We start from the raw sequence: 127090 nt of genomic DNA, 5'->3' as shown, positions 1-127090 counted from the left end.
AGAAGATTTAGATTCAAGGGCACACCTTCAGTAGCCTGAGATCAAAGGCATGGTTCTAACCTCATTCATCTCTGGATTCTCCTCTTGGGACCTAGAATAGCACTTTGCATGTGGCAACATTCACACTTGTGGGCAGAAATGAACTGAGGAGAGCTGAAGAGGATGGTGAGCTACTATGAGCCCTTCAAAGGACGCTTTCTACCAACCTATAAAACCTAATTCCTTAGCAAGACAATTCAGATTCACATTCCCCGGCTCCAATTTATGTGTCCAGTTTTTTCTTCCAAGGCTCTTCTTCAAAAAGAGTGAAACAAAGTACACAGTGCAAGCTGAGATATGTTCGCATGGTAAGTATAAAGCTTAGTTCACACTTGAAATATATTACTCAATTTGAATACTATCTTTGACATTAAAATTTATTTTTCTTTTCAAATTTTAAATTGTTTTAAAGCTAAAGAGTGGATCAAGAAAATAAAATGCTTCATCAGTAGAACAGTTTAATAATTGTCCAAATATCACCTTTTGCAGCTATTTTGATTTTATTAAAATTCATTTATTAGTTACTGCAATGTTACTATTGATTATAAAGTATGTATTTTCTCCTTTTCTAAAATATATTAATATAATTAAAAGTATTAATTCATTACTTCTTTTATGCACAATAATATTTTCCACTGTTACTTTTAAAAATCTTTTTACTGTCATAATTACAGATACAAAATCCAGCAAAAGACCATTTTAGTGACTATGTATGTTTATCTTCTAGCCTGTGTTGTTATTCATTTCATTTCACAAATCGAAAAACATTTGTCATACAAAGATGGAGGTATAAAGAATGATCTGCTCTGGGTGCCAAATATGCCATCCCATTCCCCTCCACCTCAAGTCCTATGACTTTGTCCTTTGCATGCATGCTTTGGGCACGCTGGCTTTTTTCCTGGCCAGTGTTCGGACACTTAATATTTTCTTTACCTGAAACCTCGCTTTGCCCAGGGAGCGACATGCCTTAGCTCTCATGTCACCTTGTCGGCAGTATCTTCCCCAGCTACCTTATTTAAAATGCAACTCCACATCCCCTCTGACCCTGCAAACCTCTAACTCCTGACCCCCAGCAGCGTGACCTGTTTGATCCCCAACCTTACTTCTCTCCAAAGCAATATTACTATCTGCCCAACTGTAAAATTACACTTGTTCTGTCAGTCTTTCCTCACCGAAATGTCACTTCCATGGGGCGAGTTCCATTGTCTGCCTTGATCACTGCTGTCTTCCCAACATCTTCAACAGTCCCTCACAGAAAGTAAGTGCTCAATAAGTATCTGTTCAACAAATTAATTAAGAATTATAAAATGAAGGGATTGGACCAGATAAGGGGTAAGTAAATCTGATGTAAGTATAATTTTATACACATATGAATGTGTGTATCATTCTTGGGAGAAGAATATCTACAAAGTTCCCCAGATGCTCAGAGTTCTTTGCAATCCACAAAGGTAAATAAGCCGCTGGACTATACACCTCTGTTAAGTCCTTTAAGCTGCTGGATTCTGAGCCTCTCTCTCTTTTCTAGCTATTTCTCCATCTGTCCTCTCTGGCATGTTCTATATTTTCTCCTGTAGCAGAGCTATATTTTTATCATTTTTTTCCTTACTAGCCTGAGAACTCACAAAAGGCAGGATTAGTGTCTGATTCATATTCTTCGCCCCATCAGTCCTAACCCTGGTCTGAGCGCTTAGAAGCTAGCTATTTGCTGAATGAATTAACAAGACGTGAAGGAACTGAAGAATAATGAGAAGATCTCTTTTCACAGTTTGGGCTCTTTTTTGTCCCCAGATAAGATAGATTTTACTTTTACTCATCTAAGTTTTGACACAGTCACCAAATTCTCAATTTGTTCATCTCCTAAATAGAACTTACTATAAAGAGTGGGAAAAGATAAACCATACCTTAACTTTGAATAGTCCCTATTTGTGTTTCCTAAAGAGTGACCCCTCTGCTTTGTTTTGATTTGTAGAAAGTGTGTGGATTGTTTTGGTGTAGTGGTGATTAGGGCTAGAAGGGATAGGGGTTGGTTGGCTCTGCCTATAAACAGATTGACTGCAATTAAAGAGTAGACATTTGCCCACATCTTTGAACCCATATTTCAGATGGAGGGTTAGTCTTGTATTGAAATTCAAGTATTTTCCTAAACTGTTTTGAAGAGCTCTCAGAGTCACTTGATTATATATCATAATCCACCCTACAATCTGTCACCCAATATTGAGGTCCCTCAGATATACTCCTCCTTAGTTTGCCATCATCCAGGCCTTCTTCCTTTCCACCTTGTAGTCACCTCTGCACGGTTTTGCCTCTTTCACCAGACTCTGATCCTCTAAGGAAAAGGATCTAATCTGATCCATCTCTTTACCCCTCACTGAGATCATTGGGTTTATGTGGAGAGACTGCTAGATGACCACAAAATTCATTTCCTCTTCCTCCTAACACATAAGTGGACCACATTTCCTAGTAACGTTTGCAGCTAGGTGTGATGATCTGAGGTCTAGCCTATCTTCTAGCGCAAGTACATACTATCTCTTCTAGGATTTTGGTCCATAGAAATTTTTATTGCTTATCCTTCATGTGATCCCCTTTTAATACAGTCATAGCAGGGCACTGCTTTGTGTCTCAGCCCACTTAATGTTAATAATTTAGCAGGTTGACCACAGTGACTCAGTTTTATTTTTCACTCTACTTTTCACCTTCCTCCACTTCTCCATCAATGCTCTCCCAACAATCACAACTTAGACCCACATTTCTACTATGTTCAATCTCTGAAAATTGTTATTGTTTGTCATTAGTATAGCAGTCAGCTTACCTTAACTAAACAGTCTTGTCCACATAGATGTTCAGCAATATTTGTGAAATGGAAATCTCTAGTAAGGCTCCAGTGGTCAGTAAAGAAAACACCAAGAGAGCTTTGAAATCTAGATAGACATGCAAGTCTGAATTAGTTTCTCCTTTATGTCAAGGGGAAGTAGGAATAGGGAATCTTTCCCTGCCAAGTAGGAGAGTTAGGCATGGTTCAAATATACTCCACCAAATTTCTTGACATTTTATTTATCAGTCTCTTGGACTAGAGGTAGAGAAATGCCCCCTTTTTCCTAATCTACATAATCTCCTCACTTCCCATTCTTTACCTCTCCAGGATCAGAGCAGAATTCTAGAGAAATTCTAGCAGGAGAGGAGATCGTATTTCCTGGTGGAAATAAACTAGACTAGAGAAACCCAGCTCTGAGTCCTGGATCAGCCATTTTGCTGTGCAGCTTTGAGCAAACCTCTTTTCTATCTTTGTGTTTCTTTTTTGTTTTCTGGATATTGTGTTTTGAATTAGAGACTGTGGAGGTTAATGAGATGCTCTCTCAACCACTTACTTCCTCTAGCTCACTCTGGATGGGAAAGGCCTTTAAAGTTCTAACCTGGTGGGTGTTAGCAGGGTTAGGGATGAAGGAGGGAGTGAATCAGACATTAATCCAGTCCTTAGTGAGTTCGCAGCCTGGAGGAAGCCACTCCCACCAAAAGACTAAGGCTGCTTCTCCCACAAGACACCCTTTCATCTTCCTCCCCTGCTCCTGCTCTTAGGTTTACTTCCCTGCTACATACATAAACTCTATAGGTAACTCTTCTATGGCAGGACGGGGGCAGGGGGTGCCTTCAAGGGCCTAGCTGAGGCAGAGAGATGTGACTGGCTCTATCTTGCTTATGGGCATCTGACACTAGATCCTTTAAGCTTTAGAATCTGTTGCAGATCCTCCAGGAGGTAGGCTTTAAAGGAGAAGTGATTATTTTCTCCAGGAAGCATGTCCACTAGTGGCTAAAGCAAGTGTTCAGCATTTACAGACCCTCAGGATTATCTAATACAAACTTTGAACTGATGACTTAATTAATTATCTATAGCGAGTAAGCCAAACGTCAGTATACACACCTCTGGCGTACAGAAGCTCATCTCAATGGCATTTGTGAACAGTTGTGATTATTAGAAGATTTTATGTTGAACTGAAAGAATGTTTAATAGTAGGAATAAGCTGAGGTCTCAGGTCTTGGCTAGTAGAGTGTCCTTTTGCCACATACAAAGTTAATACACATATCAGCCAAAGAATGGATCAACCAGTTTGACTTGGTTTACAAGCTCGTTATGGCTGGGCACATCTCAGTTTACATTCCAACTCATGGCTCAACATTCCTCCTCTTTCTTCTATCCTCTTCTTTTTAATTTCTCTTGAAACCCCCAAAACTCCTAAATTTCTCACCCTTCTTGAGCCTTTTCATATATTCCATTCTCTTCTCTGGCCTAGAGTGTGCTCACCATTCCTTCCACCTGGTTAACTTCTCGTCTTTGAGATGTCAGCATAAATGTCACTTCTTTTAGGAAGCTCTTCTTATCACATTAAGTCTGAGTTCCATGTCCTTCTATTTAAGAAGGACATCTTGTCTGTCTCTCCCAGATAACTGTAAACTCCCCCGGGTAGTGACTCTCCTTTTCACTACTAAATCCGAAGAGCCTAGCATAGTATCTGGAACATCTGCTGTTCGAGATGTACTTGCTGAATAAGAAGTTCATCAAAGTTGCCGTGAATGTTATATTTTGTATCTTTGGGCTATAAGTAACAGAAACTGCAAATGACAGTGGTTTTATTAAGAACAATTATTATATACTTAATAAAATGCGTAGAGCTAGATAGTCCTAGGCTTAGGTCCATGGCTCACTGGTGTCAGAATCTAAGCTCTTTTATCTTTTTCTCCACTATCATCGACATGGTGATTTTCATCCCCCTCATGATCTAAATATGACTGTCATGCTCCAAGCATTTCATCACCACACATTACTTTTTAAAAAAGGAAGAAAAGATAGAATAGGAAAAAAGTTCTCTCTTTCATCAACAGGATAATCTTTCCCAGAGACCCCTACTCCAGCCATCTTTCCTTTGTATTTTATTGTTGAGAACTGAATAACGTGCCCACTCTTAGTCAAATCATGACTCATCCTTGGTGCTTTTATCTTAAGTCATTCTGCCTGGACAAAGTAAGTATTTTTTTAGCAAAAATATTAGTGAGTAGTTGATTGGTAAGAAGTGAATGATGACAGACTCTCGAGTCTTTAGTTAGACCTTGCTAAAATCCAAGACTCTTATCTCTAAATCTGAGCTCTGCTTTGGATTGGTGCTACTTAAAATGAACATTTGTGATGGCATATATTTCTTTAGTTATGGGCACCTCAGTAGCCTCTCTGGCATGAAAAGCTATAATTGTTTTTTTTTTTTTTTTTTTTTCCGTCATCAAATACTTCCTTCTGGGCCGGAGAGCAAGTTTACCTGTCCTGAACTTTAAGGTGGGTACGGGCTGTCCTTCAAGGCAAACAGTGAGTGTCAGGTAGTTGAAAGAGACAGGTATCATCATCTAGTAGTCTCGGTTCCTGGTAAATTTTCCTCCATGGTCAAAGTGACAAGAATTTTTTTTTTCAATTTTATTTCATTTCAAGTATACAGTACATTGGTTTCAAATTGGCAAGAATTTTGTTCAGTGAACTGGATGCAATAATGTTGAACAAATTAACCAGCTCCTGCATGGATCACAGTATACCCATTTTTTGATAAAAATATCAAATTAAATATCCAATATAATGGTGATTATACAATTGCGGAAATGTAGAAGGCATCTTCAATCTTTAGCCTTCTTAGCTGTACCTCCTTCTACATACTTTACTTGTCTGAAAACTTTTTGTAAATTAAAAAAGAGAAGGGAAAGAAATCAAATTATTATTATTATAGTTTACTATTTAAAAAACTTGTCTCTTCTTGATTAGTGTTATGACTATGATCATAATGATTATCCATCTCTTATTGAGAGTGAAGGGAGCTATAGCTGATCTTTTACAAATATCATCTTAGATCCTCATGTCAACTCTATAGTTATTATTGACATAAAAAAAAAAAACCTAAAATTCAGATTGTAAGTTTTTTGTCCAAGGTCATCAGTAGAGCAGGTCTTAGAGTTTAGATTTTTCTGATTCCAAAATGATTCCTATATTCTCAATCATGATCCAACCTTTCTTCTTTCAGTTCTCATTGTCACTCCCACTACGCCCATTACTTTTTCAAAGTCTATGGTGTTTTCATTAATTTCTCACTAGTTAATCCTATTGTTGCAGGGTTTTAGCAAACTAGTTATTACCATTTATTGGCTGAGATATTTACAGACAGCAAAGAAATGATCTTTCTAGTTCAACAACTCACATCTAGCTCAGCAAATAAATAGTAGGAAAAAAAAAAACAAAAACAATAAGCAGATAGATTAACAGACCAATCCAGTGGCTGGGGAGAGTATTTCCTCCCTTTCCTTTGTTAGCCTAATAGGGGAGGTATGTGCTGAGAGAATTTAAACACCTAAGAACTGCAATGACAAGCAGTGACTATTCTGAGTGCACATAAGCCTCAGTGGTTTTGACATTTCCCCCAAGGAAATAGGCAGGAAGTACAGTTTAGATGGAGGAGAAAAGTAAGAAGGACCATCGGATTTTGCTCAACCAAGGGGAGGAGAATGAACTGGTGAGTCTTACCTTGTTTTTTTACAGTCTTTTCAAAATTAACAGAAGCTGTGGGCGGGGACTATTGAGGTGTTGCTGGCTTTAGGACCTGGAGAAGTTTCAGTCTGGTAAGGCTCCTTGAGATCCCGGGGCACAGTTTTATAGTGGGGGAACTGTAGGAGCTGTTGAAGTGTGTCTTCTAGATGATGAAGTTTTTGCCATCCTCACATGCACTGGACTGCTTGAAGCTTCCTCCTCAGACGTTTTTCATAGTAACCAGGTACATTTCCACCTGGTGTTCTTTGAGGTGATCTCCTTGTCATCGGGGTCTCCATGTAATTGGACAAACTCAGGTGAAAACTGAAACTCTTTTTTTCCTAATGTTTTTGGTGTGTCTGTACGACTTAGACTCAGTGTACTTTGGGCTGAAGTCATGCTAGGAGTATAGAGAGGTTTTATTTAAGCACCAAGTACTGAAGAAGGAATAGAGTATGGCCTGAGATTGAGCACATTTTTTTTTAAGTTCTTATTTCTCCAATTTTTTCCCTGCTGCCTCTTCCACCAAACATATATAAATCTTGAAAAATAATCATTGAGATCTCGAAAACTTCTACAGTGTCTATTTGGTGCTGATGAGTTTACCTTTATTATTTTATTTGATCCTCAGAGAACTCAGTGAAGAAATTAATCCCATTTCATAGAAAAGAAATCTGAAACCAGGAAAGTTAAGTAACAGACTAGGAATCCCTCAGCCTTTACACCTCAAGCTATTTACACTGTAATAGTGTCTTTAGTTAGGCAATGAGAAAGTGAGACAAAGGGAGAGGGGGGATGGAACAGAGAAAGTGTCCTGGGGGGCAGAAAGGAATTCAGAGGATAAGGTTCCTAGATCAGAAGGGTGTCAGTTTCCTGCCTGGCTTCTCCAGTTCCTTATGAATTCTGTGGGAAATCCATAACCATTCTCTCTCCACCTACCTTTGTTTGTTAAACTAAGGAAATTAATTGATTTCATCTACAGCTGCATTGTCCAATGTGGCAGCCCAGGCCACATGTGGGTTTTGGGCACTAGAAAACTAGCTAGCTCAAAATAAAATGTATTGTAGTGTAAAATACACACAGGATTTTGAAGATTTAGTAAAAAGAAGGGTAAACTATTTCAATAATTTTTATATTGATTATACACTGAAATGGCAATTTTTTAGATTTGTTGAGTTAAATAAAATGTATTATGAAAATTAATTTCACTTGCTTTTTTTTACTTCCTTAATGTGGCGGCTGGGAAATTAAATTACAAATGTGGCTTACAGCAGTGGCTTGCATAATTGTATCACACTGATCTTGACAATGGTAAGGTGCTGTAAAATCTTCAGACTGAAGGGATTCAAAGAATGAAAATCTATTCACTTGTTTTCACTGCCAAACGGCACTGTGCCGGTTCTGATATTTTTTTCAACATGTAGATGAATGTTCATAAAAATCTTTGGTTGCTCTTTATTTTTCTCTGATTAAGTGCTAGATTTATAAAGTTTATAGCCTAGTATTTTAATTCTTTTAATCGCAGAGGGAATTTGGGTATCAAAGCATTAAATAATAGGTCAGGCATCCTAGTTTTCTTTTTTTCGTTGGTGATTAAAGACTTCTAGACACATCCACCAAAAGAGCTCTATTAGAAATTCTACTTTGCTTCTCTCAGGGCATGCTGGGGAAGGGAAGATGGCTGTATGTCTCTCCTTTATAAATCTTACTCATGAGCTCGAGCTCGGGCAGAGCACAGATACAGACCCTATTCACATGGATTTGAATATTCAGGGAGTTAGGCAGGCCTGGGGGGAACAGGGGTCACCTACATGCACAACTGCTGTCTTGCAAGTCATCAGGCCCAGTTGCTCTCAGGTCTTTAGAGTTTGAAAAGGAACTGAAGCCAGATATCTAAATGCTTATGGAAAATATTCTTATTATACATTTTGGAAACAATTGTTTTTCCTTTTTAAATAATCAGGAGGCCAAACTAAACCTGGGCATGGTCTTTTGGGGGCTGTCAGTCTGTGACTTTTACAACCCTTTCCTCCTTGTTTTTACTTTCCCAAAGGTTCTCCATGGCCCAATCTGATCTCTACCAGCATTCATCATTTCAAGTGAACAATCATTTGTGATTATGTGAGATGGTTTGAAGTGAAAGCTATGCAGTATTTGAGTAAATAATAAATTCCTTCCATCAAATAGCCACAAAGAACCTAAGCAGATGGAGTGGGCCTGTGAGATTATTTAAGTGTAGCTTGGGGCATTTTGCTGAGCTCAGCATGGATATAAGGCATTGAACTAGCCTCCAGAGTTGAAGCTAGTTGTCATTCTTGTCTCCTAGTCTCTGGATCTAACTTCTCTAGAAGGGGTAACAGCTAATACTGTGCGAGGCATGGTACTAGGCACTTGACAAACAGTATTTCATGTCACTCTCACAGCCTGTATGATATATACTCTCACTGTTCTGACCTTCATTGTCTTTCCTCACTCGCACCCCCAACCCCATTTACCCCCCCCTACTACTGCTTAGCTCCAATAGTCTCCTTTTGGTTACATGTCTTTTTTCTAAAAATTAGCCCTGCCTACACACTTCATCATCTTGTCCAATCACAGTCAGCTTTTCTTATCTTTTCTTGAGGTCTTCTTAGGACCCACAGCTTCACTAATACCAAAAGATTCTTTACAACACCAGACCTTAAATGAGCATGGAGCCTTCAAAGAAACTTTGTAGCTCGGTGCCTGAGGAAACGTGATTTGGCTTGGGTGGACTTGAGTTTGAACTGCGGTTTTCTTAGGCAAGTTATTTAACCTCTTAGAGTCACTCGTGAAATGTGAATAGTAATACCTACCATTAAGAATTGTGGGGAGGATTAAATGAGATAATACAACCTTTCCAAAAATATCTCCCATAATATCGTTAATAAGTATTGTATAAAAATATCTCCTTTATCTCTAACAATTAGGTTTGAGAAACAGTAGGTGATAATAGCAAGGCCTCTTAGGGCCTTTAATATAGCATATAGTTCTTTCTGAATCTCTAAAAGGAGCAAGACAGTGTGCTCCATTTATGTATGCATGAAATCTTTCATGTTTGTGTGTAAAGATTTTTTCATATGACTACTATTCCAGGGAAACACTATAAGAAAGCGTGGGAAGTTTCCAGTGTTTTCAATGAATAGAAGTTATTCTGTATCATTATTACCCTCTGGGAAAGAAAAAGAAGTCATATCTCTCAGCCAAGCATGTCTGGAGGCACACGCTGCTCATATCAGCCCCTGTTTCGAGGTCATATCTGCCACATTTGCTGTATTTATTTTCCAGAGATGTTCTTGATTTTGCCTCTGAGACAGAAGGGCTGCTTTATTCATATCAGTTTCAAAGCCCAAGCATTCCATTGGCGCACCCCTCTGTACAGACACCCGTCGACTGCATGGCGAAATTACAAGTGGGAGCAGCTCTCGAAGGCAAAATAGCCACCTGGTATGAACACAGGCTTGATAGCAGAGTGCTTCACTTCATGATAACCTTTTTTTTTTTTCTTTTTTCCTGGGAAGGAGTGGAGGAGCCTTGGACTCTAAAACAGCATACCTAGGATCTAGTCAAGGCTCCACTGCTAACTGAGTAGTGTGGACATAGTTTTGGACTTTGCTAGTTGTCTGAGAATGACATCACTTGCCCTTCCTGACTCACAGGTTTTGAAGGGGTCATTTACAAAACGGGGAAAGCGCTACAAAAAATATAAAGGGTTCATTTACATGGGGCGAGTCAGGAGATATGATGTGCAATTTGAAAAGTAAAGAATATACATATCAAGTAAAATTGATGTTGAGAATATTTCCCTTTCTTTGATTAAGCTTGGATAATAATAATTGTTTGAAATTTACCATTACAAAAACAAATAATATGTGAAGAGTTAGTAAGAAAAGTCAGGAACTTTGAATATCTGAATTATTTTAAACAATTTATATACTCCTCATCTTTCATTAAAGGACAAATAAACAAACAAAGAACACTCAAAAGATTAAAATCAAAAATGAAAAAGTAAATCCTATGGGCTTTCTCCTGTCTTCAGTCAAATTTATATTAATAGCTTGGAGGGAAATGAAATAGCTAATCTTCAAATGACACTTCACTATAAAGGAGAGGTAACAATACAGATGACAGAATCAAAATTCAAAATGTTCTCTAAGCTGGATTGTAAGAGACAAATTGGCAAAATGCAACTCATTGGGCCTTAGTACATTAGTACCCCTAATCTGTGTATTAGGCCTCGAGTTTTTAAGTTTTTATCAAAATACAAGGTAAGGGTATCAATGACTTGGGCTTAGTAGACATTTATGAAAAAGCAGTTGAAGTGTTTTATTTAGTTATAATTGCATTTTAGTTGCCAATGTGATATCACTGTAAAAAACTAGTCCTTGGATGTCTTAATAGAAGTCTGTTTTGCAGAACAAAAGAAATAATAGTTCTGGTATAATCTGTATTATTTAGAAAATTTCTTGGAAGTTTTTTTTTAATTCCAAGATTCATACAAGAAGTATAGTGTATTTGAAGGAATATCTAGATATCACAAACAAGAGCTTATTTAGAAGACTTTGGAAACAGTTTCCCAAAGAACAATCATGAGAGTTGTCTTCAAATAGTTGAGTGGCTGATATGAAGAAGAAAGTAGAGTTTGAAAGATTCCAGCCTAATTTATTTTCTTTATGGAAGAACTTTCTAACCATCTGTGGTGGCAGAATCTTAACATGACACTCCTCTAGCGACCTTTGTCCTTGTATGATCCCCACCAGTTGATGGGAGGGGGGAACTATATAAGCGATAAGTCCTGCGATTATATTATGTTATATGACAAGAAGGGATTTTACAAATATAATCAATGGACTCAGATGAGTTCAACAAAAAGAAGACTGTCTGGGTGAGCCTGACCTAATCAGGTGATCCTAGAAAAGAGACTGGGCCCTTCCTGAAGTCAGAGAGGTTTAAAGCATGAGAAGGATTTGGTGCACGGGAGATTGTCCATTACATCTTTGGAGATGGAAGTTTCCATGTGCAAGGAACTCTGAGCAGTCTCTGAGCACTGAGATTTGAGAGCAGCTTCTGGCTGACAACCAGCAAGAGAATGGGGGCCTAAGTCCTAAAGCTATGAGCAATGGAATCCTACCAAAAACCATGAGACCTAGAAAGAGGTCCTTGATCTCCAGAAGGGGCATAGCCAAGGTGACACTCAGATTTCATTCTTGTAAGATGCTGAGTAGAGAACCCAGCTAATGAGACTCCTAACCCACAGATACTGTGAGATAATTCATTTGTGTTATTTTAAGCCTCTAAATTTGTTATGAAATAATAGCAAACTAATACACTATCATCATGGCTGTCCAACAAGAGAAGGCACAGCCCCGTAAGTAATGAGCAGCCTGTCTTAATCATACAAGAAACGCTTATCTGTGAAATATGGCATACAGATATTTTTTCCGAGAAGGTTTCGAACAAAACAATCTCTGAGACACTCTCCTTACATAATTATGCTTTTATTCCACAAATAAACTTCAACAGAATATACATGTGTTCCCATGTCTTTGGTCTAGGGCAAATTCTGGTACCAGAAATTGTCTTCGCTAATCAAACCAAACCATGTATCTCATTGTTTTGAAATATGTGCATCATCCATTTTTACTGCTCTCCCACCTTTAGCCTCATCAAACAAGGGTCCTTAGTTTTACTTTTACCGCTAGGAAGATCACATTTTAACACTCTTGTTATAGTACATTTGACTTTATGGAAATGCCTATAGGTGAGAGTGATAATATGTTTATCTTACTGGTATTAGGTTTAGATTCACACTGCTAAAGAACAAAGGGCCTTTCTTACTCCAGAAAGAAAGCATAAGGGGAAAATTTAATAGGTTGAATTATTTCAGTAATTAATTTGAATATGTCCAAGATTCACTTTTTTGGCCTACAAATAGTAATTTATAAATATGACTAATAATACTTATTTTAATAAATAATAAGGCTTATTTTATAGGCTTGTTGTGAAAGCTAAATGGCACCTAAATAAGCACTCAAGAAAGATTAGGGGTTTTTTTTATTGAGATATAACTACATATAACTTTATACTGGTTTCAAGTGTACAACACATTTGTTTGTATTGTGAAATGATCACCAGAATAAGTCTAGTTATCATCTGTAACCATACATAGTTATAATATTCTTTTGCTTTGTGATGTAAAATTTTAAGATCTAATCTCTTGGCAATTTTCAATGATATAACACAGTGCTGTTAACTATAGTGACTATGATATTGCGATTTATAAAAAGAAATATATATTTGAACTTCATCCCCATTTCTGGCACACAGTTTCTAAAAATCTTCAAATTTCTTAAGTGATGAGAACAACAAAGGTGTCTTTCGTTATGTTCATGAGGTGACTTTTGGGCTGCACCTAAAAATGGAGATTGGTTTCCAGGAGAGTGAATCATGTGATTGGAGGGTTGGAACTTTTAGTCCCATCGCTCTGAACTCCAGGGAGGAGAGAAGGGCTAGAAGTTGAATCAGTAGCCAATGGTTAATGATTGATCAATCATGCCTATGTACTGAAGCCTCCATAAAAACTCAAAGGGATGAGGTTTGAAGAGCTTTCTGGTTGGTGAACACGTGGAGGTGCTGAGAGCATAGTCCTCGCGGAGAGCGCATAGAAGCTCCATGCTTTCCCCCACACCTTCTCCTATGCATGTCTTCCATCTGGCTTTTGCTGAGTTATATCCTTTCATAATAAACCAGTAATATAGTAAATGAAATGGTTCTCTGAGTTCTGTGAGCTGTTCTAGCGAATTAATCAAACTGAAGGAGGTGGTCATGGGAAACTCCAAGGTGTAGCCACGTGGTCAGAAGTATAGGTGACAGCCTGGACTTGTGTCTGGTGTCCGGAGTTGGGAAGAAAGTAGTCTTAATAGGACTGAGCCTTCAACATGTGGAATCTGATGCTATCTTCAGTAAGACAGTGTCAGAATTGAGTTGAATTATAGGACATCCAGCTGATATCCAAGAATTGTATGGTGTTGTGTAGGAAGCACCCTCTTTCCCCAACACACACATATGTAGTTGAAATTGTGTCTAGGAACCCACAAGAAACACCATGCTAGAAAAGTGAGTTCTTATTGTCAAATATAAACTAAAGTGGAAGTGACTTAAAAACATTTTATTCGATTCAAAGGGCGCTCCATGGTATGAATGCAGGACAAAATATAGAAAACTAAGTAACAGTGCTTGGTAGTTAGTGATAACTAGCATAAATTACCACATGTGGCCAAATCAAACCAGTGATACAGGGCGAAGAACAGCGACCACATTAATATAATCTACTAATAGAGACAATATTATCTTCACATTAAGAACAGAACCTTGAAACATAGCAGAGTTAGAAATAAGAGATCAGAGTTTTAAGAATGCCCTCCTATCTCACACATAAAGGAATATAATTTGGCATGTCCAGATAAAGACAACAAAGGGTAGATTGTGACTAATGAATAGAAACTTGGTGCTGTGATTGTTGTTTGAAAAAAAAAAAAAAGGAAGATAAAACATGATGAATTCTAGTCTCATGAATGGATACAGAGATAGCTGCTTGGCCATGATTCAGGGAACTGAAATTTGTTGCTTACATAGAAAAAGCTAACTTTCTAAGGTTATGGAAACTTCTCACCCATGGAAAAGACTAACATGTCATAGCAAAAAACTGGCATTACCAATCACAGAAAGTAATTGTAATACTGAAAGTTATTTATGTTACGTCTTGGTTGAGTAAATAAATGTATAACTTGTACTGTGAGAATCTTCGTTTGAGTAAATAAAAGTGTTATGAACTATAACCCAATATACTCATTCCAAGGATTTGAAACATATGCAGTACTGTGTGCATGGTGGGTACACAACAAATATTTCCAATGAATAAAAACATGAACGATGAACATAAGAATAAAAGGATTTATAAAAACTAAAAAGGACCTGTTCATAAGACCAGTTGTGTAAAAGCACTAGTCCTCCAGATGCAAAGAAAATTCAGGAACTGGGACAGGTGGAGACCTCAGGGATGGTTCCATATGACTAAGAGTATCCCCAAAAGAAAATTTGGGGAAGAAACTTTGTTTAGATGAAGATGTAATTCTTTTTTCCTGAGGAATTTAGCCTGTTGGTGCTGTCTTTAATGACAACTGCGAGAGCTACTTCAAAATAAAAGAAAGAAAAATAATTTAAAAGGTACCATTTACGTGCTAGAACTTCATATATGTTCTCACTTAATCCCTATGAGCTAGTCACTCAGATATTCACTTCACAACTGAGAAAATCAGGACTTAGTTAAGTAACATGTACAAGGTTACATTATGTAACATCAGAGGGAGGATGTTCTCATACACTGTTTTCCTCCTGTACAAGTGAAGAATGACTGTGCCGGGCTGTGTGTGTGCGCGCATGTGTGCTCATGTGTGTGTGTGTGTGTGTGTGTGTGCATGCACTCATATACATACATCTTTGAATCAATTTCATGTTTATCTTAAAATCTCTGAGTTTCACAAAGGTGAGCAGCTTTCTTTTGTCCTGTGTTTGACTTCAATTTTGACAATCTGTTCACTTTGGAAAAATAAAAAATTTTATTTAATCCATTGGATCAATCACTTTTAGAAATATAATTTATGATTTTGATAATAACATTTCGTTCTGAATATTGCCAGTTGTCAAATCATTTCATAATGAGTCCAATTGGACTAGCCTCTTATACTGAAATTTTGCTGAACTATATATTACTCAAGCTAATATTAACTGTTAGTACATATTGGGTAGTCAAAATGTTTCAGGAACTGAGTTAAATGCTTTGCATGTGTTATCTCATTAATTTCTCATGCGACCCTAGAAGATCGCTATTGTTATTCTCATTTAGAGAGGAGAAAACTGAGTCATCAGAAGAAGTAAAGTGGATTGCCCAAGGTCATTTTGTGTTTAAGTGGTTGAGGTGTGATTTGAACTTGGTTTTCTCATGCCACATTCCCGGCTTTTAACTGCTACCCCAGACTGTTTCTGTTTCACAACCAACCACAGTTTTCCCAGGAGGAATCTAAAGTTCAGTGAATTTAAATCATTTACTGTGATCACATTAACTAATAAGTGATGGAATAAGAAACAGAAAGGAGAGCTTTAAGAAGGCAATGGGATGGGGTATAAAGAACAGAGGCTCTGTTGATAGACATGCATAGAGCTCTAAGTTGTGACCTTAGGGAACAACCCCTGCCATAAGGCATATGCGTATTTCATTGTTACTCCTATTATAAGCTCTGCTCTGGAGCTAGAAAAAGACCATTAGGGCTATGGTACCTCTCCTGGTATCTAGAACAGAAGTCTAGCAGGAAACAAAAAAGTGAGGGAACATCACTGCTTAGAGAGAATACAATTCAAGTTTCTGTGAAGTTGGTCACATTCTCTGTGCTCTTCAACTCAACTCTCCCATGGTGGCAGATCTGGGTTCTTCACCTGTTTCTTTATTGACCTTGACTCAGTGTATTGCAATTCAAAACTAGAACAGTCACCTCTCTCCTCCTTTGACTGACTTATTATCAAACCACCTACTGACATTGACCGAGAGCTCACTTTGTACTTAACACCTTACATTTCTCATTTAATCTTTACAACTATTCTTCCAGGTGTGTGTTATTAATATCCCTTAAGTACGGAGATGTAAACTGAGAGAATTTCAATCCTGAGGTCACATAGATAATAGGTGACAAAACTCACTTTATTACAAGAAACGTGTATAATGGATTTGAGATTCTGATCCTCTCACTTCTGTTCCCAGTATCTTTACAGGACCTCTCGATTCTATTTACCTTCCTCTTATGGTACAAACATTGCTCCTGGCTCCCTCCTCTACTCTGCATTTCTTAGTAGATTTCACCAGCCATATATAAATAGGAGAAATCTCTGCGACTCTTACTGCATCAGAAGACTAATCACTTAGAAAAATCAAATACTTGAAATTAACTGGTCAAATGGAAACACACACTGTGATAAACTTCAATCACACAAACTTCGGAAAGTCAGTTGAAAATAGTGATTCTTGTAGCCAAAACCTCAAGTCCCATACCTGACATCAATAACCTCTGGGAAAACAGAAATGATCTAGAAAGGAATTTTACCAAGGTTATTGAGGCCGGATTACCAAGGAAGGAAAAACAGTGCTTCTATTCATCGTTGCTCAAGGAGCTACACATTTCTGAAAGTTACGCTGACATTTACAAGTTCTTATTTATTTACTTTATTATTATTACTATTATTATTATTAATTATTATTTTACTTACTTCACTTTTTAACAAGCAGGAAAAAAAAATCTCACATTTTGATTGAGGTGCACCCAGCCATAAGCAGAGTCGTTCTCAGAAAACTCTTCCCCTATCTTGGTTCTTAGGGATGCGATTTTACCTCTGATCTAATAGAAGTCGGTTCTTCCTTATATCCAGGCCAGGAAGCAGCTACAGTCCTCTTGTCAACCAAACCTCCCTTTTCCCATAGAAATCCCTTCTCTTGCCTTAAAAAAAAAAATTCATTTCTAATTTATACTGCCATTCTTTCTCAATCTAATCTCAGTAAAGTAATTAAAATACCTTCTACCTGCTTAGAACAAAGTGTTTAATAACCAAATTGACTCTACTTGTTAAAACTTTTTATTGACATACATAAATATAGTGGCTGTATTTATAAAAGTTTATATAAATAAAGGGCACTGATCTTAAGTGTGCAATTTAATGACTTCTATCATTAATTAATTTTGCTCACTTTTGAACTTCATGTAAGTAGAATTGTGCATTGCTTTACGGCACTTCATTTCCTCAGTATAAAGTCTGTGAAATTCATCTATGTTGAGTGCATCATTCTTTTTTATTGTTTTGTGGTATTCCATTGTATGAAAACACGAAATTTATCTCTTTCCTGTCAATGTACATTTCATTGTCTCCAGTTTGGGGTTCTTACTGTTATTAGGGCAACTTAGTTAATGGGCTAGTCCAAACTTTCTGTATTTTTACTGATTTTTTTTTTTTTGGTCTACTTGTGTTATTGGTTAGTGATAAGGGTATATTAAAATCTCCGAAGAAGAGAATGCACCTTTCTATCAATTTTTTTTGACAAATTTTGGAACTATGTTTATGTTTAGAACAATTTAGAATTGTTATGTCTCCTGTTGATCTTTTAGCTTATGAAATGTCCTTTTTCTCATAATATTTCTTAGTCTATTTTGTGTGATATTAATATAGCCATGCTGATTTTCTTTTATTGATCATTGTGTAGTATATTTGTGTGGTATATTTCCCCCTTCTTTCTCCTTTAATATAGCTACTTCTTTTAATTAATTAATTAATTTCTGCCTCTTAATATGTAAAATATGTCTCTCATAAACAACATGTAGTGAGTCTTCTTTTATTACCTAATTTGAAAATCTTTGTTTTCAATCATAGTATTAAGGTCCTTTATAGTTAATGTAATTATTGATATATTTGGGTTGAAGTTCATAATGTTTTCTATCTATTCTATCTGTTTTTGTTCTTTATTTAACATCATATCACAGAATGTCCCATGTGTCTACATTGATTTCATACATTTTGTTTTTAATGGATTCTCAGCAGCCCATTGTTTTGACGTTTCACACCTTATGGAACCACTAGCTATCATTTTTTTCATTCAATAATTTTGTTATTATGGATAATGCTTTCTACTTTATGTCTTATTTTCTTAGGGTGTATTTCCAAGTGAGGAATTAATGATTCAAAAGATAGAAACATCTTTATAATTCTTGATACATCTTTATAATTCTTTGTTCCCTTGCTGTCCCTAAAAAAATTATTTCAATTTATAAGGTTATTTGTAGTACATGGCTGTAGTGATTTCATTGCAGCCTTGCCAGCACTGTGAGTTCTTTTTTTAATTAAAAAAGTTATATAGAAAAGAACTGAAGGGAATCAGAATTATGATTACCAATATCATTGTTGTGTGTAAATAAACAGAAAAAGGGAAAAATATTTACAAATGTCATTTTAGCTGTAAGTTGGACTGAAATTCCTAACTGTTCTGCTTCTATTTTGCACACACTTTGGCTTTGTCAATAAGTCCTCATAAATAACTTAGTAAAAGAATAAATATTTATGACATAATATGTGAACTAGCATACACTTTGAGTCTAATAAAAGTATAAATAAGTGAATTTACAAATAAATAAACGAATAAAAACAAAACAGGTTTATAGAATCAGAGTAAATAGAAAGGAGACTCAACTGAAAATATGCTTGAAAGAAGAATAAACATGTTTCTAAGTTACATTTAAACTTCAGTATGAATAACTTCAAAATACAGTGGCTGCATTACTAAACTTAATGACCATTCCTCCTCAGGTGGGTGATATGTTGAGCTTTGGAAAGGAACTCTTACAATTGTAATTACTTTGCAGAGCTCTGAAAGAGACATTGTCACATTTGAGCATAACTACCCTGTAATCTCTTTGTAGAAGAGTGAATTGGGATTCCCTAGAGGTGAAATGACTTACCTAAGGTCACATAGCTGATAACTAGCAGAGCATGACTCAAATTTACATCTTTTCTTCTTAAGACTGTGACCTTTCTATGATGTTTAAGGATTACTTTCAACAACTGTTATTAAAATTTTGATCTACCACAGAGTTCTTTATTAGAAAAACATAATGAAAATAACCATATTGAAGATGAAAACTTTTGGAGGAAATTAAGCCAAGAGATTTCTTATAATATAACCGAAACTGGCATAAAATTTAGAAGATTCTATCATTTGAAAGTGCCATAGAAACTCAATAAAAGCCTATTTTCTTACAGAGCATATAGCTCTGTGATCTGGACACAGGAGTTTAGAATCACAGAAAAAAAAACCTAAAACAATAATAGTAAAACATAAAAAAAATAGTATGGTAATGATGTTATAATCAGCATCCCTCTGGGTCTTCCAAATACACTAAAAATCTAGTTGTTTTTTTTTTTTTTTTGAAAATATGACATGTAACATTGTGTGAATTTAAAGTATGTTACTTTGAAATATTTATATATTGTAATATGGTTACTGATGAAGAGATATTTATCACATTACTTATAGTACATATTATTATCTGTGTTCAATATACTGTATGTTAAGTCACTATGGTTATTTTAGTATTTGTTACAAGTTTGTACCCTTAGACATCGTCAAGCTTATTCCCCACCTCCCATCCCCTGATTACTACCATTTTATTTTCTAGAAGAATCTAGTTTTTGAAATTTAAAAAACAATATTGTGAAACTTCATTGTAGAAGATGGGAACTAGAAATTGGCTTTAAATAAACAAATATATTGTTTTTGGCTATTTGTTTTCCCCTAAAATCACATCTCAAGTCTATATTTAATTTACGACAAATATTAACTAACCCATATTAAAAGTAGAACTATTTCAGCATGTTACTTTCTGGGTAAATACCTTTAAGCCGTCTTTGAAAGTTTTCATGTTCACAGATAATCTCTTAATTTATCTCATCCTGCTGGTTAAGAAAGCAGTACACTTATTTATGCTTTCAATCCTTCTCAATCATGTTATTATAAAACAAAGCTGAATGTGAATAAAGCCAGATATATGTGTGGATCATAACTGTCATGATTTTATCATCTTCCTCCAATAAATTCACATTAACAACTTTTAAAAAACCTTGTACCTACAGAAAGTAAATCTAGTCGAAAATTTGAAGCATTTTATAAAAATCTGAGATGACTCTTAAGACTATTTATTTAGAATCAAATAAGTCTGCTCATTCCTTGCTCCTCCTGTCTAATGTTTTATTTCCATATGCCAGAGTAGTAAAATGAGTCCTTTTTTTATTCTATCAGCTGACAGCTGTAAGCAATTAATCTGATTCAACCAGCTAAAACCAGATTTCTCTCCCAACACCCCTGCATCAAAAGACTGTGTTTCTTAGAAAAAAATGATAACATTTATGAGAAAAAAAAAATAGAGTGATCTTTTATTTTCTCTCTAGGAGGTGTTTGGTTACCGGACTCAGAATCTACGCAGAGCCTTGTGCCTTACAGCATCTGTGCTGACCTGTGGGGTCCTTCCGCTGGTGTTCTACTGGAGGCCCCAGTGGAGGGTGTGGGCCAACTGTATTCCATGTCCCTTGCAAGAAGCAGATACTGTTTTGCTAAGGACAACGGTGCGTGCCCTTTTTTGTTGCATTTGTGACACAACCAACAACCAGCCAGTATTTCGGAGGGGAGACCTTCCTTTTATTTAAAGAGTTCTGTCCTCAAATAGGAGAGAGCAAAAACTATCCCTGCAATCTATTTGCTATCTTTTATTTTGACCCAGGGATAAAGGACATTTCCTCTATATCAGCCTGGGGAAATTTCTACTATGTCAGATTAATTGACATTGCTCTTGACCATTACACAAACAGTTGTTGTGTCAGTGTTATCACCCTTAGAGATGCAACATGGAAATGACTGTTCATTTTTTTTTAAATATGTGTTTTAAGAGAAATTGGACATTTCGAACATCTAGATATCATTTAAAAAAAAAAACAAAAATGATTTTCTGAAAATAAAGTTTCCTGCAAAGCATATATTTCTCTTTATTCCCTAGCACAGTGGTTCTCAAATTTTAATGCAAATCAAAATCACTTGGAGAGCTTTTTAAAAAACAGACAGACTGCTGGCCCTACTTTCAGAATTTCTGATTCAGTAGGTTTGGACTGGGGCTGAGAATTTAAATTTTTAGCAAGTTCTACTGTAACGCTGATATTCTTGTCTGCTGCCCAAACTTTGAGAACTGCTGTTTAAGACCTTGGCATGCATTTAGTTGATACAGTGACTTATTAAATAAAATTTCAGAATTCTATGGGTTGGATTGTCTTTTCTAGGATGAGTTTCAAAAATACATGAGGAAGAAAGTGATCTGCCTCTACTTATCCACACTAAAGTGTCCCGTAAGCAAGAACCTAGAAGAATCCCTTGTAGCTGACCACCGCTCTGTCATAAACCACGCCATATTGAAACCAGAATTAAAAGTAAGTGATTTTAAGGGTGCATTGTTATGATGTTTTTGCTAAAAAAGAGTAATGTGTTTTTTTGATGACAGTTTGAATATCACACTGCTGGATTGGGAATTGCAGCTATGAATTACAGAAAATGAGGGCTGCAAGGGGCCCTGCATTGAACAACCTTCACCTCCCCTGATAGTCTTTATTACATGAATGACATATGTCCTATTATCTTCATCATTGCAGGTACGATATATCCAAGTGCAGAAAATAAGGTATGTTTGGGACAACTTGGAGAAGAGATTTCAGAAAGTTGGGTAAGTCCAACTTTTTCTCAACACTACATCAAGCTATAAGAGAACACTGATTTGTTGAGTGCCATGAACTGAAGTGTGTTTCTTGTCCTGACCACATCCTAGGTTGCTGGAAGACAGCCACTCTTGCTATGACATCCATCACACATTTGGACTGGGACTGACTGGTGAAGAGCAGGAGGTCAGGTAGGGTTCACAGTAATCACTGAGTGAATTCTGCCAGCAGAAATTGAAATATCAAATGGCTTGTGATCAGTGAATTTTGGTATAATGCTTCATCAACTTCATATAATCCCAGTTCATTTACTGGCATCAGAGAGATATTCTGAATTATTCACATTACAGGCAAACTTATTAAAAAGACTAAAAGAACAATGCAATCAAATAACATTTGATCTTTTCTTTTAGGATTGTTGAACAGTCTTCTCTGTGTTGTCTTTTTTATTTTTGCCTCAAAAAAACTTGAGTCATTTCATGAACATCAACTTCTTAATCCTCCAAATCCTCAGAGACAAAGACAGAATTATGATTGGATTTTACTTTACAGAAAAGCCCTGCATATGAGTGGTTTTTTAAATTAAATTTATTGGGTTGACATTGGGTAAAACAATTATATTAGTTTCAAGTGTACAATTCAATAATACATCATTTGTATATTGCATTGTGTGTTTACCACCCAATCTCGAATCTTCTGTCACCATGTATTTAACCCTTTTTACCCTTAACTACCTCCTCTTCTTCCTCCTTTTCCTCTGGTAACTACTAAGCTGAATTTTTGTTTGTTTGTCTTGTTCATTTGCTGCTTTCAGTTTTATATCCCATGTATAAATGAAATCATGATTCTCAACCTTTTCTGTCTGACTTATTTCACTTAGCATGATTATCTCAAAATTCATCCATGTTGCCACAGATGGCAGTATTTCATCTTTTCTTATGACTGAGTAATATTCCATTGTATATATGTACCCCATCCTCCTTATCCAATCATCTGTCAAAGGACACTTCAGTTGTTTTTATGTCTTAGCTACTGTAAATAATGCTGCAATGAACATCGTGGTACATATATCTTTATGGATAAATGTTTTTAAATATTTTGGGTAGGTGCCCAGAAGAGTGATTCCTGGGTTACATGATAATTCTATACTTAATTTTTTGAGGAAACTCTATCCTGTTTTCCATAGTGGCTGTACCAATTTACAAACTCATCAGCAGTGTATGAGGGTTCCTTTTCCCCTACAACCTCTCTAACACTTGTTATTATCTTGTTCATAATAGCCATTTTTACAGGTGAGGTGGTATCTCATTGTGGTTTTGATTTGCATTTTCCTAATAGCTAGTGAAATTGAGCATCTTTTAATATTTCTGTATGTCTTTTTGAAAGAATTTTCTGTTCCGATCCTCTCTGCCATTTTTTAATTGGATTGTTTGACTTTTTTTGTTGAGTTGTATGAGTTCTTTATATATTTTGATATTAGCCCCTTATCAAAGGTGTTGTTTGCAAGTATCTTCTCCCATTCAGTTGTTTGCCTCTTTGTTTTGCTTTTTTTTTTTTTTTTTTTTTTGCTGTGCAGAAGCTTTTTAGTTTGATATAATCCCATTCATTTACTTTTGCTTTTACTTTCCTTGCTTTTGAGGTCAAATTCATAAAATTCTCTCTAAATTCGAGGTCCATGAATTTAATATCTGTGTTTTCTTCTTTGCAATTTATTGTTTCAGATCTTATGTTTAGGTCTTTGATCCATTTTTAACTAATTTTGATGTATGGTGACAGAGAGCAGTTTAGTTTAATTCTTTTGCATGTGGCTTTCTAATTTCCCAGAGCCATTTATTAAAGAGGCTTTCTTTTTTTCTATTGTATGTTTTTGGCTCCTTTGCTGAAAATTATTTGCTAATATATGTATAGGTTTATTTCTGGACTGTTCATTCTTTTCTATGGATCTTTGTGTCTGTTTTACTTCCAATACCATGCTGTTTTGATTATTGTTGCCTTGTAGTATAATTTGAAGTCAAGGGTGCTACCTCAGCCTTGTTCTTTTCTCTCAGAATTACTGTGGCTATTTGAGGTCTTTTGGGATTCCATACAAATCTGATGACTTTTTATTCTTTAAAAAATACCATTGAGATTTTTATGGGGTTTGCATTAAATCTGTAGATTGCTTTGGGTAATATGTATGGCTGTTTTAACTATGTTGATTCTTCCAATCAATGAACACGGGATATATTTCTGTTTCTTTGTGTCTTCTTCAATTTATTTTAACAATATCTTGTAGTTTTCAATGTATAGGTCTTTCACATTCTTCGTTAAGTTTATTCCTAGGTATTTTATTATTTTGTTGCAACTGCAGAAAAAATTGTTTTCTTTTTATTATTTTCTTTTCTGAAAGTTTGTTTTTTGTATATAGGAATATAATGGAATTTGTAAGTTGATTTTTGTATCTGCAACTTTACTGTATTTGTTATTGCTTCTAATAGCTTTTTGGTGGAGTTTATAGGGTTTTCTATATAAAGAATCATGTAATCTGCAAAAAGTGAGAATTCGACTTCTTCATTCCCAATTTGGGTGCCTTTTCTTTCTTTCTTTTGCCTGATTGTGTTACCAACACTTAGATGTCTGTATTATATGAGCCCAGGTTCTTAAATCCCCCATGAAAGATTTTCATGGAGGTCCAATGCTCAGAGAAGAAAGACAGAAGGTGGAGAGTAGCAGGCAGAAGTGATTTTATTAAGTAAAGCAAGGGAAGTAAAGTAAACTTGGGATAAGTCTAAGTGGGCAGCTCAATAGAGAATCGAATGCACTGAGAAGTTGTGGGCAATGGGGTTTCTTTGTTCTCCTTTGTCCCTCCTGCCACAAATGACATGAATTCCTTGTGCCTCTCCTTAACCTTCCCATTTCTGGCCTGAGAAAACAAGGGAGTGTCCTGAAGTCATCAGATCTCTTATTTTGTGCATTTTATTGTCCTTCTCCATCTGGCTCTTATCTACCTATCCTCCTACACTGCCAATTGCTTTAGCTAGGACTTCCAATACTATATTGAACACGAATAATGAGAGCGGGCATCCTTCTCTTGTTCCTGATTTTAGAGAAAAAGCTTTCAGTGTTTCAAAATTAAGTATATTAGCTGAAAGCTTGTTGTATATGGCCTTTATTATGTTGAGGTATTTCCCTTCTACACCAGTTTATTAAGTGTTTTAAGTATAAATGGGTGCTGTATCTTGTCGAATGCTTTATCTGCATCTAATGATATGATTTTATGATTTTTATCCTTTGTTTTGTTTCTGTGGTTTATTACTTTGACTAATTTGCATATGTTGGACCATCCTTGTGCCCCTGAATGAACCTCACTTAATGATGATGCATGATCATTTTAATGTATTGTTGTATTTGATTTGCATCTGCATTTATCAGATATATTAGTCTGTAGTTTTCTTTTTTGTGTTATCCTTACCAGATATTGATATCAGTATAATGTTGGCCTCATAAAATGTGTTAGAAAGTATTGCCTCTTCTTCAGTTTTTTGGAAGAGTTTGAGAAGGAAGGTATTAAATCATCTTTGAATGTTTGGTAGAATTCACTACTAAAGCTATCTATTCCTGGACTTCTCCTTTTGGGGAGGTTTATGATGATTGTTTCAATTCCTTACTGTTGATCAGTCTATTTAGATTTTTCAATTCTCCATGATTCAGTCTAGGAAGATTGTGTATTTCTAAGAATTCATCTATTTCCTCTAGGCTATCTAATTTGGTGGCATATAGTCTTTCATAGTATTCTTGTATGATGCTTTGTATTTCTGTGGTATCTGTCTTAATTTCTCTTTCACTTCTGATTTTGTTTATTTGTGTCTTTTCTCTTTTTTCCTTTGTGATTCTAGCCAGATGTTTGTCAACTTTATTGATCCTCAAAGAACCAGCTCTTTGTTGCTTTATTTTTTCTATTGTCTTTTTGTTCTCAATTTTATTTAATTCTGCTTTCATTTTTATTTCCTTCCTTTTGCTGCCTTTGGGCTTCATTTGTTCTTCTCTTTCCAGTTCTTTAAGTTGTAATATTAGGTTTTTTGGGGGGGGATTTTTCTTGTTTCTTGAGAGAGGCCTGTAATGATATAAACTTTCCTCTTATTACCACTTTGCTGTATCCAAAAAGTTTTGTATTTTTATTCTCATTTGTTTCTATGTATTTTTTAATCTCCCCTTTTATTTCTCCTTTGGCCCACTCTTTCTTTAGTAGCATTTTGGTTAATCCTCACACATTTGTGGTTTTTCCCACTTTCTTTTCACACTTGATTTCTAGTTTCAAAGCATTGTGGTCGGATAATATGCTTGGGATTATTTAAATCTTTTTAAATATGTCAAGGCTAGTTTTGTCTCCTAACATAACTATTCTTGAGAATGTTTTATGTGCACTAGAGGAGAATGTATAATCTGGTGTTTGAGGATGACAGGTTCTGTAAGTGTTGATTATTTTCAATTGGTCTAATGCATCATTAAGGCTCATATTTCCTACAGATGTCAATGAAGTGTTTAGGTCCCCTACTATAATTGTGTTTTTGCCAGTTGCTCCCTTTAGTTCTGTTAGTAGTTGCTTTAAGTATTTTGGTGCTTCCTGATTGAGAGCATATATTGATATGTGTTATGTCTTCTTGCTGTATTATCTTCTTTATAATTATGAAATGTTTACCTTTGTCTCTTGTAACTCTTTTATGCTGAAGTCTATTTCATCGGATACAAGTATGGCTATATCTGTTTATCTATGGATGGCATTTACTTGGAGTATCATTTTTCCACTCTTTCACTTTAAGTCTAAATTTGTCCTTGAAGCTGAGATGTCTCTTAAAGATAGCATAGAGTCGATTTTTGGTTTTTGATCTAATGTGCAGTTCTGTGCCTTTTTATTGGTGAGTTTAGTTTATTTATATTTAGGGTGATTATTGATGAGATTTTCCTATAGCCATTTTATCTTTTATTTTCTGGTAGCTCGGTATCTCCACTGTTTCTTTGCCCTTGTGTTTCTATCTGTTATTTCAGTTTGGTAGTATTTTATGTTTTTTCCTTCTATTCCTTTTTGTTATATGTTTCTGAACTTTTTTTGTCTTGTTATCATTGAGTTTATGTAAAAGAAAGTTTTATACATACAGTAGTCCTTTTTCTACTGTGCATGTCTTAACTCCATCCCCCTTTGCAGATTCAGATCTTTTTTCCTTCTCCTTTTCTGTTTTTGTTATATCAAATTTTCCTTATTTATGTTGTGAGTTCATTTCTGAATTGCAGTAGCTATTTTTTTCTTTTAAAATGTTTTTATTTTGACCTTTAATCATTATGTAATATTTAAATTTATAATACCCTGTTTTTAATAAGGGTTGCAATTTCTTCTTTCTGTCTGTCCAGTAGTCAATTAACTCATAGTTTTGTATTTTTTTGTCCTTTTATATCAGATAGAATGCTCCCCTTCAGTATTTCCTGTAATGCAAGCCTTGTGGTGAAAAATTCCCTTGGCTTCTGCATGTCTGAAATGATCTTTATTTCTCCTTCATATCTAAAGGAGACCTTTGCTGGATATATTATTTTTGGCTGGTAATTTCCCTCTTTCAATAGTTCGAATATTTGATTTTTTTCCTTCTTAGCTTATAAAGTTTCTGCTGAAAAGTCCAATGATAATCTGATGGGTTTTCCTTTACAGGCTACTGTCTTCTTTTCCTTGGCTGCCTTGAGAATTCTTTCTTTGTCATTAATTTTTGACAGTTTTCACATAATGCATCTTGGAGAAAGCATTTTTGGACTCAGATAATCAGATGTTCTGTTTGATTCTTGGATTCGAGAATCCAGTTCTTTCCATGGGCTTGGAAAATTCTCATTGACTATTTTAATAGGCTCTCTGTTCCCCTCCCTCTCTCTCTTCCCTGCTTATACTCAGTCTTATATTGCTTTTTCTGATGGTGTCAGATAGTTCTTATAAAGTTCTTTTTTTTCCTTCACTCTCGAGTCTCTCCCTTCTTCTGTTTGTGTTATTTCCAGGTTTCTGTCTTTGACATCACTAATTCTTTCATCCATCTGATCAGCTCTGTTTCCTAAGCATTACTATCTTATTCTTCATCTCTTTTATCAACTTCGTCAACTCCAGAATTTCTATTTGGTTCTTTTTTAAAGTTTCAATCTCTTTTGTAAAGCATTCTTTTTGTTCATTGATTTTTACTTCTGAGTTCATTAAACTGCCTATCCGAATTTTCTTAAATCATGTTGAGTTTTTTCAGAACTGCAATCTTGACCTCTCTGTCATTTAAATCACATATTCCCATGACTTTAAGTTTATTTTCTGGAGATATTTCATTTTCTTTCTGAGCTGCTTTCTTACTTTCATTGTTCATAGTATTTGATGGATTATTTCTCCTCCTAGGCATTTATGGGAATGAACTCTGCTTTTGAAAAATTTTTATTATCAAGTGATGCTTCTTTAGATAAAAAGTTGAAGGGAGCACAGCTACCCGAGCCTCCCTGACCTCTGCTGGGAGAAAAAAAAATCTTTATATTCCCTGGATAGGGGAAGAGAGTGACGGGGAGGAATCCTGTGAACAGGTCGCCTCGGTACTGACACTCCACCTTCATGAGAGAATGTGGTGGGCAATGGGTTTCTGAGCCCCTGAAGTCCCCGCGTTTCCCCAGAGGCCAGATGCAGCGCTGCGCTGCCTGAGGTATCCCAGGTGCCTATGCTGGGATCAGCCTCCATGGATGGGGGCAGGGTTGGCTGGGAGAGGCTGCCGGTGTGTTTGTGGCTTGTTCCCCTCTAAGTAATGGTAACTGCTGGACCTCAACTGCCTCACCTCTGTACCTCTACCCCTGTCACTGGGATTAGCCGCAGTGTGTTCCTTCTTCTAAGGAGCTGTCTCTTCAGTTCTAGGGGCTGTAGATATTCTGCTTCTACAATTACTGCTACAGTTTCTTCTGGGGACCACTGCTAGCTCTAGAAGGGTATGGGGAAACGAGCTTTGGGAGGGTAGGTGGAGGTGGACAAGCTCCATGGCTTCTTTTTTTGCCTGGCAGTGATGACTGCTAGGACACAGCTGTCACATTTCTGTATTCTAGTCTCTGCCTTGATAGATTGCTGGATTCAGTAGTGTTATATGCTGATCACTAAGGCAGGAATGCCCTGCATACAGAGAATGTGTGCGGCAACCTCATACTTCCCCTCTCTCCTAGTCCTGTGAGCTCTAGGCAGTACTCCTGGCACCCGTCTCTGCTCTTCCCCCTTCCCCCCTCCCATGTTTACCCCAATTTTCCCACTTTCAGATATTTCAATGCACAGATCTTTTAGAAGTATTTATGTGTTAGGCTGAGAATCCTTTGTTGGATTATGGCTGTTCAACTTATTGTCCTTTCAAGGGTAGAGATCAAGGGGACCCCTCATGTTGCCATGCTTCTGATGTCACTGAGATGAGGACTTTGTTTGTTCAGTTAGGTATGTTATTCACCACTGTATTTCCAGCACCTAGGACAGTGAATGATTCATGGTAGAAGCTCAACAGATGTTTGTGGAATGCATGAATAAATAAATGCATTTATGGATTTATTAACTAAATGCTTTTAATATGCCAGGCACTTTGCAAGACACTAGGGATCTCAGGATAAATAACTTATTCATTGTCCATAAATAAGACATTCTGACTAGTGGGAAAAAGACACAATTGTGAGAATGATGTCTTTAGAGGCACATAGGTTAGAAAATAATAATATAATACTAGAACCATAGGAAATGCTTATGCTGCTCGTGACCTCACAGTAATCAAGAGTCCCTGCTTCCATCCATATTTTGAAGTGTTGAATTCTGGTGAATCTTAAAGAAAACCACAGCAAGCTGTTCCTAGTCTTAATAAGAAGCCTCATTTCTTGCCCAATTGTAGGGACACTATCTGCTTGATCTTCCTCATGATGAGGCAGAAAGCACTTATTCTCAAGCTAAGAAAGAAACTGGTACCTAAAATACAGATTCTTGGGCTTCACTCCCACAATTCTGATTTAGTAGGTAGGAGCTATTGATTGTGGTGAAAGAAGAAATTGCATTTTTAGCAAGCACTCTTACAATTCTTATGCATGCTGTCTGAAAATTACTGATCTGTTGTTATTTTTAAGTTTTCTCTCTGCCTGAACGCTATGAAAAATAAAGCAGGCATCTAGACTATAATATGGCAAAATGCTTTAGAAATGGTATTATATAAGATATCAGATGCAATGACTTAATATATTGGAATACAAAAAGTTTTCAAAGTCATTAAAAACATATTGGTTTAATAACATCAAATAAAAGACTTTAAAAGATCTAGGCCATTTTGGAAATCAAGTTGATAAACGTAGATAAAGTCTGTCTAAGAAAGGTTTCCCATCAGTGTAGCCGCCTCATGTTTGTCCTTATTTATCAAGTGCCAGACTTTAATAAGCATCATACATAATTAAATTTAAATATGGTCCCCACAATAAAGAACTTGACAATCTAATAAACAAGACAGAGTATAATTTCCCAAATATGAAGAATAGAGGAGCTAATCTACTTATAAACATGTAGATACATTTTATTATATGAGCATATCTACTTGGAGGCTAAAGACAAGAAATAGAATGTGGAACATGTCCCCCTTAATTTTTCCCCTCATTTTTTTTATTTTTAGTGAAAGACTAAGACTTTTTTAAAAATGTGATTGATTGACTGGTTGAGTGATATTAACTTTGTTGAACTTGCTTGAAAAGTAAGAGCACAATATGAGAAATAAAGAAAGGGGATACACAAAAGTCACTGATGACGAAAAGTCACAGAGTTTAAAAACGATCTTCCCTTTAGGCTTCCTAGTGGCCAGCCAAAGAGGGAAAATACTCAGGTTTATATAGTTTTCACTTTGCCACAGCAAAAAGCAAATTACGACATCAGGAGAGATAATTTTGCAGAAGTGTCAGAAGGCGTAAGAAAGAAAGGAGAGATAATTTTGCAGAAGTGTCAGAAGGCGTCAGAAAGAAAGGAAGAAAATTATTTCAGGAAGTTCTCTGCTCCTAGCTTCACTCATTCATGAATTCGATGCAATTTTCTCTCTTTTAACCTGTCTTAGACAGGTCTGCGGACACTTGAGGTAATTATCTTATCTGATGGAAACAAGACCAGATGGAAAAAGCACACCTACCTTATCCCCCACCCATCCAATAGTCTTCTTATTATGACAGCTTTTAAGTTGCGCATCTCTTCATCTTCTTTTTACTCAGCTCACCTTCTTCTTGCTCCTGAAAACAGAAGGGTAACTTTCTGGCAGCAGCCATAACAGTCACCTCAAAAGAGGGTTAGCTCCAGACCAATTACTTTGTTGGTAACTTTCTGGCAGCAGCCATAACAGTCACCTCAAAAGAGGGTTAGCTCCAGACCAATTACTTTGTTGGAACAAAAAAAAAAAAAACCTTGATAGGGAGAATTTACCAATGTCTATAATGGGACTACTTCAACCATGGCTAATTTCAAGTCACTGATGTGACATCACTAAACATGGAACTCAGAAAAGATGTTCACAATTGGCTTAGTGATTCTGCAAGGCCAACCTTACTTGTAAACATTTTTCATAGTGCTGAGCAAAAAGGCATGCCTGTTAGTACCAGAGGAAAGAAATTCCATCATTGCTCATCTCCAAGCTGGTGGATGCTGTTCCAGGAGAAGAGAGACATTGAAACAGAGAGAAAGAAGAAGCGAGAAGGAGGCAGGAGAGAAACAGAGAGATTAGGGCTGCCATAGACTCTATTCTCTTACTCCTAGGTCTTGGGAGCTAAAATCGGAAAAGAAAGCATGCTTATATACCTTGACCTTTATCCATTTTGAAAGCCCCATCCCCAGAATATAGTCTAAATGTAGACACTTGCCCATCAGGTCAGTTCTTTGGGAAGCAGCAAGGAAGTATTGGTTGAAGTACAGGAGAGAGGTTTCCTCATTTTTTTTTTTGGAGGCCAGTGAGATTGTCTCAATTGTTACTATTTAGTTTGAAGTTAATGTCACTTAAAAATTTGACAATTTGCAAAGAGAACTTAATAAAAATTGAACAAACTACTGAGATCAACATTCTCTTTTTAATAAATTGAATTTGTCAGGCCCAATGGTTTATAGGTCTGGGTCCATTTTAATTATAAAATCTCTTAACTTCAATATCTTGTTTTAGAACAAAGCCCTATGGTGACACCAGTAAACCTAAGTCCTGGGTCTTCCTGGTGAAATCCTGGCAGGGATTTCTCCACCCCTATCTTTACTCCATGCCCTCCTGGTTCTCTGCTTTCCAGAGCTGCATTCTTGAGAATGGTCTGGGCGCTTGCCCAAAAATGCTGACCAGAAGCTCCTCACTTGAGCCTGACTTTCTCTTAGGCATCTAGAAACGAGCTTCAGAAAGTGAAAGAAATGTATAGGTCACATATAAGGATTAATGTAAAAAACTAAAATGACTTTTATGTCATTTGTAAAATGGAGCTTCTCTGTGTAAATGTTTTATTAAAATATAGAAGCAGGTTTAATCACTACTCAAGTAGAGGTTCCCCCTGCTCCCAGAAAGCAATTTCTCAAAACATGTTATCTTATTATTATTATTTTTCTAATGGAAGGACTCTTAAGACCAACATACTTGTTATGCTATACAACCGCACCCAATCAAAACAATTGGATGCTATATGCTATACAACTATGATTTCTTGGGTCTTCTTTCCTTTATAAAGCAGAAGAGTCATGAGAGAGTGAAGGACTAGCTAGCAGAAATGCCTGAGAGCTTTTTAAAACTCTGTAAGTCTGTTCCCTAAAATTTCCAAAGTTCACAGAGGTGGGTCCTGCCAGATTCCCTGGCTTAGCATTAGCTGTTTGGAAAACTAGAAGTCTCCTTCCCACTCTATTGGTGGCTTATCAGAATAGAAGCAGAATGGTCATGTATAGTTTGAAATAGCTCCCTGGTGGTTCTGATATGGTCTTCCTGGTTCCTTGAGCACCATTCTAGTATTCATCGTGTGGAGCCTAAAGTGTACACAACATATTCTCAACAATTACTTGGTGAATAAATTGATAAATGAATGAATGAATGAATGAATAAATGATCAAATTGAAAAAACATAGAACACCTCCAAAAAAAGTATTACTAGTCATTTACATTTGGTTTTTCAGAAATAAATACATTCCAGTATATTTACTAGTTACAGGCAACTCTCAAGTCCAGCTCACAGCCAGTACAAAAATTCTCTTACAACTTCCCTGTTAAAAATTCTTCAGTCTGTATTGGAGCTGGACTTTCTACCTCCAAAGCAACTATTCTCATAAATAATAATTCTAAATATTAAACAAATCTATTTAGTTTTATTCAGCCTATTTAGTTCTACGAGGCCACCTGAAATAATTCTATGGCCGTCTTCTCCTGCCAGCTCATCCGATGTTTAAGGTCAGGGCATGTAATCTATCTCCTTTGTTCCTTGAAACTTTCCTCAGGGGACCCAGCTTCAAGTCTCATATTGCTTCTGGTTGCTTAGCCATTTGTCAATGTCCCTGAAAGTTCTGCTTGGCTTGTGCTGAGATTGAGATGAGCACACACTCTCTAAACACACAATATTTTTGGCAGGAGATAGTGAAAAAGATGAGGCAGCAAGGGGTATGCTCGGCTGTGATTCAAACATGGCCCAGATGAACCCTAAAGAGGATCATTGATGGGCAAGTATTAATTAGCTGGGTCTCAGTCCTCAGGGGCGCCGAGCTGCTCCCCCTTGCCAAGTATGAGAAACCATCTCACTACACAGGGAACGTGGAAGAACATCAGACACTTGGCTTGCTCCTTCCTGTCTCAACTGATTTTCTATGGCATGCGTGTTGTAGTTCTGTAAACTGAATTTTCAGCCTTGTTAGGGGAGGGAGTATTCTAGACGTGGGTCACAAAGGGCTTCACCGAGTAAGTCCAATATTTAGGGAATATTCTCTGTGTCAGACACTGTGACCCTAGATGCTAGAAAAACAGAGTCGAAAAGCTTACTCCATCTCTGACCATTAAAGAAGGGCTAGGAAATTTGAGGAGAAAGATGTGTAACTATATATAACAATACAAGGATGTATATGCTATCACTAAGAGAAAAAAATATATATTGTTTAGAGGAGAGAAAAATATAGTTAATTCTGCCTATGGGAAGACTTCAAAGATAGTTACTCCTTATTGAGAACTTGTCATATCTTAGGCACTTGTGCTAAATGCTTTACATATTTATCTCAAACGTTACTGATAGCAATTTTGTTAGGCATGTATTATCAAACCCATTTCATAGATAAGGAACCAAGCTTTACTCCTAATTCATCTATTTATTCATTAACAAATAATTCTTGAATGCATTACATGTATTGAGCCCTGTTTTAGGCATGCAGGACCTGTCGGTGTCCTCGAGAAGCTTATGTTACAGTAGAGGATACAGTCTATCGTTTGCATGCTTATTAGCAGGTAACAAGATGTAATTTTTAGATTATTGAATACACTTTAAAGAAAAACAAGATAGTTAAGGAGATAAAGAGAATCTGAGTTGGGAGCTGGGATAGCTATTTTAAACAGAATTATTAGTGAAGGCTCCAATAAGATGATATTTGAACAGAGACCTGAGTGAAATGGAGTGAGCCACATAAAGATATGGGGCTTAGCTGGATTCAGACTCAGGTCTGTTAAATCTCAAAGTTTTCAAACCATCATCTCTATTGTCAGATTGGCTCTCAAAGGGTGAGAAGGTATTTACAAAGTAAGGAATGTGGGAAGGGCATTCTAAGCAGAGAGAGAAAGAGGGGAGAGATAGGACCAAGTTCTGATCCTTGGCTAATAACAGGTTATTTCTTTGGGTCTTGGAAAAGAGTCTGAGCAACCAAAATGACTTGAGTTATAGTTCCTTCTCAGTATGAAGTTTAGGGACATGCTGTTTGATATCTCTGCTTCCAAATATCCCTGAACCTCAGTGTTTTCATGGCATGGAGTCAGAAAACTTTGGTTGGAGTTCTCTCTGACCGTTGCAAGTAATATTGTACTTGGAAAGGAAAAAGTATGTCTTAGAAATCAGATAAACTTGGGCTCACTCCTTCTTTTACCTTAGATCAGATTTTCACCACTGGTACTTAACTGGAGCAGAATGAGAAGTGGAGTCACAAAGACGTTGGTACGGAGCCTGGCTCTGCTCTTTCTAGCTCTGAGACTGAAAAAATTACTTAATTTTTCTCAGCTTCAATTGTTTTTACAATAAAGCTGTTAATACGAAATCTCAAAGGAATAATTCAATGATTAAAGGAGATAATGTGTATAAAAAGGCTAACCAGTTTCTGACACTATTATCTCTGCTTAAAAGTTATGTTGTCATGATTAATATTAGATTCAGGCACCTTTGGCAAAACATGCATACTGAATGTTTTTTCCCTTTGGCAAAATGGGGATATTAGCCTTTCTCTTTGGATTATTTTGAGGATCAAATGAGAGAATCTTTTGCAAGAACTTGATAGATTATAAAATGCTATACAAAATGAGGGCTTCTTTTTTGTAATGTACATGTGTGTAGATTTACAAGATGTTAGCCATGAAGACCATATGTGATCCTTTAGTTTGTTGGCTCACTCATTTGTGTGTTCATTGAGTGCATATACTAAGGGCCTATTCTTGGTGCTGGAGATACCAAGGTAAGATAGAAATGACCTCTAACCTTAAGATCAAAGTAGAACGTGTGAGCATTCTAGGAATATCTTCATATCTGTGCCTTTTTAGCTATTCTTAGCTAAATTATTTTTCGTTTAACTTGGAATGCCTAACTTCATTTTGGCTCTTGAGTTATACTAAGAATATTTTTTAACCAAAATAACAGCTTTGTGCATCATGCACTGACTTTCATTTTAAAAATGTATTAGTATTTTAGGATTTGCACATTAATTTTTAATTAAAAACACAAAATCCCTAAAGGGTAGAGAAGTGACTTCTGCTTAGTTTGGCCTATATTCACTTGTTAATGAGTTTGGAGGTATGACACTAACAGATGATCGATCTCCTACAGAAGATTAGTATGCGGGCCCAATGCCATTGAGGTTGAAATCCAGCCCATATGGAAGCTGCTTGTTAAACAGGTAACTAATTGTTTGCTTTTCTTTTTGGAAAAAAAAAATTAACTCCCATCTTTTACTGTTTACCAGTCAGGGGAATCTTAAACACCACACGGACACTTTGATGTGAACAAAATCTGTTTCATATAGCTTCTTTTTGTTATTTCCCTGCTGCCTTTAGTTTATGCTTTTCCTATCTATTAAGGTTTTCTTTTTCAAAGAAATATATATATATGTTTTTGTTTTTGTTTCAGAATTTCTAACTGCTCTTTTTTAATAATCACTTGTTTTAAATTCAAAATCACTTTGAAGATCTCTTCCCAGTGTGAAGGAAGAGTCCTGTTTCATAATCTCTTGTTTGTTTTCATAAATTTTTGATGGCAGTTGTGGTAGAGGGTCAATGTTATGATGTCTATGATCTCTTTGAGGAATTTTGACATAATATTTCATTTTTTTATACTTCTCTACTATGGCCATTTTCTTGAAAATGACTTGTTAGTAGGGTTTTTTTTTTTTTTAAGAATATTTTCCTTATATGCATTGAAGTTTATTTTGGTAAACTCACCTACAGTGGAATCCTCCCCAACCCCTGACATTTTTCTCTGTCTTTCTGTGCTCACTGTTCCTCTTTGATGGCACTGCATTTGCCTCTTACTGGTCCCCTTTGGTCCTCAGTTCAGAACTAAGAACTATACTGGAAGTTTGGGTTCTGTCCCTTGGGGTTCTGTCAGATGCAGGTCCTGAGTCAGCTTCAGGCTTAGCCAAGTACAAAGGTGTACCATGGGCTCTGTTCTCTCTTACTCCACCCTCCGCTGGTGAACCACTGATTGTTGTAACTTTTCTTAGCCTCTGCTCTCGGGTAGGGAAACCCCACTGCTACCCCTATCTTCCTTTGCAAGCTTGAGTTTTGTTCTCTGCTATTTATGTGCCACTTGTGTCTTACTCCACCTAGAAATGAGCTTCTATCTGTCTCTCTCCAGTCCTCATCTGAGACCCAGCAGGCTGATCACATTAGTCTCCACTCAATGCTGCATGTTTCTGGTCTATTTGTAATCTGCAAAGATGTTCATTTCATTTTTGAACATAGTCATATCTTTTATAAAATAAAATTTTTATTAGAATTTTTTTCTTAGATAAATAGGAAAATTGAGTGGAAGGTACAGAGATTTCCAATATACCCCATGTCTCCACATATGCACAGTCTCTGCCACTATGGGAAAGCAGGATGCTTTTTAAACCTCTTATTCAAGTACATTTTCTAATTGCCACCTCTCCCAGGTGTCATTGATGTATTCCGAAAGAAGTGCTAATATTTTCTGGTGGCTATATATCAGAATTTTGTAGGAAAATAGCAAGTAAAACTATTTTTTTTTCACATTTGGTTTCAAAAAATATTGAATAAGGCAACTTCATTAATTATAATGGTGTTGTTTTTTCTACAAGAAGTGTTTAACCAATTTTCTACTGAGTTTGTAAAAATTGAAAATCGTATTATCATTAGTGCTTAATATACAATTAAAGTATTTTATGACAAGCCAACAGAAGAGCTATAATTTTTAAGAAAAACATAGTTCAATGGAAATAATAAGAAATATGTGTTAAGGAACAAAACCTTTTTCATGTACAGCATATATCTAAGCATTTAAGAAACTCTTAGGATATAGCTTATTAGATTATTAACCAAATGTTAGTTTATTTTTAGGACCAAAGTAGAAGTTTATTTAATATATTAGAGAATTATAGAAAGTAGAGGTAAGGAAGAATGGCACTGGTTTTCGGTAACAGTCCATCTAATTTATAATCAACATAAAGAGTATTTCACCAAGAAAAGAATCCTTGCTTTTTCCAGACGGGCTCTTTAACTCTTGCTGCTATGTACACCGCATGACCTTCTCTAGCTCCACTTCCTCAGGTTGCCCTCTCCGCTGTCATTGTTAATAGTGAAGTCAGCAGGGCCGACATGGGGGAAATGAGGAAATAAAAGCAGTTGAAGGTATTACCAAGTGTATACCTGCATGAATGACCAGCTTTGGGGCTGGTGATACATTGTGCTGTGATTTTCACTGAAGACTTGGGTAAGACCTTTCTCTTCACTATTTCTCCTTATTCAAGGGAAGGTCTATGCTGACTTGTCTGGCTCTCAGAGGATCTTGCTAAGACCTGTGACATAAGAGTATTTAAATAAATATGTTTAAATAACCTGGATTAAAGGATCTTTAATTTCCATTGTACAACTTGACTAATTCTATAGCATGTGATTACATGAAAAAGAAAAAAAAGCCTGCAATAAAAATGTTCAAAGTTGTTTCGATTGAAGTCTTTTTTTGAAAAGAGACTGAATCATAGTTTTTTCCACATGTAAATCTATTCAAAAGGATAAATTGTTGGATTTTGTTATTGGTAACAAATCTTTGAAAATTCAAAATAAACAGAAATAATCAATTTATGGCCATGACTCTGAGTGCTTAAAATAATTTTGCTTTCACAATATGACATTTTATGTGCTTGACATTGTCTCCACCAAAATTAATGGAGTTCTAAGTGCATTCTTAAATATTAAACGTTGTTGCATGTTGTAAAAAATGGAAAATGCCATTCTATAAAAAATGACATCTTCTTGACAGCTACTAAGGTCCATGCAAGTGACCTAGATGCTCTTTTGTACCTGCAGGTTTTAAATCCATTCTACGTGTTCCAAGCCTTTACCTTAACGTTGTGGCTGTCTCAAGGTTACATAGACTACTCTGTGGCCATCATCGTTTTGTCTGTTATCTCCATTGTCTTAAGTGTGTATGATTTGCGACAGGTAAGAGTTAAAGTACAGTTGAATTCTATTTAGCTCCTGACTGCATAAGAAGCAAAACCTATGAAATTTTCATTGACAACAAGGAGTTGTTTTATTAGGCATATGTCATAACAAAGAAAAAAGCAAGGGCTTACTAAATGTGAGATCTCAGGAGGGGGCCTTCAGGAATACTAGGTAGATTTAAATGTCTTTGCAAACTCTGATTATCAACTGAAGGCTATGTCGAATACTATATTTAGAAGCATTTTGAGGCTGTGTCTGAACATAATGGGCAAGAATGTTGTGATGGATTAATGAAGCCAGACGTAGATTTTAGAAGAATGAGTGGCAGCATCTTAACCATGTGTTTTATTAGTCAAGACTGCAGTGACAGAAACCCAACCTGAGCATAATCAAGCCACTCAGATAAGCCACTTCAGGGCCATTTTTACTGTAGGCATATTGGATCCAGGTACAATACTCAAACAATGATTAGGAATTTATTTCTCTTTTTCTCTTAACCCTGCTTTACCAGAGTGCTACTCAAAGTATGGTCTGTGGACTTGTGCTAGTCTGCAAACTATTCATTATCTGTCTGATTCAATAATTATGGCTGAACTTAGGAGTAGACTTTTGAAATTTTTAAAAAATAATGTAATTTTGCCCCAACATTCAAGCATGTGTTCATTTTTCTAGAAATTATAGTTCAAGAAATAATGTTTTACTATATGTGTTCTTTACACGCAGATAGAAGCATTCCATATAGAGGCAAAGATGGTCATAGCAGTCTCCTGTATATACTCCTTTCAGGGCCTATGATCTCAGGTGAAGAGAGAATTTCTCTTTACTAATGTCTATATCAACATCACACACACACACACACACACACACACACACACACACACACACACACCCCTGGGTGGGTGAACTGGAAGGTGGCAGTGCCCACATGCTTTCATCTGCCTCCAAACCCTCTTTCTTTGAGCTCTTCAAATTCAGTATTTCAACCTATGTTCTTTCATATTACACAATCAGAAAAGATTTTTAAGAGCGTCACATCTCCTTTTACTTCTGAGGCCCCTCTTAGGCTGTCCTGCTAATTCCTGTGTGATGCAAACCCTTCTCATTGGTGATAGGAAGTTCATTGTTTATAACCAACCTCTCCTTCTCTCTTACCATCATCATTCATCTTATAGCCATTTAAAATCTTCCTTGATTAAAAAAATGTCTTATAAATGGCATAACAATAATTCTGAAAGAGCATTTACATGAATATTACTCACAACTTCATAGCCCTGCTAAGTCTTAGATTCCTATAGCATCTTTCTAGAAAATGTTCTACTACTTCACTTAAGATTCATCTGACTGAATCATAAGGCAACCCAGAAGAGAATATCTAACTGTATTTGTTGTATGTTTTTGAAAACTTGCCCGTAGTATTAGCTTTTTATACATTACAAATGATGGTACTTGTGTCAACCTGTCATCTCTGTTGAACTATTGAAACCATCTAGTCTCAAACTTTAGTCTTCATCTAGAGAGAAAGAAACTAAGATAGAGGGAGATTGTTCCAGATTATAAAGTGGATTTGTGACAGAATCAGGGCTTCTGGCTCCTCATAAAAAGAAATTCTACTGTATGTACAATATTTCCTCAGCAGAAGCCCTTTTCAAAGTATCACCATAGGTGGGGGTGAAGTCAAACATAAGATAAGTTCTAGCTGCCGGCAGAGTCACGCTGCACAGAGACAACTAACCTTGCCTAAGCCAGGAAACACCTTGTGTAGTCCCTTTCTAGTAAGTTTGACGCAGGTTCGAGTGCAAACCTTGACACTCAACTATATTTCCATTGAACTGTGTTGCACACTCCATTGCCGGCTGCACCGGTGGCTGCTAGAAATAGCACTGAGAGTATCTGGCTCACAGTGCTTTGTTCATGACTGAACCAGGCCCAAGAGACACCTGAGTTAATGCCCTCATTACTCATCTCTGGAGAAAATCCAGCCACAGCAAACATAAGAATGTACAGCAACAGATGTGGAATAATAACACTATGCAAATTAGTCTTGGAAACGGATTCTGGTCCCACTAAACAGGGACTGGAGAACTGGAGGGTGCCTAATGAAAATCAGGCTGTGAGCTTCAAAATCATGGCAAACAACACAGCACTTGCTTTCTCCTAGCTGTTTGGTTGTCATAGAAACCTGTGTTTGTAGAGTTTCTGAGTACATTAGCTCAAAAAGGATGCTTAAATTATCCTATTCCAGTGTTGTTGGGAGGAGTAGAATAATTCAGTTCTATTAAATAAATAATTGCTGAGGGCCTACTATGTGACAGACTTCAGAGGATACATGGATAGAGCCGTAGTCCTTTCTTTGAACCACTTGACTTGCAAGGGAGATCTGACAAGAAAGCAGATAGCTATAATGGAATGTGATCAGTACACGAATACAGGTGGGAACACAGAGAGCAGAACAATTCATTCCTTTTGGGGATGTTAGAGACTTATGCAGTGGAAGTGACATTTGAGCAGAGCTTTATGTGAAGGATTAGAAAGAATTTGCTAGTAAAAAAACTGTGGTGAACATTCTAAGGAACAGCATGAGCAAAGGCATGGAAGCATGGCAGGTTACCAGGATTCTAAGTCCGATGATCAAATCCATAATGAATTTTAAGAATTACAGTCAAGCATTATTAACTCATACTTCACCATTTCCAAATGTGTTGATTATCGTCCTCTTCAGCCAGATTGAAGTTATCATGACATTGACTAAAAGAGTTTGCTAAGCAAGAAAATAAAAAAAAAAATTGTAAGGAAAGATGCTTGCCTTCTTAAAGAAAAAGCTGTTTATAAGCACTTCAGGAGAACATATTTATCAACAGAAAAGACTTTAGAGTCAAATAAACCTAGGTTTGATTGTTGATCTTAATACTTAGTAAGTAAATGATTGTGGGCAAGTTGCTTTAACATTTTCAAGGTCTGATTTTTTGTTTGTTTGTTTGTTTGTCTGTTATGTTATGTTATATATACCTTGGAGATAATAAAATTTCATTATAGGATCGCTTTAAGGATTAAAAAATTAAGCAGTATATTCTAAGTGCCTACAGTAGTGCTTGATATATAGTAGTCACTTAACATTCTAAACTGTTTGAAAAAAAGAATAATAATTTGAGTCATTTATATACCCTGAGTATTTCTTCTATGAAGCCTTGGGGGTTTTGAATGAATCTCTGATATACAAAATAAATCAGTATAATGCTATTTTAGAGTTTGAGGGGATCTTGAAAGTGATGCAATTCAATGTCATCTTTTTACAGAGGAAACAACTTATAAGGTGAAATTTCTTATATAAGGTACATAGCTGGCTAGTGGATGCGCCTGATTCGCACCTCGGGAATCCTGATGGCATCTAGTGTACTTGCCATCAAATGCTGCTGACTTTCTCACTGTTATCCATCATTAAAATGGATCCCCCAACAGGCAAGCCTTATGGAGTCAAGTTAGGGCAATGAATATATGCCTAACAGTAATATCACTTCTTCCACTCAATTGGTCCAAATGATTGAAAGTTAGCTTTTCATGCAAAACTGAAGTAGACAATGAATCTTTCTGTATAAATATTAACACAGAATTCATTATGTTCTCTCAAGAGGAAAGTTGCATAATTGTGTGTAATGCTTGTCTTAGCCTGGTGACATTTGTACCGTTAGAAATCATTCACAGAATAGATAAAAATAATCTACTCTAACATCTAAAAGGAAAAGTTTTACATTTGAATTAGGTTAAGCTCTGTTTAAATACTGTTGACAGCATTCAGACCTCTTCTACTTAGATGTATCTAAGTAACTGACATGGTACAAAGATGGGTAGTGCCTTCCAGCATGCCTTCTAACATCCCACTCTCTCCAGCCTATGGTTCCCCCTACAGATGGTGTGGAGAACTGTGTGGACAACACCCCCTTTCACTTCTGCCTTTCTGTCTCCTGAGTTATCCCAGGAAATGCTGCCTTCACTTCTCCAGGCTGCTTCCATTTCCTCTGCTTTGCACAGGATGATATCTCAGTGAACTTTTCCTCAAGCAAATCTTTCCAGCTTATTTACTCAGACAACTGTTGTCCTAACCACAGCTTTCTTATTAATCATTAACACTCTTTGAGCTCTTACCATAGTAATGAGTACTATCTAAAGGAATAAGTAAGGTTAGAATTAACTAACTAAAATAACCTTATAAAGGTTATCTCCTCTTTAAGATGAATAAATGGAGTTAAACAGACTAAATATCTCATAAGTAGCAGCATCAGGATTCCAACAGAGCAGGGTGACTCAACTCTACAGTCTTACCCGATATGAAAATCCACCAGTTCATAAAGGAGAAGATGGTTGCTCTACATGTAATCAAAACACAACCCAAATATTCACAGGTTCTTACAGCAAAAAGCCACTTACAAATCACATTCAACTTTGTTGTTTTACAGGTGGGGAAACAGAGGCACAGAAGGGGAAGTAACTGGTTTGTGATCTCATTCTTCCCCAATCTAACCATGCATCCTGCAGAAGTGAAGTTTCCATGTTTTAGTTTAGGTCCTTGGGAAAAGTGCCTGTGTATTATTTACCCTGGGACTGAAATACTGTTAAACTAAAGAACATATTTGCTGCTGCAAATAGGGGGTTGAATGTAGTAGGGGTTGTGCAGGGAAGAAGAAACATCAAAAGTTGAACTTGGGTTTTTGCCTAGGATCAGTTTGGCTGTTAGAGCAGATTCGGCATTTATTGTATTGAGATCATGTGGTTTTCAGGTTATAAACTATCTAATATTTAAACACTGACTTTCAATTGGTAGCAATCAGTTAAGCTGCACAACCTTGTGGAGGACCACAACAAAGTCCAGGTTGTGATCATCGTAAAAGGCAAAGGTAAGTGATATGTGTTCTGCTGTCTTCAAAATCCTGATATTTCAGGGTGGAATTGGTCTCATTTGTTATTAATTATTAATCAAGGAGGAAAATGTCTCTGATTGAACCCAGGACTGAGGCTAAGGTGAGGCAAACGAGGCATCTGAGATGTAGAATTTAAGAAGGCAAAGTGATGCAAATGCTGACCCGCACCTGTAGGACCCTGAGAGGGAGTGCCTTTTTAACTTTTGTACCCTAGGTACCCTAGCATGACCCACCCTCTTCCCAGCTCTGATTAAATCATTACTACCTGATGTCTGGGTTACTTCAAATTTCCTCTGCCCTCCACGTTTTACTCACGTAAATGTTCTGGGCAAGCCCTTTTAAGGCTTTTTGACTTCCCTAACTATCAGACCCTGCATCATACATTTTGATCTGTTATCCAGAACCTAGGCCTGAAAGAGGCTTGTAAATGGCTGGCTGGACACTCAATATTTGTTCTGACTTAGTCTAGGGGGGTGGGAGGTGGTCATGGCTCTCTGTGAGGGGTGAGGAGCTGCACCCCAGGTGTCTGGAGGATTTACAGCAGGCCCCAGTCCAAGGACAGAGTATGCTACAAGGTGTCGAGAACCCAGCCAAAGAGAGAAAGCAACGGCAAAGGGGAAATCCTCTGTGGACCAATGCCCTAGAGTATCTTCTGTAGGCTCAGCTAATCCTTTGCCATGGCCCAGGAATCAATGATCTGATCCTGGTTCCTGGGAATCTGTGATTCAGTGGAAAGGGGCTGGAACAGGTGAGCATGCAGGGTAGTTCTTGCCAACTGGTTGATATGAGTTTCCAGTCTCTTTCATTTTTAAATAAAAACAGGAAAAGTTCAGCTAGTCATGGAAATCTTGCTGTTGTGTAGGTTTGCAGGAGCTGGAGTCTCGTCTTTTGGTTCCTGGAGACATCCTCATTCTTCCAGGAAAACTGTCATTGCCATGTGATGCTGTTCTGATTGATGGAAGCTGTGTGGTGAATGAAGGCATGCTCACAGGTGTGCAGTTGTCATGGAGCTTCTTCTTTCCTGCCCAACATCTAGGACAATTGTTAGCAAAACAGATCAACATACACTTACATGTTTTATACCAGGCCTATGCTAAGGTATTGAGAGATAGGTGAGGGAGACAAAATATATGAAAATGGGAAACATTTTTCAATATAAGAATCAATCACAATAAATAGAAGAGAAGAGAAGTCTAATACAATATGTGATTAAGTAATTGCCTGATGGTAGGGGTGAGTAGGGTACTTCGGGTTCCGAGTAGGGCAAGAACACTACACTGTTTGATATATGATCTCTTCGTAAATATGATAATGGTTTATACATCTATCCAACAGAACATAACCTAAACCCACCAACTCTCACAGTTGGCAGGGTGTGGAGATTTTATCCATCTCTGCTCTCTATAGATGGAAACCTGAGCCCCAAGTTTCATTGGGAAGGAGACTGAGCTGAACTTTTGGGAAAGGCAGTATAACAGTTCTGTTCTTTAGAGTCACATAGATAATCTCACAGAGCAGAAAGCCAGTTTTCTAGTTATGGTTTAAACTGTTCTTATTCTCATTTGTATTTTGTAAAGTTCACTTGAATTTGTGTAATTAATAAGACAGTATTTGCAAAATATTCTTTAGGCAAAAAAAAAAAAATGCACAGGACATGGTAATGAGAGAAGAAGAGACTATACAGCAACACAAAAATATAAACTGTCTTTTATGCTTACAAATTGTTGCATTTTTCTGTTTCCAAATTGGTAAAGACAGGAAAACGCACGCACAGACACACACACACACACACACACACACTCACACACATATACACACAATCTTCTTAACATCACCTAAATGTAAAGAGAGTCATTATCTATTCCTAAATTGTTCAATACAAGCAGATTTCATGTTAAAAATGGATCTTCTTAATTTAAAACTGAGGTAAGAAAATGTGGTAAACATAAATATGCCCAGTATAATTACAAAATACCCTTTTAATGTGCTAAAATCTAGCTTCTTTAAATGGTAGTGCTGAGGATTTGCATCCTGATCATGTTTTTCAAGCAGAATGTTGCCATAGTACCCAGTGTACAAACCTCAAGCTCAAGAACTGTCCTCCTCACTAAAAGGCAATGACTGTCTCACATTTCCCAGCAGCCTGCCAATGAAGAATGGCTTCTCTCATTGGTGACAGAGAGCATGGCTGTGAAAAGACAAGAGAGGACAGACAGCAGTACTGACTTCCCTGGGTCTACTGACTGGGCTACACAGTCCTTGCCTTGATTCCAAGGAATACTCAGAGAGTTCCAGAGGAGTAGAAATGGTAAACAATGCTGCCTTCAAACGAGTGTGCAAAACTGACCTAAAACAACCTTAAGTGGTAAATGACTTTTCTTAGGGTCTGTTTTTGAAAAAATACAGTCATCAATATTAATATCTGTATAACCCAAGTACTGAAAAAATTCAATTTTAAGGTCAGATGCATAAAACAGAAATACATAAATTTTTTTCTCATTAATTTCTTCTAAAAGGCCTACTTTATTACACAGTTTACATAGATCCTCCACCCAGGACATATTTGTGGAAATCATCCTGATGGAACCATCTGATTAAGGTTAGATTCCTGAAACTGCAAATGTATTCCTAGAGCATTTGTCCACAAATATCATTTAGGTATTTTTCCTCATGTGCAAAATAGACATTTGCATATATACAAGTCTTTATTTATGTCAGAAGAAAAACGGCAAATAGTCCTAGCATTGCTATAGCAATTTACGTTTTATAAATAACTTTTATATTTCATTTCATCATGGCATAAAACAAATTAGACTAGGAGCTATTATAATACTTAATTGAGAAATGAGAAAACTGAGGTGAAAAGAGACCAGAGCTGCTCAGCTAGCAAGTGGAAGAATCAAAACGGGGGGTGGCATTTGTTCCCAGACCTGAGGAACTGTAAGAGTGAGGGGGTGATTCTATGGTGGGTAAAGCTGCTGCCTTCGTTTTTTTGGGCCTCATCCCTTTTTGCCTTCTGTCCCATTGTAGCACACGCCCATTGGAAGATCTTCCTTCTTCTCATCTCCTTAGCCTCATCTTATTGCCAAAAGCTCAGCTATGCAAGAAGCTTCACTCTATTTTATAACTACACTTAACTTTTATTTTGGCTCCAAATTTTGCCATCGTTGGAAGTCTGAAGTGTGAAGTATCTGGTGTAAGTCAGACGGTTATCCCCATAAGTTAGCAGGTCCTCCAGATGCTAATCTGGTTGCCTGGCATTGTATAAGGCTTGGGGGAGGGAAATCTAGTCTAGGGTAGCTCTTCTTTCTGGTGTCTCTGCTTCACTCTGGGCTTGGGAAATGTCCCAGGCCTATCTACCTGGAAAAGGAGGCTGGCCCAGCTGCCTTTAGTACTCATTTTCACAAATTTCCAGGATGTTTCTATACCTTCTTTGGAGCAGGCCTCTTCTTGTAGGGACACACAGTATTTAAGTTTCCTTTGGATTTTCTTCCACTTCTCAATCCAGGGATTTTAGTTTCATTTGAAAAGTAGTAGAGGCAAAGCAGGTGAAAAGAAAGCTTTGTTCTTACTCTCAAGTAGTCTCTAAAATTTATGATCTAATTTATGAATGACTTTTGAACCACAAAAGCCAGTTATCAACTCTTCTGTCCTTTCTTTTTTTCTGTCTCCTGAGGCAATGATCCTCTTCAAGTCTAGCTCCTCACAAATCAGCCAAGAGACTAAAGGAATACTATGGGGGAAATTCTAAGAATATTTTGAAAATTTTCCTAGGCACAACAGCTAATTTTTCTTAGTTCTTATATGTCTTGGGCACTGTGCCGACATTTTACATGTATTAGTTTGTTCAATCTATAGCTTTATATGGTGGGAGAATGTAAGACTCAGAAAGGGTAAGTAATTTTCCTAAGTTTATACAACTTAAAAGTAGTGGAGCTGAGATATGGATTCATTTGTTTGTCCATTCATTCATTTATTCCACAAATGTTTTTTAGCCCTTACTACAGAGTAGACACTCTACTAGATGCTGAGGATAAAGCATTGAATAAGGCAAATAAAATCTCTGACTTCATGGGGCTAACAGTTTAGTGGAGAGAGAGAAAACAGGAAAATAGGTGAAAGATGTAAATGTCCAACAATTTTAAGTTTTATGAAGAGAATAAAACACTTAAACTCAGGCATTTTGACCTTAGTGCCTATGCTTGTAGCTATTGCCTTCTCATTCTCTTAGGAGTAGTTGTGGGGGTAGGGGGTAGTATTCGCTCTGACACAATTCCCTTCTCCCTCCCTCTACTCATTAAAATTACTGATTTATTTGAAATGCATGTGTGGGAAGTATGCAGTAATCGGAGCTGGACACCCAGGAATTTTCTTAAGTGCTTATTTCACAATTATATCTCGGCAGATATGTTTATAATCAATTGATAGGTCAGATCTTTTCTTGTCTTTCTGTTTTCCTTCTCTCACTTATCCCCTTCTCCCTTTCTTTCATTTATTTATTCGTTCATTCATTCATTTATTCAGTAAAGGTTCAGAAATGCATACTATGTGTCAGGCACTATCTCATGTGCTGGAGTCACCAAGACAAATGAGGAATAGTCTCTACCTTCAAACAGTTTATAGTCTAATTGTCCCAGAAATGTAAATAAACAAGGACATGGCATTTCAAACAGTGTCACTATGGGGAGGCATCTGGCTATTGCGGACAAAGGATCTCCAGTTCCCAGAAGACAACTGAGCGGTTGATGATAAGTGTACTTCCTTCTGAAACCCTCTCCATACTACTTAGACCTTCAGACTTTTGGAGACAAATCCCTTCTTTTGTGGGATTCCAAGAGAAGCCAAGCACGAGACTCCTTATACGTGAATAGGGAAAAAAAGGCTTGAAAACCATCTCTGAAAAATCACCTGATTTAAACTTTATGTCTAGAGCCCCAACTCCAATGACTTCCATCTCTGCTGTTTGATAGCTGCTTCTTCCAGATGCTGTTGGTTGTGTGTGCAGAAACTGTGCACTAATGTTAGCCTAATCATAGGTTGTGGATTAATATACTGTGACCTAAAATCAGAAAAAAACATTTAAAAATGTAAGTATCTGCTTTTATAAAGGCTTATTTCAAAACAATGTGGTATAGTCATTTGGAGATTTGTCAAAAGATTCTATTCTTTTTTATAAGGACATTTAGAATGCAACTGATAAATCCACACAATGAGTTGATACCATCATTGTTTTAAAGAAAATAACTTAAGTATAGTGTTTGGTTAAATGAATTTCCTGAAGAATATTCAAAACCACTAATAAAAATTTTATACCTTCTTGCACCTTGGAATGTAAAAAATGCACCATGGTAGAAAACTAATTTTGAAAAAAACAATCATAGAAAAACCTGGGTAATTATTTTTATTTAATCCAGTTATTCAGCAAAAATATGTAATTTGAACCTATTACCTACCAGCAGGGAAAACGATGAATATAAAAAGTTATACATGTCAAGCCTTGCCTCCAAAGTTATTACCTGGAAAGAAGGATAGAACCTAAATTTGCCATTGAAGTCATTGGGACCCAGATGCAAGAATTCAAGAATGATTCCATGAGGAACACTCACAAGCAACAAGCAGCAGGACTTGGAAAATCATTCTGTGTGAGAGCAGAGTTTGGAAAGAGGAAGAATCAAAGATGTTTGTGAGATTGTAAAACTATGACTTAGCAAAAGAGTGTGGTACCGTAAAGAAATAGAAAAGTCAGGAAGACGTTTAGAGATGAAAATATTGACATGGATTTTAGATATGTTGTGTTGGAGGAGCTAGTAGGATGTCCAGGTTGGGCTGAACAGCTCATACTTGGGAAATACAGAACGAGCGCTCAGGACAGAGGGAAGATGAAGGCAGACATTACTTCTGTATCACTTTAGAGGTGCTGGTTAATAACAGTGGAGCTGAGATCATCCGTAAAGAGAAACGAGAGGTCCCATCTTGTCATACTGATTTCTATCTTTCACTGCCAGCTCTAAAAAGACGATGAAGAATATTTTGTAGATTTTATAACGGCATCATTTCTCATTCACCTCTGTTCTTCCAAAAATGCTTACCTCTACCCTCACAGTCAGTATCCCAAATATCCCCAACTTATCCAGTGCCCAGAGCACACCATGCTCTTTCTCTCACTTTGTCCAAGAACATTTTCCTCTCCTTCTTGTTCTGGTTGGACTTACTCTCCCTTCAAATTGTTGTTTATTAATTGTCCAGAAAATCTCCCCTGATCCTCAGTTTGGGTTAGATTTTCAAATCACCTGGTACTACCAACATACTTAACCTATTATACTTTAATTATTTACTGCTTTAATTATCAATTAATTAATTACTAACCTGGCTCCCTGGGCTTTATGAGTGTGGAATTTCCGTCTATCTAGTTCATTGTTATATTCCCAGCACCTAGGGCAGTGTCTGGAACAGAATAAGCACTTAAAAAAATATTTATTGAATGAATGGATCAATGCGTAGATAACTGAATGAATGACAGGCAAATAACAATAAATATACACATGCTTTATTGCTCTCTCATTGTCTAGAGTCTTGCTGGGCTTAAAGAACACAAGGGGAAAAATTAAGCGGCAACTCTTTCTGCTATATTTTTGCAAATTTTTTGTTTTAAAAATTGTAACAGCAAACTATGTAGGTCATGTGTGGAAAAGATAGGCAGGTCTTAAATAAATATTTGAAATACAATCAAGTGTACCACACCTTGCCTCCCCAGCATCCCTAAGAACTGTCATCTGACTCAAAGGATGGATGTTAAGACTGGAGTAGCTGCGGTTTGCATATTTTCTTGAAAATGGCAAGCACAAGCTCTAAATAACTACCTGAGTTCACACATAATCAACAAAATGCAACCTTTTTTAGGAGAAAGTATACCTGTTACAAAGACGCCATTGCCGGATACAGATTCCACCATGCCATGGAAATCCCACAGCTCCGAGGACTATCGGAAACACGTCCTTTTCTGCGGAACTGAAGTGATCCAGGTCAAGCCCTCTGGGCAGGGGCCAGTAAAAGCAGTTGTTTTGCAAACAGGTTAGTCAATTCCACTTTTGTAAATTTAGCCCACTACTAGAGGTGGGGAATTTGAATTAGGGAAATTTTATTTAGGATAATGGAGTTTGCCGCATTCTGGTACTAACAGCCATACTAGTTTCCAATCAGACCCTTGTTATTCTAAGTTGCTACCGTTCCCAACTGAATGGCTCATTGTTAAAACGCTTGTGGATGATGAAGCAAATACGGGGATAAAGAACTCTTCTTCAAAGGCAAATCAAAGTTTCTTGTTTTCCTTGTGTCCCTAGTCTTCTTTTCTTTTCTACACCCCCTCTAACTAATGACCAAGAAAGTTTCAACCACTACTACTTGAAAACAATTTTCTTTCAAAGAGTTGCTTGCTGGGCTGTTAGGTCACTAAATATCCCTACCTGGGATCCCCATAGACACTTCAAAGTCAAGGAATCTGAAAGTGAACTCATCCTCCTCTACAGCCTCTTTCTGCTGACCACGTTACCATCTGACAAGCGTCTTCACATCATCCTAACTTCTAACTTTCTCCCATACCAAATAGGGCTCCACATCCCATCAACGATATAAACACCTCATAAGTTCCTGTCACCCTTTCCTTTATTCTCATGATTGGTGTTTTTGTTCGGGCTTTCATCATTTCCTGTGTAAAATATTACAGTAGAAATATTCTTTTGACTGTTCCCTTTCAATTTTCACCTCACACACCCTTTCTTTATTTTACCCAACCTTTCTCTAATCTATTTCTCAATCTGTCAGCAAGTCACATTCGTTAAACACAGTTTGAAGCAGTTTACACACATCATGCTCAAAAACTTTTCAAGATGACCAATATTAGTCCCGACCTTTCACATGACGTTACACAGCCGGCACCTTCTGTGATCTGTCCCAGCTCTTGTATTCACCCACGGCTTGTGTTTTACCACCCCACATATTCACAGACCTAAAGCACACCTTGCAGTTTGATATCTCTCTGCTTTACTCTGGTCTATGATCCAGTTGTTCTACCTGATTTTTTTCAAATTAAAAAATCGAGTTTTGTTTTATGTTTAAAGGAGTCAGCAGGCAAGAGAACATCTCACCCTACCGATAAGCAGAGGCTAATGGGTAAAGATGAGGGAAACAGCCTGGTCTGAACTTATAAAATATTAGGTCAACAGTTTAGAGGAAACTGTTCCTTTTCTCCAAAGCCTGCACAGCCATATTTGAAGAGATAAGGTGCTCATTGAGCAATAGGATTAAGGCATGTTTTATACTTACAGTACTGACTCACATCAAGAATATATAGTAGTCAATTCTTTTTTTCTTTTTTTGGCCAATATCTTAGATATTAATGAGTAACTACTAAGTGCAATGCACTGAGGGCTAAAGTAAAAAAAATACTCAAGATGTTCCTTGCTTTTAAAGAATATTGTGGTCTGGTGCATGAGACAGCTGGATTTAGTTAGCTAACTAAAACATGGAGCAGTGATAGCTGTCCTATGACCAAGTGTTACAAGAACTCCAAAGAATGGAAAAATTATTTTAGATATTAAGTATAAGAGTAGAATTCTAGAAACATTTATTTGATGAGGCATTTCAAGGCCTGAAAGGATAGGAAGTATTTACCCAATCATATCAGAGAGCTGGGAAGACTGCCAGTTGTGTCTTCAAAACACAAAGCAAAGATGCCCAATGGCTTCCTGGGATCAGTGAACAATTAAAAGATAAGTCTGGCAAGGAAGGGGTAGATCACATTGAATTGGACCTCAAATGCCATGCCTAGAAATTTGAACTTTATACCAAAAGTTGGGGTCTCTGGAAGGTGTTTGAGCATAAGAAGGACATGACCAGTGAGCATATATATATTTAAGAAATTGCTTGCCTCGTGCTTGTCTTGTCTCTTAGTTATCTATTATTTTCAACACATATTTGCACTTTCAAGTCTTCTATTAGCAGCTCAGCTTCTCTGGTCTCGGCATTCTTCAGCTCCTTAGTCTTCTTTTCCCCAAGCCCACGTGTGAGTGGGGAGCCGCAATGTGAGCCTCTGAAGCACTGACACCCAGAGCAAGAGAAACCGAGCAGGGCTAAATGAGCACATTCATTGCCCACAGCAACTTATAAGAACAATAAATATTAATATCCTGTGAGGTCACAGCAATGTTGTTTTTATTCCATATTCAAATGACTCTCCTAATCAATGCTTAATTCAATACAAACCATTTTTGGTTTGGAGAAAAAAAAAATGTATGAAAGTACCTTACTCCACTTATGATTGTCTTCATGTAGGTTACAATACAGCCAAAGGGGACTTGGTGAGATCCATCCTCTACCCCCGGCCTCTGAACTTCAAACTGTACAGTGATGCCTTCAAGTTCATAGTGTTCCTGGGTTTCCTTGGAGTTGTGGGTTTTTTCTATGCTCTTGGTATATATATAAACCATGGAGTAAGTACTGGGGGTAAGGTTTTTTAATAGATTTGCTTTCTTAAGGAGCTTGACTTAGCACACAAGAGTTGATAAGTTTACCTCTTAGTCTCATCATTCGGTGAATCAATGCTGTCCGACAGAACTTGTTTAGACGATAGTAATATTTTATACAGTATCTACACTGCCCAGTTTGGGAGCCCTTAACCATATGAGCTTACTGAGCACATGAAGTATGGCTAGTGTAACTGAGGAAATGAATTTTCAATTCTATTTTACTTTAATCAGTTATTTTTGAGTAATTAATTTAATTATTTAATTAATTTAAATTTAAATAGCCATGTGTGGTTAGTGAAAATTGTATTAGATGGTGTAGCTATAAAAGGTTGCAAAGTTCACTGCTTCTTTCACCACTGGAGTAGGAATGAGAGGTTACTGCATGTGTGCATTCGTGATACCCAAGACCAGAGACCCTCAGAGGAAATACATGTTTTTTTAAGCCTGATAGGATAAGAGGATTTGATTAATCAAATCAGAGAGCAAGGAGGGCATACTAATTTGAGCAAGCAAACACAAGGAAGAAATGCTCATGGGTCTTCTGAAACCAGCAAGCAATTAAGACATTAAATCTAGCAAGGTAGAAACAGATCAGATTGAAGGAGATCTTGAATGCCATACCTAGAAGTTTAGATTATTTGAAAGTGTTGACATATTTAAGTGTGTACATTGTTCAGGGCATACTCAACATGCCATTTAGTCAATGAGTTGCCCTGTATTTTGTTAAGTTCTGAAATAAAATTAAATATCTACTTTTACAGAGCTGCCTGATGCATGAACCTCCACCTCCTTTTAAGCTTCAGGGTGTCTGGTTTCATTTAGATGTCTCTCTTAATAGTTGTGATGGTTGGAGAGGGGAGGGTTGTCACAGCTGACTTCTGAGGTCCTTTCTGGTCCTGAGGGTCTGATGTATTATGAACTGCACAATCTCTTCTGTGAGACATGCTGAGCTCTTAACAGTATAGGCTCATAAGGAAAAAGAAAAAAAAGTGTGAATGAAAGGATCCAAATATACATATGAAACCGGGTGTGGGTGGCTTGATTACAATGCCCCAACTGGTAGAATCAGTACATTCTATGTGTGTGTTGGAGGGGCAGAAGGATGAATGTTGGTGGGCAAAGACAGAGTCACATAAATTTCTAGGCAGTGTTCATGCTCGCCCTTGAGCTCCAAGTAGTCACTTCCATCTGAAATAAATCCCCACGGGCAAGTTGAGGGCAGGCAAAGGCAGAGGAGGCTAAGACATACTGGCATCAATATAATGGACCCTGGAAAGAGCGAGGCAGACTGTCAAAACCAGTAGGGCTGGAATTCGAGGTGGTATTTTTGATGCCAGTTGCATCTGGAGAGCAGAAAAGCAAGCAAAACCCCTCTCCTGTGGACCAGGAAGCCTTGGAAGTGACTGAGAAGGAGGGTTTCCTGGGCAGAACCCAACATCCAATATGCACCAAAGCAGCAGTGTTAATCACAGATCTCATCTTCTTGTGGGTCAAAACCTGTGACCTGTTGGTTGCCTATGTCTGCACTGGCTCAGGATTAGACAGAGTCTGAGTCCTCAGGGGCAAAACTCTTCTGCGGCTATGGATGAGAAAAATAGAGAATGATATATTTTGCAATAAACTGAAATTAGACCAAAGAACTTGAATCTGTGTTTCCAGTAATCAAAAGAGGATTTTATGGCCAAAATTAAAGTCGGTTTCATAAAAGTTTAGTCAAGGTTTAGAGGGTAGAGCCATTAATAGCTAGAGTACGTGAAAAAATAAAAGAAGCTGCCCCGTGATTTGTTCTTGGCCCTGCCTTTATTGGCTCTGTGAACTTTAGAATCACCTGGGATCTTGACTCCGTGAGAACTGACTTGATAACATAACACACTGGTTACACATTTGTGCCCTGGAGTCAGACAGACTAGAATTCAAATCTCACTATTTAACTAGCATGTGGCTTGGGGAAGTTATTAATTTATTTAAGTCTTGGTTTCCTTATCTGCTAAGTGGAGAAAACATCAGTATTTATATCATAATGTTGTTGTGAGGAGTAACTAAAGGATGAATGTAGCCTAACACAGTGACTGCCCCAGAGCATGTGTCCAGTGAAAGCAAGCTATTTTTATTATTGGCTTCCCTATAGCTGATAATATATGCTGAGATCTTGGCAGAATCTTGGTTATAGTTTTTATCAAGTTGTCACTCATTCGGTATGCCTGCTGAGCACCTCCTCTGTGTCAAAAACTGTGCTAGGCTCTCTATCTAGAGATGAAGAAGATGAATTCAAAGATGACTTTAAAGATGAAGAAATCACATCTGTTGTGCCCAAGGAGTCTGGAGGCTAGAAGTATAATACAAGAGTCAAGCCACTGTGTGAAATGTTACAACTCAAGACTAATCTCAGTGCCCTGGGGGTCCAGAGAAGGGGTGGACAGAGAAGGGGTGGGCACTCTGCGTGGAAGGGATGCTGAGTGAAGGGAAACAGTCAGGAAGGGACGTGGTGGGCGAGGAGTAGGAATCAGTCTCCTTTGTTCTGCAGTGGGAGACACTTTGTTCATTCCTTAGGGACAGCCGAGGGAATACTCAGCCCTATTAAGAGAGCTAACTCACTATGAGTATTCTGAGCTTCTGGAGCTCCCGTGGTATCACAAGAGCTAGTGCCAGGAAGGGTGCCAGCCTGCTCTGCTGGGCTAACCTGTATGTCTCTCCTCTCCAGGTTTCTCCGAAAGACACTGCAACCATGGCCTTGCTCCTCTTCAGTGTGACTGTCCCTCCTGTGCTGCCAGCTGCCTTGACCATAGGCATCGTGTATGCACAAAAGAGGCTGATGAAAAAGAAAATCTTCTGTATTTCCCCACAGAGAATCAATATGTGCGGACAAATAAACCTCGTGTGCTTTGACAAAGTAAGATCTAAACGTCCCAGGTTGGAGGTTAATGATTTTGAGGCACAGCACAGCTAGGAGAGGCCTCAGGGAATATCCAGTCCAGTACCCTCATTTTGCAGATGGGAATCCTGAGGCCAGAGAAGGACACGTAGTGAGCGAGTGTGAGATCCCATTCTAGAAGTCTGCTTTACCGAGTCCTAAGGAACTGGGTTAGCCATCATGTCATGAATTTCTTCTCTGTAAAATTTCATATGTTTTGTTCTTGTTTTGAGCATCAAAACAATCTCTTATTGTAATAATTTCTGTGATGGACTGGCTTTTTTGGGCAAAAATTATGAGGAATATTTCAGTTGCCTGAAGTGCTTTATCTTGAGCTTAAGTAAACATATTTTTTCTCCCCCTCTGGTTCGTTTAAGGAAGAAGAGGGAGTGGACGATGATCCACGTTTATGCACTGTTGCCCTTCTTTTCTCCTTTGCTCTCCAGACTATCAGGATTCAGGACTAGGGAAGGTTGTCTCTATGCTTAGGGCCCTGGAAAGGTGGCAGAGGAGGAATATGTTCAGAAGGAGAAGACTGCTTGTTGCAAGCAAGAAAAATGGCTACCAACGTAACACTTGAATGCATTTGTCTTTCCACAAAGCCAGGTTTATTGAGTGAAACCTTCTCAGATAAACCAATCACATACCCATGCAGGTAAACACACAATGCATAGAGAGGAAGGTACAGAGGCTTACACGACAGAGCAGAGGGATGAAAGTCCTTGGTGTCTCCCAACTGAGCTGTGTTGACCGGCAGCGCAGGGAGCTGCACATCAGGTCCAAGCTGGTGGCTATGATGGGTCAGAAGGTCAGAGTCTTCAGCTCTAGTGCAGCCATCCGTATGCCATTGGGTCAGGCTTGAGCATTGTCTAAGGTGTTCAGCTTATATGGACCTTACAAAGTGGGATCCTCGTGTTTATCTGCTCCTGCAGATAGGGGCTGATGTCTGTAGTTTTGGGTGTTTGGTTATGCCTTATGTGCAAGTTGACATTACTGTCATGGGTCCCACGGAATCCACTTTGTAAAATTCCAAAAGCCCTCTTTTCTTTATGCTTTATACACTGCTGCTGTGGGACAGGTCCTGAGACCCCTTCCTTCCGTGGGGGCCTGGTGAGACTTCAGTGTCAGCTGACAGCTGGTCAGATCATGCACGCAGCCAGGCAGTCCAGTTTAACTGCTGTAATGCAATGAGCCTGGTTTGTTCTCTCCAAGTCTTCAGTTCTTTTGCATTAGAATAATCGATAAAGGCTTTGCCACTTTTTGATTAACCCACATTGGTAGAGAGCCCCATTAATGAGATGTTTCCAGCTCTTGAGAAGTTCATGGTCAAGCTGAGGAAGCAGATAAATGGAAGTGTAGACAACGATAATGCAGTGAGTTGCGTGCCTAATGGAGGTGTGAACAAGGCATTGAGATGTAGCTACCTGCCACAGGGAGGTCACCTTTGAACTGTGGCTTTGGTCGTTAGACAGAATGGGCCCCAGGCTTAGCTCAACAACCTAGAAGCACAGGGATGTGAGGGCCTGCAGCATGTGGGGATCAGGTTCAGTGGGGGCATGGCTGGGGTGTGGACTGTTTGTTAGGGAATGTAGCTGGAGAGGAGGAACCCAATTGCTTAGGGCCTGACGTGCCAAGCTAAGGAGTGCGGCCTTGTCATGAAGGAGAATGGGGGAGCCCTTTTGATTTTTTAAGAAGACCAGTGACTTTTTTTTAGGTGTGTTTTGGTTATTCCATCTGGGGACATTGGTGAGAAGGGACAAAAGAGAGACAGGACTGAGGCAGGAGGCTATCTAGGAGCAACTGAAGAACTCGTCATTGTCCTAGACAATGGGGGCAAGAATGGAGAGTAAAGGACATGGAGAGACACCATGAGCAGACTTGACAAATCTTAGTCCTTAAGTGGAAGTAGCACATCTTTTAGATTATTACAGTTCTATTCTTGCCATCAGTGAGGAACCAGTAGGGTTAACTTAACAGCAGCTTCCTTTCAGATTCAGGGCCAGATATCAGCCCTTTGGAATTTTTCTGACTTACCCAGCAGCCTCATTAGTGTCTAGAATATAAGAGAAGATTTATAAAATATAGGCTGTTTCTAAAACTAATTTTTCAGAAGATGTTTGTATTACTTCCCATATAAAGCTTTCCTCCTCTTCTTCATGTAGCTCCTTTGCTAGTCTGTGTTAGGAACTGGTTCTCGGCATGCTTGGCCAAATGCCAGAAGGCATGGAGGGAATGTTATAGTGCAAAGAACTCTTGATTGGGAATGAGCAAAATGAAAACTCTAATCCTGAATTTGATGCTAAGTTTTCGTGTGACTTTTTTAAGATAAGAAAGTTGAGCTACAATTGTTTCTAAGATTCTTTCTAACTTTCACATTATAAAGCTCTACAAGCAAAATGTTAGAATAAAGCATTACACAATTGGATTTCCATCCAGTGTTATTTCAATTTAGAAGTTATCTACCACTGGGCTTCCGAGTATATTTGCTTCCATATATATTTCTCATTGATGTTGACTTGTTATAAGTTCTCTAAAACAATTCAATTCAGGCCAAGCCCGGGCTAATATTTATGCTAACAAGTTTTCTATATTTATTTTATTCTCTTTAGAACCTCAACTATAATTCAGTTTCCTGTTTATGATCAGTTTTATTGTATCAGAGTCACTTTCATGTAGAGAAATAACATGGTTCCATTTCTGTTTTGCTATAGTATCTTCTTTGTTTTCATGTTTAAAATATTGATGTTAAAAAACATAATCTAATCATCAGGAAACCATCTTAGTTTGTATTAAGTTGCTAACTCTATTTGAAATGGAACAACTCAAGGGGATCTGGAAACACACAGGTTGGGGTTCTTATAAAATGCAGGAGGAAAATGAAACAAGTAGGATTTTTTCGTTGTTGTTCTTCAAGGAATATCTCACACAAGCATGTTAGCTCCCTATGAAGTCCAAATAAATAAAACAAAAATTTCTTAATTCTTCAGTCTGGAAATCAGTATGAGCCTTGTCCTTTCACATGCTTTGTCAAATTCATTTAACATTTGTGGTCTAGTGGAAGACCCCAGATAGCTGGATTCTGGTTCTTTCTCTCCAACCTACAGGGCATTGTGCCCTGAGGGTGATTCATGAAAATGTCTCTGCCCTGTTTATTCATTTGTAAAAATTGAAAGCATCATTGGAGTGATTGGAGTTCTGGTAACACACACCTCTAGGTCCTTTTCACTGCTGAGAAAATGAATTTCAGCTCAGTGAATATGACAAATATTTGTTTGTTAAAAGCATGTTATAAGGTACAAGATGGTTCAAGCCTAAAACTGGCTAATCATGTGGAAATAAGGATACATACCCCTGGGGGTTGGGGGGAGGTATGGATTACAGCCAGAGAAGATGGAGAGCTGTAAAGTCCTGGGAGGGAGAGGTCTGCTTACATTTAGGACCTTGATGGGTGGTTACAAAGGTGTTCTTAAATGATTGACAAGTGAGGTCATTTTGATTGGCACTTGGCTGCTATATAACTCTGCCTAGTGTGCATATTCTTACCCAGAATTCCGTGTTATAATTAGATTCATGAACTTCCAGGCATAAACATAGTATTATAATGAAGCTTAAATTGTAGGCAAATTAGGGTGGTACCTTCTGTGCAGGTGTCTGTAGCCGGAGTAGGCCAGCTAGGACTACAGCCCTCAGTCCTTTGTCTCTGGGCATGCAGGAAGGATTCTCTACCAGTAGGATGTTCTTTGGGCTATCTCTGGGCTAGGCCCCTATTCTTTTAAATGCTCTGTCGCTCATGTCTGACCAGCTACCTAACATGTGAGCACTTCACTGTAAAGCACTATGCTAATGTTATGTGCTGTAATGACAGAAGATGTCATTTGATAGAAAACTAGAAAATTCGATGTCTTATACAGAGATGACCTTTAAAAAGTAGTGTCAGGAACCTGAGTGTCAGTGTTGATATTTCCCAACACGTGGTAATGCTCTGCTCTGGCTTGACAGTGCTGACCCAGTTGTAGCCAATTTTTACTCTGAGTGGATGTTAAGCAGGCCGAAAGCTGTTAGCCTACCTAGCAAAGACAGTGGGGTCTGTAATTAATGATCAACTGGGAAACAATGAGCAAATTAAAAGTTCTATGATATTACTCAGTTCTATTTTGCTTTCTCTGTCAGATTACCAACAAATAATCCCATAATACAGCAAATCAAATCTCCCCATCATTTTCCTCTTGATCTTACAACAAAACCCATTTATGGATATTAATCAATATTTATGTAGCCCTTCGTTGCTCTTTTTTTGTCTCAAAGCTCTTTATCAAACTTTCATTATCAATCTGGACAATCACCATGTTATCCATATTCTAGAAAATTGTGTGAACTAGATGCTGGCTGTGAACTAAATAGTCTTAAAAAGGAAGAAAAAATTCTGGGTTCTGTTCTAGAAAGACAGCAAGTGCCAACTGAAACTCAAAGCTGGTTCTGGTTTGATATTCACTCACTGAACTTCTCTCATTTAACAAGTCGCAATCTAACAAACAAAAACAAAACACTTGCATTTGGTTGTAATGGTTAGTAACCAGAATTATCTAATTGCCAACATGGTCTTTTGGGAATCACTTGTCACTGCTGAACCTTTCTTTCGGGTGCCCTTCTCTGATTTAAAATCTGATGCTTATAAAGAAGGGCTTTGGACCACTAGATCTACCTTATTTTCTTGGGATCTTGGGTTTTGCGTAAATCAGAATGTAATTAAAAGCTCTAAACCTTATACTAATTCTAATTTGTTTTCCAGACTGGCACTCTTACAGAAGATGGGCTGGACCTCTGGGGGACTGTCCCTACTGCTGACAACTGGTAGGCATCTTAGCGAAGAAGGAATGCACAATTGGTGAGGCTGCCTTGGTGCTACTCAAATCCATCCTTCCATAGTTGAAGGATAATGTCATGTATAATAATTGGCTGGAGCCAGCTCCCAATTATTCTTTTTTTTTTTAATTAAATAAGTTCTAATTTCAGAATCAGAGAGGAAAAGTAGGCCTTCGAACTCCACGTGAAAAATGGAATAGAATGAGGTGGATGATTAAGGAGCTGAGTGAATAAAACAGAGAAACAAAGAGTGAAATCAAGATTATGCTTAATTAAAAACTGCAAAGACCTCCTAGGTGGCTAGTGTGGTGGGGAATCCAGAAAAGAAGAGCTCCATCTCTTCCCTTAAAAAGATGAGGTAAAGGGTGCAAATGCACTCACCTTCAATGTAAAATACAGGCTGTGAAAAGGGCTATCATTAATGCACAAATATCAGAAGAGAGAGGTAGAAATAATAATGAGTACTTGAGATAATACACAGTACTGGATAGTACTGGATTTTTACAATAACATAGTGAATAAAGGTAGAAAATAATTTTGAAAATAAATGGATCAAGGAAACTTATTTGAAGGAAGTAGTATTTAAGATAGGTTTTGAGGGGTGTATGGCTAGAATCTTTACAGACATGGGCTGAAAGCGGGCACTAGGGTGGGGTGGGGGAGGGTAGAAGGTAATCACAGAGATGTTATCTCAGAACAGAGGTAGGTGAAGGAGGGAGTGCTCTTTCCCAGAGAGTGTCCCTGAGCTCCTGGCTCCCTTCGTTTCCAGGCTGAGACCTGCCTTCTCAGTCTGAGAGGAGAGGCCTCAGCTCTTTAGCTCTGGGTACTCCACCTTGGCTCACAACAGCGGCTGAGGCTGCTGTCATTGAAGAAGTCACACTGGGCACCCCTAAGATGATGGTAGATTCAGGTGCAGCATTGGCACAGAGTCACGACAGATGACAGGCAGTTCAGTGTTGCTGCAGATCCCTGGTCTGGGTGTCAACAAACTACCAGGTCTCTAGCTCTACTCATGTGTCTCTGCTCCTGGCTGCTCAGACAAAAAAGCCAGCCCTTTGTCCAGCAGGCAAGGCTTCTGTTGGTCAGAGCCATGAGAGGCAAAAAGAATGTTTGCACATACCCCTCCTCTCTCTTCCCTCCCCATAGTACTATTCAGCTCTAAGATTAGAGGCGAGGAAGGAAACCAAGCCAGTGTACTGTCAAAGAGGAAAACAGACTTTAGATGCTGGATGTCCATGCCAAGAGTTTCAGGAAATAGGGGCAAAGGCCAAAGGGCTAAGTAGAGAGAAATACTTTAGAGTCAATCCCTGCTTATACTTGAAGATAAAAGGAACCACCAGGCAGGTTTCCTTCTCATTCCTGTTACCTCATTGGCCTAGAGACGTCTTGCCTTGGGGTATGTGTCTTTCTAGAGCAAGCTCCGCCAAGTTTGTAGGTATCAGCTCTGATGTGCTTCCCACAATGTGCTTTCCTGCAATATGGCCACCATGTGGGCTGGTTGCAAGTAACCCCTGACAAAAGTCGTGATTCTATCCAGGGCCTCTGGGTAGAATTAGCCATTGACCAGTGGCTAATTTCTTTTTGTTGAGAAGGAAATTCACATTCATCTCAAAGAAGAGTTTTATGAAGAGCAATCTACAGACAGATTACTCCAGTTAGAAAATGAGGATACCAAATTAGCTAGGGTTCAAGGGCAGGACAATACCTGAACAAGTATAGAAATATCATGTAGTTTAATGTGACTCGGAAAAACTGTGTATAAAAGACTTTAGTAGGAGTAGAATCTATAAGGTAACCTAGAACTGGAGCAGACAGGGCCTTGAATACGAGGCTCAGGAATTAGGCCTTTAGCATAGAGGGCATGGGGAGCTATTGTTTTTCAGCATAAGGGTCAGGTATTGAAACTTTATGTTAGTAAGATTTAAGGGACACAGTGTCCAAAATGATTTTGTCGAAGACCTTAGCTTACTAATTAGCTTTCCTACCAGTTTCCAGGAAGTCCACAGCTTTGCCCTGGACAAGACTTTGCCATGGGGCCCACTGTGTGCCGCCATGGCCAGCTGCCACTCTCTGATCCTTCTGGATGGGACTATCCAGGGAGACCCATTGGACCTCAAAATGTTTGAGGGCACTGCCTGGGTAAGGTGATAGTTTTTTGCTTCACCTAAATGAGGAAAACTTGGAGAAATCTTTCGTGGGAATGATAAAGCTTTTCTAAGTTTGGTTGAAGTCCAGTGAAGATCCATAATAATGTACAAATGAAAGTCTGATCCTACCTGAATTTCCCAACCTCCACTCCAAATAACTCTGTTAGTGAGTGCAACAGCAAATAGGGTTCCATAATTAAATGAATTTGAAAACTGCTGTTTAAATCAAGTTAAATAGATTTCTCATCTGCAAGGTTTCTTCAGTATATTGTGGTGCATTGTGAATATTCAAGAGGGACTATGTTGTGCAGCATTTACCAAACCTATCTGACCACAGAAACCTTACTGACAGGCCAAAACATGTTTCCGAGAAAACAAATATTCTTCAAAACACCATCAGAGAAACAGTAGACTGAAGTATTGCTGTTCAATATAGTAGCCATTAACTATTTGTGGCTAATGGACATTTGAACAACAGCAACTGAGGAGCTAATTTTTTATTTTATTTACTTTAATTAATTTAAGTTTGAATAATTATAAGTGGCTGGAAGCTACTGTATCAGGCAGCATAGGCACAGATACCAAACTGGAAGATTCTAGGTCCAACTGGTTCAGTTTTCTGAGATGAGCGTGAATGACAGTTGGAAGTTATAAAACCATCCTAGCAATGATCAAGACATGACGGGAAGACCTCTCAACTCCACCACTCTCTAGTTGTGTGACCCCAAATCCAGAACAAGACATCGAGTCTGTCCCTTATCTGTGCATTTGGCTTAACACTGCCCCACTCACAGCATGTGGCGAGTGTTGAAACTATGAGCCTAATAAGGCTGTACATGTTGTAAAGTGTCCAACAAATAGAGGGTATTCATTCATTCATTAATTAGTTAGCTAATTACATTCTCCTGCCCTCCAAAAAAAAAAAAATGTTCTAAAGCTACTGAAAATAATATATCAAGTACAGTATTGTACTTTAAACAGAGTTATAAAGGAATGGAAGCAAATGATTGTAGGGACATGAAATACAATTTACAAAAAAGGCTAAAGGTGTACAGTGGGAAAATTTTGGCTTTCTAGAGGCCAAAGTAATAAAAGGGGACTGGTAAACAGAAAAACTTCTGATATCAGTAAATTAAATTAAAATTAGAGCATTTGTTGTTTAGAAATTTTTAGCTGCAAGACAAGACAATACTCACATTCCCAGATTTTAATGAAGAAGAATCAGTGTAAGTACGAGCAACGTCCTTATCAGCATCGCTAGAGTTGACACGATAATGAGTTGTACAGGGTCATTATTACTATATGTGACTTTGATCCTGGTTCTAACAGTGTTCCTTTCTCTGTCAGAGGAGGGCTGATATATCTGTACAAATGACAGGCAAGTTAAAGTCTTGTGTGGGAACATAAATGGTTTTAACTCTGTAAGAACTCTGTTTTTAGAACAGTTATATCCACCCCAAACAAAGCATAAAAGTGCAAGGTTATTATTCATTGAGTTTAAAGTTGGGTGAGAAGCAGCCTTGAGTTAAACACCTTTGGGTAGTTAGAAACCTTTCACTAAACATAAAAGGGAGGGAAAATGTCCTTACAGAGTGTAAGAATTTTAGCACAAAAAAAAGATATTAGAATATTTTTTAGAAGAAACTGAGATTTGGAGAAATGAAATGATGTCCCTAAGGTTAAATAAATAAGTGACGGTGGAGGCCAATGTTGTCTCGTTTTTTCTGACCTCTCCTATTTATTAATCTGACTGCTTTTCTCGTATTACATTAATATCAGTTTCTCAGATGGTATAACTTATATACCATTGTAATACCCAAAGAACACAAACCATTTTTAAATATGTTTTCTAATTTACTAGCAGCTAATTTACTAACTCTCTAGCCAACCAATTAGGCTAGTAGCATAGATACAGCATAAGAAATAGTTCTAGATTTACCTCGAGGCTCGATCCTAACTCATCTGAAAGCTAATGTGCTCAGCTGTATTGGCGAGTAGATCTCCACTTGAACCCTCCTCCAATTACTAGATATACCTTGGCTTGTAGCTAGCACTTCTTTCATTATTTACTACTTAAAATGCGGTCACAATATTCCAGCTTTTTGATATTCTATAATGAGGTCCTTTAATGTAAATCAACACAACAGAAATTTGACAATGATGGTATTAAGATAATTGGCCTAGAAGATAAAATATGTGAAAAGGGCTTTGAAAAGATTAAAGTGCTATGCAAATGAGAGAAATTTCTTTTTTATTATTTTTCCCTAAGGAATCTTATGAATGTTTTCATTTTAAAACAGATAATGGAAGATTGCAATGTAGACTACGGCAAATTTGGGATGTCATTCTCAAACATAATAATAAAACCAGGACCGAAAGCCAGTTGGGTATGATTTTCATCTTGAAATCATATAGCTCTTTCCCCCTCAAAACTGGTGAAATGTCCCTCACTTTCACATATTTTTATGTTCCTATTATTTTGCCTTATCTCAACAGTGTCCATAGTTTGTTTCTCCATTCCTTCATTCTTGAATTTATCCATTAAGTTATTCAACACTTACTGAACACATATGTATGTTAGAGCACTGTGCCAGGTGCTAAGAAACAGAGTGATTTCAAAGCTAGAAATGTTGGGTTCTTTGATGGAGGAGCACGTGAGCTGGTAGAAACATCAACAGAGGTACAAATACATGTAATGTAATGTGCCAAGTGTTATAATAAAGGCTGAAGAGAGAGCCACAGGAGTACAGAGGTGAGAGTGAGAACTGTTTCTGGGGAAGAGAAGCACCACAAAGGAGGCGACCTGTGAGCTTGGCCTGGAAGATGATTAGGATTTCTCCAAACAGCCGAGTAGAAGGGCTTGGCAGAAAACTTCATGAGGGAATCGCCTTAGATGCAGCCGGGAAAATACCAGTGTTCTCATACGTATACCACTTCATGATGTTCCTGGGCTTACAGCAGAGAAAACTCTATTTGTGGGTGTGCATTTGCTAAATCTCACTTAAAAGCTTCTTAAGTGACCCTTTCTTGGTGCACTCGTAGAGTCCCGTGGAAGCCATCACCATCTTGCGCCAGTTTCCATTTTCCTCAAGTCTGCAGAGGATGTCTGTGGTCGCTCAGTTGGCAGGGGAGGATCACTTCCATGTTTACATGAAGGGCGCCCCCGAGATGTTGGCCAAGTTCTGCAGATCTGAAACAGGTAGTAACTGACACATTTATCTTTCAGGAGGCAAAGTTATTTGAAAAGCCCCAACACATACAGCAAACAAGTCTAAATCGTTGAATGTGGAGGTGGTTGCTTTTTCTGTGGGTGGCAAGTGGGACCAATAGATTTGAAAAGACAGAGGGGATAATTTTAAGTCAGAGAGGCAGAGAGTAAATATCCCACTGTGGTTCAGCCAGAAAAGCCTAACCACAATGGGTTATCAGGGAAGGAGATGTGAAACACTCATCACGAGGCAGGATAGGTAGCTACACAGGGCTCAGAGAACCTAGGTGGGGGAGAATGAGAAGCATTCAGAAGAGGGAACCGAAGAGATGGGTCAGGACACTAGAATAATTTTGCAGACAGGATGCTCTGTCACCTCCAGAGAGTTGGCACCACTTAAGGGGCCTCAGAAAGATCAAGAGAAGGAGAATGTAGAAAATATAAACCTTTCAGAAAAAAAAAAAAAGTGATTAGAGTAAATTAGATGGTATTAGAGCAAGGTAATTGGTCATCTTCACAACAATTTCATCTTTCTGGTCCAGATTGTGAGCTGATTGATATTGTTTCTTGATCTTATAAATATGTGCACCCTCTATGCAGCAGCAGCCCAGATTTATAAGAATATTGTTGCATTCAAATGAGTTAATTTGGATAAAATTAGCCTTTTTCTTGTTATTTCATCTATATTCTTCTTATGATTGCTAATATCCATCAAATTGTGCACAGAATTTTTGATTTGGCAAATGATTGCTTTAACTTCTCTCTCTCCTTGGAGTCTTTTGTACCTTAGAAATGCCCCCTTTCTTCTGACCTTGATCTTCTTCATAGTTCCTATTAACTCTATCCTTCACAGACTGATGAACTATATTTTGTTTTTGTTTGTTTGTTTGTTTGTTTGATTTTCCCAGTCACACAAATTACAAGTGTCTTATTGAAATTTTAACTGATAACCACTGTTCCTGTTCTATCAATAAAGATTTGGGCCTATTGCTTGACATTTTGCATTCTTCTGGTACCCCTTCTAATTATTCTTTCTAATTATTCTTATGATCCTAAATGCTGATCCTCTATATATGATAATATCTTCAGTGATACCCCCGACCTCCATACTTAAGAAATGAGAGCTAGAAGTTTCTTAGAAATTAGATCCTCATCTCCAACATTATTTTGGAATTGCAGAAAGTCTAAGCCGAATGGGTACATAGAAATCCATAGTCCCCTCCTTTTATGAGGAGTAAAATTGAGGTGTAGAAGAAAGACTTAACATGCTGAAAGTCAGAGAGCTAGTTGGCAGTAGAGAAGACTAGAACTCAGATGTTTTGCTGCATAAGCCATCACACTTCCAATTATTCTGTGCTTCCTTCTAATACCTTTATAGTTATACTATAAAGATTTTATAAATATACTAACATTAGTTATCATTGTCATGTCAAAATACAAAACAGTTGGCATTGTGTTGTCCATTATCTAAAGTGGGGATTAGAAAACTTTTTTGCAAAGAGCCAGATAATAAATAATTTAGGCTCTGCAGGCTGCATGGTATCTATTTCAGCTGCTCGACCTTGCCATTGTAGTCCCAATGCAGCCATAGACAATAAGCAAATAGGTATGAGTGTGTTCCAATAAAACTTTATTTACAAAAACAAGCAATGGGCCAGATTTGGCCTGTAGTTTGTTGACTCATGATCTAGAGGATCAGCTGTTTTCCTCATTTCATCCAGGTAGACATAGTCCTGAAATCTGTCCTTACCAAACCTGGCCAGTGTATTTGACATCTAGCTGAGGACCAGAACATCTTTGGCATTCATTTCTGTCAGAGTAATAAAAAATACTCATGAAGTTGTTTGTAACCTTTAACTGGAGCTGTAGTTTTCTAGTAAAGTATTTTTTAGAGTGAGTTAAAATAAGTATAGTGCCTGCATCTCAGAGTCTTGCTTAGAAGTTGTGCAACCTTCAGTGTGACCTTACATTTAACTCTCTTTTCTCCTGGAAGTGCCCAAGAATTTCCCACAAGAGCTGAGGAATTACACAATGCAAGGCTTCCGTGTCATTGCCCTTGCTCATAAAGCGTTGAAAATAAGAAAGCTTTCAGAAGTAGAAAGTTTATCCAGGTAAGATCCTCAGAAATTGGCACTAGGGCAGGCTCTGTGTCCATGAAGTGAAAGAGCCCTGGAGATGGGTGGATAGACAGCTCAAATCACTGGCAAGACTCTTAGAGATGAAGAATCTATCTCATCTAGTCCCCTAATTCAGAGATGGGAAACTGTAAGCCACTCTGGGGAGGACTTGATCAGGTCACCATGCTGGTAAGGGGCAGAACAAGGATGGAAGTTGTTATCTCCTGACACCCAGATGCCAGTGAGTTATCTCTGCCTTGAGTTCCATCATCCCACCACAAAATGACCAATTTCTTTCAACCTCAGAACATTCTGTGACTGACTGACTCAGGGGTCCTACCTATAAAGGGGTTGAGGGAAGGAGACAGTTGGCACTTTGAAAGTCTTCTAGAATCCTTTGGATTTGGCTTCTTGTAGGGGTCAATAATATATACCTCTCTCATATCTGGAGAAGACTGCATGCAAACTGTATCTTTATGAAATAAAATTCAGAATTCTTAATTACATTAAAAGGATGACTTGTCCTCATTAGAAAATAATTTGTAGATTATTTTTCTTTTAATATTTCTGTTTTTAAAAGTTGGTTTTTGAATTGTCTATGGAAAAGTAGAGAAATGTTATGAAAATTGAATAACAAATTATCTATGCATTACTTATCTTTGATTTTGTGTTGCCGATAGTCATTTATATAAATTTAACTCCTCTGCATAAGATATGAATATTCTTGGTTCAACACTGTTATGTACAACCTAAGTCCATCTACTGTAATATAATCAGTAATTATTGTCCTTTTATTCCACCATGTCTATTTTTCCTATCTATAAAATGTAGGACTGGAAGGCTCTCTAAGGAGCCTTTCATCCACGACATTTTAATCTTCTATATAGAATCACAAAGCTTAATTTGAAATATATGAATGGCCCTCTCAGATTTAACATTCATGGTGTTAGCTGTTCTTGAGCAAGCATAAAGACCTATTGCACACAGGATTTTATAATTTTTCAAGACATAAATTTTAATAACAAAGGTTAAGGTCACATGTGAAGAAAAGATTTATGTAGCTTGACATGGAGTGTAGCCACCACCCAGTTGCCACATATGAATGCAACTGTGATGTTCTCATTTAAAAGCCACTAGTGAGATAGACGTTACTATAAATATAACAAAATATGAAAATGAGGATAAAATGTGTTAGATTTACTGGAGGTTACAGGTCGAAACTGAAATGAATGGCTTCATATTCCACTATTACCATAGTATCCTATATGCTGTTTGTAGTTAATAAATATCTAATAAATTAAAATTATTATAAGATCAGAAACAGGTCTTGGAAATTAAAAAAATATGTTAATAATTAGCAAAATTTAAAATCAAAAGAATCTGAAAGATAAGCCCATTGTTTTTAAAAAGTAGAGGTGAGAACTAGAAGAAGCATCTAAAAGATATAATAGTTGCTGCCTCTGGGAAGGAGAACAGTGGTGTGGAGAAAGGGACTTGGTTTCATTATAAGCTTTTGGGTTCTTGTTGATTCATTAAATGTGTGCATATATTACATTGACTGAACTTAAAATTTTTAAAAGAAATAACTCCAACTCTTGAGACTACATAAATAAGCTTTAATATTGACATTTTCCTGAATCCAAAGAGAGACGGTGGAGTCAGAGTTAACATTTCTGGGCCTTCTCATTATGGAGAACCGCTTGAAAAATGAAACCAAACCAGTCTTGAAGGAACTAAGTGAGGCCCGCATCAGGACTGTAATGATTACCGGTACGTGTTTCTGGAGGCCTGACAAGTTGAACGTATCCCAGGCATTTGAAAAAGATCACGTGAGTTAAGTGAGTTTGTGTGACTAAGGCAGAAAGAAAAATGCTTTGATGTCAAATTTGTTACCCTGTGGTCCAGTTACCTGGGTACATCGGCACCTTCCCCATGAGCTTTGGAGACAGAGACCATGTCTCATTCTTCTTGTCTAATGCCCGCACTTCCTACCCAGGACCACCACAGTAGTGATGGGTTCACGGTTAAATGTTTAAATGTAAGAATGAGTGTATTTTCATCAAGAACTTCCATAGGACCTTTGTGTAAAGGGTGCAAGACTCTGCTGAACTGTGCTCCGGGCCAGTGGTCCCAGGCACAGCATGCAATGATCAAGTCCAAGCACAGCTCTGCACAGTGGTCTTTTCCAGTTCCCAAGGGTGGTTTTATGCTATCATATTGGGCCATATTACCTTCACCACAAAGAAATGCCAGTCTCCTAAGGATTAGTCATAAAATACTAAACATTTATTTACTCATGTGTGCATGTTTGGAAAATATCCAATGGTCGGGACACGATGCTATCAGGAGGCAAATGCAGACAAGTGTTCGGCCACTAGGGGCAGGCAGCTTGGGCAGAGGGGAGAATAAATAGTTATGAAATAGGGCAGAAAGTGATAAATGCCCTCCAAAAAACACCAGCTAAGTGGTATGGACACTCAGAGGAGGGGGAGCTCATTCTGGTTAGTGAGCATTTATACATAAAGCAAACCGACTTTCTTTGTCATCTAGGTGACAACCTGCAAACAGCCATTACTGTGGCAAAGAATTCCGAAATGATTCCTCAAGGGAGCCAAGTGATCCTCGTCGAAGCCAGTGAACCAGGAGAGTCTGTTCCTGCCTCTGTGACCTGGCAGCTTGTAGACAATCAAGAGAATGGACCTGGGAAGAATGTGAGCAAATGTTAGAAGGCCCCTTCGCGCCTTGGTCTGATGGTATACAGCCCTGGCCCTGGGCAGCCTTCTCTCAGTATCACAAGTCATCACAGTGATAATTCCTCACATTTGTCCAGAGCTTTAGAGTTTGCAAAGCATTTAGCATTTCCACCAGCACTTCTCAGCCCTGACTGCACACAAAAATCACCTGGAAGATGATTAAACTTCCAATGCCAAGCTCTACTGATTAAATCAGAATCTCTGGGCTGGGAGCTGGCATTAACCCTTCCTCCTGGTGATTCCAATGGGCAGCCATGGTTGAAAACCACCGATTTACATTCATAATTCCCATTTAATACTCATAGTTATCGGGTACAATTGAGCAAACTACTCATTTTATGAATGAGAAAACTGAAGCCTAGGGAATTAAGCTTGTCCAAAACACACAACTGGCAGGTTGCAGAGCAAGGAATCGAATTCAAGTCAGTTTGAGTCCACCCAAAACCATAGGCATTTAGATTGTGCTCTACCTTTAACATGCAGTTAACAGATGTCAGCTTCTCTAGAGAGTAAGTTCCCTGTGCACTTGTGAATAGACAGCTCTTTCATATGAAGGGAATGGCTGCAGCCCAACATTCCATCACTAAATGCAGCCCCTCTGTCTTTGTGAATTCATAGAGATGGTCCTTCAGCTAATAAGTTACACAAATGCTCCCTTCCTCTAGGCTGAACAGCCCTTTGGATTGTTAAGTGTAGAGTAGGTCTTTGTTCAGTATAGAAACAGCATGACTATACAGAGTAGCTCTGCCCAACCCTTGTGAATGGGTACGTTAACTTGGCTCAAACCCTGTTGCATGGGCTGTGAACAATGGCAGCTCTCTAGTTGCTGGGAGAAGTCACATCACAGTCATAGGCTTTCCTCCTCCTCTCTTGCTCCCTCCCAACACACTTTCTCTCTCTCCTTTCTAGTAACAGCAAAAGGAATCTTGTCCCTGCCTTACAAGGAATGCTAGAACAAGTCTTTTGTTGGCAATTTCACAATGGAGGTTAGAAGGGCAGGGGATATATCACCTTGTCTTCCAATTCACTACATCAAAATATTTTTTCTTTCAAATGCAATGATTTCCCTAAGATGAATTTCTCTAATAAATAAAGTTTTCTCATCTTTTTACTATTTGAATTTAGAGTCCTACACAGATGCAAGGCCTTCTGAGAAAAGTTGCATGGAAAACTATTATCACCTATCGACATTATGAGTGCTTATGCTTTCATCAGATGCTTTCCTTGGGGCTGAGCCAGGTGGGACTGAGCCAGTGATGAGGGACATTGACAGGTGAAAGACAGGAAGAAAGGATTTCAGAAAAGGAGTGGTGGTGTTGCAATTGAACAGAGGGTATGGAAGAGGATCTGGGCACCATAAAGGAACGAGTTACCTGTTGGGAGGGAGAGAAGGCAGGGGCTAATAGGAGTTAGGCTCTGAAGAGTGCCTGTTTTACAGTGAAGACATTAGGGCATGATTCTTGAAGGAATTAATCTCAAGCAGTCTTAGGAATTAAAAGTTTGCATGATGGGCAGCAGAAAGAGGAGGGAAGAATGTTCCTGTTCTTCTTGAAATCACTAATTGGTACCTGGGAACATATTCTCTCCCAGGATAGGATCCAGAGCATCACGTTGCCAAAGTATCATATGTTCACATAATTTTGAGAGATGTTTTGAATGTCTTCTTCATGTAAGTCTAAGTTCTACAGGTAAACTATACATTATGTGTTTGCTGGCCCTCGCATGGTTATGAAACACGACTATATGTCTACCCATTACACATAGGAAAGAGGCATTCTTAAAGAGCTGATGTGGAAATGATACCTTTTGATTTTAGGAAACCTACATTAATATTGGAAATGGTTCAGTGCCTCCTGGAGAAAAAGGAAGCTGTTATCATTTCGCAATGAGTGGGAAATCATTCCAAGTGCTATTTCAGCATTTCAACAGCTTGCTTCCAAAAGTAAGTGCTGGAGAAATGAAGTGTTTTGTTTTTCCCCTCAAATCAGTGAGACAAAAAAAAAAGGGGAAGAGAATAGTGAAGGTGACGATCACTGAGGTTGCCTCGGAGTTAAAAAATCAACACCCGACTGCAGTACCAGCCCTTATGAAATTTCCTGGCCTCGCCCACTCCACCTGGTCCTGCACATGCGCATGGCCTCCTCTTTAGAGCGTAAGTTCTGGGCCTGTCTCTCGTCCTTGCCCAGGAGGGAGAACCTCCAGAGAGTTCCAAACATGCTGCTTGTTTTGTGGCTCAGCTTCTCCCTGAAAGCCACCAACTCATGTCAGGATGAGCTTTATTCCTCTTCCTGTCTGTATTCTTGATTTACAGCAGGAGGAAAGAAAAACCCCATGGTTTATTTTCAAAATCATTTGTTTTCGTGTCCTCTGTGTGTCTACTTTAAAATAGCATGGTGCAGGGTTGTGCTGTCAGTGTGAAGGAGATAAATGGAGCAGGAGCCGAGGGCAGCAACCATCTGTTAGCTGTGTCTTGAGAATTCTGTCGTCTTATCCATTAAGGACCATAGAATCCAGACCCCAACTGCTTGCAGAAAGCTGTTAGTCTAATTTCTCAGTGTAGAGATGGGAAAGCTGATACTCATTGAGGTTAAGTCACCTGAAGCTTTGAGCAGCTAGTTGAGACAGAGCTGAGAACAGACGCTTATTTCTCAACTCCCTTTCTATTGCTCCTTTCCCTGTCTATACTGCAATTGTAGAGACAAGGCTTAGTAAAAAGAACTGTATTTCCTTAAGCATTTTTATCCCATTTGCTCTGTTGTTTTTAGTTATTATTATTATTATTATTAATTAGAGGTTATCCCATCTTGGAAAAATGGCCTGGAAAGTAATGAGAGAGTTGTGACGGAGTGCTGAAAGCAAAAGTTAAATATTAACGTATTAAATCCCCTTATTCCCTTTTCTGACATTTGTTCTCATGACATACTACCCAATACTATATTCAAATGGCAGCCAGAAATGATTTCTCAGGGCCATTCTTTTATTTAAAAGTGTTCTTTCTAATTTTATTGCAATAGTTGTTTTTTCCCTTTAGATTCTGGTAAATGGAACTGTTTTTGCAAGAATGTCTCCTGGGCAGAAATCAAACCTTGTTGAAGAATTTCAGAAATTAAAGTAGGTGTTATTGCATGAAAGGATAGTGTATTCATTATCTACTATGTAACAAATTTCCCCAAAGCATAATGACTTGGAATAACATCATTTATTATTTTACAATTCTGTGGGTCAGGAATCCAGTTGTGCATAGCTGACTCTTCTGACTCCAGGTCTTTCACAAGGCTGTGGTCAGGTGTCAGTCAGGACGGTGGTCATCTCAGCATTTGAAGAGGAAGGATCTGCTACCAGCCTTGCTTGCATGTTGTTAGTAGGATTCAGTTCCTTGTGGGTGGTTGGAGTAAGAGTCTCAGTTTTCCACTGGCTGTTGGACAGAAGCCACCCTCAGTTCCTTGCCACATACATGGGTCATTTCATAAGGAAGCTTACAAAAGGGCAGCTGGCTTCCATAAGAGTGACAAGGAAGAAAAACCAGAGAGAGGTCACCATTTTTATATCCTCAGTTCAGAAGTGACATCCCTTCACTTTTGCTGTATTTTCTTCATTAGAAGCAAGTCACTAACTTGGTCCGGCCCACACTCAAGGAAGGGCATTACACAACGTCATGACTACCAGGAGATGAGGATCACTGAAGACCATTTCAGAAGCTTTCTATCCCATATGGCATTTGTTCTGTGGCCCATAAGGCATATCTTAGAGAAAGATCACCTGCTTGGATGTAGAGGATAAAAACAGTAGGGGTTTCTATAGCTCAGAATGGCAGTGATGAAAAAGCGTGTGAGTTATCACCTAAAATTACTTGAGGTGGGTTCATTAGAAGATATGCAAAAAACTTCAGGTCTTCCAGGAAAGGTGGAATGGAATTATCACCGTGCTTGGCCTTGGCAAGGGATGGGTATAGAGGCCAAAGTGGGGAAAAAAGGTCTTTTCTTATCTCCTTCAAAAATACAGATGACCAAGTCACATCAGAGTGAAACGGTGCTTTTTGGGACAAGACCTATCTATTACTTGCAATATGTTACAATTTCTGGGCTGCAAATTTCTGAAAAGTGAAAAGGAATAGAGAATAGCGAAACTTTAGATAATTGCTGATAAGTAGTAGGTAAAATCAACAGACTGTCTTTTGCTATTATTTTTTGTTGCCCAACCGTTCTCAGGGGAGTTTCAAAAAGCTGCCTATTAACTCCCATAATGCCTCAAGTCTGGGTTAGTAATCAGTGTCTAAAATGACTGTTTCACTTACATGGTCATTATATGATATTGGCTGACAAAAGTAATTTTACCCTTCTCAAATGCATGAGAAATTTTGCCAACTTAAATGCTTAAATTTGAAAAGCTATATTCCCCTAAGGAAAAATCAGTTCAGGAAGATATATGCTGTCTCAGAATGAGCTGTCTTCTTAATTTCCCGAATTTCTTCTTCATGCCTTTATCTACGGCAATGTACATAAGGTTGTCTTAATTCTCTTTCTGAATTGAGGGGACACTGGAACATGTAAGACTCCTTGTGTGACATGGAGACTAGAAATGTGCTTTAAGCCTGGAGAAAGGAAACTGTTTCTCAGGGACTGTGAGTAATTACAACATGTACATGAACGCATACAAGTGTTTATAGGGATTTTCATATACATTAGCCAAATATTAGGTTGAACTATATGAATTGTTTGCATTTGATCGTTTCGAGCTATAACAATGTCCTTTTCTTTCTCAACTAATAATAAGAAAAATGTCTAAAAACTTTATTTTTTCCTATATTGACTTCATTATTTCATGTCTTTTGGCAAATTGCAGCTGAGCCTTTAATAGTATTGTCATTAATCAATCCTCATAATGTATTATTTACTTATACTAGAAAACAGAGTGTGTCTCGAATTGGCAATTCCTTTTTCTTTGGCAACAGTTTTAATATTTACTCTTTTATTTATGTCACTGTGTTTGCACATCAAACGGGTATAATGGAAGCACATTATCTCATTTTCATTCAGAGATGTATCAAGAATATATATCTCTAGTCATATCTGTTAAACTATTTCCCAAATGTTTTCATCCTGGTGTCTGAACTCTAAACTCTCAGCAGCTGTCAACAACTGAAACACGGATGAATTAGGTTACGATCTGTGTATTGGGTTCTGTGGAAAGTGCTATTGTTATGGATATGCACTCTTAGGCTTGGCCTGGGTGGACACAATCAAACAGCTTCTTTTGAAGCATGTGATCATCTTTGTGGAGGACATTGTAGTATCACTATCATTTCATGTAATTGATTGAAACAATTTAAATAATACAATTCCTCTGGGAGTGTTTATCTTAAAGTTATTTTCCTTAATCCTGATTCCACATGTGTTCAGGATTCTCTCTCACACACGCACATACAGCACACTGTATGTAAGTTAGTTATGATGGGAATTATTCAAGTGAGGCGTGAAGCTATTAATTTTTCTTATCTTTTCCCCTGCAGTTATTGTGTGGGCATGTGTGGAGATGGAGCTAATGACTGTGGGGTAAGTAGAAATTACTTCTACTAATGAAAGTAGTTCACTAATACCTCTCTTGAGGATCCCAGTTTCTTGGGGTCTCTTCACCCTTCTGCAAGCAATCAATTGATCATTTTGCTGTTTTTTTCCTCCCTCTTTAATTCTGCCCGCATCCACTACCACCCCTGACCTACAGATGTTGCCGTCTCCCCTTAAGAACTGGATCTCTGAAGTGGGGAGTCTCCTCCCATGTGTTCGCACCTGACCTCTGGGGCCCGGCACCCCCGGCGCACCTGGGGAGCCCAGTGCATGGTCCATGGCTCCACCTGGGGTGCGAACCCAGGACCTTCTACGTGTAAAGCAAATGTGCTAACCACTACACTAAGGAGCCACCCCTCATTTTGCTGTTTATATTCAACTCTACCTGACTGTGGGTTGGTTGCAAGTGGAGAGGGGTAAAATGAGACGGGTTCCTTCAGCTGTTTTCTGGCAATGCCTAGAATAACAAAGCAAGGGAAGGCTACTAAGACTCCCCTATTTTAGATCCAGAGTGACTTTACAAGACTAGCTAGTTTAAATCTCTCGTGTTACCAATAAAAAAAAAAAAATTATTGCAGGGAAGTAAATTCTTTTCTTGCCCAAAGTCACACAGCTGATAAAGTCTTAGTAAAGGAAAACTTTGAAATTGATGATTAAAATTTTGAATTATGTATAAATTGTATTATTCCTGCCAAACTTCTATTCCGGGGTTATTTTTTTAAAGTTAGTTTTACCCCAACAGTTTTATGCTCAGTGAAATCATGTATGTTACCTGCCACTGACTCCGTTCCAACTCCTGGTGACCCTAGGAATAGGTAATGTTCAGACGTCCTGTTTTTAGTAGCCCTGCTTACCTCCTGTAGAGTCATGCTTATGGCTCATTTTACGGAGTCAATCCATCTCATAATTGCTCTTCCTCTTTTCCTGCTGCTATTTTCTGAGCACTATTGTCTTTTCCAAAGAACCTTGCCTTCTCATGATGTGCCTGAAGTGGCGCAGCTTCAGTTTTGTCATTTTTGCCTAGTGAAAATTGTCAGTGATGGTTCATGCTTAATTAGCTCTGAGACCCACTCGTTTGTCTTTCTGGGGGTTCAGGGTATCCATAGGGCTCTCCTCCAATGCCATATTTTAAATGAATGAATTTTTTTCTATCAGCCTTCTTCACTGCCCAATTTTTGTATCTGTACATACTAATTGGGAATATGAGGGTGTGGATGACCTTAACCTTGGTCTCCAATGACACGTCTATGCTCTTGATGATCTTTCCTAATTCTCCCATTGCTGCCCTTCTGAGTTTTTTAGTCTTCTCTTGATTTCTTGTCTGACTCGTCGTTTAAATCAATGCCTGAAACAAGGTAAGCAAAATCGGTAATAATTTCAATGTGTTAATAAACCAAAGTATTCAGTTATTATATACTATAGGAAAACCTAAATTAAATGTTTTCAATGGATTACTTCTCAAACACAATAGAAGGTAGTGCATATATTATAATTTGAGTTTTAAAGATATGGTTGAAACAATTGTCTACCTTAAAGATTTACGGACATAAAAAAATATTTTAGTAGCTAATGTTTGGAACAAGAAGTAAAGGAGATTGCTTTGTATTTCCAACGCCTATTAGATACTTAAGATCTGGGTATTTGTTTTCCTTCATTCTTAAATGTTTTCTTCAAAGTTCTGTGAAAAACTGTGTTTATACTTAGAGATCCATTATGAATTTTTCTGCCTTATGCTTATGAAGAGAAGTAAGTTGTTATTCTGCTCTTCAAAATCTAAAATGAGTACTCATGCCCATTAATTATGTGGAGTTGAGCACAAAACAAAGAAATCAAGTGCTAAAAAGGATATAGTCTCTGCCCGTAAAGAGTTTCTCATCTGGTGGGGAAAGATTCATGCATAAAAACAGCTCTAATATAAAGTAGATGGGCCTAAATTATATAATAGAGATATAGATATTAAGAGAGAAAAGAGGAAGAAGAAAATATTCTAATATTTATTGATCACAAATTTAGTATGTACTGCCTGTGGTACATGGATACTTTGTAGTTCTACAGAGCTACAGAAATATAAAATCTTATTTTATGCCCACACAAGTCTTATAGGATTAAGGGCTTGCCAGCTGCCTGTTGGTCGCTATCTGCTATGTACACTCTGAATAGTTTTCAGTCTTCTTGAGAAATGAATTAGCCCTCATTTCAGTGCAGCAACACATGTCCTAGAATATGTCTTCGATAAATGCGATAAAATCCCTGTTTCCAGTGAAGATGCTGTTTGCCCCAAATTTTATCCCAGCAGTTAAGCTGGTTGGCTGGATTTGGCAGCCCAGGGAAAGGCAGGGATTGGATATCTCTTCCTATTGTTCATGAAGATGGCCTTCCAAGTATAAGAACTGTGATGGTGAAGGTCCCCCACAAATGTCCATCCAAATGCTGTCATTTTTTAAAATAGATTTCTTGAATTACTATTTCCATTTTCTTTTTACATCAATACCCCACAAGAAATAAACACACTGCATGCACATGCGTGCACACGCGCATACACACACACGCGCACACACACGCACGCACCACTCTTCTATCTCTAGATCATTGTTTAGTACATGCCTCTTTAGTTGGTGACTTTTTGGATCAGTGGAGGGAGGGTATTTCAGGTAGAGGAACAATATAAACAGAGACCTAGGGGTGGAAGTGCATAATGTTAGAAGCTCTAAAATGTGAAAAATAACCTCATGGTGTTTGACTAGTTAGAGCCTGACCTAACGAGTCATGGGTATAATGTGGATTTATTGTTCCAGGCTTTGAAAATGGCTCATGCAGGTATTTCCCTGTCAGAGCAGGAGGCATCTGTGGCATCCCCTTTCACCTCGAAAACAGCCAACATCGAGTGCGTGCCTCATCTCATCAAGTAAGCTACTTCCTCTTCCAAATGTCACACAGAGGTATGGGTAAAGTGCTATTGGAGCACCAATTAAGAGAGCCATTAGTGCTGCTCGAGAATGCTGGTAAAACCACAAAAAATGACTTTGCTGAGCCTTAAAGGATAAATGGCTGTGGCGTGTGGACAGCTTAAAGGTAAAGTTGATATTTTAAAAGTAATTGCTTTTCTTCCTTCTCTCCTTTATTTTATACTTTGAGTGCTTACTGGAACCTTTCTCTCAGGAGTTGAGGATGGGTGAGGAAGCAGAAAGGGAATACTCAACCAGATATCTTTCTCAAATGATGTTATGTCTGCAAAATACAAATTAATGAACATCCAAAATGACTGTAAAAAAGACTTTACAACTGATTGGTAACAGTTAGGTAACAGGAAGAAATTAAAAACTATTACAGCTCCTTTACTTCCACTTCACTCTCCTTTTTGATGTTGTCTTTACTTATATTTTAAATGTAGTTAAGAATAAAGCAATAGGTTCTATATTTTGTTCAAAATCTTATTCTCCTGTTGTTATCTGTGAGTTAACTTTGAACCATCCGCATGACCAGTGGTCTAGAAGATATCACCAAATCTTGGGTTTATACAAAAAAGACAACCACAAAGTTCTCTGGCATGTTCCTTGATGCATCGGAATGGGCAGCTGTTGACAGGAATCACTGACCTAAATATTTCGCACTTGAAATTCCATGCCTCTGTCTAGCTGCATATTGGCAAGACAGCTTGACACATCTCCCTGAACACTGAGTGGCTGCACCTGTGTCCTTCCACACCTCCAGCATCAGCATCATCTCCCCTACCTCCAAAGCACTCCCCTTCTTAGCTCCCAGGTTCCCTGCTTCTAACGATGGTCCTTAGAGTTGTTCATCCAAGCTCAGAAACTCAGAGTGTTTTTAACTCTTTCCTCTTTTCCACCCCTAGCCAACCAGCCATTATGTTTTGCCGATTTGTCTTTCAGAAACTCTTTACAAGCCCTTCTCCTACTATCTCTGTTGCCTAACCCCTCGTTCATGTTAAAGTGACTACAAAATGAGAGCGCTCAGGACCCTCACCCTAGTCCATGCTTTCCATCATCAACACACTCCTGGAGCTCTTTTTAAATATTGTGCTTGGAAATATGGTGGATTAAGAATGAGACAGAACCTTGCCCTGGAGGACTTAACATTCTGGTAAATAATATAGATAGATATAGATATAATCACAAAACAGAAAGTTCTGCCGGATAAGTGAGAGGTGCACAGTAAATTAGCTTTAAATACATTAACATCTAAACAATACAGTAACTGTTCCAGTTATCCAGCATGATACTCTAGCCAGAGAGGAGGTTTCAGCAGGGAGTTGCAACTTGAAGACTAGATAGGACATTTGTAAACAGAAAGAATATGGGAGGGATTTTTGGATAAGAAAAAGAGAAAGCTATGTTTAGAAATGGGGTTTTAATTGGAGGGTGCAGGGGCCCAACAGCCCACTGGGCTAGAAGACTTTTCAGATGGGAATTCTGGAAGTTAAGCTGGAGCGCCAAGTGTAGAGGCCTTGCATAGGGAGTTTAAATTCTTGGATGGTTGCACAAAGTGCTTGCTTGGTCCATCCAAAAGGCAATGGCATCTGAACTTCAGATGCTCTTTCTCACACATGTGTCCTGATGCATTTATAAATGCAGTGTACTATTTTAAGATACAAGTCATAATGTAAAATTTCTCTAGTGGCAGATGGTTTAATAAGACTTCAGGGTAGAAACTCTTTGCTTTTATCTTTCATAGATTTATAAAATTAGGTGTGGTTCAGCTCTGTTAGGCTCATTGTACCGTTGCTCTCCTTGATGCATGCTTATTACAGAGAAAACATCCTCCAGAGGGGTGATGAAGTTTTAGATGCATAGGTTCAGATCCATATGTTTTCCTTTTTTATCCTTTGAAACACTTTTTATGATTCAAGTCCTTTAAGGCAAGGACTGTACCTTATTCATTTCTATATCATTGTGCCTAGCACTAAGCTGGATACATCAGAGCATTCGATGAATGTTTATAGAATGCATAAATAAATACGTGAGCTGCTTAAAATTCATAATCATGTACACAACTGCAGAAAAGGATGAAATCACAAAGTTTATGTCAGAAAATCATTCAGGCTCCATGTGCTCTCCCCTTCCCAGCTTGTCTTTTGCTCCACCCTCTGTGTTGAAAATAAATGGTGGCGCTTCCTGGCCTGGCCCATCTCCCACTTGAACCTTCTCATCTTGCCTAGGGCACAGTGGTCATTAGTTTGGCTTTTTAGGTTTTCCTTCTCATGCCTCTGTTCTGTTGACAAAGTCATCAAGCAGTGCAGGTGTCCATGTCACCGAGGACTGGAAACGAAGAGGATGTGGGCTATCTCCCTTGTGGATCCGCTTCTGCCTGGTCAAGAGGAGACTGAAGGAGGGGTTATCTGCCCAGTTCCCCACGCCCCCGCCACACCACTACCTCACCTCATCTCCTTTGGCCTGTCATAATCTCTCATCCAACTGAACCTTAGCAAAAGGAATAATAGTTCAAACATAATTCTTTAAATGGGGGAATATTTACTTTTTATGTTGTATTTTTTACTGTGGTCTTTACCTCTTTTGATCTCCACATCGAATCAGATAATTACCCAGGGTTCTTCCTGAAGTATTGAAGCCAACAAAATCCATTTCGTCTCAAATATTAGAGTCACGTCCATACTTCCTAAAATGCGAGGGCACTCGTCCTTTTCTCTTATGTCTCAAAGAGACTGTAAGACACACAGTTCGATTCTCAGGAAGCAAGTGTTGTTAGTATGTAATGAGTCACAGTCAAGGCAATGCTTTACATTTTGCACCTTACATAACGTATTGTGTTTATAATGTATGTGTTAGTCTCTTAATTCACTGAAAGCGTGTTGAAAATAAAGACTGGGCCTGAATTATTTATACCCTCCATGACTCTTAGCATGATGCTGGTACCTCATAAGCATTTAATAAAGGTGAGTATATAAAGTAACAAATGCGGTAATAATTGAAGGTGAGAAAAAATGAGTGAGTGAGAAATTAAATAAATAATTGAGAGGATGAATCAGTGGTTAAGTGAATGTATTAAAAATCAGTGGTTAAGTGAGTGTATTAAAAATTAAACTCCTTTTGAAATATAAAGGAGACTGAGAAATGTGTATCATACATAACCAATTATTTTTATTTTTCTTAAACAGAGAAGGCCGAGCTGCTCTGGTTTCATCCTTTGGGGTATTTAAATACTTGACCATGTATGGCATAATCCAGTTTGTTGGTACATCACTGCTCTATTGGGTATGAAGTGAAATAATTTCTTTCTAGTTCTATTTGTATTTACATCCCTCTTTTATTCTTTTGGGTGCAGATCCTACACAGGATTTAATGTTTTATAAATAAATGACATTTCTCAAAATAGATGCCTATAAATTGGGAACTTGGTACAACTGTGCATGAAACATAGAGCTAGAAATAAATAGATGTGGCTCCGTTTTCTAGGAGTGTTGTTTTTCTCTAGATAACCTGAGACATTTGACCTCTTCAAGTCTCTATTTCTTCACTTGGATTAGGAAGAGAGCTTTAGAGCAGCCTAAATATAAGTCAGCAGGAAATGGATCAGTTGCCAACTGTGAAATATTTTTGGCAAAAGACCTAGAAGAGATACAAAGAGAGGGAAGTTGTTGAATTTGACTTTGAAGGACTCGAAAGCTACGAAAACTCCCATACTGGAGCTTTACTTCTGAAGCTGCCCAGAACTTACACACTTAACACACATCATTAGTAAAGGATTAGCAATTTTTTTTTAATCAAAAAAGAAGATTTTTTTAATTAAATGATAAAAATAAACATTTAAGAATTATTTAGCTGCATGGAAGAAATATGTTTCCATTGAAAGCACTCTTCATTAGTTCAGTCATAACTTGCTCTACAGTAAAATGCTCAAATAGGCACATGGACCACTTCTGGCAGGAAATTAGTTTACTGCTTTTCTGAGGCAATTGAGAGGTGAATAAGAGGACTACAGGACTCCAGTGTCTAGCAGTCTGGTGTTTGCAAGGATCACACACACAGAGGGTTGAGGTGCAACCAGGTAGACAGAAACAAAACCTGGACTGGGAATCAGGAAACCTGAATTCAAGTTCTGCCTTTAGCACTAAGAGCAAATTAGATCTTGCCCTTTGCCAAGCCTTTATCTGCCTCTGGGAAGTTAAGCTAGCTTGTTCCAAAGCCCTCCAGAGTTTTATGAAAGTCTGCTCCTAGAATGAAAACTAAAGCTGCCTTTGAAATTTCTCTCTGTTCCATCACACCCTGAATATAAATCATTTTACTATTCTGAGCAGAAAATGAGAGAAGAGGATATAAGAGGAATGTAAAGAAGACAGAGGAAGAATTGGAGGATGAGAAGGACATTGAGGAACCATTTGCATCCTCCCAAATATAAAAAAGCAGAACTGTAGTTTCAAAGTCTTGATGGATAGAGGTGAACCACAATCTACTCGGAAGCCATTCACTCTGAGGGTCTTGATCTAAATAAGAGCGTTTCTCGAAGACCTTCACCCAGAAACTTCTGGGCCTTGGGTTCACCCTCAAAGAGGCCAGAAATATTTTTCATTTGCATAAATCTGATCTGTAATGTGTTCAGGGCAATATTATAATTTAGCGCTCAATCAATAGCTATGCAGCAGATAAACAGATCTGGCTGCAAAAGGTATTGCAAAGTAATTTCCTAGAAACTAACGAGTTGACTTTTATATTTAAACACTTCAACTAGATAAATGTGTACTCAAAAGAAGTACTATGTCTATACAAGCCTTAGAAAGGCAGGTGTACCAGACTGAAGTCTTCAGTGGGTTTACTTAAGGGTAGAGGCACTTGTTTAATTTGAGAAAGTAAATAGATGCCAAGAGAACTCTGGTGCGAACTCAATCCATGAGTAAGGATGGAGAGAAACACCTGTTGAATGATTCTAGTCCTTGATTCCAATGTTGTTTAAAATTCCCAGAGGAACTTTTAGGCCTTAGTATCTTATGTTGAGAATTCAACTATCCAGGCTAAGACTATAGCTGCCAAAACTACTGTGGCCAATAGGAAGATGTTTCTCAAGTGACTGACCCTTGTTGGTGATATGGTATTAAGTTAAACCCTGGGAAAATGGGGATCTGGTTTCATTCTCTCCAATGAGATGTTAAAATCCTGAGGTAAGTCACTTTCTTCCTAAAGAGGAGAGAAAAATAGCGGCTGCTTCTGACTACTTTCAAAAAGAATGTTGGCAATAATAAAAACGATATGACGGCAGAAACGACACTTAAAGTTACTTTTTTTTTCCTTTTCAGCAACTACAGCTTTTTGGAAATTACCAGTATTTCATGCAAGATATAGCCATTACCTTGATGGTCTGTTTAACAAGTAAGCTCTTTAGCAAAGTAAACAGTATTGTTTGTATTTATCCCTGAAATTCTAGAAATGTTCACACAAATAAGAGGTTCTGAAAAAAAATGTAACTTAACTACTAAAATCTCATTACCTGTGAATTTTTTGAAAGTTCAAAAAGGTTTTAGTGTTGGGGATAAATTAAAGCTTCAAGTCCTCAGACTTGGCATTAAAATATCCTGAGAGCAAATAGGTTTTAAACATAAAATTGTCAGTGTACTCTGAGTTCTCTTCAGGTTTGTGCCTTGTACACAGAAAAATGTACAAGAAATCTAGAAAGAGAAATCTTTAAAACCCAAAGGTCACTTTCCATTATTCAGCTGTGCTTCATGTTGACGTGAAACCAGATTTTTACTAAGTCTTTTATGTGTGAGAACAAATGCTAACATTATATTCTGGTGGGATTCATGCAAAAGCAAGGTGTGGCTCACAGCAGCTACGGCTCATTTCCTTCCTTGCAGATGACACTGATAAAGTATTTCCTATCAAAAAACTCAGGGCTTGATACTAACTCTTAATAAGTGAGAAAGGTGACCGCCTCAACAGAGAGCAAAAAAAAGAATGACATTATCATTTCTTTTTCTTTGTTCAACAGTGAAAGTGTTATGAAAAATAACAGATAAAATATCAGGCAATGCAGGATATTAATAACCGTGAGAATTTCATGTAGTATTTTAAAACACGAAACCAATATTAAAGTCATCTATTGTATCACCCCAATGACAAAACTTACCAGTATAAGAGATGTCAGTAATATTAATTTTCATTCTTAGAGTTGAAATGTCTACTCATAGCCCATTAACATATTTTCCTATGTATCGATCATCACACGATTGGATAATTTTGAATCAATGGTATTTTTTCTACAATATTATATATTTTTAAGTAATTTCCATGAGTTACTTGTGAACATGGTCAATGGTACTAAAAAGAAAAAAAGAACTCTGGGAAGTTCCAAGAGCTAAACTAGCAGTCAGTAGAATGAAGGTGAAGGCCACGGCCATCCTCCACCACTGCATATTTCTGCAAATTTTGGAAAATTATTTACAAAATAAATAATTTGCTCCTATGAATCATCCTCATAGCGTTGTGAGACTCAGATAAAATAATGCATGAAAATGTATAATGGTGCGCTACACACCATCAGAACTGATTGCAAAATGAATATCATGCTATACCTATCCTCTTTATCTTTTTTTGAGATGACTACGTCAGTGAGCTCTTTAAAAGAATTAGACCGTGTGCAAGTAGATTGTCATCCTGCTTTGCCTCAGAATTGCTAGATGAACTTGAGCAAGTTATTTTGAGCTTTTACACACTTAATTCCATGATATTGGTTATGAGTTTGACTGCCATGGCGATAAGCATACTTTACTCTTTCCCACCGAAATAGCCTGTCGATCTCGATGCCAGTTGGTCACCTTATGAAATTTAGCCTCTCTTCTCAGGGTAGGCTCAGTGGGAGACTTGGGATAACTCAAGGTGAGATAATTATTATCAGTGGGAGAAAAAGTGTCACGAGGGTAATAGATCAGAAGTATAATGCCCTATCAGAATGATAGTACTTTCTCCAAATATTATTCAACAAGTATGTAGCTGGTTCAGTAAATGGGCTGGACTCAGGGTAGGTTGGTCAAATGAGAAACAGAGTTAGGAAACAGCTGCGTTTTTATCCTCTGCTTTCCAACACAAATGCTTTCCCATCCCTACAAGCTCTGTCATCCCACAGGCATATAATTTCCTGGTCAATTATAAATATTAAAGTGGTCTCATCTTCAGACATGAAAACTCTAGGTATTGCAAATTAACATTTTGTATTTCCTTCCATTCAAAGATTTGCTTCCTTTATATCAAGACTGACTTATGGCTTGAAGTGAGCAGTAGGCAAGAAGTTCTCTACTTTTCTTGCAATGGTCTCTACTTTTTCATGGTCTCTACTTTTTCATGGTCTCTACTTACCTCCACTCCAACACTGCTTCAAGGAATATGAGAGAACTTTTTACTTAAGCGGAGTATTATAGTTCTCTCTTGTCAAGTGTTCTCTGACAAGCATCTTAAATTCAGGCAATTTGCATGGAGCTCATTGGTGAGTTCTTGGGTTCTTCAGAGAATCCCTGTGGTTTGGTCTGGACTAGACCTCTCCCTGACAACAGTGGTGCTCTCTCTCTCTCTCTCTCTCTCTCTCTCTCTCTCTCTCTTTCTCTCTGACTCCTCAGGATTCCTTTCAGCAACTGCCTTCTAGTGCCACACACCACAAAGCCTTCTTCTACTGCTGGAACCTCTAGCCCCAGGAGACTGCCCTACTCGGCAGATTCCTCTCAAGGCCCCGCTAGCCTGACTAATTCCCATAGCTTCTACTTAACCTACCAGATTGTGGATGTATAGCTTGTTCTCCCTGCTGCAGTATCTTATTCGCAAATAAGAAAATTTGCAAATTTTAGAGAAAATTTATTTACCTAACTTGAGTCTGATGCCCACCACTAAGCCAATTATTTCTGTGAACGAAGGTGGGGTTGTTTAATGCAGCTCCATTTAGGCCAACCACTCCATATGGGAGGAGGCAGTGTCCAGAAAAGGAGACCGTAGGAGAGAATTCATGCATTATATAAATATTTCTCTTACATAAACTCTATCAGGATTTCAATAACTCCTAACATTGTTTTGGGTCTTTGTTCCCTTGGAGAATCAAATGGAAGATACAGATCTTTTCACCTTAAGAATCTCATGATGCACACTCAAAATTTTGCATGTAGTTTAGGTAAGTTCACGAGCCTCCTGAAATTTGATTTACATAACTTGAAGTGTCCATAATATAAATTAAGCCAACTATTTAAGAGAAGTATACCTACATTAAGTCCAAATGAGGCTGAACAATTAAAAACTGTACTTCGAGAATAGAGTGTGAAACTGCTAAGTCCTCCCATACAGTGAGCCTTGCACTACGTTCAGTAAGGGAGCAAAGTGGAATGAGACAGGTTGTCTTCCCTCAGGGAGCTCACAGTCTGCTGAGTGCTTATAAAAACAACTAGATTTAATTAAAGACTCTAGCAGCAATATGAGTAATGTGCTATGGAAATTCAGAGGAGGTAATTGTTTTATTCAAGAGCTTAATACTGAATAAAATGTAACACTTCACAAGTTCCTCTGCTTGCAATCTGATAGCATATATCACCATCAGCATTTTATGGAAACCTGGACAATTCAGAAAAGCTTTTCTGGCTGCTGAGAAACAATACTTCTATCCAAACTTGTATTTCAGGACTCCTCATTTTATCATTTTTAATTAATGAGATCCATACCACTGCAATAGGCCATAGAGCAGAGAACATGGGGCTTTACAATCAGCCAGACTTGAGTTTACATCACCACCCTGTCATTTACTCACTGTGGGTCTTTAAACTAAGGACTTTACTTCACTGAACCTCTGTTTCTTCACCTGTGAAATAGGAGATAAAATACCTATTTTGCATTCCTTTTGAGGAAATAAATATAATATTTGTGAAACACTAACATGACCTTTGGGCCCTCATAGGGGCCCTAAAATGGTAGTCATTATTTTTATTTTTATCTATAGTCGGGTTTACAGATTCTATGTTGGAAAGTGTTAGAAATTTCTAATATGGAAAAAGTTAAAATATTCTTTATGTAAGGTCTCTGTAACAATCAGCTATTGCCGTAATAATGCTGCATAACAAACCATCCCCAAAACTCAGTGACTTGTAACACCAATTCATAGGTCTATAGTTTGACTGTCATTCGGCTAATCTAGGTGGTCTAAGCTGAGCCATTCTTCTTTAGGATGTAGATCAGTTGGTCTCGGTCTCAACTATAGGTTTGATTCAGGTCTGCTCCATATTTTTCATCATAAGGCCAGGCTTAATGAACAGACCTGGGCATCTTCTCATTGCAGATCTCAAAAAGCAGAGCAAAGAGCAAGCCCAGTTATGCAAGCAGGCCCCAAACCTTTTTTAACATCCCTTTGACCAGAGAAAATCACGTAGTAAAACCAAAATTAAGGAGTTGTAAAGTCCACTCTGCCATGATGAGGCCAATACTTCAATCTACCATAGTCCTTGTATAAAAGAAAAGCCAGAAACTCAATGAACATCTGAGAGAGAGATGACCAAAGTGGGAGAAGCCAGATACACAGATGCAATTACACCTCTTCACTATCCATGGCCTCTTTAGGAACTCTATAGCCACCTTCTACTTTGAACAGTGGAGTGCAGAGAGGACTTCAAGTACTACAGCCTTTGTCTCTGCCTCTTCGAGCACCAAACAGCCTCCTTGTACCCTTCCTCAGCATTGACCACAGTCCACATTCTGTGCCCCTCAGTGACTTCTCACACCACTACCCAGGGTAGGACCAAATTTCACAAGTTAAGAGCACAGCCCCCACTACACTGTCCTCACTTCAGATACCACTGTAAGTTTGGGAGTCTCCATGCCATCCGCACTTTGACTGGCTGGCTACAAATTTGGGGGTTCTCACTACTTCAGTTTCAGTAATTCACATCGACAACTCTCAGAATTTAAGAAAGTGCTATAAATATGATCACATTTTTATTATAGCAAAAGGATACAAATCAGAACCAGCCAAAAGGAGAGACAAAGGGTGAGTGCTGGAAGGGTCTCAGACATGACACTTCTTTTGTCCACTCCTTGGGGAATCTGTTTGTCTCACCCTTCTGGCACATCGATGTGTGACAATATGCCGAGTACTACCAAATAGAGAAGGAAGCTCACCAGAGCTTTGGTGTCTGAAGTTTTTATTGGGCTTCCATTACATAGGCATAATTGATTGAATTATTGTCTATAAGGTCGAACGCAGTCTCCAACTCTCCTCTTCTCCCTGAATATCAAGCTGATATCACCTGGCTAGAATCCCCAACCCTCTAATTTCATGGTTGATCTTTTTGTTCTGACCAGCTTCCATCCTGAATCATCTCTCTAGCATAAACTCTCTCAGGTCCACCATGAGTTGTCTTGTTAGCATAAACTGTCAGGGCCCACCATGAATATCAAAGACACTCCTATCAACTAAAGAAATCTCAAGGATTTAGAGGATACATCCCAGGAAGGCCAGCCAAATTCTTTCTTCTATGGGTTAAGAGGTAACCTCCCGAGAACCTGGGACAAAAGTCAGACAAATCCTTTATTACACAACCCATTTGTGTCTTCATTGGACTTCAAGCTCTTTGAGAGCAGATGAGATGTCCTTCTGTTCTCTGCATAGCCCACATCCTCTAGCCCAGCACCCTCCTGGGGAAACATTGCTTAAATTGGTAAAGGTAAAGGCTTAGTTATAGAGTTTTAGAATGAATGAGCTGGAAGAGCCTTTGGAGACCACTTAAATTCCAGTGCATTTACTTTATTCATGAAAAAATGAAAGACCAGAGAGTTTATGTGATCACCCAGCACACACAGTGAGCAAACTGAAGGTATACTTCAAAGTTTTATTTTCCCAAACTGGACACCTATTTACCACTGACCTCTCCCTACATGCATGAACACAAACCTAAGCATACATATGCTACTTTCTTTTCTTATATCAAAGAAACCAGTGATAGGCTATGAAAACAGAAGAGGTAGGTGATAGATATAAAGGCTAGAACTGAAACATGACTGTGATATAAACCATTAAATGTCATGTATCTAATTTCTGACCTTTCCATGCTTCTTCTCATCTCCGCCCTCAAAAAGTAAATTCTATTTTCATCAGCTTGTTAGAATGTATGGCTTCTAAGAAGGATGTAGTATTTTTTTGGTAGTTGTTCTGTTCAATCTCTGCCCACTGCCAACACCTTACATTAAAAAAATCAATCATAGGTTCAAAAATGCTATAAAATATTTTAATACTCTTATCTGGAAGCAAGATTTTTTAATGAGTTCTTCTTCCCAACCAAGTCTAATGTGCGCTAGCAGTTCTACATTTACACACTTATTCAGGAGGGAGCAGAATACATCTCTAGCCTCTATCCTGGTACACAGAAGTACTCAGAGTATTATGGCTAAATGAATAATATAGTAACCGTTTTTAAAAAAAATAATTCCAACATATGAAGATCAGTCTAGTGAGATGCCTTCTTATTCTTAACTCTCCACTTTCTCATCATCATTAAGAGATAGTAGTAATGCTCACCCACATGGAAGGTCATCTTCTATGTTTACATATTATTCTTGGTCAGTCTGGTTATAGAAAAAAAATATTTACATTCTGCAATATGGTAAATGTATTAATTACAGAACTTTTGAATCCATTACTTTTTGTTTCTGAAGGTGAAACCAAAGCATGAAAGAGACAAAGCCTGATATCATTAAATATGCAACTAGGAAATGTGCTTACCTAGATGTAAATTCTCAATTTATGTGTGTAATGAATCTGGACCCCAATGCAAGACTCAAGATAATATGCTTCTCAATTTTTTATTCTCAAAGATGAAATTCTAACAGGGAAAAATGCATTTGTCTTTCAGTGAGTTTAACCCATGCATACCCAAAGTTGGCTCCATACCGACCAGCAGGACAGCTTCTCTCTCCTTCTTTGCTGTTCTCAGTCTTTTTGAATACCTGTTTCACCTGCACTGTGCAGATTTATGCATTTCTCTCTGTGAAGCAGCAGCCCTGGTACTGTGAGGTCTACAAATACAGGTAATACTCAATTTCTTAGTTTTCTTTTCTGAAGGTAATACAATGAATACCCAATAACATTGCACAACTAAGTTTGAGCACTTACCCTCAAATTTTAACTAACAAAATATGTGTCTCCACACTGCAAAATTTGTGTCTCCATCACTTAAATCAGTGATGAGATGAAATACAGAACACAGTGGACCCCTGGGGTGGGCCACATGGAACAAGTGGAAAGAGATCTTCTTATTGGTTGTTGACGTGTAGATCTAACAGCTGGTTGATTGAATGAATTTATTACTTCTCAAGTGACTTAGATATCATACAGACCAGGGGTCAGCAAACATTTCTTACAGAGGGCCAAACACTAAAGGGTTTGGGCTTTGTGGACTAGATGGAATCTGTTGCAACTACTCAACTATTCTGTTGCGATGGAAAAGCACCTATAGACAACATGTAGACAAATCATAGACCACCTGCAGACAACAAGTGGGTGTGACTGTGTTCCATAAAATTTCCTTTACAAAAACAGTGGTGTGTCAGATCTGGTCTATGGGCTATAGTTTCTTGGCCTTGATATTTAAGAGATTTGCTTAAATTGGTTTGGATTTTTTAAATGAATCTTAAAATTAAGCTGTTATTTGATAGCATCATTGTTCTGATTGAATTGAACACTAGACTTTGGGCAAGTCTCTTCATCTCCCTGGGCTTTAGTTTCTTTAGCTATAAATTAAGGGTAAGATGAGGTGAACTATGCTAGAGATATTTAAACTTCATTTTTTCTGACAAAGCCTGCTTGCTGGGCCTCCAAAAGGAAAGACAAGAAAAGAGCTTCTCTTTTTGAAGCTGGGATTATACAAACTCCCCTTTATTTCACCTTGATCTTGAAGGCATCAGAGCCCCAGGAACCAGTGAATAACAGGTTGAAAACTACTGAATGATGTCTAAGATTGTCATTTGACCCAAATTCAGAAATACAAGTATTACTTGAAATAGAAAATTCATTTTTGTTTCAAAACCAGATTATCCTCCAAATTGGAGTGCATGTACTCAGAAAAGAAAAGGTCTATTGAATCTAGGCAATAACATGTGTAGCCCAAAGGGTGGTAGATGGGTAGTCCTACCTCTATCAGTGAGTTATGCCATACTAACCCTCAACTTTCTTATGTACGATGTAAGTATGTTGTATTAGATATGTTTGGTGTTAAACCCTGACTCAAGCCTTTAAACCCTGTACTCAAGCCTTTTAGTCTATCTGTCCTCTTTGTGCAAGAATGCCTATGACTACGGATTGTTTCATTAATATATTCAGTAAACATTAACTGGACATCTCCTAAATGCAAAGCACATTTTGGGAACTTAGGGAGCCAAGGATAATAAGACTTAGTCTTGCATTTGAGGTCACAATTAGAAAATGAATTTTAACTATAAACAGTTATAATAATAGTAAAAAGTTTCCAACCAAACAAGAATGATAATGGAAACTAATTTGTATTTTGATTATTAAAAAAAAAAAAAAAGAAGAAGAAGAACATTGCAAATAGAGCAGTGAGAACTGGGAAAGCCCATATCTCAAACAAATATTTTTCTGAGAAAATATGTAACCTCACTGTTTTATGTACTATGGATTTGTTGTAAATTTAAGTAAACAACACCAAAAAAATAAAATCAAAAGCAAAATTCCACATTCAGATAACTCTTATCCCAGGGGTAGAAAATAAAAATATGTGAATGAATAATTGCAAAACAATGAGCTAAATTCAGCACTAGCAGGAAGAATGAGGGCACTAGTTATATTTGCCAGAGAAAGTAAAGTTTCAGATAGAGTGATGTTAGAGAGAATTGCATATCTGACTTCAGAGGTGTGCAAATGGTGATACTTAGGGAAAAGGGAATATTCTTATATGGTTAGAGTATAAGGAATGTGGGAGGACTAGCAAAGATAAGGCTGGAAAAGTACGTTGAGACCAGAATACAAAGATTTATGGGCCTGCTTGAGATGTTTGAACTTAATTTATTAGCAATATAAAATCATAGACACTCATAAGCAGGAGAGTGTTATGTTCAGATCCTCAGGAAGAGAGTGGATTAGAGTGGCCGGACTCAAACTCAGGATCCATTGAATGAGGTTTATATTAGTCCATAAAAGAGAAGACAAAACACACACACACACACACACACACACACGTACAAGGTTCATTTACCCTGAACTGAAAGGAATTCCCTAGAAAATTGTCATTCAAGTCCTTTCAAGACAGATCACTTGTTCTAAATGGAAAGTTAGACAAAGAACAATCTTGACTTCCTCTGAATTTTATTTCTGCTTTGTCATTGCAAGAGGTGAGCAAAATATGTCTTGGTAGTTATTGACTGGACCAGTTTGAAAGCTGAGCTCTCATGGTAGTGATTAACTAATTTTTTTTTTCTACCTGCTGGATAAAAATAAAATAAAAAGTTCCATAAATGCTGGTGATTCTTTTGTAGTGAGTGCTTTCTGGACAACCAACATAATTTCTCCACAAATATGAGTTTGGAAAGAAACTGGACTGGAAATGCAACTCTGATCCCTGGTTCAATTTTAAGTTATGAGAGTACCACGTTGTGGCCCATCACCACCATCAACTGTATCACAATTGCATTTATCTTTTCTAAGGGAAAGCCATTTAGAAAACCCATCTACACAAACTGTAAGTATGTGAAGTATATTTCTTTTAAAGTTTTTTTCTACTTTTTCCTCCTTCCCAGAGTTGAAACTCACTTGTGAAATGATTGCCTGAGAAGGAAATAATTGCATTGCTCTAAAATTGAGTAGTGAATGCTAATTTTCATAGATGGTTGAGGCCATGGGCAGAAACCTCCTCATTTGCAAATAAGCACATGCATTATTAAATGGTCACGTGAGTCCTGTCCTATTGTGGGTCATCAAGAAGAATTTTAAGCACATCTATGTGTGTCCAGATATTTTATTGTAAAGGCTTTCCAACCAATGCAAATACAACTTGACCTCTTAGTAACTATAACACTGAGCAAGTTACTTTAATCATTCTGTGCATCTCTTTGATCAGCAGTGAGGATGAAAATGTATTCATGTTCTTAGCCATTCCTTCTTCTCTGAATTGTCCATTTACACTTTTTATCCATTTTTTTTTCTATTGGGTTACTGTTATACTTTTTATTTATTTGTATAAGCTGTTTATTCCTTTGTGATTCTTTTCCATTGTCCTCATGCACAATTGTTCTTATTACAAAATCATATTATCATTTATTTAGTGTTTAAATGTTTTTAATATTTTTTAAATTTAACATTAATTTTGGGATATAATTTGGGATCTAGATCAAACTAGTTTATCTAACCAGTTGTAAGTTTTCCCAGAAGATTTTACTATTTACTATTACTTTGGCCACTTATTTTTCAATTGAATGTAGTGTCACATGATTATACCTATTTATGATTTTCTCATATACATAATTTATATTATATAAGTTTATATTTATATGTTATATATATTAATTTATACATAATTAATATTTTCTAGACTGTCTTTTTTGTTTTATCGATGCCAGCCCATTCTTGATCTTTCACTAAACTTTAAAAATTATAGTTTTATAATAAGTTTTACTAAATAGTAAGATTGGTATATCCTCATTACTCTTCATTTTTCAAAAATTTCTTACTTTTATTTCTTGTTCATTCTTCTAGATAAACTCTAGAATAAATTGTCAGACTTTTAAAAAATCCCCTTTGAGAAAAATTTGTTATACACTTTAGACTTCACTTTTAAGAAATTGTTACATCTCTCCATTTGTTTATTCATACTTCTTTTTATGTCTCTTAGTAAATATTTGTCATTTTCTTTATTATAGATCCTGCACATTTAAGAAACCAATCATATATTTTTTGTAGATTTGTTTATATTGTAAATGATTTTTTTCCCATTATATTTTATAATTAACTTTCACTAATATATATGAAGGGTATAGTGTTGTTCTATATTTATTTTCTCTCCAAAACCTTTTCTGAATTTTGCTATTAATCCTCAATTTTTGAGTGTCTAAAAAGATAATTATTATCATCTGCAAGTAATATTGTTCCTTCTTTCTTTCCAATAGCTAAAATGTTTGTTTATATTTTCTTAGTGCACAGTTCAGAATTTCTAGGACAATGTTAAGTAATAATGATAATAACAGATAGTTCTTCTTAATAAAAATGCTTCTAGTAGTTTTCACTTGTAAATATGATTTCGATATTGGTTTGAGGTAAGCTACATCATGTAAAGAAAAGATCCTTCTATATACAATAAATCAAAGTATGTTTTAAAATCTAAAATGGGAGATGAATTTCATCAAATGCTTTTTCATCACCTACTGAGATGATTATACTTTTTTCTCCTCTGACCTGTTGCTATAATATATTAGTAATCTTATTAAACTTCCTTCATATTCTTGAGCAAATTCTACTTATTTGTAATAGATTATAAATTTTAGTGAATTATATTTTAGAGTTTTTAAATATCTATATTTTATATGGGATGGGTCTGATTTTGTGTATGCATAGTGTTTTGTTAGATTTGGTTTTAAACTTGAGAACTCTTCAAATTTTTCTTCCCCTGAAAAATATTTTGTAGACAATTTGCAAGAACTCAGTAAAATCATCTGGTTTCAAATCATTCTTTTGAAAGAATTATTATTAAAGATTAATTTAGTAGGTTAAACCGTTTTTAAAATAGCAACATTTTTTTACCCAGATAATCCTCATTTCATTGAGATTTATCAGGCTTTTACATAGGATTTTGGGTAGCATTTTCTTATAATTTGTAATGCTTTCTACAACTTTTTTACTATCTTCTCACCCTAATAACATTTATATGTGTTATTTTTTATTTATTTTTACCAGACATGTATTTTTACTGATTGTCTTTAAAGAATCAGCTCTCAGATTTAAAAATTCTGTATGCTTTTTACTTGTTAATTTATTTTTTTATTCTTTTCCTTCTTCTTACTTTCTTTGAAAAAAATTTTAATTTTTCAATTTACTTTAGAATTTATGTATTTTCTTTTATTCTTATAAAATTAGAATGCATTCTAGACCCATAATTGTAGCTTGGGTTGCATTCATTACTTTTCATGTGTCTCTAATTATGACTTAATGTCCTCTTTGACATGATAGTTTTCAGATTAGTGAGTTTAATTCTCAAGTGGAATAGGATTTTATTTTTATTCTCCTACCAGTTTTTCTCAATAGCTTATAAACAAACTTGATTTCTTTTTGGATCCAACAGAATTTTAGAATTTTGTTTTTGATTTGTGTATCAGGAGAGAGTTTTAATTTAAAATTGGTTAATAATTTCTAATTCTATTGTCATTTTAGAGAATGTAGCCTGTAAAACTTCTGCTTCAGAAAATTTACTATAATTTTGTATATCTCATGGCATAAACTCTAATTTTTAATTTTCTAAATAAGTCATAGGTATTAGGAAATCAAGTCTTACTTCTATTCTTAAACTAAAAATGGACATTTACTAAATTAAACCAGTTTTTAACAATTATATTATTTACATTTTTTCTGTTCTCATCTCCCAACCTTCCCTCCCCCCACCATTTTATTTTTTTGTATAGCTGTTTTGCCAAAGGTTTTGAGAGCTTGTTAAGATTTTTTATTTTAAGTTTTGATTTTCTGTAAACTTCTTTCTGAATTTCTTATCATTTTTCTTAATTTTGATACAATGTTTAAAAATGTCCTTGGAGTCACAGCAAATCAAGATTCTGCTTTATGTTTTAAAGTTCATCTCTTATAGTCTTTTTTTTTTATTGTAAATATATTTTACAAGAAAGATATATTATACCAGCTAGCACTTTAATTTAAATAATAGCCACAAAGTCCTTTGCATAAATTGAATTTATTAGAACTGGATTAGTTGCATCATAGCAATTTAAAGCTTTTGGCTAAACTCAAACCTCTATGTCAAACAAAACTGATCATTTTAAATGAAGAAAGTTTTATAAACAAATATTCTAACCAATGTAATCTTATACTAAATCATATTCTTTCAAAGTTACAAGTAAAAAGCCCTTGAAACTACTTTAAAATATACAAGCAATTTTATTTTAATATAATGGAAATGTCTTTACCTTTCTTATCAGCCTTTGACAGAAGATAAACTTGTGATGATGAGATATAGAAAAAGTACAGGTTAAATTTCTATTAAACAGGGGTGAATATTCAGTAACCTTTTTCTTATCTGAAAATAACCTGGAATGGCTTGCCCAGGACTTGTCTTCCCAAATCACCTGTATAAACAGAGCCCTATTCTTTCAAGTTTTCTCATCAATGGTAACTAACTAAGGAGGGCAACATTCACTTCGGTTCTTCATTATGTTTCCCAATCAAAGCTGCATTAAAGGAGAAAGCCTTGTAAATGTTTCCACACTACTCCTTTGTACACAAGCCTGGTCTGCTTTTCAGATCGTTAGTCTGAGGACAGCGGGATGTGCACAGCACTCAGCTCAGTTGTAGTGAGTAGCAGGTTGGAAATTTGGGGCATCATCTTTCCAGCAGCTGGATCCTTGGGCCTTAGAAACAATGAAGTACATGAAAAATCCACATAGCCGTCTCCTGGGAGCTTCTTAGTACCAAGATGTTCAAATTGCTTTATTTTGGAAGATGCAGCTCCAGCTTTTCTTCTCTCTGCCTCACACACTTCTCAAGCAAGCCTGGTTAATTCTTCTGGGAGATGCTACATCTAGTTGTATATATAAAGTGAGGCTTAGATGAATGTGAGGGTGGGTGTAGGCACATAAGGTGAAAACAAAGCTCTTGTTACTTCAAAAATTCATGTTTGTTGTAGAAGAGCAGTTACCTCTGATTTGTGGTTGGTATTGACCTATATAGTTGGGGGCCAGTGGACCATCAACATTGGAATAAATGAGCATAAGACAAAACATAGTTTGTTTATAAGTTTTGAGTTTCTTTATAAGTTTGTTTATAAGTATCGTTTATATCATGGCAACTCTGATTATATTATATGCTATTGTTTTGGCCTGGAGGTTCTGATCCTATCAAAATCACTTATAAGGCACCATCTATAAAGCACTTAAACGCTCTGATGGGCACAGGAGTGGATGGGGCTGGTGGGTAAGAACAGTGACGTTGGCATTTGGGACAGGCTGGGAGAGAGAGAACCAACAGATGTGCATGCTAGGCTTTCACTCTTTCAATTCAGAGCCGCTTTCAAGTGGTTACAGTCTAGTTGATACATAAATGAAGATCATGTAAAGCAGAGTGTGATATACACCCTACTAAATTTAAAAAAAAAAATTGTAAGGAAGGACTAGGGAGTCTTTAAAAAGAAGGTGGTATTTGAACTGGATTTTTAATGAAAAATTAGAATTCTCCAAGACAAGAAGAGTACGATCTATGTAGGTATTTTGTGAACAGAGGCACAGAAGCTAAAAAGTGTTGAGCCTTTGTGCAAGCAGCAGGCTTTTGGCCTAACTTTCCTACGCACATAAGGATGAGTAATCAGAGGTCAGTTTGGAAAGGCTTATTGGAACCATATTGTAGAAGGCCTTGAATGTCAATCGAAGACCCTTCATTGCCTTATTCTCTAGGCAATGAAGAATGAAGGCCTCTCTGGTCACCATTTACATGAGCTGGTCACTGCAGGATGTCCCAGCTCCTTGGGACTCCTCAGTTGAGGTAACTCTTTTATGGAATTCACTATAATACATTTATTAGGAGCTTTCTACGCCCGGCTTTCAAAGAAAGATTTTAAAATATCACCTTTGTCTTGTAAGCATTAGAACATATTTTAAAACATATGAGAATATATCAAAACATCTGAAGATGTAACCTATATTTGCCCAACAAAGATAATTGATTCTGCAATGTGTGCCAAGTTATGTGAAACATTCTTTTAGCATCTAAAAATAATGTTTGGTATTTCTTCAGATATATTCTCATTTCTGCTGATATCTGCCTTGAGTCTCACAGTTTTCATTCTGTTTTCTGATTTTCAAGATATATACCGTGGAATGGAGGTAAGCGGTTTACATTTGCACATCTGGCATGACTCCTATGTGCAATGGGACCATATTTGCATTGTAATTTGCAATTCCGTTATTACCATAGCCTCTCTGACTACTGAATATAGCGAGGCTATTCCCATTTACTAGATGAGCGAATAATATATCTGGATCTCTGACTGTTTTTATAGTATTATCAATTGGAGACATTTATCCTGTTCATATCTGAAATAGTATGTTTAGATACTTTATTCTACTATGTTTATTGTACTAATGGAACAAAAAATTATTAATACAATAATTCTTCAAGTTTAATTCTTCAAAACGTATAGTAGAAACTCTTCAAAATATAGTTGCGAAGAATGAGAAAAAGATTTATAAGCTAATCCTGTCTGTCAAACATTGACTATAGGAATTTTCTTTTAGTGAGCATCATTTGATCCAGAATACAGTGCGTTAAAATTAAACTGATTAAGAAGTTAGTGAACCCAATCTTGGACTCAGCATTGTTGGAGAAATGAGGACAGAGGAGAATTGATTTGACCTCCAATCTACAGTTTTGTTATGAAGATGAGCAATAACCAAGTGAAATGATGGCATGGCCAGCTGAGGCCACCTATGCTTAAAGAAAGTATTTAGATAGACAGAAGTACAAAGAACAGAGGAAGGAGGAGCTCTCACTGTGGCCTGTGCTGTCGTGGGAGGCTTCATGGAGGAGAATACAGCTTCACCTGGGTCTGGAAGGATAGGTTAGATTTCGCTAGGTAGGAGATAGGGGTATTCCCAACCAGGATAACGGCCTGGGCACAAGCAGAGAGGGCTGAAAGAATCTCTTTTGTCTTGGAAATGAAAAGAATGTAGGGTGATAGAGATAAAAATCAAAAGCAAGGTTTGTTTCACAGAACATCTGCAAGTATGGCCAAGACTGAGGCAGCAGGTTGCTGAGTATGAGAAAGGCATGGATGGATGAAGATAGCCAGTGAAGTTTGGACTTAATCCTGAGAAAAGCAAGGAATCATTGAAGATACCTGGGCAGGTTTTTCAGCAGGACATTTAAAGCAGGTTAATTAGATGATGGCAGAAGAACTATATGTGAGAGCAGAGAGGTGTGGAGAGAGAAGCAGTTTGGAAATGAAAGCCTGGACCATTCAGCCATTTAAGAAACAATATGAAGCTTCAGAGTGTGCTTGGCACTGGGTTATGAAGATAAGTAAGGTATGGTTACCACTCAAGTAGTTCAGAAGCTAGGAGGGAAGACCATCTATCATATAAGCAAATAATTCCAAAACAGTATTATGCATGCCTTCCGGGCCAAGGGATGGAGAAGAGACTTCAAGGTCAGGGCAGTAGCAGCAATGAGGGAAAGAGCTAGGTTCTTCGTTATTATCTGACCCATTGCCATATCTTACAGCTTTCTCCAGACAACTGTGCACCCACTGTGCTGTATTTCACAACCCTGAGAAAGGGTGTCTCCACTTGGGGAAAAAAATAGCAAAGTGTTACATTGAAATAACTCGTATCGGAATGGGGATGAATATTAAAGATGAGCATTTAGACACTGTGGAGGGTCTGTGGTTTCAGTCCGAAAGGTAGCTCAGTTCCCTACACAATCAGCCATATTCCATTATTTAGGGTCATAAAGGGGGCTATGTAACCATATTTTCCCCCTATGGTTGTAGCCATGGGAAGTCGTAGCTCTCACACATGTTTAATAAGTGTATTTGGTGGTCAGTATGTATGCTTTAATCCTTAAAAGGAGGTGGGTTGGGTGTGTTTGACTTGCATCCAGCCACTGGATTTAGGACTGAGAAGATTTGTTCAGAAAATATTACCTTCATTTCAGTTAAAATAAACTTTTACTTCTGTCCCCTGTGTTTACCCATAGGTCAATTTTACTGAAAGAATAAACTCCAAGCAGATTTTGTTTGGGGTCAATTATAAGTAATACTCTTATTAGATAAATGATTTAATCTTTTTGTCCTCTTCCCTCTATTTGAAAAGATAAAAATAAAGAGAGACACACAGGCTCCAAAGCATCCTATCTCATGTCTGCAATCAGGGCACATTTACTCAATGTCTGTCATCTGGCAATTGAGGGAGCTCAGGTCAGGAGGCAGTCAGTTCTCAATTGAATTCTGGCTCTGCCATTTATTGGCTCTGAATCCTTGGGCCAGGCACTATAAAGTGGTAAAAGATGTGCCTGCCCTCCAAGTTCAGAGAGTTGTTACAAATATTTAAATTAAATAATATGATTAATGTGCATTTCTCAACGTGTTAAGTATAAAATGTTTAATAGTGGTATTCCTTTTGTAACAGTTGCTCCCAACCATAACGTCATGGAGGGTTTCGATTTTGGTGACAGCCCTCACCCAATTCTGCGTGGCCTTTTTTGTAGAGGTAAAGTAACTTCTATATGGTTCCTACTATTCTTCTGGGGAGATAAACAAATAAAGGGTCTCATTCTCAACAGGCTCATTTTTTAGAGCAAACACTTTTGTCCCCAATAGTGATAGTTATGAAGGGTTTGTAAAAACTGTCCATATTTTATTTGGGGGAAATGTGGGGCGGGGGGGGGGGGTGGAGGGGCGGGGGAATGATTTGAACTTCTTTGAAGCCCACATAGAAATGCTGTCAGAATCAGGAGCAAAGAAAGCAAAACATCAAATTAACTCAAATTTTGCCTCACATGAAGGTATTGTATTATACATTTCCTGGATTCTCAATCATCTAGTAAAGACCAGACCAGGTGACCTTCCAGCTCTAAAATTCTATGAGACCTTTAAGAGTGAAAAGCTGTCTCCAGAAGGGCTTCCTTAATTAAGAGAGAAGGGAAGCCGCTACTTATTCTAGTCAATTCTTACCCTTGAAAGTCTTCCCTATAGCTTTTCTCTTCTACTCAGTGTCACTAAATCACTTTTTCTACTCAGTAAAAGGTTCAGGTACTATATTTTTAAAGAATAGTATTTTAAAAAAAAAGATTTATGTATTGTTCCTTGAGAAAAGGGAACAACCAAATTTAACACACACACTCACACATTAATATCTCGTTATATACAATTAGCATAAAGTTTCACATTTTAACCGAGGGATTCCATTTTTGAGATTATGTTTTAAAAAAAAAAAAAAAGGAGATTTTAAAAACCTTACATGTATGAAGGTATTCATCATGGTGTTATCTACAGTGATAAAATATTAGGCTTGACTCGAATCAAAAGTAGAGATGCTGCTTGTTTAAATAATTAACAGCAGCACAGTCAGCTTTATTTGTGAAACAAGCAAATAAAGGCTTGCTTCTCTTAAAAATAGTTACACAGCAATTTGAAGAAATGTCATATGACCATTAAAATGATTATTAAGAAGACTGTAGCTACAAATTGTATATGGCAGAAAGCCTAGTATAAATAAAGGTGGAATGCAAGATTTGACTATTTCTTTATTATAAATGTCTAAAAATCACATGCATGTGAACACAGAAAAAATAGAGCCTCTAAAATGGAAAACGAAATCCATTTGATTGCTAGAGTTCATCTGTTCATTCAACAAACCTTTATTTGGCACCTTAGACGTGGCATATGCCAGGTAGTAGTGATTTTTTTTCCTTGATTTTTGAGTACATTATTGAGTACATTACCTAGTTATCATTTCAGTCTGGCAGTAAAATAATTCTAAGTGAATCATCAGCCAGGATTTAACTGGGAAATGGAAGGCTGTAAGCTTTCAGCAGATTTCTGTGAATATCAGTATGCTCTCGCTTCTCAAGCAAATGAGCTGGGGAGCTGCTAGGCTTCATGGGAACTGCAGGAGGAGAAGCTGCTACCTCAGCAGCAACGAGCACATCTCAGAGGAAGGCCTGGGGGGACAGGGGCGGTCAGGAGCAACCTGGCCTCAGAGGAAGTGGATGATGGTTTGTTTTTTTTTTCACCTGATTTTCCAGGATGCCATCCTTCAAAATCGAGAGTTCTGGCAATTGATCAAAAAAGTATTTGGATTCTATTCTAAAAGTCAGTATAGGAACTGGCAAAAAAAGCTGGCAGAAGACTCAACCTGGCCTCCCACAAACAGGACAGATTATTCAGATGATGGCAAAAATGGATTCTATATCAACCGAGGATATGAAAGCTCTGAACAGATTCGAAAGGAAAAACTCGAATGGGGAGGCCGAGCCACGGAAGAGCATTTCTGGACCAGACTGTAATCAGAATTGTTGTTCCGTGCTTACCAGCAACTCTTTTTTCCCCAGAAACTATTGAGAGGCGATAATCACCTTCCCTTATCTTTTCTCTCCATCTGAGGACTCTAAGCACATTTCTCAGTGTCTTGAGCTTTGCAACAAAGAATCTTAAATATGCTTATTTTGACTGTATCTTCTAATGCTGAGAAAAAAAATGCATTGCCTGGATTATGTCTTTTTTCTAATAAACTCAATTCACATTACATAGCATTATCCTGGTTAAAATGTACAACTTTTACAGTAGTGAAATAGTATGAACATGAATTTTAAAAAAGGAAAAATTGAAGAATTTGAGCTTTGAAGGTTTAACACATATATTTTTATTTTAATCTTCAGAAATAATATGAAAAAAACACCTTGTTTGTTGTCACAAGTATTTATTTAACCTTATATTTATTTGTGAAGAACATTTATGTACATATCTTTTTCCAAAGTCTCAAAATTCTCATTTTGCTTCTTTCATATGGTTTTAACAGAGAAATAAGAATTGACATTTACTTAAGAAAATTCAACTCTGACTGTAGTAAGCCAGAGCTCTGCGGAAGTGGAGAATGATGGAGGTTTCTATTTATTGCCTACAATCTTGGCTCCAGTACAGCTAACCACCACTGAAGCTGGCATCTCCCAAAGTATATTGCTCTTGGGCCAGTGAGCTACAACGTCCAGAATAGATCGCAAAGGTAATGAAATAAATTTTACTTTTGTTAAGATGTACTTTTCATTTAAAGAACATAGCACTTTTATTTACTTTTTATTACTGACACAAAAAGCTCACATTCTATCTCCAAAAATTGCCCCAAACAGAGTATTGCTCATTTAAAAAAAAAAAAAAAAAATCCTAGGGAAGGGACCCATAATGTTTTATTAACAGTATGGTAATTAACAGGCTACTAAACAATCAAGTTCCATCTCATGTTTTCATTATCTAAATCAATTATTAGATGTGCACTAACAACTATAGGAAAGGGCACGTCCTTTACAAATATATTGTGTACACTATTACCTTTAATATATATCAACCACACTGTGAACTTGAGAAAATATTTATTCCTAGTGAATATTTTATATTACCCACTAGGCTTTCCTTGTAACGATAAATCTAATTTTGCTAACCTAACAGATCTTTAACAGTTCGTAGGCAATTAGGTAACCAGTCCCATTCCATGAATACTAAATATGTGCCTAACACTGTGATGGGAATTCAGTTCTGAAATCTTTAGAATTGAAAACATGTTTTCAGCATTTCATCAATTCATTGTTATAAAAAGTATTATGTACTTTGTTACACAAACCAGCAGCATAAATACAAATTTTTATAAAAACGAACCCTCTATATTTACATTTTATTTCCTTTTTAAGCTTTTTTTTTGGTGCACGGCTCTTGGAGAGTGAAAATTTTCAAAATGTTTCTAATTTAGTGGCTATAATAAAAAATAAAGAGATAAAAATATTTAGCTTATGATTAAGAAATGTATGCCAACATAAACATGGTAACTTGGGTCCTTGAGCTAACATCTGTATTTATTAACCTAACCTTTGTGGAGAAGATTCAATTAATACACTATAACATTTAGATAGCATAAAAAGTTTTTTTTTATCTTAAATAAATGTACAATCTCCTCCCCCCCCCCCACCCCCAGTTTTTCCACAACAACCTGTTTGGTATCTGATAGGTGATAATCTTTATTTCATGGAACGTGATAAAGTTGAACTCTATATAACTTCATTAAAAATATGCTCAGAGAAAGGTTTAAAGGTTTGGGGAAATGTTTGATAAAAGCAAACTGAGCATGGTCACGCATCAAATAATTAGCTATAGGAAAAACAAACTGACAATCTTAAACTGTCCATCAACAAGAGTGGCCAATTTTATGGGAACACTGATGATTAACTTTGTGAGCTTATCTCTAAGCCTGAAAACTAAGAGAAACTGGAATACTATGTAAATAATGAATTCACAAATTTAATTTAAAAGTGCATTTGTGGCATTATCCAGCATAGCAAAGACTGTCTTCTGGAGTGGAGAAGTCCAGAGTTCTCTGAAAATGTTTAACTTGAGGATCCTTAAAAGGCCCATCCCCAATTCTGCTCCCTCCCCCCGTTCACCAGTGTTGTAATTCCACCACACCCAAGTCTCCTGCTTTGGGTTAAGATTTGCCTTCTGTAGTCCTCCTTCATTAAAAGGTAAACACACTTTGGGAAAGGTCATGCATTAAATTTCCATCAATCTCACCCTAATTTGACAATATTAGAAAAGAGCTCTTTTTTTTTTTTTTTCACTGTTACTTGAGAGTAGGACAAAAAAGAATCAGGAAACTAGAATAAAAATGAAAGGATATTTTGAAATTATGGTATCTAGTAGGAGACACTCATAACGCCCCAGAGAACTAGTGGAGGAAGAGAGAGTTTGAGGTTTATCTGGAGACAGAATTGGAACCATAAGAAAGGGAAAGGGTTAATCAGGGGACAGGGAAGAAAGAGACATAAGGTCTCTATTGGCCCTGATTGTAGTACATGACCCCTTCCGTTATCATTCTTCTTAACCTCCTTCAATTAGACTGTAAAATATTTTGGGGTCTAGGGTAAAATCTGAATCAGTTTAATAGGTCCAGGTCTTTCATCAAGGCTTCTGTTTAGTTATTTTATCTACCATATTCCTAGTTCCCTCATTGTACACCCCCATCAATATTTACTCGAACTTTATTTAATGCCATGCTTTTAATGATGTCACAAGAAGGATGTCATTGGCTGCTAGTGTTGTAGGGTAATGCTATAAAGTCTGATATAATCCTAAGGGTATAGAGACCTGCAACTATTTTTCCCCAGCTGTTACCAACAAGAATTCCACTGGAAGGGATTAAAAGGTAGTTTCTGTTAACATATTATCACTAAAATGCAAGAATAAAATCTTCACTCTCCTTGACTTATAGGAAAAGCCTTACAAAACAACACGGGATATTGTTTTCTAAATATGGCACCTCAAACCTACCTTAATGATCTCTTTCTAAGGTCAAAATGGTCAAACTCTTGAAATACTTCAAAATCTAAAAGAAACAATGAGGGTAAAAGTAATAGCCCATTCCTGCTTGTCACATACTCCTGACAAATGAGTCACTACTGGGAAAATCACTGGATCTGAAACACCAGAGCAAAGACAATCCCCTCTCCACCCGCACTCCACCCCCCATCATGTACACAAGAGCAAAAATATAGGCATCTACCCTCAAATGACTTGCTAATCAAAGATCTTCAAACTGCCTAACCAAATGCTGAATTTCCCAGTTTCTCTCCTGACCAGAAAAGGAATATGAATTTAGATGTCAACTCTAACAATTTAGGGCTCTTATCATATTTTTCAAAATCATATATAAGCTGTCTTCTTTCTCCTGGCAAATAAAAATAGCTACCCTTGGGGAAAAAGAAAATAATATTTATTGTAGAAGATAAAATATAATGTGATTTTGTTAAGATCTTCTGCTGGTTCACTCAAAAGGCTACTGCTTCTTGTTCAAGCTGCCACAGCAAATCTATGCTAGTAGGGAGAAAAATGTCCTTGGCTCATAATGAGATAATATCAGTAAGCAATTTATTAAACAGCCTGCCATCCATTATTGGAATTTTGAACAGAAATGATGCCTTGAAAATAAGTATTCATCCTAGGTTTTATTCCCCCTTCTCACAAACTCCAGTTCCGATATCTCTTCAGTAAATTGTTAATAATATTTTGCTCTTTGTCTTTTTGGAAACAAGCCCAGGAATGAGAAGACACCAGCAACAGCTGTCACAAATCCAATAGTGCTTATTGCTCGGTTGGCCTGTAATAAAACGAGAAACAAAAAACAGATCTTATTCTAAAGGCATCTCAGTGTCCTAAACCCAAGCTTTAGCTCGTTTCTTAAACAAAAGACCCATCTTAATGTACAATGGATAAATTTAAAGCTCAATGCAAAATTAAAATTTTGTATGAAGATGAAGAAATGAATTTATAATTTTTATAATTATGACAGATATAAACACACACACACTATATATATATATATATATATATATATATATATATATATATATATCTCCCTCATATTTTTATAGCCCCTGACCATTTAGAAACTTATTAGGCCATAATTCTTACTAATCATCATAGTACACCGGAAGGAGCATTATTCCTGTTTTGCAAAATTTGAGAAGTTAAAAGAGATTTGTCCGAGGTTATATTGCTGGGATGTTTAGCTACAGGTTGAGTTTTGAACCATATATTCTCCTCCTACACAACCTTACCCCCTAAACATACATTACTTTGGTCGTGTCTGTACCAGGGTAAATGTATGTGTGTGTGTGTGTGTGTGTGTGTGTGTGTGTATTTTTTCCTTGACTCAAGAACCTCTGTTAGCAAAATAATTCAGGAATGGGATCTGGGGTAATTACTTATAAACTCTTATTTGGTAGATACAATTTGTATTCTAATAAACTTCAAGAAAAATCAATACTAATGTTAACTATCATGTCAAAAATTAATTTCTGATGTCGACAAACTAAAATAAACCACTTTCAAGTTCAATCGTCCATAAAGGAGTTCAGACATTTATGGCTTTAAGAGTATTAATCATCACCATGATGAGGGATCTAATGAATATTCATGGGTTTTTCATGGCACTCAACTAACATTGCCTTCTGTCTGCATGGGTTTGAATGCAATTTTATGACCCGAAGGTCACATTCAGATACTTCAGTGGCAGGTATTCCGAAAACAACAGTTGTTCTCTGGGATTTAAGAATCAGGCTCTCCAAAAGCACAACATTTTTTCCCAAATGACTCTGGGAACCATCCCAAATGCTGGAAAGCCTGACCCAGCTCACAGGCAAGCATGCCCTCTGTCTAACCCGCAAGCCTCCTCCATTCCCCTGTATTACTGGCATGAGGCTACCTCCTCGAATGAAGCTTCCCTGTTGGGAACAGGTAGCAAGAACCACAGCCAGGGAAGAAGAGCAATGACAGGAGTTCACTCTATTACACCATCCAGTGGTCTGCAGAGACAAAGCCTGTGCCTGCAACTCCCTGCTCTGCCATCTTCCCTGGTCGCCAGGGAGAATGGCTCAAGCGAACAACTAACAAATTCTATTTTAGTTTACAATTCTAATTTCACGTATTTATTTGGTTGATTATTTATTTTATTTACAAGTTTTAATTAGTCTCTATCTAAGTTATTTCCCAGGAGAGAGTCAGAATTCACTGTAGCATAGAGCTGCCCACATAGTACATGGGGTGAAAAGGGGGGGGGGCAGGGAGATACACTATACATACAATATACAGGACAAAATTCCAAACATGAGCGGACTCAATAATCAGACAGGGATCAAAGATTAGACATCAAACCCAACCCTCACATAATTCTAGTCAGGTGCTGAGATCCCAAGAAGGTTTGATGCAAGGAAGGGTAGCAGACAATGAAAAAATAGGAAGGTGCAATAGGTATCTTTAACCAGACATGTCAAGTGGCAGCAGGGCACATCCCTGGGAAAACTCAGGATCCTGTGGGTAAAAGGGCCCTAGCTAGATGCAGCTTTAACACACTGGGTATCTTTCAGCCACTAGAAATAGAAAATGTGAGAGAAATCCCATAAATCTAAGAGCCTAAGGAGGGGATGAACAACTGGATCCTAAAGCAAAATCCCCTGAGATCGAACAGGCCACATACAACAATAATAAAGCCACTTAACGGCAGTGCATGCAGTTTCCAAAATCCTAAACACTTATTTCAAGTTGCATTCTAGACAGCAACACCCCATGTAATTCAGGCGATCCTTTAGAGTTATGTGTAATGGGATCTAACCTGCAAGATTATAATGTCCCAGGCTATTCTTGGTGAACCAGCATGAACAAGAGCTTTTACTTTATGGCTTACTTAGGATTATAAAATCACCAAATCCAACTCTGCACACTTCAGATTTTCTAGGGCTTTCGTCTACAGCCCTCAATACAGACCTCATTCTGAGGATCTGTACATGCCCGATGAAATGTTAGTTGAATCTGGAGTTCAGTGTCTAGACATAGTATAGTTAGGTCACAGATGACTGCAGCATTGATCCAACTACACAGTCAGGGTGTGTTGTGTGTCAGCTTGTCAAGGGCCCTGCCTTCTTCCACAAAGATAGACACATTTTAATAACCTGTTTAGACTATAACAGTGAAAATGTTGATTTTAGAAATTATTAAAAATACTGAAAAGATAAGACATAGGTGAGAAAACATTCGCAAAAGACAAATCTGATAGATTATTATCCAAAATACGCAAAGAACTCTTAAAACTCAACAGTAAGAAAACAAGCAAGAAACCCAATTTAAAAATGGGTAAACGATCTCAAATGACACATCACCAAATGTAATATGCAGATGACAAATAAGCACATGAAAGATGCTCGACTTCAAATGCACATAGGCCATTGCAAATTCAAAGAAGATACCACTACATACTTACTAGAATGTCTAAATTCCAAAACACTAACAACACCTAACACTGGTGAGAATGCTCCTGAAGCAACAGGAACTCTCACTAAAAGTGGGAATGCCAAATTATACCACCACTTTGGAAGGCAATTTGGTAGCTTCTTACAAAATTAAACTTACTCTTATCAGACAAACCAGCAATCATGCTCCTGAGAAGTTAAAAACTTACATCCAAATGAAAACCTGCACAAATGTTTCCAGCAGCTTTATTCATAATTACCAAAACCTGAAGCAACCAAGAGGTCCTTCAGTAGGTGAGCAGACATCCAGACAATGGAATATTATTCAGTGATAAAAATTAATGAGCTATCAAGCCATGAAAAGACAGAGAGGAATTTTAAATGCATATTGCTTAGTATAATTTTAACTATATGACATTTTGGAAAGGAAAAATCATGGCGACAATAAAAAGATCTGCGGTTACTAGAAGTTTAAGTGGGGGGAGGAATGAATAGGCTTAAAGCAAAGAGGATTTTTAGGACAGGGAAACTATTCTGTAATGATACATTTGCCAAAACCTGTAGAATCTACAACAGAAAGAGTGACCCTAACATAAACTAGCTGTAGGGTAAGTGTTTCCTTTACTCATCTAAGGTTTTAAGCTGAGCCTCCATAATAAAAGAGATAAACAAGAGAAAAACCCACGAAGTTTCTTAACATATACATCTCATATATACTTAGGGAAGAGTAACTCAAAGATGTGGTTTAGAATTCAGGCTTATATAGCGTTTTCAAAGAACAAAGAACAATGACAGGACAAAAGAAAGTGGTTTTGCCTTCTAAGGGTGGAAAACCCTGGGAAATTAAATATTCAAGAATCTAAGGGCAGATAAAGGTTAGTTAGTAAAGTTATGTAGATTCCTCTGGTGCCTTCTCCAGGCTAATAAGGAAGGGTCTTGCCCTAACCGCAGGTTGTCTCTGTGATTAGGTTTTGTATTCCTGGTAAAGAGTGGGAGAAGGGACACCTGTGAAAGTTTATGTCATGCTTTTAGGCAAATAGAGGGAGGGCAGGGAGCTTTTTATGCATCTACTTCTTCTCAATGTCTTCAGCTCAAAATAATCTTTACGCCAAAGTGATATATTTTGGGGTGACATATTCTGGTTTCTTTCACTATGTATTTTGGTTGATAATGATGTATCAATGTTGGTTCATCTTTTGTGACAAATATAGCACACTGACGTGGGATGTCGATGGTGGAGAAGGCTCTGTATGTGTGGTGGGGAGGGAGTAGATAGGAAATGAATGCTTTTAGTTCAATTTTTGCTGTGAACTTAAAACTGCTCTAAAAAATAAAGTCTATGAATATTTGTAAAAATTAAAAAAAGAACAAAGAAGAAAAAGATAGAGTCACAATCCTTCCACTTTTCTCATCTTTTTAAAACGCATTTACAGTTTTTTTTTTTAATTAAAGGAAATACACAGCCATTCTCCAAAAAAAATTGTTCTAAGAGCAAGATCCCCAAACCTTTAAGGGAACCCAGAAAGCTAAGCTAAGACTACCCATTACTGGTAGTAATACTATTAATTATTGATCATAATAAAAATATTAATTCAAGTGCTATATTTACTCTTAGATCAGCAGAAATTTTATTGAAGAGTACCAACAATTATCTATAAAATTCCTAAAATAGTGCAATTAATAACAATATCTAACACACAGCATTTATGAAAGGATAATACAAAATGCTGAGATTTCAAATATCCTCTATAATCTACGAAATAACCTCAGTTTATGAATTAGGAAACTGATAAACAATGTGCGTAAAGTTACTCAGCTAATAAGTGGTAAAGATGGAGTTCTAGCTCAAGTCAGCAGAATTCCAAAGCGTAAGTAGGTTCTTAAGGCTGTTGTTACTGCTCTGTTTTCATCAGAACCTGCTAGAGAACAGTTCTTAGTTGTTGAGGAATGATTAACTGTTTATGCCCTTGATTCTGGGTATGAAAGATTAAAAGCAGACTGCAAGTGCAAAGTATGAAGATGGCTCTAATTCCTTTTATTTAGCCATAGTTTAAAAAATGCTTAGTGAGTGCAACGGACAATTTTATCATTAACAACTTAGAAGAACAGACTTGATTTCTGGCTATACCACTAGTTTCTAAAGCAAAGGCAAAGATGAATTTGAGTGCATACACTCTGTGTTCTGGCTGAGAAGCAATTTATTGTTGCATGTGAATAGAATACTCATTATGTTAATGTAGTTCCCAATAAAAATAAATTTCCAATTAAATCATTTCTTAATGAAAACAAATGTATCCTTTCATTATATTTCATCTCCCATGTTCCCAAGCTTCCTTGAGAAGAATCATAACCTCATTCCTTAAAATAAATGCTTATATAACTGATCTATCATTTCGAGATACTGGAAGCCTTTATATATTAATTCTTTCATACCATTTTAATACATCTTTAGGTTAATATATCAGCGATAGAGTTGAATTGGTAGATTATAGGTAGGGAAAAGGCAATTGAATCAAGCATGTTTTTAGTTAGAAATCTGCCATACCGCAAATTATTGTAGGTAAATGACAAAATTGCAAGATCTTTTAAAACTAAGGTCAATTAATTCATTAAAAATCATCCAAAGCTCAATAAATTAAAGAATCTACTTCAAAGTATAAAATTCATTTGAAACTAGCATTGTGAGGAGATAGAAAACATTTACAAATCCATGAAGATATGTTATTAGTTGGACTTTGTCAGTTAATGAAAAAGAATCTTAGGATTGCCATCTGTTTTTGATAAGTGAACTACCACTCAAAAAAGTCAATGTTCTTTTCAACATATTCTTTTTAGTACATCTTATTTGAGACTGCTGTATGGTCAGGTACTAGGGGAAAAATTGAAGGGCAGAGGGCAATAAGACTGACAGAAAGCTATGGTCTTGATTCTGCTTCAAGTCCCTTCTACCTCAAATTCATGATATTCGTGTTCTAATCTGTTTGGTCATTAACTTGCTGCATGACCTTGGACAACTCAATTCCCTTCTTTATTATTCAGTATTCACATGTTTTCTCATTCTTATCATGTCATTTGAGGCTTGAGAACATGATCATAGTAGTAGTGATTATTTCCTCAATGTAAGATACTTCTTACATGTCTCCTAAAGAAAACTCACCTGCTCTGAAACTCCTTCTCCATAGCGAAGCAAAGTCACAAAATGCTCGCAGTTGTTGACCAGTATGTCATACTCCACCTCCTGTCCAATCACAAATTCTGACCGGTGCATGACTTCTTCCATGGGGAGAGGGGCGTATGTTTCATCGTACTTATTGTTTATTCTGTATGTGTCATTTCCTGCAACATCCTTCAAGAGCTGCATCCTCACCAGGGCCTTTCTGCTGAATATAGACTTGGCGCTTGTAAATGATGCAGGGATATCATCCTCTATAAGGAGAATTCTGGTTAGTGACCCAGCCCAGTGAACTCCAATGCCATCTAAAGACTTTCAAAGTACTAGGATAACTAAACCTAGCTCTGTTTCTAACTCATCATCAAACCAAAAAACAATCTTACCAGCCTTAAGTATTCATTGTAATTTATCAGTAACAGTTATTCAGTACTATATGAGCGAGAATGTAAGCGACTTTTGAAAATCTGTATCCGTAGATCAAATTAGGTGAGAAAACTCTATCCTTTCTTGAGTAATAAGTTCTCTATTAATTGGTATAATTATTAGAGATCTTGGTATATGTTTTTAACATAGTACAGATGAGATCATTGCCCATGTTTTCTGTAAAGCAGTTTTTTCTTTAGCATGCGAACCCTTTCCAACTAACATAGTTGGGCTTTAGCAGTAGTTCGTTATGATTAATAGGGTTGTCCTACTGTCTAAGCTGCATTCTTTACCCTCACTTCCACTTTGTACACTTATTCTTTCAATGAGGCTTCAATTGGGGTCCAATTTGAAATGTGCATGATACTCCAGTTCTCTGAGAGGTGAGCTGGGATCAGGCTAGGCCACTGATTTTGTCTTGCCAGTTTCTTTGGCCAAGAAACTAAGTCCTGAACCTGAACCTAATCTAGTATATACTGTCTGCTAGATGTGGCCCCGTGCTGTGGCTTACCCACCTGTTATAATGCCCATGCCCCATAAATCGGTCCTAACTTCCTCTATGGGTAAGCATTTGCCTAAGGCTACCAGGGACCTTTGTACCCTGGTCTGTCACAGTTGGTGTCCGAGGGTGGAGAGATGATTCCTCAGTGTTCAGTTCTAATGCCAGGCTCCAGTCCCTCTCCATCTGCCCAAGACTGCTATGCTTGCCATTGTTCTAATAAATTACAAGAAGAGTCTCTAAATAGCCAATGTTTAGACACATTCTCTTTTAGTAATGACTAAAAGCAAACTCTTTTTTCCATTCCTCTTTTTTTTTTTAATCCTCCAAGTTCCTTTTCCTTGAAGCAGCATTTCTAGTTGTTTTTTTTTAAGTTTTTACATATTACAAGTTCTTAGCACACTTATAGCCTAATTAGAATTATTGAACTCATTCTCCCTCTCTCTTTTTTTTACTAGTCCAATATAATCTATTTACAGATGAAGAAATTGAAGCTTGGAGAGGTTAATAGACTTATAAAGTATATCACATGACTAATTAACAGAAACAGGAATTGAATTTCAGTCTATAGGATCAAGGCTCAGTGCTTGTACCACATTAATATGGAGCTTAAGACATGAAAATAAAGAAACAGGACCAAGATCTCGTATTATTTTCCAGATGTGAAAAGTTCAGAGATAACATAGAGAGTTGTTAAGTGTTAATCACCAGAGTGGGCAAAAACTGCCAGCTCTGTATCATAAATGTCATTTTATTTGCTATTTCCATTTTCAGTATTCTAGAAAACAGACAAATATCTCAAAATATTGCGGAAACTACTTTATTAAAAATTCTCAGAAGTTCTCGAAATAGTAAAACCTTGGCCTACGAACATTTCTGTTTAAAGGTATCTTGAGGAAAAAAATACTCCAGGCTATTTGTTATTTGCACACATTTTTCTTATTAAATTTTTGCTCATTTCTAAACATTTAGAAAATACAGCAAAACATGCAAATCTTAATTATGTGTTATTCTCTCACCCAGAAATAACTACTATTATTTTGATGTACTTTTATTAAGTATTTTATTAACATGTGAATAGATTGCATATATGTTTGTATATTTATGTGTCTATGTTATTTCCCTGCAAACTGGATATCATATTGCATGTTGCATTTTAATTTGGAATTTTCAAATAAATATCATATAAGGATCATATCTCACATAATTAAACACATCCAAAAATGTGAGTTTTAATGGATTTTATAGTGGCTATTGTTTTGCACCCCATCTGACTACTGCCTCTGTCTTTCTGGAAAAGACTGTTTAGGTTAATCAGTATCCCATTCTCCTGGGTACAGTGACAGTCTGGCAATGGGCATGGGATCCACACTGGACGAATTAGAGTCATTCTCCATGATTTTTCTAACCGCAACAGTCAGGGATTATCTATAGCTCCTGCTGGGTCACAATATTATAAGAAATGAAGGACTAAGGATGCCGGTGGCCATCAGTTCAGCTTCTTAGAGAAACATATCCTGGGAGAATGACAACAGATAGAAAAAACGCAGGCTTGAGACAGTGTTAAAACCCCTCGATCTAGGCATCCCTGAGGCCAGCACCATCTCTGAACTTTCTGAAGTTTCTTTCAGTGAAGCAATGACTTTGCCTTTTTAAGCTAATTTTAGTTTGATTTATGTTACCTGTAGCTAAAGAATTCTGCCAAACACAGATGCCTAATATTTGTGGCTAAGTCATTTATTCCCATATTAAACATTAAGCCATTGTCTATTTTTTTATTTTAAATCAATTTTATTAAAATATATATATACATTATTTTTCAAACCATTATAAATGAGATAAATATGAATAACCTTATACAGAAATATTAGTCTACATCTCTATAGATATGTTCCCAAGAATAGATTCATAGAAGTACAATTATAGGTTCAAAGCATATGACTCTTTTAAGCCTCTTAACTCATATTACTAAAATTTTTTCATGAATGATTTTATCAACTTATATTTCTATCAACAACATCCTTTATTCATTTCATTATACCCTTATCAACACTGATTGTTATCATTTTTTAATCTTTGTTAAATGATAGGCATAAAATCTATCATTTTATTTTACTATTCTTAGATGACTAAAAAGTTGAAACTTTTAAAGATAGGTATTGGCTTTTGCTTTTCTCCTTCTACAAATTGTTCACAACTGTCTACCCATTTGCTTTTTGGGATTTGGGTGTTTGCTGTTCCCTCAGATTGAGAAAGGTACGCTCCAGATATTGTCTGCTTGGTTTCCTCACCTCTTTCGATTTGTTTTTCAAATGTTATTTTCTTATGAGAGTTTCCTGACCATCTCATTTAAAACTAAAGTACCACTCCCCAAACTTCCAGCACTTCCTATCTTGCCTTTATAATTTTTTTCTCCAAATCACTTATCCCTATTCTAACATTGCTCTGTTTTCTTCATAGCCTGCTTTCCTCCCTCCCTCCCGTCCCGCCTCTCTCTCTCCCCCATTCCTCCTTCTCTCCTCCTACTCCTCCTCCTCCTCCTTCTTCTCTTTCTCTCTTTCTCTCCCCTCTCTGTCTCATAAGCTTCACTGTGAAGGAAGAGGTTTATGAATCCCCGGCATCTAGAATATCAGTTGGTACATACTGCGTAATCTATAAATAGATATTGAATAAATTGAAATAATATATTTGTGTGACATATAAAGACATTGACTTTTATCATATTTGTGGCAAATATTTTACTCAGCTAATTATTTACTTTTCAATTATTTTTTAACCACAAATTTAAACTTTTAATGTGAATTGTCCTGTGACTTCTTCAATGCCATTTGGTCTTAAAATGTCCTTCCTTAAACAAAGATCGGCTATATTTATCTACTTTCTACATTTTATATACAATTTGTTTAATTTTGTGCTTTTGTTCATGATTCCTTCTGTAACAAGGAAATTAAAAAGCTCGAGTGCTGGAAATGAATCTTACCTAGAGGTGCTATGTTGATAACGTAACCGTCACCCAAGTACAGGGCCCAGTGCTGATAGCCAGGGCGAAATACTTCAATCAAGTCCCCTGGCTGGGGGTTGCCAGGATATTTCAAACTAAAGCAATCATTAAACGCCATCTGTAATGACAGACACAAAGAAGATCCAGCTGATACAACTTGCCAAAAGGAAATAAGTTTTAGACTTTCACAGAAGCACAGGGAGAGAAAATTTATTGGGATTGCATTCCTTATTAAAGACTTAGACTCACACTTCGTCCTCTTCTTTGAATGATTCAACACTGAATTATTTGTATACAAGTGGGAAAGTGGAGAAAGAATTTGTCTGCTAGTGCTTAATTTTTTATAGCAATGTTTCTCATCCTGATCAACTCCAGAGTTCCTTTATTACACTAAGCATTTTATAATTCTGTTTTTAAATCCAGAAATTCACACATATTGTAATTTACCTAGACACAAAATTTCAAAGATATATTAATATGATACCTCATTTGGAATAGAAAAGGGAAGGAAAATTATATTAATATATGTTTCACTGTGTAAATATTCAGTTCATGACTATACAAAAAGATATAATAAAGTATCTATATGCTTGTACTTACAGAACATGAAAAAGTCAGGATTCAGAAGCGGAGGAGAAGTCTCGTAGCCTTTTATATAGCAGCATAGCAAAATAAAAAAGCAGAGGTATGGCTGGATGCTAATACTCTGTGCAAAAAACAAAACAAAACAAAAAAAAAACAAAACTTACTCTGTGACTTAATCTAAGCAGACATAAGTTCCAGTCTCAGGCGAGTGACCAGACAGATATTCAGGCATCCTGAGGGATACAGGACATTTCTTCCTTGTGCTGAACCATGCTGTGCATGTCTAGGCACTCTGCCTCCATCCACTTAACATCAGTAAATGCCCTTTGTCATTGGAACGACCACAAACAGCTCACAAATTTTCACCATGTACCTACTACTCTGTGTTCTCTCTTAGTCCTCACTTACTGATTCTAGAAATAGTGCAAGGTGGTCAGTGTAGAAGTGGAGCTATTTGGAAGGTCAGGGAATTCATGATATTGATGAGTATGTCTGAAAATTCTAAATTTGATGAGTCTTTCTTGTTAAATCAATACTTTTCAGAAAAAAAAAATCTTTGACAGTGGATTTTTATGGAGGGTTACATTTTCTACATATGGCACAGAAGTAGAATGAGTCAGTAAGAGGAACTTATACACAACGATCAATAATCAAAAAGAGATTCAATGCTACATCCATGTTGAAGATCTAACTGTTCCTCAGCACTTTTCACACTAATGGAGAAAGGTAGACTCACTTACAAAATAAATCCAAGCGCCAGAAAGGGAAACTTCCAAGTCAACTGAATTATAATTATAATAGCATAGGCTAAGGGCTTGGGAATACACATTATCACTTTTCTGGCCCTCTAAAAAACTTTTTTACAACCACTAATGTTGGGAGGGTGTTTTCCCAAGTATTTGTATGCCATCTGTTGAAAACTTGAATCATCATCACACTGGCACAGAAATGTGGCCAAATGTAAATAGTCCATCTGTTAAAAAATAACTATTAAAATAGCTTTATAGAAACCATTAAGTCTAGCCACCCTCTCAAATATGTTTGGGTCTTATTAATATGGCAGTTCACAATTTGGCCATGTGGGTACTAAAAGGAAAAACAGATAATATACTGTAATATAAACAAACACACTTTCCGTGAATAGGAATCAGCGAACACACACAGCTGCACGCTAGCATTCAAAGACCCAGTGAAGCTTACAATAATAACCACCATCTGAATAAGAGAGCACTTTGTAGTGTAACTGTTTTTTTTTAAATGCAATATTCTCGATTAACCCTATTTCATATATTTTTTTTAAAAAAACCTACAACTATTTAAGCCTATTATGTTATTAACCCATTTTACAGATAAAAAGTGACAGTAGAAAATACCAACTGTGGGGAAAATCCCACCGAAACCTTTATATTATAAACTACAGAGGGGAAAAATAACTGGACCGGGTGTTAAAAATGTGACATCTTGTCTCTGGTCTTCTACTTGTCAGTTTGGGAAAATCATTCAAATTGTCTGAGTCTCGATTTCTTCATTTTGAAGGCAGATATTAGAGAACACAAGGCAGAAGGCAGGCTGAATTGTTTATTTCAAAAAGCTATTGCAAATAACCTTTCATGAACTGGCTAAAAGCTGTTGCAAGTGCTTTGTGAACTGTCAAGAGCTAGGCAGGTAGATAGTGAGAGAGAAGGCTGTTTGTAAAGACTGAGGCATTGCTTGATGGTTTATGTGTGGTTTTAGTTCCTTATCCTCTCTTTCAGCCATAGTAATTCTGTGGAATGGATGATTCTACTGCAAAATTTTAATATTTTTAACACATTTTAAATTCTGACATATAGCTCGTAAACTGATTTATGAAATGTAAGTTAATGTTTTTACGAAGCCCATCATATTTATAAAGAGGGATGACAAGATAACAGAAAAACATTTCATATGAGCAAGCTCTCAAGAAACTAAGGGAGGAGCCTGGAAGCAAATATGTAAGGGGAAAGTGATTTCTGACACCAAACACTTAGAATCACGGCAATTTACTGCAGAAAGGTACTTCAGATATCATCTAACTCGCTGCTCTCCAAAATTGCTTTTAGCAGTGGGGCCCTGTATCAAACCAAATACCAGATGGACCCATAATGATATAAAACATGAAAAACAGCCTTCCCCTGGACAAAGCCAGAGAGAAGCATGAGAGCCCCATATGTCCCTCAATGCTGCTGCTACTAAGGCTCCTGGGGCTCCAGCCCTTCCAGGAATGGAGTCTGAATGACACCCGTCCAGTTCTAGTGCATCCATCTTATTTTTAAGACAGAGGAAACAGACCTAGGCAGGTAATTTGACTTGCTCAAGGTCATATGCTATTTTACAAAAAAGATTCTCAACAAATGGCACTGGAACAATTGGTCTTTCATTGAGGAAAAGAGAAAAAGAAAAAAACTTTGACCTAGTCTCACGACTTATAGAAAAAATAATTCACAATGGATCATGGAATTAACTGTAAATGTAAATATAAAACACTGGAGAAAAATCATGGAGGAGAAAATCCTCAGGTCCTACAGTAAACAAAGAGTTTTTAGACTTGTTACCAAAAGTACTATCCATAAAAGGAAAAACTGGCAACTGGATGTCCTCAAAATTAAAAACATTTGCACTGTAAAAGATCTGTTAAAAGGACAAAAAAACAAGCTACGGAGTGGGAGAAAATATTTGCAAACCACATATTCAAGAAAGGACTAGTATGGAGAATATATAAAGAACTCTCAAAACTCAGCAACAAAAAAGCAAAGAATACAATTAGAACTTGAGCAAAAGACACAAAGACATATTTTAACAAAGAAGAGACACAGATGTCAAGTAAGGCATGTTGAACAACATTAGTCATTATAGAAATGCAGATCAAAACCAAAATGAGATAGCACAACACACCTATCACATAGTTAAAATAAAAAATACGACTCCAGAAAATGTTGGCAAGGATGCAAATAACTAGATCACTCATTATTAGTAAAAATATAAAACGGGATAGCCACACTAGAAGAAGTCTGGCAACTTCCTGAGAAACTGAACTTGTAATTTCCATATGATACAGCAATTGCACCTTAGCCACTTATCTCAGAGACGATGAAGATTTATATCAACACAAAAACCTGTACACAAATGTTTATGGCAGCTTATTTATAATAGCCAAAAACTGGAAACGATCTAGATGACCTTCAATAGGTGAAGAGTTAATCAAATGGGGCGCAGCAATACTACGGAACACTACTACCAAAGAATAAAAAGGAAAAAGGAATTGATATCTGAAAGAATTAATGACCTGATTGAATCTCCAGAGAATTATGCTGAGTGAAAAAAAAAAAAAATGACAAAAGGTTATCTAACATATGATTCCATTTACATCAACATTTTCGAAATGACAAAATTATAGAAATAGAGAATGAATGGTGATTGCCAAGGGTTCAGGAAGGGATGGGAGAGAATGAAGTGGGCGTGGCTATGAAAAGGTAACAAGGAGATGCCCTACATATCTGTAGTGTCAATGTCAGTCTCCCAGTTGTGATATTGTACTGTAGTTTCACAAGAGGTTACCATTGGGGGAAACTGGGTAAAGATGCAAGGAATCGCTCTGTATTATTTCCTGAAAACTGCGTATGAAAATACGATTACCTCAAAACAAAATCATTAATTTAAAAAAGACTATTTTTTAAAAAACAAAGCCTAGAAGCGGACCAATATCTGGAAGTTATATTAAGGCTGTTTTGAGCTATATATAAGAAAATTTTTTCTTTTATTGAAGATGATTCAACAACGGAATGGAGCACCTTATACAGATAGCAGTTTCTGTCACTGGGAACATTTAAACACAGTCAGGGTTGAGAAAAATATGATTTCCCAGAAACTGTGCTAGGTGTAATCCTCAAATCAACACCACAAAATAGATATTATTATTTCCTCCATTTTAAAGATGAAGAACCTGATGTTCGGAGTCGTTTCGGAACTCACCCAAAATCATGCAGCAGAAAATGGCAGAACCCAAACCTGGACTCAGATTAGCCTGCCTCCATGGTTGGCTCCTAATCCTAACCGCTGCTGTCCGTGTACACTATACTGCCTCCCTTGCTAACGTTTCTGCAGCCCTTCTCGCACACTATTAGACTGATTAACCACTGTGAGCTGATTATTATGATCACAATTTTACGGATGAGTTAAGTATCAGACCCAAAGTCACACGGGTCGTAAGTGACAGAATTAGAATTCAATTCCAGCTGTGTCTTCTTATTCCAAACTGCATGCTCTTTCTTTATACCATTGATTAACATCATTAAGCAAATGAATTTCTACTAAACAATATTTCGTCTTCTCCCTCTTCCCAAATATCCATTAGATAGAGAAGCTACAAAACACACAGAATATATATTTTATATAACAACACGAGAAGTTTTTAAATATTCACATTCGGAACCAGTGAGTAATGGGAAGTAGAGCCTTGGGGAACCCCTGCACTTCTTCTGCAGGGGAGGTGGAAAGGTGGAGCTAGCTGCTTCGAGAAGATCCTGGGACTCAGGCCTTAGCCTATCTGTTTGAGCAATTTGATTTACATTTATCACATCCACCCTCTTCATTAAGGCACAGGTATGTAGTGCTGCATAAATATGATAACACGAAACCAATTAATGATACATTTATAAAGTCCTCTACTGCGATCTATGTGTGTCATCTTTTAGGTAAAAATATTTCATTTTAACAGTTCATCTGTACAGAATTGTTTGCCTAGTTTATAATAAAGAGCGACACTGAGGTAAGTCTAAAAATCTTTGTACAAGAAATTTCCTGTTTCAACTGCCAAAACAGGCTATCCTGTTGATCTCTGGGGATGCATCAAAAGAAGTAACTGCCCCCTGCACAGATAGAAACAGGCTGATGAACTGTTGCTCATGTCTGTAAGGCCAGCCGTGATACAAGAATACTAAGAGCACTTTTCACAAACTACTCCCAAGAATGCTACTGGAAGTTCGAAACAGGATCACAGCTGTTTCCCTACAGTCCACCAGTCTCCCAGTTCCATTTGGACCCTTTCCCACTCCATCTCCATATTTCAGTCACAGTCCTGCTACACTGAGATGGCTCCACGAAACCTGTCCTCTTAGCCTGGCAAATTCAGACCCTCAGAGCTATAAAGATCCATGGTCCGACGTCCTTACGCTCCAGCTGAGGGTTCTGCCTCTCAGTCAGATGAACCATCCACAGCCACTGCACTCTCATTCTCTGTTTGGAATTCCTCCAGAGCTCCCCACTACCAATTCTCCATTTTATGTCCTCTATGATGGTGGCCTCCTCACTCCTGCATTCTGGCAAACCAAACTACTCCTTATTCCTCACACTCGTCTGAAGTTTAGTTGCTAACACTGAACGTTCTACCTGGAATGTACTGTCCATGTCTGAATGCCCCACTCCCTCCCCCAGGTCTTCCTACAGACAGCCGGAAATGACATCTCCTTGTGAGTTTCCAGGGTGCCTTGAATCTGAGGCCATTGAGTTTCCCCACACCTGCCTCAGTTACTGCTGTCTGGGGAATCTTCTCTTTTGCTCCACACGTAGGACTGGTTCTTGTTTATCTCTAGATCTCCAGTTTCCTGCAAAGTGCCTGGCACAAATAAGTGCTGAGCAAATGTGTCATGAATGAAGAGCAGTCCAAGCCCAAGCACAGAGTGGCTGGGTTTTTCCAGCACTAAATCGTATTCATAGTCCCGAATGCCAAGCTAATACCACCACCCATATTCCCCAAATCTAGTATTTTATAATAATAATTACTTGTATTAGTTTTCATCTCAGTGAGGATGGTAAGTTTATAAAGCCGTAGTAAGCCAGACTTGGTTTCTAGTCCCAGTTCTGCCATTTAATAGCCGCGTGACTTGAGTGAGCGAGTCTCTTTCCCTGAGGACTCCACTCTCCCATTTGTTATAAACAAACAAACAAACAAACAAACAGATAGATGATAGATAGATAAATAAAATTTAAAAAGAGGGGTATAGGTTACATTATGTAGATGCTCTCTACTGGTCAGCCGAGCTTTTTCCGTAACACTTGGTTCAAAGAAGCTTCTTTGGGAGCCTTAAAGTCCCCCCTCCCTCTCCCAGCACACCTCTTAAGCCCGGGACGTCTTCCCCCACCGGTGGCAGCTGCGGGGGTCCTGGGGTCGCCCTGGCCTCGCAGCTGCTGCCCTCCTGCTAGTGGCCGCGGGCCGACTCCATCTGTTCCGGGAGGAGGTCAAGGCGACAGCAGCGTGTTACCAACCCAGGGCAGCCACCACTGCCAACGCCAGCCCCGCCGCGCGCAGACGCCCGGCGCCAGCGACGCTGCAGCGCGCGCGCTGCCGCCGGGGATGTGGGTGGGGTGGGTGCGGGCTTTCGCCCGTCCTCGCACCGCGCGCGTACCCCCTCGCACGCGCGGCATCCTCCTCACCCGGAGGAGCACCAAAGCTAACCGCTGCAGACACCACAAACTCAGCGATTAGAACGCAGCCCTGGCGTGGTACCTAACCAGTGACGCCCCTCCCGGCCGCTGGGACACTCTGGCAGAAAACTTTTATGGCTGTGTTAGGCGCTACAGTTATGAAGTGAACTCGTCCTGTTGAGCCCAGAAAATGTTCATGTGCACACACGAATACACACTACACCCAAAAGAAGTACGCGCCCCCTTCTAGCTCTACGCACACTCCTTCATGCCAACGGGAACAGTCCTGGTCCCCGAGCCCCAGCATAGCATCTCTGTCTTTGAGCAAAGGTGGGAGCAAGGCGTGGCCTTAAAAAACCTCTCTGCTTCTCACCATACAAACCCCTGCATGATAGGTGCTTGTGAGCCTGGTCAAACACCCAGAGGCTGTGAGGACACACACCTACTGGACCTCACTCCCTGGACCCCTGCCTCTCACCACCCTCCAACCTAAGGTCTACTTCAGAGTGGGAAGAGAGGAGAAAGAAGAAAGAAAGCCGAAAGGAGAAAACTTAAGGAAGGGTGTGCGGGAGCCTAGACCTCCAGACACCAGTTTTCACCAGTGAAAAATTCACCTGGCTAGAGATGAGGCCTTTATTAAAGACAAGACTCTCAGGCAGCCCATTCCCTTCCTCGCCTCCCCTGCCTTGCCATCCCTGCCCTGCCCTGCCTTGTCCCTACCAAAGGTCTGGTTCTGGATAAACAAACAGAGCAAGTCCCTTATTCAGCGTGACCTGGGTGCATGTGACAGAGCAGGGCCGAACAGACTCTCTTTCAGGCCAGGTGGGTGAGCAGAGGCCTCCAGGAATACAGCCATGTGAGTTTAAAAATAAAGCCGAGCATGAAGAGGATCCTTTTTCTCATTGCTTAAAAAGGGAGGCCAGGAACAGTAACCAGCTAAGTAAGGAAGCCTAGCAGACTGATTGCTAAGTGAACTTTTTGGAGCTCTTCACAGGACTTTCCTTCAAACAAGTCATAACCTAGATTTTTACTCTGATGTAAATGGAATCCCATCTAAAAAGAAGGATTTTTTTTTTTTCCTACTGATTCAAAGGCTGAAATAGCTTGCTAATTTTATGTGTTGTGTCACCCTGGGATAAGAACTACCTAAAAATGCAGCAGCATTTGGAAAGAAATCAGGTTCTGATGTGAAGGTTAAGGGTGAACCTGGGTTTGACATCTTCCAAAGACATTGAAAGCATGCGGGATCCACATATAATTATTGGTAAAGTGGAAACTACAACACTTGAGAGGCTGTAGCTTTTTTAATGAGTTTACTTTTTTTTACATGTTTCCCATTTATTTTTAGTTATAAACAATCAAACAGCTTTCACTACCTTTTTAATGTCTCAAAGAGAGAGCCATAAATATACATTTGCTTTATGCTCCCCAACTATTTCAATTTAGTCATCACTGAAGGAAGTGGTTCGTGATTATATACAGAAGAGTTATTGTGAGCATTTATAAAGCCATCCTGCTTATGAGCTAAATTTATTATGTTTGCCAGGTTAATCTGTTTTCTCTCATCAGACGCTTAATCATCCAGTCTCCTCCCTACATTATGAATTCATGAATGTCAGCTGAGGAGGGTTGCTCAGTCAGGGCAAAATGATAAATTACCTTTTCATTTTGGGGTATTTGTGATTAAATGCATCATAACAGAATTAAAATGAAATAAATCTGGTGTTTTTACTTCTAGATCCCTGTCAGGTACAGATAAAATGTATCTGGTTAAGAATGAATTCAATTCAGTGTCTGAATGGAATTTGTAGGAGAAAACAGGGGAAGCTTGTAGTTCAGGAGAGCTCTGAGTTCTTGCAGGTACTCCATGGATGAACAGCACAGAATTAAAATTTCCATTCAGAAAGAATGGGAAATTCGTCTTGGGCAGTAATAATCAAAGTTTGTCTGAATGTAGAGCTGCAGTCTTGAGATCTCAAGGGCAGTACATGGTATATGTTGGGAGGAAATGTTAGATTACAACCAAATAACCAGTTCCCATTATTTTGGCTATTATATGAAGTGAAGCATCACCTAAATGCCACTCTCATTTGCTGCCTAGTTGGGTTGGAAGGGTCAAAACATATTGAAATAATCATAATGGAGATGATTTATTTAGTCATGTCGTTAAATGAATAAGGTCCACATTCCAGCAAAAGCCCTGTGAGGTCACAAGAGTCATTATTTGCTTTTTTAACACTTAGAAACTAAAATCAATTGTATTGGCATTGTATAATATTACACTAAACTCAAAAAAATTATTTTTTGGTGCAAGTTTTATAATTACAAATTACTTTCATATCCTTTAATCGCATTCGATCCTCATAACAAACCAGTGACTACTCAGTTCCTGACAGTTGCTGTGAGGTCTGACCATG

At 37.5% G+C, this 127090-nt stretch overlaps 2 protein-coding genes across 3 annotated transcripts; one reads left to right on the top strand and one right to left on the bottom strand.

Moving 5' to 3' along the window:
* The first annotated feature begins 6505 nt into the window (after positions 1 to 6505).
* ATP13A5 (ATPase 13A5) lies at positions 6506 to 104341 on the top strand. Its single transcript, XM_016136245.2, has 30 exons — positions 6506 to 6575; positions 20645 to 20818; positions 21524 to 21670; positions 21890 to 21960; positions 22063 to 22143; positions 35990 to 36059; positions 38707 to 38841; positions 43661 to 43733; positions 44620 to 44748; positions 50658 to 50828; positions 53088 to 53245; positions 55983 to 56171; positions 60982 to 61043; positions 63044 to 63194; positions 65503 to 65589; positions 66245 to 66401; positions 68404 to 68521; positions 70173 to 70297; positions 71078 to 71238; positions 73097 to 73222; positions 74312 to 74391; positions 76790 to 76832; positions 79640 to 79749; positions 82978 to 83074; positions 85111 to 85183; positions 91684 to 91858; positions 94322 to 94524; positions 99786 to 99874; positions 102176 to 102256; positions 103794 to 104341. Exons 1-30 carry the CDS (start codon positions 6513 to 6515, stop codon positions 104052 to 104054), a joined length of 3660 nt encoding a protein of 1219 aa, XP_015991731.2. The 5' UTR covers positions 6506 to 6512; the 3' UTR covers positions 104055 to 104341.
* A 161-nt stretch (positions 104342 to 104502) lies between these two features.
* PLAAT1 (phospholipase A and acyltransferase 1) lies at positions 104503 to 124548 on the bottom strand. Of its 2 annotated transcripts, XM_016136343.2 has the most exons (5): positions 124363 to 124548; positions 118248 to 118353; positions 117627 to 117765; positions 113710 to 113978; positions 104503 to 107905 (listed from the first exon to the last, which is right to left on the bottom strand). In XM_016136343.2, exons 3-5 carry the CDS (start codon positions 117763 to 117765, stop codon positions 107804 to 107806), a joined length of 510 nt encoding a protein of 169 aa, XP_015991829.1. In that variant the 5' UTR covers positions 118248 to 118353; positions 124363 to 124548; the 3' UTR covers positions 104503 to 107803. The 2 variants fall into 2 exon arrangements, with proteins under 2 accessions (XP_015991829.1, XP_015991831.1); XM_016136345.2 differs by lacking the exon at positions 118248 to 118353.
* Positions 124549 to 127090: the final 2542 nt, after the last annotated feature.

This window comes from Rousettus aegyptiacus, unplaced genomic scaffold, assembly GCF_014176215.1.
Source record: "Rousettus aegyptiacus isolate mRouAeg1 unplaced genomic scaffold, mRouAeg1.p scaffold_m13_p_4, whole genome shotgun sequence".
Classification (NCBI taxonomy): domain Eukaryota; kingdom Metazoa; phylum Chordata; class Mammalia; order Chiroptera; family Pteropodidae; genus Rousettus; species Rousettus aegyptiacus.
The sequence above is the reverse complement of the archived record's forward strand: the minus strand, read 5'-3'. Positions and strand labels throughout refer to the sequence as shown.

Coding starts and splice junctions, on each gene's coding strand:
- ATP13A5 (XM_016136245.2), top strand. CDS start 6,513: ATGGAGGAGAAAAGTAAGAAGGACCATCGGATTTTGCTCAACCAAGGG. Junction 71,239..73,096: donor AGAATGGACCTGGGAAGAAT/GTGAGCAAATGT, acceptor TTTTGATTTTAG/GAAACCTACATTAATATTGG. Junction 99,875..102,175: donor ATATATACCGTGGAATGGAG/GTAAGCGGTTTA, acceptor CTTTTGTAACAG/TTGCTCCCAACCATAACGTC.
- PLAAT1 (XM_016136343.2), bottom strand. CDS start 117,765: ATGGCGTTTAATGATTGCTTTAGTTTGAAATATCCTGGCAACCCCCAG. Junction 113,979..117,626: donor TATCAACATAGCACCTCTAG/GTAAGATTCATT, acceptor TTCTCCTTATAG/AGGATGATATCCCTGCATCA. Junction 107,906..113,709: donor GAGAAGGAGTTTCAGAGCAG/GTGAGTTTTCTT, acceptor GTTTTATTACAG/GCCAACCGAGCAATAAGCAC.